A 143588-nucleotide genomic window follows, 5' to 3' on the forward strand; every position below is an offset into this window, starting at 1 on the left:
CAATGCTCAGTGAGTGGACGTGTAGGGTTCAAGGAACATTTATTGTGTGACTTAACTTGTGCCAGGCACTGAGGATAAATACACAGTCTTGGGTCCCAGGAAACTCTGAAAGTAGCAGGGAGACCTCTGCAAGACAAGTACTTTGCTCACGGGTGGAATCCCAAAGCCAGGCGGAGACCTGCCGGGAGCGTGGCGTTGGCTAAGCCTGCCCGCCTGCCCACCAGCGTATCTAAGCAGCGGCTGCTTCTTCGAACGCCACTCTCAACCCCTAAGGCTACCGAGCCGGCTCTCTGACTCCGCCCGATGTCAGACGCCTATCAGTGCCCCGGCCCACACTTCGACTCCTTTGCTACCCCAGGAAATAGGAAGCTATATAAAATCACGGACGAACTTCCAAGGTTGGCCAGGTACTGTGGCCGGCTCTTCGGTCAATTAGACACAATTCTAACATCTAAGAACCCATAGCAGGGGGACAAGCCTTGCTAACGCAGTATGAGACCCACAGGGACAAAGGAGTCGCACGGAGCCAGATTCAAAACGAACCAAAGGCTTGCTGCGCGGCAAAGCAGCTCCCCTGCTCTCTGGCTGGGTCCAGGCGCCGCCTGCAGCCCAGACACAGCACCGCGCGCAGCTGCCCGCGAGCACGTGGCAACCACCCCTGGGGGAAGCCGCTTGGAGACAGACTTCCCAGCTCCCGGCCTGGCAGAGAGGGCGTCAGACCAAGGCGCTCGCCCTCCCAAAGCCAAGACCCTTTCATCACAAAACACTAATCGCACAGTACAGATAACTTTCTGTAAAGCCAGACGTCATCACAAGAAACAGCCTAGGTCACAGCTAACTCGTGAAAGAGACAACTTCAAACAACGTCATTGGCAAGAATTACGCAAGAATTACGAAGGAATAAGTTGATCAGCAAAGTCTAAGTGGATCCTCATAGTTCATGTCAGACGGGTAATGTGCCGATGTCGTAACAAGGTTTGTGGGAGGCACATCTCACACACAAGAGCATGAACACCCAATCATCACGCTTATGAACTACAAAAGGATCGGTAGGAGCAACAAGTTAAGGATTCTCGAATATGACGCACTAACTTCAAAGAAAGGGTGACACAGTCCGTGTGTATCAGTATGGACATACAAAACCTGTATGCTTTTTAAACACCGCCGACAGTTTTAAATTTTTCTCTAGCTTCTACTTAGTAAGCGAAAACAGAATCAAAATTAGCAAGCGGATTATTCTCTATGCAAATTTTTGCCATAGTTCCACCCTCTAATAGGACCTGAATCTCGATTGCTTTACGACAGTAAGTCGTGAAATGGCGAAGAGTTGACGCTGTATTGGCGGAAGCTATTCTTTTGCTTTGCGGCAATGACGTTAGCTAGGTCCAAGTCCTGATAGGCTCAGAACGTGGAGGAAGGGCTGCGGGTACCTGGAGTCGCGTTCCTATCAAGTTTTAGGGTTTGTTCCTGAAATTTGTTTTGTTGTGAGTCTTCAGGTAGGCAGGAGTAATTCTATACCGCACTGTTGGGAGTCTGAGATTGTGTTACTACTCCCGGAGAAGTCCCTTTCCTTTTCCTGCATCTTTTCCTTTATGCACACTTTACTCTTATGCTGGTTAGACTCGCCCGCCTTTGGCTTGGATGTGTCGCCATTCGATTTGGCTTTAGTCCTGTTCTTTGGGAGAAGCCCAGCTTCCGGTGGTCTTTCGTGCCGTCTTTAGCGGATCCCCTCCCGCCGTGACCTGCAGCAGTCAGGAATGGAGCCTGACAGCTCTCGGGAATCCCTGCCGCAGGAGGGCTCTTCCTTGCCTGGAGAGTACCCTTCCTCCACTCTCGGACAGGCCTTCTCCCAGATTTTGCACCGTCTTACCGGCCAGGAGCCCCGACGGAGCAAGGCCAGAAACGCAGCTCTTCAAGACCTTGATGCTCTCCTAGAAGCCACAGAGTGTGATAAGTTATTTGAGGGGAGTGAGACATCGCCCGGTGGAATGCCCGAGATGCTGGGGAAGGTGGCCAAAGCCCTGGAGAAGTATGCCGCCCCAACCGAGGAGCAGGAAGGTAGAGAGGATGGTTTCTCAGCAGTGGCCGAGAGAGCGGCGGCCGTTGGGTTATTGTTTATCAAGCTCTTGAGGAAAGTTGAGTCCGCCAAGAATTCTTCGGTTTGCCTCGCATGGAAGACAGCCCTGCGTCACTTAGCAGGACCCGTCTATATTTTTGCCGTCACACACAGCTTGGAGCAACCGTGGACCAGGCCGACATCTCAGGACGTTGCTGGAGAGGTGCTCGCCTTGTTGCTTCAAGTTACTGAGTGTGGTTCTGTGGCAGGATTCCTCCACGGAGAAAATGAAGACGAGAGAGGGAGGTTTACTGTGGTACTGGGGCTTCTCAAGCCCGACTTGAATAAGTGAGTAACCCTGCAGAAAGGGCCGGCGAATTGAGCTTCAGCCTGTCTTAGAGTGCAGGACCTCAAAGGGACCTTGGGTTCTTCATCAGTAGGATGAAAGCGTTGTAGCAGATCGCCTAAGACCCAGAAAGGTTGGGATTTGCTATAAACGACTTAACTAGATAGTGGTAAAGTTGACAGTAGCACCCAAGTCTTCCGATTCCGTTTTCTAGTGCTTTTTCCAGTCCTGAGGACGACTGCCCTGGAAATTGGAAGTTCTGTCTCATTTAGACTTAACTTTCTTAAGTTAGGTGGGTGTGGGAGTTTGGAGAGGATATAAACTTATGGTTTGAACTTAAATTCAGGGATCTTGGAACCCATCACTAGTAGATACGGATAGTTATTAGATATGGAAGCAGCATTTGGGATGAAAATAAAAGCTTTAGACTGTTACTAGATAAAGTATTCTTTGAGTTTCCACCTCTTTGTATGTGTATGTTAGTATTTGGGATTGGGGACATTCGTTGTCCACTACCATGGGGTCATTTGATTCCTCCTCTATTTCATACAGTTATAATTCACATTGTATGTGTATGTTAGTATTTGGGATTGGGGACATTCGTTGTCCACTACCATGGGGTCATTTGATTCATCCAGCCAAAATGTCCTTGAAATCTGGTCCTGTTCGAAACCCACACAAAGACATTTGGTCTGTGCCAACCTATCCACCCAGCTCCACGCGCTGTGACCAGTGAGACCATCCCGTTTAGAGGGGTTATTATTGGCCGCACAGTCACAACACAATTATTATACCAATAAAATGCAATAATATTGTATGTGTTAATCCTGTAAACCAGCAGTATAAATAATGTTATGGGCTCTTTGAATCAGGAACATTTCCGAAGCATGGACATTGTCGGCAAGACCCCAAGTCAAGGACCATTTGTTGGGATCAAGTGTGCTTATTGATGTATTAGACGGGACCACATTTCAGGGACCTTCTGGTAGGGATGGATTGTCTCCATGGGTCTGTCTGGCAGGACCAAATGCCCTGCAAGGGTCTCTGTAACATTAGTGATACAAAAAAATGTGCACATAACTCATTTTATTAGGGACTTGGAACTAAAATGCTTAGTTGTGAGGCGGATGATGCCTCCTTTTATTGCTTCTGAGTAGGACCAGGTCAGATCGTCTCTCTGAACCTCAGTGTTATTATTTGTAATATAAAGATAGGACTACCTATCACAGTTTGAAGATTAGTTGAGTGATGTGTGTAAACTCATAAGCTACAAATACTGTTCAAATACTGATTCATTTGTTCCTTTGTAATAACAATAATCTGAAGACATTTCTGTTACTCATCTCTCCCTTCTCAACGTACCTTCACTGTAACCACCTCCACCATCACCCCAGATGCTTTGCATTGCTGCGGTTATGGACGACCACTTCTCATTGGATAAGCCTTAGAGCCAGAGCTCTGGGGGAATGTTAAATGTGTTTAGTGTCAGTTCTGTAAGTTATTTTGATCAAAGTCTTAAAATGTATGTTATAACATCAGGAGTTACGGGGGATTTTTGTTTTTTTTCAAAGAGAAGGAATATTGTATTTAGCTGAATTTTCCTTGCTAGCTACTACCATGTCACTTTACTTAATTTGGTTCCACATTCCGGTTTAGGGAATCCTGGAAGAAGAACCCGGCCACCAAACATGTGTTCTCGTGGACTCTGCAACAGGTCACTCGACCCTGGCTGAACCAGCACCTAGAAGGGATCCTCCCGCCATCATTGCTCATCTCAGATGACTACCAAACTGAGAACAAAGTCCTGGGTGTGCACTGCCTCCATCACCTTGTGCTTAACGTGGTGAGCAGCCCCTGCCCTGTCATTGGTGGTGATGGGAGAGACGGAGTCGTACGGCTGTACCCTATTGTACTGTCACTATTGTGTCACTTATTGTCTTGCTGTCACTATTGTACTGCTGCCTATGTTTCATGTTTTATTAGCTGGTTTCTGCTGATGCTGTTATGTGACTAAATTCACTTATTGTACTTTTTTCTTTATAGTTATTCCATCTGCCAACCTAGTAGAAGTTATGTCTGATAGGTTGTGTATATATATATATATATATATATATGTAACATGGACTATTATTATGCACATAAAATACAGGCCATTGTCAAACTGAATAGTAATCAGCAGTTGACTTCCAAGGAGCAGAAAAAGTCAAACTGAGAGTGATTATACCAAAATGTGCAAACTATTACTCGAGGAAGTTTGTTCGTTTCTTTCTTAGCTATGTATCATGGACTTTAAAAATATACAGAGAAGCAGAGAGGGGTATAATGGATCTCATACACCCATAATTCAGTTTTTAAAATTACCAACATTTTGCCAACATTGGCTAACTTTCCTTTAATTGGGTATTTGTCTGATTGCAGCCTGCTGCCGATTTGCTCCAGTATAACAGGGCCCAGGTCCTGTACCACGCCCTTTTCAACCACCTGTACACGCCGGAGCACCGCCTCGTTCAGGTAATTGTGAGGTTTGTGGGTAACTGTGAATCTTAGTTTGCACATCTGAGTGGAAGGTGGCATTATGTGAATAAGAATAGACATTGTCTTCTCTTAGAAAGTGAGGGTGGTAACTAAGAGCCATTGCCAAGCTGGAAAGGGAGGCAGTGGTGACCAGTGAAAACACTAAGCAGCATCTGCATTCTTGGGAGCCGCAGGAAGCCAGTGTTTTGTCTCCATCCAGGTCAGTTATGTATCTGTCTTGGGGACAGATTTATGTTGGAAAAAAGTTCTCTTTTTATGAATTTAAGTGCCCTTCCTTCTTTGCTGCTTTATTATCAACACCCATTAAGATCTTGTGTGTTGGGTATGTTGGTGTCATTTATTCTTTCATCCAATGGACATTGAGTACCTACTGTGTGCCAGTAACCGTTGTAGGTTCCAAGAGCAAATGAATCAGACAAGGTCTCTGGCTTTAAGAAACCCTTTCGAGATATTTATGTAAATATATGGATGCTTATACGCGTGTAGGTCCACAGACAGAGCGATGCACTGATTGAAAGATTTGTATACAGCGCAGTGGGTGTGCAGCAGTAGGCAGCTAACCAGGTGTGGTGGTCTTGGGGGGTTTTAGGGGAATCCAGAGGAGGTGATATTTGTTTATGAAGGAAAAATAGGAGTTTCTTAGGGGGAACAATATTCTCAAGACAGTAAAAACAAGTTATATAAAATTAGAGGTAGAAATAACCAGGTTTCTTATTTTATGCCTATCTGCCCTTAACCCTTTACCTTGCTACCTTTTTTAAAGTATTATTTTAGTCATTGAGAATCCAGGTACTAAGAGTCAGAAGGGTTAGAACTCTTGAGATGGTGTTTAAGAATTTTTAAAAAACCCTACCAAAAAAAACCCCAGAAAACCAAAGGGCCCAGGAGAGCTAGAAGGGGTTGCTTAGACTGAAAGTTCAGGGAGGGTGGCTCAGCTGGACACGAATTCTCCTTAGGTTCTCTTTAGGAGCACTTTTACTGGACGTATGTGTACATATTGCTTGGGTTTAGTAATCTAGTGACAATACACTCAGACTCCTAAAATCTGGGTTTAAGTCCCAGCTTGGCCTTGCTTCCCATTTTACAGCTTAGCAAAGCACAGCAAGGAGAAGGTGTTAACTTAGAGACTGTAAGAGGGAGATAATGTAAAAAGAAAACAAAAGCTAGAAAATACAAAGTAATGCTCGCGTACATACTAGTGTGTTTTAGAATTCTGTGACGTGGACCCCAAGAACAGATGCATGAAGTTGCTTAGAAACCTCAGTGAGCTTTGCGAGTGCGAACGGATGACTAGTTCTTTCCCTCCTTTCTCCAGGCTGTGCTGCTGTGTCTGTTGGACTTATTTCCGGTCCTGGAGAAAGCCCTGCACTGGAAGGGAGACGCCGCTCGCCCCACCACACACTGTGACGAGGTGCTGCAGCTGATCCTGACCCACATGGAGCCGGAGCACCGCATCCTCTTACGCAGGACCTACGCCAGGAACCTGCCAGCTTTTGTGAGGAGGCAAGTGCCTGGGCTGCTGGCCCGGCCGACTCCGGCTTCAGCTCTTTGGTATCATCACGTTTTCTCTTTCGTTTGTAGGTTGGGGATCCTAAGTGTTCGGCACATGAAGAGGCTGGAGCGAGTCATCCTCGGTTATCTGGAAGTTTATGATGGACCAGAGGAGGAGGCGAGATTGAAGATACTGGAAACCCTGAAACTTCTCATGCAGTACGCTTGGCCAAGGTACAACAGCCAGCAGACGAGTGTGGTAAGCGGGGTGGAGCCCAGACTTTTGCTTCAGAACCTGCTCAGGTGTACAAGCAGTACCAGGTAGTAAGGCCATGCCGAGTACTGGAATACTCCCACTTTTACACACCTGTTGAAGTTTGAACAGAGAAAATAGCATTCGAAAGATAAAATACACCCATTGTTGTTTTGGGCGTCTATTTCTTTAAATTAATAATGCACATTAAACTTTAAAAGGCCATTTAGAAGTGCTATATGTAATAAAGACATGCCTGACTTTGCTCCTCCTCGTTTTTTAAATCCGGTTGAGACCAGAACACGCCATACCACGTGCCTGAACAGTGATCAGGAGAGTACTGATTCAGGATGTGATGGCTTAGAAAGCATTCCAGCTCTGTAGATGAGTGGGCTAAGAGAGAATGAATGGATGGATCAATGAAGCTGAATGAAATTAACGTGCCAGGCCTTTAAAGAGACCAAGATTCCAGGGAGAGACTGGCAAGCAGATGTTGGGGTTAGAAGGGTAGAAAATGAGTGTGACTCGCTGTGGAGGGTGGAGCTTGGGGGCTGAATACTGAACGATGACACGTGGGAGGCTAAACAGGAGGTTATAGGAAAGCACTTAATATTTTCCAGGGGATGCAAACTTACCCCCGGTTATATTTCTGTCCAGAAATACGGTTTACTTTGCATATTTTCATACTACAAGTTAAAATTACTTTCCAGCTTCCATTACGGCTTGTTTTCATTGGGGTAAAAAAAATTTACTATTTTAAAATAAGAGTTCATTTGGCATTAAATACATTCCAGATTTTGTGCAGCCATCACCACTATCCATTTTCAGGACTTATTTTTTTATATCCAGACTGTTAGAAGGGCTAGTGATAGATTGGGCTGAACTGTTGGTAAGCTAGGATCTGGAATTAAGTGACGGAAAATACAAATTGACACTTAAGTCCCAGAAGCCAAGCTAATTTCTCTCATCTTATTTTGGACTTCCTGGCCTGAGACTGCTTAAAAGTTAAAGGACTATGGGCTGGCTCCTGTTCTCTGGCCAAAAGTACAGGGGAAACCCCAGGCCTCCCCGTTCAGGAAGGGCTCCTTCCTTCCAGAGTGGAAGCAGGCTTCTGGAGGGGACGTGTTTTTCTTCGGCTGGCCAGTGTGTGTACAGGGCAGGATGCTGGAGGAAAATAGTTGGGCTTGAAGTTAAGAAATCTGGAGTCTGGTCTCTAGTTCTGCTTCCGGCTCTGTGGTCTAACACATTTGACTTCAGTTTCTTCACTTACAAAATGAAATGAGGACTTTATATACTAGAGGGTCTTTGAAGTCTCCAGTTTAACACCCAGGTTTAGAGTATGAACATGGTTTTTCCTCTGGATTCCAGGGTTTCCTGTAGACTCGTGGTCTTACTGAAGGCTCTCCTGAAACTGGTGTGTGATGTGGCAAGGGATCGCAGCCTTACACCTGAGCCTGTGAAGAGGGCCTTGTTAGAGGCGGCCACGGACTGCCTGGTTCTCCTGGACCACTGCTCTCAGGGACAAGTGAAGGTAAGGGGCGGTCTGCAACTTGCATCCAGTGAGGCCTCGTTACCCTCGAGTAATTCTCACAGTTGATTATAACTCATTACTCAGGGGCCTGCCCACGCCTGTAAATGAATGTGGAGGCATCAGGGCTGCACCTCTGGAACCCTCTAGCCTTCAAGAGAGTTCGGACAAAGGTATTTAGAAGTGTTCAGTCCGAAAGGCAGGAGGATTAGAAAGTGTCTGTGGGGCTAGGACAAAGAATGGGCAAAAGTTTGTAAAATTTAAGTTCTGTTCCTGTCGGGGGGGAAAAAAAAAGGTGAACTAATGGGCTATTAGCCACCAAGAAATAATAATGTATGTTCAGTATTTCAGATCCCAGAAATGTTCCCCGCTGTTCAGGGGCAACTATGCTTTTCCATATTCTTGTTTATCCCTGTGGGAATTCTCTTTGGTTTCATATTGCACAAAAGTTAACTTCTCAAAGCCATAGCATGTAATAGCTATGTGCATATTTATATATTTAATAAACTGTTGCCTCATTTGTATCCCATTTAGAAATCAATTGATATGATGATGTAAGGCAACATGAAAAATTCATACCCTGAAAACATTTAGAAGTAGTCTAGTTTGTTGTTTTATTAGCCTATTCAGATTAAACTTCACCTTGGCTCTTTGATTGCAGGCAGTTGTCAAGCCCTAGATCCAGTCTAATTCGCCTTGGCTGGTACCTAAGCTGCTGCTTCATGAGCCAGCAGGTCATTTCCAAGTGTGCCGACAGTGTTTACAGCTACACTGTTCTGTGAACTGTCCCTAGTGTCACCCGTCTGAGCATGGTGCCAAGAAAGAAGAGCACAGGTGACAGAGAAAGAAGTAACCAACCAAAGCCTGTTCGGTTTCACGTTTCAGGGTCTCCTGGCCACGAGTCTCCGAAGCTGCGAGGACAGCCAGGTGGTGAGCTGTATCCGGAAGGTGCAGCAGGTTTCCGGGGGCGCCCCCCACGGCGGGACTTGAGATTTGTATGATTTTCCTAAAGAGGACAGGATTTTCTCTTTGTATAAATGCAATTATTTAAAGAAAAAGGTATTTTTATACTAGGCATTATAATTTAGACCATCCTTTTCTTTCCTTTTAGTCCAATAGACATATGGAAAGAACACAAAAAACTGAAGTCTGGACATTTCTTTCTTTTTTAAAGATTTTATTTATTTATTTTTAGAGAGAGGGGGAGGGAGAGAGAGAAGAGGGAACAAGGATGTATGAGAGATACATCAATCCATTGCCTCTTGCACGCCCTCAACTGGTGACCTTTGGGTTTACAGGGTGGCACTTAATCCACTGAGCCACACCAGTGAGAGCAGAAATCTGGACATTTCTGAATTAAAGTTGGGGATGGTAACCAAGGGTGTGCATTTAAAATTTAGAAATATTTACAGCCACGAACTCATCTGTTAAGCTTCTTGGGCTCAGTGTTACTTCAACACATGCCAAAGCTATAAAAATACTCTGTTTACAATTTTTCCACCAGCCCCCCCCCCCAGAAGTGGTATAAATATCAAAAACACAAATATTGTGTTGAATAACATAAGGGGTAAAAGCTGGAGGTGTGATGTGATGAGGATAAAGTTCAACATGTTCAGTCCTGTTATAAATGTCTGAATGGAAATCACGTGGCCTTGGCCTTGGCCATGGCCACGGGCTCTGTCTCCTGCTCGTACTCTATTTCCACATATGCTCGTTTCCTCCGCAAAGGGCCTTTCAAGGGTGTTTTGCCTTTGTGTTTGGCATTAAAGGCCTTTTCTTCTTCCTCACTGGAGGACTTCTCATCCTGCTCTTCATCACTGCTGGCATCCAGTTTATCCATTTCCTAACACCGGGAGGGAAAAAATTAAGAGAAGATGCTGGATTTAGGCCCCAAATTCCACTGTCATCTCAACTTAGAACAAACTAGAGCGTTGAGCCCTGTGTGTTCGGAAAGCCTTTCTCTTACCCATAAATCTCACCTCAAAATCACTTATGTCACTCTCATCCACCTCATCATCTTCCACAAATTCTCTCTTTCCCACATCCTAAAAACAAAACATAACCGTGAGGTTCAAAATACATCAGGAAAACTTAACTTAGACCCCTAGTTTATTTTGGGGGGAAACACATGCATAAAATAACAATCAGAATATATTTAACTAGGCACCTAAAATGTACCTATTTCCAAGTTCAGTGTTTCTGAAATCAGTATGTAAAATTTACAAATCTTTATATATATTTAACTAAAATGATTAATTTCAAATAATCAAAAATAGTTTTAGGAAAAGTATGCTTCTGTACCTATGGAGGTATACTGTGTGACTAAACAGCTAGTTGCTAAGTCTGCCCTTTTCCTAAAAATACTATCACTGAAGTACCTCTCCTATGTTAATAGTAAGATTAAATCCTTGTAAAACTTTCTGTAGGTTCCTTAGAGGGATATTCTATTCTGTCAGTTGACAAAGATTCTTCATTTGCCATCTGGCAGGAAAGTGTCAGTGTGCTCATCAATACAGAGAACCCAGAGACCCCCACAGCCACCCACGGACCCGGGTTAGTCTCATGACAGAAAATGGGACTGATGAGTACTCTCGGTTAGGGGATTAAAAAAAGCATCCTGTCTCTTAATTACATTAAAATAAATGTAGTCCTACAGATTACCGCTGAACAAAAGGAAAGTACAAACAAGGCTTATTTACTTCCTCATCCTCTTCATCGTCCTTTTCCTCCGCATCTGAAGAGTCGCTCTCCGCCTCCTGCTGTTCCAGGGCCTTGTCGAAAGCATGGATGGGGAAGTTGTAGATGTCGCCGTACTGCAGAACATGAACGGATCGGCTTTAACTGTATCTAAAGTCCACTGACCGACAAGCTGGTCACTTTGTTCCTCAGTGAAATGCGAACACTCAATTCGAGGAGTCATATTTCTATATTGTTTTTTAGGCTAGTAGACCTGGCAGTGTCTTTAAAAAGCCCGTTTTAACATCAAATCACCAAACTGGTAAATTCAATGAAGGATGGAAGCAGATCACTGAAAACTCAGTAGTCTACAAAGCCTATGGATTAGAACAAGTGTGATTCTCATGATAAAGGGGGAAATAGCAAGGGAAGAGTTTTTATTCATGTTGTTTCTATGACATTACTTTAAAAAGAGGACAGAAGTTAACTTAGAAGAACCCTGAAAGGGTAACGACAGGAGGCTTTTCTACAGAGACCCGGGACTGTGTGTCTGGGAGCAGGAGCTGGGAATCGCGGCGACAGGGAAGGGGCCCTCGTACTACACAAAGTACCAGGGACAACGGAAGCATTTATGTGCCTGCATCAGTGAACTTCGGTGAGGAAGCCAGGATCTGTGTTAGTCCAGGAGTAAAATCAAGGTGAACATCTTCTAGCATGTTCAGAAGTAAAACCCATTTCCCACGTTTCCTAATTCCACCTAAAAAACAAAATTTGTACCCTAAGTTCCAGCTTACTCACCGTATCTTGTTTAAGTCTCTCCAGCAGTTCCTTCTCAATGGCATTGTCCAGCTGAGCAGCTATTAATGCCTTTTCCTGTAAGAGAAGGAGCAAATCCCATTTACTTCTGTAATAGTCATTTTTCAGCCTGTAGAAGAAATTATGAAGCTTTCATCACAAAGAAGATGTAATCACTTCTCCCACTTGCTATTAATTGGATTCCTTAAAAAAAAGATTTTATTTTTAGAAAGAGGCGGGAGGGACAGAGAAGGAGAAACACTAACTGGCTGCCTCTAGCACGCCTCCAGCGGGGGACTGGCCCACAACCCAGGCGTGTGCACTGACCGGGAATCTGACCTGCGACCTGGTTCACAGGGCGCCCGACCCACTGAGTCACACCGGTCAGGGCATCATGGGGGCTTCTGTCTCTCCAACCAGACATATTTCTTCTCCTTTACCTCTCAAATCTTGGGAACCTTTCAATTATAAAAATTTCTAGAGTTTTTATAAGTAATACTCTCAAATTCTAACAAAGTTTTTGATAGATATGAAAAGCAGGTAGGTCTACATACATTTAAGTGTCTTAGAAAATTAGCAGCCGGAAGCAGACTTCAAGGAAGGGGAACAGAGAGCCTCACTCACGGTTTCTAAAACCATGTTAGATCCCACATGATAAAAAAAACATTTTAAGAACTCTCTTCTTCAATGATCCCTCATAGGAAATAATACGTGGCATCAACCTGTACCACCCAATGAAAACAAAAATCTAACTTCAATCTAACCTTTCTAGTCTAAGACTGTATTAATTTGACAGTAAGTCACAGAGGATTTCAAAGCGCTACATACGGAAGCTGTGTCAGACTGACCCATCACAATGCAGGAAGGCTGGGCGCACGGGTCAGCTCAGTCTACTGTGACGTCCTACATCACCCTCTACAGAGGTGCTTACACCTCAAGAGTGACTCACTGAGATGATGTAGGGAGAATACTTTCAGAACACGTTACTTTTTAGGTGTACTGACAGTGGTACGTTGAACTCTGTCCATAAAGCAAATAGTCATGTGTCAAGTACAGTGAACAAGACATTCCGAGGGGAAAATACTGCTCAAAGAGTTTGAAAGCGGTGGTCTCACTCCTTTATTCTGATTGGGTAAGTGCATTTGTAGATGAATTGTTTGCAGTAAGACAGGGAGCTGATTGTTTAATGGTTTGGTACCTAAAAACAGTTGTAGAGCCCTGGCCAGGTAGCACTGTCCTGATACACCAAGGTTACAGGTTCAATCCTTGGTCAGGGCACATACATGAATCAACCAACGAATGCATAAAGTGGAAGAACAAATTGATGTTTCTCTCATAAGTTGTAGAACTTAAAGATGGCTGTCAGTAATATGTAATGTAGCAGGAGTTTTAAAAAGTAAATACACTACTAAAATAAATTAAAAAAATAAATATACTCATCTGTTTTTACGAGAAAGGGAATATTTTTACCAGTTATTTGAAAAGAAAAAAAATAACTGTGAATGGAACATCTTAAAAAGAAAAGGACTGCATCTATATGTGACAGTGCTTAAAATGTCTTCTCTAAAAATTTCAATCACACATGAAAAAAATTTGAAGCTACAACCCTGGCTGGTGTGGCTCAGAGGACTGAATGCCCACCTGCAAACCAAAATTCCCAGTCGGGGCACGTGCCTGGGCTGCAGGCCAGGTCCCCAGTAAAGGACGCGTGAGAGGCAACCACACACTGATGTTTGTTTCTTCCTCCCTTCCCCTCTCCCTAAAAATAAATAAATCTTTACAAAAATTGAAGATATAATTTTCCGAAGTAAAATTACAAGTACCAAGTACCTGTAATTTGCCATGTATAATGTGCACCCATATTTTGGAAGATACACACCTAAATGTGTATCTTCCAAATACACATTTTTCCACAGGGCTTTAAAATTATTTGGCAGAAATAGAAAATTTTAACTTTTTAACCTGTTTAACAACTGGTGGTGGAGAATGAACAATAAAGAGCAAGCACTTAATGCAAACAATCCGCACTGCACTTCTCTAAGTACCACTGACATATCTGTGAAGGGCTTACGAGAGCCCTTAAAGACAAAGTTATACTCAGCCAGGAACTGGACTCATCTGTTCTTACAAGAGGAGTATTTTACCAGTAATTTGAAAAGAAAGAAATTGTAGATAGCACAAACAATTACTTGTACCTGTTGTACATAACATCTGTATGTGATATACTGGGGAGCATATGTTCCAAATCTTATTGATGGGTAAGTGATCAAAAACTTTGCAGACCAGTGATAAAATAGATTTGAGATACAGAACTCTTGTGATTTATGGAGGCAAATGCATCACGATTACCATATTTTGCTGTGTATAATGGACACTTTTTTGCCCAAATCTTTGAGTGAAAAATAAGTATGCACATTATATACAAGGGTACATACCATGTGTGTAGTAATCCCATGTATAGTGCGCACAAAAATATGGGTGCACATTATACATGGCAAATTACAGCATTCAAGTTTTTCTTGATGGTATCACAAATGATCAGGTAAGTATGTCTACTGCTAGAAGGGAGGTAAGCCGACCAAGTACCTAGAATGAATGAATATTTGCATTTGCTGGGAAAAGCTAATTCCCGAGTCTTGAAAAAAGCATGAGAAAATTCAGCCTGAGTGAAGTACCAGTAGGCGGAGAGGCAGGCTGCTCTCTGCAACTAAGGCTGGAGCTTCTGGACGAGATTTTCCACGGATAGCAGACCATTAACATCGCTATTGACTACTCTGGTCATAAAGTTGCTTAGTTTACTTCAAAGAAACAAATAATTCCAATCAATTCCTTACTAACAACTTCAAAAAAAAACAGACCCCCCCACCTCAATTTTGTGGCCTAAGATGACCTGAACTAATATGAGTCTACTTAAAAAGATTTAAAAAATTCAATCTAGTGTGAATGAACATTCTTATATTTCACTGCAAAACTAATAGCTTACTTGATTAGAATGCTCAAACCCTGCTGAGGGTAAGAGGTAAGATGAGCAACATACCAAAATTCTGATTTCTGAAACATCTGGCCTCAAGAATTCCAGACAAGGCATTGTGGATGTCTATCTGAGGTATTCTACTTGTTCTGTTACATACACCCTCGAAGCACTCCCATTTTACCTGCCCTGAAAGTCATGATCCTAAAATACGGAACATCAGCTGTCTCATCAACTACTATCGCACATTAGTGAGCCACTCTCCAGGGCCTGAACAGTTCGTGGGCAGTGGTGACTACACCTTTTTCGTGAGGCCCCCCTCCACAGCCCTACCCTCAGTGAAAATAAAGACGTACGAATACCAGAGCAGTAAGTTACCTCTCTTCTTTTTTCCCTCCGCTCCACTTTTTTACTCAAAGGAACAAGCTTCTTCCTAGGGGAAACAAAGCGTATCATCAGAAAACCCATCTACATGTTCTAAAAAAAAAAGAGAAGGAAAAAAGGACTGGAATTCATTTGTAGGGTTCAGCTCAGGTCAGCAAATTTTCTAGATAAATGTAATGCTATAAAAAAATCGGACATTTTTACGTATATTTGAATGTGGCTGATTTTGTTTGCTACAGGCATTCTGAGACTTCTGAGGACGTTCTCTATGCTAACAACGCTTCACTGAATTAAAAAAAGGGAATTTTCTGTAGAATCCTGTGCAAGTCACAGCTCAATTAAGTGGGGATTTCATATTCCTTTTAAAAACTAGTTTTCACTGAACTCAGAGTAAAGTCCTTCCTTACATTCTTGTTATTCACATTTTTTAGGTCATTTTTAAATCCCTAATTAATTTCAAGATTCCCTCAGGAGGTTATAAATAGTATTTTCTGAAGCTGACTTTCAGACAGGGAGGAAATACTTGAGTTGTTCTGGACTGTTTTTAAAACCTGCAAAGCCAAAGGGCCCACCTTTAATCTGAGGTACAGTCTCTTCTTAGCATATCACAAAAGGGTACCCGGAGTTGAATTTTATAGGAGGCATTTCTAGGGGTGTCATCACCTCTCAGTTTCATAACACAGTTCATGAGAAAACAGGTTTAGAAATAAGTAAAGGACCTGAACACTTACTGTCGCTTTAGTGTGAGTTTTCGAATTCTAATTAGGTACTGGGTGATCTTGGTGAACCTCTGCTTACACTTGTGTCGGATGAAACGGGGCCAGTAAATCAGGTTTTCATCTATCTGCTCCAGTGCCTTCTCATAGTTTTTATGAAGACGAACCTAAAACAGAACAAGGAAAGCGTAAAGAGCAAGAGTACAAGATTAGGTCTTTCCTGGTTACAACACTCACAGGAACTATGAGGACGGCTTCAAAGGTTTAATCTAGATACGGTCAAGGAAGAAAGGGAAACTTGGCATTTTTGCTCTAGACCAATGGGTATTGTAATTTTATGTTCCAAGTCTTACCCGTTCCCAGAGACGTCTAGGAAAGGCTGCTCTCTCTATAACCTTCATGTACAAGTAGCACTGTCCTGCAGGATAAAGGAAATGCCTTTATATTGTTTAGAGGGACCCAAGACAATGCATGCTTTGAGAGCTGCTGAGTAGCTCCCACGGCATCTGAAACTGGGGAGTTACCTTTCTCTTCTTTGATAGTGGCATACTGACTGTTTGCCAGGGGACAAGATGACCGGTTACACAGTCCAGTCAGGCTGTATTCATTTCTGCAAAAGCCCTGTGTCTTCGTTCTAGAATGGGAGGAATGGCAAGCATTTTCAGATGGGTTACCAAACGGGCAACTGAAGGAATCTTTGTCCAAGTTGCGAACCTAGACTCACCTTATTTTGAAGGAACAAAATTGCCTGTTTCCCAGTGTGTCCCAGATAACCTGCAGGACAAAGTATAAACCCATTTCAATTGCGCAGACCCAAGAGATGGCATATGAACCCCAGAAAATGTCCTGGGGCATTCCCCGCTTTACTGAGGAAAGGGGTCTTTAACAAGTGAGAGGAAAAAGTGCTTTGTAAAACGGTCTGACTTTTCATGATACAAATGACACTCTTATATAAAAAGTAAATACAAATTAGCAATAGCCCCAACCTCATTACCAAGAAATATAATTTCATTAATATTTGTAAATATTTTCAGGCTTTTCTATATGTATGTACACATTAAGAACTAGTATGCCTACATCTATGTTTTCAACAAAATTAGATCATATTATGTACTTTGTAACCTTCCCTTTCTACCTAAAATGTTCACTATCCGTGGTAAAAAGATGCACAGTACTGGGCTTTTGGATATATGCGCCATAATTCTATCTCATTGAGGGCAAGGGAAATCGTCTGCGGTATCCTGCACTAACGTGTTCTTTACTCATTCATCTTCATTGCGCACTTAATGAAGGGAAGGCACTGACACTCAGAAGGCACTCAAGTACTTGTCAGTGCAGAAGCCAGAGTCCTCAGAGTGTTACCCATCTAGATGGAGAGAAAGACACACAGAGCATCACAAAGCAGCTGTCTAAGTACAACGAGGTGTGTGCGAGCATGACAGGCTCTGAATGCGCTGCTTGGAGGAACTGGGAAAGGCTTGAAAAAGTTAAAGGGAAAGCATAAATGTAAAAGAATGGAACGACATTTTTGCAATTTTATAGGATGTGTCTGGCAGGGGATGTTAGGAAAGAGGTCAGAGGAAATGAAACTGGAAAAGGAACTCCATGTGGCTGCTGGATTTATATATCACCTCTGATTGATGACTCCTATATTGTTATTTTCTGGTCACACTTCTCACCTGAGCACCAGACTTGTACATACACCCAGCAGCCTACCGGGCACCTCCACTCGGCTGTCTAAAGGCATCACACACATCAACATGTCCAAACGGAGCTCTCAACTCCACACCTCTCAAAAGAGCACCGTGCTCCTTCTCCAGTCCCCCCACCTCCAGAATACAACCACCACTGAACTAGCTGTTCAACTCCCCAAACCCTCCTTCTGTCCCTTTTCTATATTTATCAAGTCAATTAAAACTGATAAATCATCTCATCTTTATCCATTTCCTTTCACATCCACCATGACCATCTTAGTTGAAGCTACTTTCATTGTATTCTAGTCTCCTTGCTCTTGCTCTCCTCCAAAAACCTTTCACACAACAGAACTTTTCACACACAGAAATCATGTCATTTCCCACTGAAAGCCCTAAACCCTTACCGGACTTCACATGACCTCGGTGTCCTAGAGTATATTCCTCCTCTCTAACCTCCAGATCTTTGTACCTTACTGTTCCCACTGCCTGGACTGACTGCTTTCCCCTTCTCTCCTCGGTGGCAGTTCATTCCGATCTTTTAGATCTCAGCTCAACTATCTTCCACTCAGAGAAACCTTTCCTGATCAGGCCTCTCTGACTCCATCACCTCTAGTCTGTTTTTCCAGTATTGTTACACAGTGCAACTGTTTCTATCTGTTCACTTGCTCACTATCTGTCTCTCCCACTAGTGTTCAGGAAAGCAGAGATCTTTTGTCTGGCTTATCAAATCTCTAGTATCTACAATTCCCAGTACGCAGTAAGCACTTAAATGCTTCTCCTACAGATTACTAATGAAGGGATGCTTAGTGGAAGCATTTGGAAGAATGCTTCCAAAATCATGACTTGGGCACTTAGTGGGACACATTTAAGAAAAACCGAAACACGGGAAGAGCTGATTAGAAGTCAAGTACACGTGAATGAAAAAGATCCTTAAACTTGTCTAAGCTCGGCCGTATCGCCCTCCCTCCCCCAGGCTCCCGCCCAGCTCTAACTCCTCCAAGACAATTCGCAGAATCCGTCAGGGCTTGTCACCAGGGACTAGATAAAATGACCCTCTAGACCGACGAGGTGGGTTTCAGGCTCCTTAATCCCGGTGGGGCAGCGGGCTGGAGGCCCAGGGAAGGCACGTGACAGCCCACGCTCGAAAGCCGGGGCTGTGGAAACCTCCCTCCCGGAGCCACGTGAGGCAAACGGGCCGGCTGAGTGTGCCGCTCTGAGTCGCCCGAGAAGGTAAGACAACCTGCGTAAGCCTGGGCGACACACCAACGGGGAAGACTCACATCATCGCACTGCATGCTGTCGGCAACTCAGCGTGGGAACGTAGCTCCCGGAAGCAGCCATGCAGCTTCCGGGGAATCACTTCCGGAACGCTTAGTCTCACCTACCGCGAGAGCTCCGAGCTCTCAGACTTGCACGCAGCGCCGCCTGGTGGTCTAATCCGCGCTAGTCCTGAACTCCGCACTGCAGCAGGACCCACCCCGCACGCACCCGGGCTCTCCCCCTCGCGTAGCGCGGGTCCCGCCCTTGGCTCACCTGGTAACCCCAGGTGCGAGTGAGGGGAACGAACTAGTGCAACGCCGCGCAGCCGTCGGCTGTCTCTTCGGCACGGCGCGAAGAGTCGGCTGACTCTCCTTTGCCCAGCGCGCAGTCTATGACCTCGGGTAGCAGCCCACCAGGCTTTCAGTCTGCTGAACACTGCGCTTGGCAGAGGAGCGGGCCGCCGTGGTGCCCGCGGTCAGAGCTGCGTTGTTTTACCCCTTCGTCCAATACGAGGATCTCAAACCCCATCTTGTTAAACTAGAGACTTTCGATCGCGCGCGCACCCCTCCCTCCCCCACCCACCCTGCAGACTCCTGTTTGGGGCGGCTTTGGGTCCTGACTTTAGCAATTCATGGGTCAGATAATATTTAAAATATATCTTTTGAAGGAATAACTTTTTCAGCTTTTTACTTTGGCAGGAGAAAAGAAAACCCTTTACGAACTCATACCGTTTTTCAAAAGAAAGGCCATTTAATTCCAAGAGTAAGAAAGGCGCAATCTTAGAATAAGAATGAGCCCTTTGCAAACTACATAAAATAAGTCATTGTATTGTATAAATAATGTAATTTTGATGCATGCAGGAGAAAACTGAATCAGAACCACCCTAATTAAAGCATTGTTTTAGCACTGGTTTTTGGAGCCAAACATATTTAAAAAAACAACAACCAACTGCTATTTACTAAATATCTTTGGGCGAGTCACTTAACCTTTATCAAACTTTTTCATTTGAACAATGGGAGTATGTGAGGACTAGCGGTATGCTAAATGCATAGTTTACATTGATTCATAAAAAATGGTGATTGTTCTCACTAGCCCAGGGCCCTAAACAAAGCTGGTTTCGAGACCTAAAGTCATGAACACACAAGCCTTTCTATGTTAGAAAAACCAAATTTGGGGAACAGTTTCAAGGAGGGGAAGTGGTGTATGGTTTCAGTCTGGTTTGGGATGATACCTCTTTCCCGGCTCACCACCAACAGGTGAGTCCTGTGAGTAATCTTTCTTTTTTTATTTTTAATTGAGGCATAACTGACATATAGCAGGGGTGTCCAACCCGCTGCGTGGCCCAGGATGGCCATGAATGTGGCCCAACACAGATTCATAAATTTACTTAAAACATTATGAGGTTTTTCTGTGATTATATGTCGCAATGTATTTGATGTGTGGCCCAGAGACAACTTTATATAAGATTCAGGTATACAGCATGAGTCGACGACATTTGCATTATTACAAAAGGTTTATCGCAATAAGTCTAGCCAACATCCATTGCCATAGATATTTATAATTTTCTTATGATGAGAACTTTTAAGATTTACTCCCTTAGCAGCTTTGAAATATGCAATACAATATTAACTGTAGTCCCCAGGCTGGATATTATATTTCCATGATTTATTTTTTCTATAATTAGAAATTTGTACCTTTCGACCCCTTCACCCATTTTGTGCTTGCCCCCTCCTCCGAAATCTCTTCTCTATATCTTGGGTCATTGTTTTTTGTTGTTGTTGTTTGTTTTTTAGGTTGCACACGTAACTGATATCATATTTGTCTCTCTCTGTCTTAGGCTGTGACTTACTTCACTTAGCATAATGCCCCAAGCTCCATCCACGTTGTTACAGATGGCAAGATGTCATTACTTTTTTTATGGCTGAGTGATATTCCATTTGCTTTATTCATTCATTCAAAGTAGCCTGGGGGCTAAGAAGCATTTTCGCAATTTAGAACAATTTTAGTCCTTTCTAGTTTAAGTGGGGAAGACTTTTACCACATACAATTTAAAAACCTTTGTGATCTCTCTATGTGGAATCTAAGTTCACTCCATTGGACAAAAACATATTTTTTTTTCCTGAAAAACATCTCTTCAGTCTAGATTATGGCTACTCTGGGTATATCATACTGCTTGCTATGGAAAAACATTTTTATGATCTCTCCTGGCTCCTTCCTCTGGCTGAAAGGATTTACTAGGTCACATCTTAACTCTCTTAAAGAGTGGTCTTACCTAAAGGTCATCCAGCCTCATCTTGAGGATCTTTTTCTGGTTGGGGAAACTGGAGGTGAGAACCAGTTTTATTTTCCAGTCTGGTAAATTTTGATTCCTTTATATTCCCCCTAATTCCTGCCTATAAAATGGTCTTGTTTCCTCCTTTTAACTGATTTCTTTCTCACAGTACCTTTTAATATGAGCTTAAAGATGCAAACTGACACCGTTGGCATTCTGCCTAGAAATTATTTTATGCAGATACACAAGTTCATGAGTTATGTTTTATATCCTCCAAATTACCATAGGTGACACTTTTATGAAATATTTTACTGCTACATAAAATGTGTCACCTTTTTTTCTAGTTTGCTGTGGTGACTCTCATTGCTTTTGCAGTCTTTGCTTACCACCTGGTCCCAAGCCAATGTCATGTGTTTTAGTTTTTTTTTATGGCAGCAGCCTAGTTCCAGATATTAATTTCTGCATCAGTTAGTTATTGCTGTATAACACACCTCTATGAAACATTGGTTAAAAAGCAAGCAATTATAATTGTTCACGTCTCTACAAGTCAGATGGGGAGTTCCGCTGACCCCGGCTGGACTAGGCTGATCTGACCTGGGCTTGCGCACCTGTCTACCGTCGGCTGGTGGATTGGCTTGTGGCTGACTTTTCTAGAGTTGCTTGACATATTTTACAGCTGAGTGGCTATTAGCTGGAGCAATAGGAGTGTCTGTTCAGATGTTTAGCTCGCTACCGTCTTGGGACTTCGCTGTCATTACCGGGCAGGATTCCAATAAAAGTTGTGGAAGCATACAAGGCCTCTGGAGACGCAGGCTCAGGACTTGCACCCTGTCCCTCTGGCCACAGTCTGTGGCCAGAGCAAGTCACAAAGCCAGCCTGGATTCAGGGGTAGGCAAATAAACTCTACTTCTTAATGGGAGCTTCAGAGACACATTGCCAAGGGAGTGGAGACAGAGGCGGATGGAAAATTAGCACCATTGCTGTAATCAATGGATATAATTCGAGCAACCGTGTGTTTTTAACTAAGTCCCTTTGTTGAATCATAGATGATCAGTTGGGGAGCACTTAGGAATTTGCAGCCCTATCTGACCTTGTGCATTAAGGATTTTTGCAACATTCACAGTAATGAGCCATCCAACTTCTGATAAAAAAAATCTAGTGTCAAAGAAACTATTATTCTTGCTTTCTGTTTTCCCACGTGTAATCAGCCAAATATACACCTACTGATGGAGTGATTCCCTGTGAGAGAAACTCAGAAGGTGTCAAATGCCTTCTAAAGTGTTGTACAATTTGCATCCCCACCAGCAGTGAATGAGAGCCTCTGTCATTCCACATCCGCATCAACACTTGGGGTTGTCTTGTTACGCATTTTGGCCCCTCTAGTAGGGGTCTGGTGGCGTCTCAGGGTTGTTTTATGTTTTTTTTTCAAGCTTATTTTAATTTGCATCTTTTCATGTATTTATTTGCCATCTTTGTATCTTGTTTGGTGAAGTGTCTGTTCAGGTCTCTTGCTCGTTTTTTTAAATTGGGTTGTTTGCTTTCTTATTGTTGAGTTTTAAGAGTTCTTTGTGTATTTTGGATCATAGGCCTTTATCAGATGTTTCTTTTGCAAGTATTTTGTCCCTGTCTGTGGCTTGTGCTCTCATTCTCTTGACTGTTATTATTCTTTTAATGTCTGGGGATCAGTAGTGATGCCCCCTCTTTTATTTCTGATGTTAGTAGTTTGTGTCTTCTGACCTTTTTTATTGGTTAGCCTAGGTAAGCATTTATCAATTAATTTTATTCAAAGAACCAGCTTTTGGTTTCATTAATTTTCTATAATTGCCTGCTTTCAATTTTATTGATTGCCCCTCTAAGTTTTATTATTTCTTCTCTTTTGTTTGCTTTCGATTTAATTTGGTCCTTTTTCTCTAGTTTCCTGCAGTGGAAGCGTAGATTAATGATTTTAGATCCGTCCTCCTTTCTAACATTCAATGCTATAATTTTTCCTCTAAGCATTGTTTTACTGCATCCCACAAATCTTGACAGGTTGTATTTTCATTTTTATTTCATTCAAAATATTTTTTATTTCTTTTGAGAATTCCTCTCTGACCTATGTGTTATTTAGACTGTGTTCTTTAATCTCCAAATATTTTGGAATAGTTCTGTTATTGATTTAATTAGTTTAATTTCATTGTGGCCTGAGCATATTTTGTATGATGTCTATTCTTTTAAATTTGTATTATGGTCTAGTATACCTGCCTTTGGATGTGCATATGCATGTATGTTTATTAGGCAAACACCCAGGAGTGGCACTTGTGGGTGATAAAGCATCTGTTCGGGACTAGGAGGTTCTGATCCACAGCTTCCCAAAGTGGCTGTAGCAATTACACTCCCACCAACAGCAGGAGTTTGCATTGTAAGTTTTAAAGTTTGTAGCCATTTCGATGGGTACTTAGTAGTATGTTGTTGTCTTCTTAATTTGCATTTCCCTGGTGACTAAAGAAATTAAACATCCTTTCACATACTCCTTGGCTCTTCAGATTTCTTCTCCGTGAAAGGCTGTGTAAGTCTTTGACCCCTTCCTTCCTGCTTTTTCTTGGATTCTTCTGTTATTGCATTGTAGGACTTCTTGAGATAATCTGGATACGAATTCTTTGTTAGATAAATCTATTGCAAGTATCTTCTGTTACTTGGTGGACTGCTTTTCATTCTCTTAATCACACTTTTGAGGAACAGAATGTACTTTTAATAATATCCAATTTATCCATGTTTTCCTTTGTATGTGGGATTTTCTAGAAGTTGTTACCATTATCATCAGCCCATTTTTACAGAGAGGATAGTTGAGGTCCTGGGCAGTGGACCTCTGCAGGCTCGGGCCAGAGCGAGGCAGGCCTAGGCAGCAGTCACTCTCAGTTCTGCAGGTGCGCCCAGCACGTGCGTGAGTCCAGGGCCTCCTCACATGTTGAGCGGGAGACACTCCACTCGCCCGGTCTCGCCCCAGCCCTCCTAGGGCCTTGAAGGCCTTGAAGGCCTTGAATTATTTCCCTAGCTTTATCACCTCCTGTCTCGACTAGTGCAAAATAATTTTAATTGGGTCTCCTGCAATGGAACTCAGTTTGAAGTCAGTTAGTTTAACTTCGCCAGTAAATAAAAACCAAAGATCATCAAGCTCAGTCTACCAAACACTGGTAGCAGGCTAAGGCACCCAGGCCTCTGCTTGGCTTAGGAGTTTCTCACTTCTCAGTAGGTGACTTGATGTGCCCAGTCTGACTTGAGTTTAAGAAACAGAAAGTGCCCTGGGACTGGCTTTAGAATAAGGTCTCAGGAGCCTCCCAGGATCGTTCAAGGAGGTTTATGCTGAGCGGCAGGCCAGGGAGTCCCTGGAACCAAGGTCCCACTTGCTTTTAAATAAGTGGCATCAGTGAAAACCCGGACCCAGGATCGCTGGGCCTGGATGTGCCGACAGTTATCCTGCCTTTCCCAAATCTCCTTTCCGAGTCTTCGTCTGAGCTCTGGGGGTTGCAAACTGAAAGTGGAAAACCGGGGCTGCAGTGGGCAGAGCGGGCCTCCTTCCCCGTGAAGAGGTGAGTGTGTGTGCCCACTGGGTCGTGCTGGAGTGCTGGCTTGGTGGGGACAGGGTCTTGGTGCCGAGAAGCAGAGACACTTTCCTGGTGCTCGTGGAAGATGGGACACTGCCCACAGGACTCACAGCAAAGGGAAACCTTGTGCCCAGACGGATTGTGTGTAAGAGAAAGGCGGAGTTGTGTGCTGAAAAACAAACCAAGTCTGTTCTTGGGAAGCCTGGGGCAGTGCTTTCCAGAGACCCTGCCCGAGGCTTAAATGTATCTGGCTGCTGAAAAAGCGCGGGTGAGAGGCAGGTAATGAGCAGGAGCCGCCGCTGGAGGCCAGGGAGGCCCAGTCCCGACTCCGGGTAACGAAGGTTTTCTGGTACCTCCGGTGTGCACGCTCGATCTCTCCAGCCCCACTGTTGTGCGCCGTGAATTGCGTCCCGCTTCCCCGCACATCTTCACTGAGAATCACTTGTTGCTAGAACTGTGTGAAGGAGTGATTCTGACCGTCCCGCCCTGCAGAGCACCGTGCATTTAATGGAGAAAATGCGCGGCGAGAGCCCGGGGAACAGCGGGCTTTGGTTATCTGTATGCGAGCCATGTCCCGGGTGTTTTGTTTGCAGTCAGTGCCTCAGGATAGACCTCGTTTTGTGCCAGTCACTTTGGTGCGATTTTAAGACGCTTTCTGGGGATCCTTTAACGATTCTTCAATATGTAGCAAATATCAAACTAAACGACTGTCTTAACAACGCAGCTCCAACAGCCTGCTCCCTACACACTGCCACAGCTCTGAAACAGTTAGGTAGAGTGTGATATAGGTTGAGACTTGGACTCTGAGTTTCATTTGTGGCGTGCATTAAATACACCCTGGCTGGGGACAGTTTTGAGTGTGACACGTTCGTCTTTAGGACCTCATTCCCCTTATACCTCCTTCCTTCTCTCAAGGTGAGACACCCCTGAAGCTCATGGCCCATCTCGGGCTTGCTGGTGATGTCACGTTACATACAACAAGCACATTGTTCTTCCATGGTGCGCTGTGGTCTCCAAGGAGGGCTCTCACCCGGGGCCGGCTTCTGCACTGAGTAAGCAGCCCAGGTATTTGCACACTAAAGTGGCAGAGCCACCCGCCTGTTCAGCACCCTAGTCTCAGCTCCAGAATCTTCCCCTTCTGTCTGCAAGCCACAGGCCATAGCATCAGAGCATCATTAAGGTCTGGTTCGTCTTGAAATCGCTGTAGTCACTCTTCATTCGCTGCTTCCTGCTAGATGGTGGTGTCTGATACAGAATTAAATCCACCGTCTCAGCTGTTACTCTTATTATGGCTGGTCTTTTATTCGTCAATTTAAAACAAGTACGTTTCCAAGTTTTGTCTTACAAACAACCTGGTCGAAAAAATCAAATTATGGTTAAATTTAGGAAATAATAAAAACAGTTTGGACAAACAGTAATGTTATTGTATAGGTATAAGTATTGGTCGTTATGCAGACATTTTCAACACATATTTCAATGCTTTCTAAATTTGAAATGTAAGGGGTTGATTTCACTGAGAAATGTAATACCTAATTCAGTTACCAACATTCTAAAGTAAAAGAGTATACTTTCAGGGATCATTTCTATAGTTTGTTACTAAAATAAACACTTGGTATGATTCCTGAACATGGGTTTTTAAAAATTAAAAAAACCTAGCTTTTTATTTGCAATGTTTTTCAGATATTTATTCTTTGAGAATAAAATTTGAGTTTTTGAGAGTCAATGTTGGATTATTAAAAAAGGGAGAATAAACATCAAGTAACCCTAAACTTGTTATATAGAACTATTTCTTGTTTTATATTTCCAGAAATCTTTGTGTTGACACAAGATGTGTGTGTGGTTTTTTTTTAAGATTTTATTTATTTATCTTTAGAGGGGAAGGGAAGGGAAGGGAAGGAAAGAGGGAGAGAAACATGTATGGTTGCCTCTTGTGCATCTCTTGCTGAGAGCTGGCCTGCAACCCAGGTATGTGCCCTGAATGGGAATCGAACCACGATCCTTTGGTTCGCAGGCCTGCACTCAATCCACTGAGCTACGCCAGGCGGTGCACAAGTTGTTCTGATTAGTGTCTCTACTTGATTAGTCCCTCTGTGGAGAGTTTTGCTCCTGGACACAGTTTATGGGGTCAGAGAGCTTAAATTCGGGATGAAGCCTAAGAGCATCGTCCAGCCCATTGTCTTCAGGCATGTGAGGTGTCAGCCACATTTGTCAGTGGTATTTAACCATTCTTCATTCATGACCATGTAAATAAAGCAGATGAGAGATTTTAATTTAGGTCGGTCAGGTAGGAAAATTGTTACAGGGTAACCAATAAGCCTATATCGGAGAAAGAAGAGTGATTAAGAAGTACCTGCAAGGAAAGAGATGAGAAAGCACTGTTCTTGAACAGCTGGCTCAGGTTTTCTTGTGATACAGAATCTTCTGCCTTGTGCCCCTACCTCATTTTAAAAAAACCTGCTTTTGAATATTTCTATTTGGGGCTTTATATTAGTCTCCTTTTTTTGTATGGGCATATATTTTTATTTAGTTTCTATATTAAATAGCCCACAAGCTATGTATATCAAATTTAGTCTGTGTCTAAAAATGGTGCCACCTTCCATTCTGCAATAGAAATATGAAGGTATTTTAGCTACAACTTATGTCCCCCCATCAATCACCTGTCTCCCGGTATTCTTTTCTCTCCCATTATTCTGTATTTATTTTGCCCGAAATGTGTACCTGGCTGAATAGGACCACCTTCCCAGACAGAAATCTGCAACCCAAAGCACTCTTTATATAAAAATAAATGCTCAGCAAAATGTGAAGGCCATTAAAAAAGAGTGAGGAACACATGAACACAAATAAGTGTTAATAAAGAAAATTGGGTGAACATGGAAACTTTGGAATCATCACACATGTTTGTCAGGTACCCAAGGGACAGTTAGTTGCAGCACCAAAGAAGTCTGCAAATGAACAGAATAGGTCACTTTCCTGATGTTCAACAATTATTTTCTATGCACCCAATTAAGCAGCTTTAGAAAGTGCCCTGAAATCCCGCAGCTGCTGTATCTGTCCGCTGCTGTAGTGGAAACAGGCACACGACAAACGATCCGGATCCCTTGGCGTGGCGTTGCGGAGGAGTAAGGCTGCCCGAAGACCGTGGCCTTGAAAGTCTCGGAGCTCAGCTAGGGTAGTGAAAGAAGTGTGGGCGTTGTAGGTTTCAGAGCCCAGAAACCAGTAGCTACATTCCGAGAACAGCAGGAGCAAAAGGCTCTGTGGTGGAGAAAGATAAGGAAGCTGGGGGAGTAGGGTCTGCCCAGGAAGTGTTCTTAAACTAGCGAGATTTGTCTGTATCTTGAAATCTTCAGGAAATCTTTGAGGGATTTTAATCAGAGGAGAGCTGGCCAGTCTACATTCCAGAAACAACTCCACAGCTAAGTGGTGAGTGCCAGGGCTCAGACTGGTGGGCACCTAAGTTACCAGGCTTTGGGAGCGACCAAGTGGGACTCAAGGAGCAGTGTAGACGAGGCAGGTAGAATGGAAGGGCGGTAGTCAACCAGCGTCCACAGAATTGTCCACGGACTCTTCCGTCAAGCGCCGCACATCATCTGTCTTCCCCAGACAGCCACCATTTGAATGGTGTCCTGAGGATTTGTACTTGATAATGTGAGAACCTATTTTGGGGATCAAACCTACTTAAGAAATTATACTTTAGTTTGAATAATTTAAGTTTCGTAGTCAGATGCATTTCTTTTGAAGACTCCCTGGGAGGACAACCTTAAGCTCAGTTAAGACAGTCGCTTGTTCACCCAATCGACTCAGCAGTTACTGGAGGAGGGAGCTTAGAGGAGACTATTCTGAGCTCTGCGCCTCCTGCCGGCTTCTGACACACAAACTGGCACAGCAGGAAACCCCTCGCATCAGCTAGGGCTGGTTTCTCATTTACACTCGGAGGTGCGGGGCAGAAATCATCTCTGATGATCATCTCTGATTCCGCACAGTCCTACTGGCCCCACGCGGCTGCCATTTGAAGCTGGCCAGCCACAGGCTGCTCATTCGCTTTCAAATATTCCGTCTCTCTTCTGTCCACTTGACTTCAAAATGAAGTGGAGAAATTTGAGATTAGTTGAGGGGGAAAGTGTTGCTGGTTTGGAAGGAATAGCACTTGTAGGACTGTGCGGTAGTCACGCTCAGCTCCAGATCCCTGTCTGGGCGGCAGATGGTTCGCCCCAGGCCGAGCACACCGGCTGCACAGTGCATTTCAGGAGGTCGGCTCCAGGGTCGAGAGGGTTGGTTAGTGAGAATCCATCTCACATGCCCTCTGCATGGTTGGACACACACACACACACACACACACACACACACACACACACACACACACACTGCTCCAGCCTGGAAAGGAGTGTTCTTGGGCAGACTCCTGGAGGACTCTGAGGTTCACCCTGCAGGCAGTGATCAAACAGAAGGAAGCTTTCCTCTCGGAGTCCCGCTGCATTGGAGCTCGTTTGGGCCTCCACGGAGTTCTCTGCAAGCCCATCTGTGCCACCAGTTGGGGGGCTGCTGACTTGATGACAAGCTCCTGGGTAACGAATACCATATATTAGATTGAGATGCCCCAAGGCCTGGTTCGTGGCTGCACGCTGTCAATCAAACACCATCTACAATAGCTGGCTCTGTGGTAGTGGGTATTGAACCACAGCTTGGTCCCTGAGACCCCAGGCTTTAGGAATATGACCCCAACTGAGATTCTTTGGATGGAAGGGAATTTCTAACTTTAAATTCTTCTGTCATAGTTTGTACAGCCATATAAAGACTTTAAAAGCCCCTAGGATAGGCCTGAGCAATGTGGTAGCTGTGAAAATATGCCAGCCTGTGTCCTGACATTTTCTCCCCATCTTTTGTTCTCCTGTATTCCTGACTCTTGTACACTCCGACCAAGCTGACAGTGTTTTTCCTTCTTTCTTTTCCACTGATCTTGCAGTCAGATGACCTGATTTCTAGCTCCACTTCAACCTTTAAAAACTCCGATCTTGGACAAATTACTTAAACTTGCTGAGGCTTGGTTTCCTTGTTTGTGGGCACTGAGGATAATACCTGCCTTGCCTACTTTGCAATATGACTATCAATAAACTCGAGGGGAGTGATAGACCTAAAAATCTGTTAAAATCATAGTTTTATACCCACCTAAGGTGGTCAAAGTATTTTATTACCTAAGCTGGGTTATATTAATGGTAGCTATAATAAATTGCTTTTGCATATAAAATGATAATTTGATCTTTCTGATTTTTAAAGAAGTTTTATTTATTTTTAGAGATGGGGAGAGAGATAGAATGAGAGGGAGAGAGACATCAATGTGTGGTTGCCTCTCACACACCCCCTGCTGGGGACCTGGCCCACAACCCAGGCATGTGCCCTGACTGGGAATTGAACTGGTGACTCTTTGGTTCACAGCCCACGCTCATTCCACTGAGTTGCACCAGCCAGGGCTGATCTTTCTGTTATGCAAGGAAAATAACGCTACGTAGGGGCCATGCTAATCTCCGTATTTGTTCACTTTTACAATATATGCTGCCAAAGCGAGCACAAAATAATGATAGTCAACATTTATTGTTTACTATGGAGAAATGGAGGCTTAGGAAGACATAATAACTTGTCCAAATTTATGCTCTGTAAAACAACAAAGCCAGGACTGAAACCCAAAGAACTAGCCTCACATTTATGCAGTTAATAGCTGCTGGGGCCTACTGAATAGGAGAGGTGCTTTTTAGTTTTTACAGATTTTTATTACTTTTTTCCCCTGGTATACCAGCTGACAGAACTATTCTATGCTATCTTTCATCAAAGTCTTTTATTTATTTATTTTTTCCTAATTTTTACAGGAGTAAGGGGATAGTCCTTAGTCCTGGTAGCTTGTACTCCATTCTCTGCTTCTTTGAGAGCTAGATAGAAGGGAAGGACTACACGTAGATGACTCCTGGAATTCAGTCTTCCAGTGGCAGAGAAAATTGAGGGGAAATAGCATTTTAGACTCCAGACCTGCTTGTGTGTCCGCCACTCTGCTCCAGTGGGCTGTATGACCTTGACCAAGTTGCTTCGCCTTTCTGGGCTTGGTTTCCCTACCCATGAGTGAGGACTCCATGATCTCGAAGGCTCCTTTTAGTTTTAAAGTTGTGAATTTCTACACGAAAACCCTGGAAGATGACATGTATTAAATCTGCACTATGGCTAAAAGATTTTTCATTTACTGCAGAGTTTTTCGATGCCTTCTGCTCTGAAGCATCTCCAGCTGCTCCGATGGTAGCCTAAGAAGACTGCATGCTGCTCCCTCTCAATGCCAGGCCAGGCCCACTCGGTCCCTCGGAGCTCAGTCCTTCATGGAGACCAGGTCTCAGCAGGAATGGCAGTGGAGGCAATTGGCATCCAGATGGCTCCTCCCCGTGACATTGTCTCAGGCTATGGGCCGCCTGGACAACACCTGGTAACTGGGCTCGCTCTCTCTCAGTCACCCAGGGGAGGGTAGCATGGTGCGGATTCAGAGGAGGAAGCTTTTGGCACCTTGCCTGTGCATCACGGCTACCATCTTCCTGCTCGTCACACTCCAGGTACCGAGCATTTGGGTAGTGCATGTTGATTCCCGGGCTTTTGCAGTATTCCTGCACCACCCTGTTCTCTTCAAGTACTTTCCTTTTTGCTTTATCTCTCAGGCTCGGGATTCCCTGTCTAAGGCACTGGAAATTTTTTTATAACACACTGAAAACGAGGTTTAGGGAGTGGATATGTCAAGTAGAAACAAAATCAGTGACTAGGGGGCCAGTTTGTGATTCTTCGTAGGGTCTTGGTTTTAGAGGAAAGTCGAGCTCAGTCTGTCCTGCAGGGGCAGCGTCAGGTGGCTTGCTCCAAGACCCTGTTGTGATCATTTCTGAAAGATGTCGTTCTGGAGGACGCAATGCCTGTTTTGAGAACAAGGTAGTCTGTCCTGCGGAACACAAACATCTGCATCAATAAACTTGTCATTGTCGACATGTGCTACTAGACCAGCGATTTTCAACCTTATTCATCTCATGGCACACATAAACTAATTACTAAAGTTACGTGGCACACCAAAAAAAAATGTATATATTTTGCTGATCAGACAAAAAGTAGGTATAATTTTGATTGATTTACAAAAATATAATAATAGTAGTTACCTACTCTTTTTGCTTCAAAGTGTCTTTTGAAAAAATCAGGTGCCTGTACTTGTATATAAGGATTTCTGGTACCAAGTATTAACCAATCAGATGCAGCCTTATTATATGGCCTGTATATTTATGGTTCAAGAGGGGGCATTCACATCTATGGCTATTGTTGTGTGGGTTGTTGTCTTTTTCTTTTAAGTTTTTATTTATTTACTTTTAGAGAGAGGGGAAAAATGGGAGAGAGAAGAAGAGAAACAATGAGAGGTACATTGATTGTTTGCCTCTCGAACCAACCAGGGACCCGGCTGTAACCCAGGCGTGTGTCCTGACAGCAGCTCTTTGGTTCACGGGCCAGCACTCAATCTGTGGAGCCGCACCAGCCAGGGCTGTCGGGTTTTTTTATTTGACCATCTAGGGGAAAAGATTTAGTGCCCCTGACAAAACAGCCAGGTATTGCACGTTTTAAAAATTCTTGCAGCACACCAGTTGAAAATTGCTGTATTAGACCAAGAACTGTATCAAGGAGGAAGACCTAAAACATTTCATTAGTCCTCCCATTTATTTCTTTTAGTCAGATACTTTCATCTTCATTTGCTGATTTCAATTCAAAGTAAAAATTGTACAGTGTTATTCAAAGTATAGTTATGGATTCATACATATTTAGCACCCATTCATGTCCATTTCATGATCTAATGGACTTTTAAAGATTATGTGTGGGTGTGAGTAGTTCAGGTGGGGCTGATGGAAACGAAGTTGCTCTCTGGGCTTTTTCACTGGGCTTTTTAGAGGGCCTGCCTCCCCTCCTGATTAGGACTGAGTGAGACAATGCTCAGAAGACAGTCTGACTCTTTTCTTCCGCCACCTGCTGCTGCTGGGTCAGGGTTCAGGTCAGAGGAAACACTGGACTCGCTTCTTGTCTGTCTTGGGGGACTAGGTAGGACCTGCTTGAGCAGGAGAGGCTGGAGTTTTTTGCTTTTTTCTATGGGAAGTTACGGGAGAGCTTCGATCTTACCAAATACTAACTTTAGTATTTTTCCCAGTTGTAAGGAATGCCTGGGTCTAAGCTGAGAGCTTTCCTTTTGATGTTAGAATAAATTGCCATGTATTTGGTATGCATATCATTTCTAAGCTTCTGGAATATGAGAACAGGTATGGTTACTAGATATAACCCTTTATCTGGATCTTGGTTTCAGTTTGGCACCAATAGGATGGTTTGGGCTATTTCCCGGTTTGCACTGATGCGTTGGCTGCTTCAGTGTTCAGAGATTCAGGAATGTTATTTTGTTAAACACTGAAAACGAAAATATATGATCGTGGGAGTTCTTTATGTGTTTTGGAGATTAAACTCTTGTCTGAGGCATCGTTGGCAAATATGTTTTCCCCTACAGTGCATTCTCTTTTCATTTTAATATTGTTTTCTTTAGCTGTGCAGAAGCTTTTTATTTTGATGAGATCCCATTTATTATTTATTTTTTTCTTTAGTTTATTCTTTCCTTTATGTCCCTTGCTCTAGGGGACACATCAGCAAAAATACTGCTGTGTGAAATATCTGAGATTTTCCTGTTTGTGTTTTCCTCTCAGACGTTTATGGTGTCACAATTTATATTTAAATCTTTTATCCACCTTGAATTAATTTTTGTGTATGGTGTAAGTTGGTGAATGAGATCCGAGGGGAAAGGGGAGGGAATTTCAGGAGGAAAGAGTGGAGGGTTTGCAGAAAAAATGATAGAGGACACTTAGACACTAACAGGGGGTGTTGGAAACAGGAGGGAGGTGGGGAAGGCTGAGGTGTTGGGCTGGAGTGAAAAGGCGGAAAACTGTACTTGAACAACAATTTAAAAAAAAGAAAATATGGCACAGTGAATGAATACCCGTGTATTTTATAGTTCCCTTGGCTTTGATTCTGTGCTAGAGAAACATCTGTCCTTTTCTGCTGAATTGAAAGGACTATTTATCCTTTTAAATGCATTCAGAAAGCCAGCACATTATTTAAAAAAAGAAAATATATAATTGAGGTCTGCCTGGAAGAAGTTCAGCCATTGTTAATGTAAGGAAAACTGTTTGTGTGACATCGATGTGACCTGGCAGCCAAGGAGAGTGGACTGGAATGCACATGTGTGAACAGTGATGACTTCACTATATAGTCAGTGGGGGCGGTAGACGCCATTGAGTGAGCATGTGCATTGTGTGGCTGTCACATTCAAAATGACTGAGAGAGTAGACTGACCTCCAGAACCATACGATAATTCATGTGTATTGTTTTAATTGCTAAGTCTGTGGTAATATGTTACAGCAGCAACAGAAACCTAGTAAGAGACCTGAAACTCATCAAGATATGCGAGGTATGTGAAAGGAAATTAAACGGTCTAACTCTGGCAATAATTGCCTTTTCTTTCAGGTAGTGGTTGAGCTGGGAAAATTTGAAAGGAAGAAGCTTAAAAATTCCAATTTGCGAGATGGGCACGCAAGAATGGGGGAGGAGCCTACACACCTCTACTCATTCCCTAAGAAAGAGGCTCTGACCCTGCACAGGAAGAAAACCTTGGAAACCGATAGCTACCCCATCATGCTCTGGTGGTCCCCGCTGACTGGGGAGGCTGGAAGGCTGGGCCAGTGTGGGGCAGATGTGTGTTTCTTCACCATCAACCGCACCTACCTGCACCATCCCATGACCAAAGCATTCCTCTTCTACGGTAGGTAGTGCTTTTGCCTTTCTCCCTTTGTTTGCTCTCCTTCTCTAGAGCCGAATTACTGCTCGCTTACCAAGGAAGAGATGGTGGACTCCCCTCGAAAACACTTCAGCATACCCGATTTCCTCGGCATTCACTCAGTGGAAGGCCTGAGCATTTAGGAAATATGAAAAATAAATAACCTTTACCAACGTAGAGGTGGTTGGCTGGGCCACTGGTATTTATCGAGGAGAAGAGATGTTTCTTCTCACCCTTTCACAGTTGGGTTCTGTGCTCACTAAATTTAATATTCAGGGGATTAGGTTGGTGACATTGCTGATACTAATTCAGAATGTCACGTGATGATTGCCAGAAGATTTTGATTACCATAACAGATGGTTAATTGGACATAAACTAAACACAATTTTTAAATGTCATTAGTCAGATTAATCAGAAATAAAAACAAAAAGATTGTCCAGCGTCAGCTTTCAGCAGTAACTTGGTATCCATCCCTTCTTGAGGCTGATTGTGTGTCGTGCTGGGGTCCGAGGGCACCCAAGCCCAGCGCGGTGGAGTTAGTAAAATTCCAGCAGCTGTTAAAAATACAGAGCTCTACCCTGGCTGGTGTGGCTCAGTGGATTGAGCGTCAGCCTGCGAACCAAAGGGTCTCTGGTTAGGTTCCCAGTCAGGGCACATGGCTGGGTTTCGAGCCAGGTCCCCAGTAGGGGGTGCTTGAGAGTCAACCACACATTGGTGCTTCTCTCCCTCTTTCTTCCTCTCTTCCCCTCTCTCTAAACAGAAATAAGTAAGATCTTTTAAAAATTAAAAACACAGGGCTCCTTGGTGATGCGTGGTAGGCAGAAGGGGGATGACTACACATTAGCAAACTTGAGCAGGTATAAGCAAGTTAGTCAGTTTTGTCGGGAAATCATTGAAAGGAAATATTCTCTATACTGATGTGTGTGTGTGTGTGTGTGTGTGTGTAGTGTTGGCCTTGGAGAGGCAGGACTGAGACTGGGATGTAGAGCTGAGTCATTCTTGGTGTTCTTCTTAACAACCACTTGAATAAAGTAGAAAATGGGTTCAATAGGAGCCAGAAATAAGGTGGGATATATGAGTATGCCCTGCAGTTGGTCAGGGTTACAGAGCAAGGGGCAGCGGTGCCCTGGGGTATAGGTGAGGAGCCAGGGAAATTCCAGGTGCAGGTCCTCCCTGAAGGTCAGCTAATGTCGCATCCACTTCCTTCCCACCTCTACCCTTAAAAGGGAATCAGCATAGTTTGGAGGAGTTGAGGGCTATTTACAAAGGGCCAGGCTGGTGGCTAATTTATCCCGAGGGTAGAACAGCTACCTGAGTCGTGTCAGATGCTTATTTTGAACATCATTTGATTACAGGTTCCATGGAAGGTGTGTAATGTCATATATGGAATTGTATCATGGTACCTTTCTGAAACCTAAAGAATTAGGAATTCTGGAACATAAAGCTCTGAGAATTTGCATAAGGGATTATGGTTCTCTGGCTGTGTTTTGAGATGAAGCCAGATTAAATGTTTCTCCAGAAGCCCCCAGAAATATTTCAGTTACACACAAAAAAGTGTAGATAATATGATGGGTACTTATGTAACCTATGACATAGCTTAAGAAATAAAGTAGTACAAGTAAAACTGAAACGCTCCGTGAGGCCCTCCCTGACTGCATCTCACTTCCTGCCCCACTATCCCAGAGGGAATCATGATCCTGATGTTGGTGTGTGTGTGCGTGTGCATGAAGACATACCCAATCAAATGAACTATATATAATTTTTCTAAAAATTTTGTAAGTATTGGGGTGGTCAAAATGTTTGTTTAGTTTTTTTCTGTAAAATAAAAGATACATTTTTCATTTTCACCAATAACTTTATTGACTTGGACATTTTGAGTATGCTGACTCTCTCCCTCATGGTATAACGTTGATTGTTCTCAGTTAATGTCTCAATTTGATCGCTATCAACTTCAACTGGTCTGCCGACCATACCAGCGAAAAATCTCCAGCATGGAACTTTGTAAACCATTTTTTGACACCTTCGATCAGAAATAGCACCTTCTCCATACACTGCAGAAATCTTTTTTCAATGTGTTCCAGTTGTGCCTTTACCTTTCTTGAAATAATAAAGTCTAATATGCTAAAAATATTGTATATTTTCTTCCATCTTTAATATTAAAATAGCTATACAAAAATTCACCAATTTTGATAAGTTTTAAAAAAATGCACACTGATATGACAGCTGTCACAATACAATCTAACAAAATTATTTTGCATGAAGTGCAAGACAACTAAGCCCTACTTGAGTCGTCTTAGGAAAAAAAACAGATGAACTTCTTGGCCAACCCAACAGTGTAATATGTTGACTTTCCGTCACTCGTTTTTTCTCTTACATGGTTTTTGAGATTTATTAGTGTTGTTTGCTTATGACTCTGGTGCATCCATTTCACTGTTGTATAGTATCCATTGTATTCATATATCACATCCTATTAAATCACTTTCTCGTTGGACACAGGTTGTTTTACAAGCCTTGAGTATGGCAAACCGTGGTGCAACAAACCACCCATGTACATGTGTGCATGTTGTGAGTTCTATACCCAGTAGTGGAATTTGTGTTTATTAGCTATTGCCAAACAAATATCCAAAGTGGTTATATCACTGTCACTATCTTTTAAACATTTAAAACTTTTAAACATGCACATAAAGTTTCTATATTAACAAATAATGTGCTTAGGTTGTTACTTCTTGATTTTTCAGTTTTAGACATTAAATATTGGTTCTTACTTTCTAGATGGGTATTTACGTTTCCTTCCTCACCCCAGTCCCCAAGTCATGCTCAGTTCTCATCTCCATGTCCTTTCCAAAACGTCACGCATTTTAGATGGATTAATATTCACGTTTTCATCGTGATGTAGTCACAGCAAACCAGAGGACCCGTAGTGTCCTCAGGTGAACTCTCCTGCGCAAGTCGTTCGCCCTGGAGTAGCACAAGATGTTCTTAGAGAAATGCCTCCTCAAGACCCCTGGTTGGTCTAGTCTAGAGCGTTTGCCCTTTTTGCCTGGTGCACAGCTGCTGCCGGCTTCCCATCACTCTGGGTTTCCCTGCGCCTCCCTCTTGTGTGCGATTGTCGGTTACTTTGATGCCTTGTCTTCCTTTTTCTCGGTTTATGTCTTTATTTCTGTGTATTGCGAGAAAGGTTCAGGGAAGGCAAGTTTCTGGAGACTTTGTGACAGTGTGTTCATTTTACTATTAGTATCATTGATGGTGTGGCTCAGTGTAGAATTCTAGGTTGGTAATTCTTTTCTAACTTTTAAAGATATTTTTCCCACTGTCTTCTAGCGTCCAGTGTGAGTGCTGAGGAACCCAAAGCTGTTTTTATTTCCCATCCCTTGTGCAGTGTGCCTTTTTGTTCTCCTCTCCTTCTCTGGAAAAATACAGAATTTGCTCTTTTTCACCAGTGTGGAGATTTAGTAATAATTGCTTTGGTGTGTGTCCATTTCCCTTTATTAAGGTAAGTACTTGAATATCTGGTTGCCAGGAAGTCTACAAAGCAGTATTTAGCTTAGTGGATTTTCCAGGACTCACAGATCTACAGGTTCACACACTTAATTTTATTAGCACAGTAAGATTCAGTTCTCCCAGGGAGGGACTAGCCTCCAACCAAATCCTCAGAAGACTAATGTGCTAACCAGATTGCTTCTGGTTCTACTTTCATAGCTCGGATTGCGTTACTCTCTGCTCCTTCCCCACCAATGACTCTCACCGGGGACTGAACATGTGCCATTTTTATTGCGCTGGCGGTCAAGGCCATGTGCAGTCTGACTCAGCCACCTCCTCAACGGAGTCCCGTTAATTCTGGCAACTAAAACCTATGTTCGAAAGTCTACGTGGAATAGTCACCAATTTCGGCATAAGCCACAAGTGCTGCTGCCTTAGCACCACCGCCTTTTCCATTTCTGTGCCCTCCAGTGTCCTTTTTAGATTCGTCCTGTCAAAGTAATCTATTAATACCTACTGTACATTCGCCAGTGTGGATGAATAATACAGTGTCTGATGCCACAGGTGAGTATCTTGAGACGAAGATATTATCCAACTGTAATGCAGGGCTAAGTGGCATGAATGCCATGAGAGAAGTGTGAGCAAATCTCGTGGGATTTCAAAGGAGGGAGAGAGCCCATATGATTGGAGGGATCTGGAAAGGCTTCCTAGACCTCCTTCTGGGAAAGGGAGAAATTTGCCGTGAACCTTGAGGGATAATGGAATTGGATCGTGCTGGGACTGGAGGAGATTTTCGTGTGAAGAACTGCATGAGTGGGCCTTGGAGGTAGAAATGTATGGGTGTTGCCTGAGGTGCAGTAAGGCTATAGCGCAGTTGGGTGTCAGAGACAAAGACTGAAGGATGTGTGGGGACCACAGCGTGGAGAATGTCAAACGTGGGCTTAAGATTTTGTATCAGATTAGGGGATGGTATCAGGGAGCTGCTGAAAGTTGAATGGACGTTGAAAAGCCTAGCCATAAACAAGAAGAAACTTTTACCCTTGGCGACAGCTTAGATGTGGACCTGGAGAGCATTATACTGAGTGAAATGAGCCAGTCGGAGAAAGACAAATACCGTATGATTTCACTCGTGTGTGGAATCTAATGAACGAAGTGAACTAACAAGCAAAACAGAGACGGACTCCTAGATGGAGAGCAGATGACCGCTCTGCAGTGCGGGGAGGAGTTGGGGGTGGAGGGTCGAACGGAAAGGACAAAGAACCCACCGTCACAGACAGCAGTGCAGTGGAGGTGGGCGGAGGTGGAAGAGGGTGCAGGGCAGGGGTGTCGAGCACGTCAGCCTCGCAGTAGCCTTCAAGGGGCCTGATGTAACTTTAGGCCTGTAGAAACGTAACTCCTCCTTAACTGTTAAGCGAGAGCTCGGCGCTGCCACCGGGCAGAAACAGGCGCCGAGCTGGGTAACACAGGGTGGAGGCCGGATTTGGCCCGCAGGCCTCGTGTTTGGCACCTGTGGTATAGGGGGAGAAATGATAATGGAAAAACGATGAAAAATGAACCATTAAAAGAAAATGAAACAAACTTCATGAAAAGAAATAAATACCCAACTCAAATATACTTACGAACCATCCCTGATCCACCTCCATTAGTGCAGCCTCTCTTCTCTAAATGGCCATAGAGCATTTTATCTCTTTTTATATCACTAAATTGAGCACCTACTTCCAGGCGCAACAGCAATCACAAATAAGGTACCTGTGGTATTTGGCTTCTCTTCCCCTGTGGTGTATCAGGTTCTTAAAGATGGGCAGCATCAGTTCACCTTAGTGCCTCCTCTGCTTCCTGTATCTAGCATAGTGCCGTGTGCACGCTAGGTACTTGGGAAGTAGTCATAGAGACATAGAGCCGTGCACCTGAGCGAGGGTCTAAACCCCTCTGTGTAAAGGTGAGAAGACCAAGGCTCAGGAAGGTTAGGGATGTGTCGGGACCACAGGGGAGTGGGCAGCAGCGCAGGACAGAGAACCAAGGCTCCCCGACACCTCATCCAATATTCTACCTACACCGTATTTAAATGTACACTCATGAGTCTAATTAAGCCTGGACATTTGGGTTTCAAAATTGCTTAAGGTGTATGGATTTTTTTCTAACAAACTGAATTAGGAATTTAGCTCATTAATGAGGTCTGTTGAGCAAAGGACAATGAAGACAATACATTTTTCTGTCCCAGGGCTGCAAATTCTAATTAAGTAGGTCACTTAAAGCTGCACTTGGGATTCTGGTGCCGCAGGATTGAAAAGGAAGAGGCAGGGGAAATGGTCCAGGTGTCAAAAGCTGACCTAATTAAGGAAAATGGAAACTCGAAGGGTTATGTGACCTCGAGGCTTTTGTAAACCAGAGTATTTTTAGTGTGTTTGTTTTCTTTGTGGGCTACTTTATTTTTCTTCTTCCTAGAGATGATTCATTTACTTAATAGGAGCACATCTGGAGGTGATAAAGACCCTCACCAGTGAAGTACGATGAATGCTGAGTTTTGTTTGAGCCATTTGTGAAATGCAAGGCTTTAACTACATTACCAATTCTCTCAAAAATTAAGCAGGCACAGATGAATTAAGTTATTTTTTTAACCCAAAAGTCCATAGAGCTACCGAAGTTAGTGTTGGACACCGTCACTGTTGTGATTTTAAAATACAACTCTGTGTTTTTAAGCAGTTCTCTTGAAACATGCCTATCACGAAGGAGAACCCCTCCTTCATGGAGTGCTGTTGATGAGAATGGCTGGTCAGGGAACTGCTTATGTTTTAGGTGAGCTTCTGAATAGAAATTTTATCACATACAGACTCGTGGAGAGAAAGAAAGTAGCTACTGAAATATTTTACTTCCTTAGGAACACGGATGTTGGCATAGCTTGACAAGGTCTGCAGGTTATGAAGAAGAACATCACGGGTCTTTTTCAAGAGACAACCACAAAACAGCTCTGGAGGACTGAGTCCCGTGTGACTGGTGGGAGTCCCAGGACCGCCAGCCCTAGGAACAGCCTCCTCGGTCCCCCTCCCCATGGTTTTCCAGGCACTTGCTTGAATGCGATCTCATTTACTTTTCAAATCAGCTATACAGGCACTAATTATGTCTATCTCGACGAAGAGAAAACGAAAGCACAGAGTTAAAGAGCTTGTCATAGGCCACACTTATTTGGGTGGTAGGAACCAGAACTTTCTCTTATGAAAATGTGTGAGATAATACAGCCCAAATTATATTTCCAGCCTTGGAGAAGACTTAGAGTAAAGGAATCAGCGATGGGCAGTATCATTCTGGAAGACTTCTTGGAGGCCGTGAGTTATGGGGGAGGTTTTTAGAAAAGAGGTTATGGATGTAAGAGGACAGTGTGGACACGTGAGCATCATGAGCAAAGCAACCGGAATCAGTGCTATAGTAAACTCTGGAGCCCGGCATGTTCGTGAACCAGGGGTTCTGGTTTTCAGAAGGTCTCCCGAGAGACAAGGAGACGCATTGGCTATGGATTGCCAGTTCTTAGAGATTTGTAATGCAATACACTTAGAACAAGTGATAGCAAATGCCATAGACACTTTCTTTGTTTCAGAGGACACTGGGATTTCTCAGTGTCTTAGGGTGATCACATGTAATTGAAAAGAGAGGGATGTTGGAGCGGGAGCCCAGCTGTCTGGTCAGGGCCTTTCATGCTTCAGTCCTCAGGTGGAATCCTCATCCTTCACTGTCTAGTCCATTTTTTCGGTTCACCAAGCATTGGTCAGACCAAGGAACTAAATGGCGTCTATCTAAATAGGAGATTTGTGATTATTCCAAAAAGTTAATTTATTTAGAGTACCTTCATAGTAACAGGAGCATTACTGTTCGTCACTCAGGGTGCCTCCGTCCAGACACCAAGTTGGCTAAAAGAATGGAGTGAGAATCATAAGTTTGCTCAGTGAGCTTAGAACTACAGTGAATACTTTGATGGTCTTGAGGGTTGGGAGAGGTACCCTGATGACCCTCCTCCGTCACTAAGAGACTGTAGTAATGATCACTGTCGTTATCAGTACCCACTCTGGTGTGCCAGGCACCAGAGGGACACTCTCCATGTATCCCCTTATTTAAAATCGTTACAATACCGTGTGTTACCTTAGGTGTTTTAGAAATGAGGAAACAGGCCAAGAGAACGGAAGTGATTCGCCCAAGGTCACATAGATGGTAAGGGCCTGAGCACGCACCCAAGCCTGAACATGTGTTGTTAACGTTTACCTGTCTGCGCCAGAAGCTCTAAGCACACATTGCTAGGAGGAAGCACATCTTCCTCCTTTGGAAATGCTAGACACACAGTGAATCCTGTTACCATTCATCTCTCCCTCTTCCAGGTTTCATTCCGGCATGTGCTCTTCTGTTTACTCATTCCAGGCTAGACATCTCATTTGTTTATTCAGTCACCCATTCATTTGTCTATTCACTTATTCATGGTCTGCATGATCAACAAACATGATGAAATGAACAAACAGAGGTTTGAAAACAAAACAAAAAACAACCAGAAAAAATGTACCTATAAGGCACTGGCTTGGTACAGCGGTAAATAGTAATTATCCTTGTAGTGATGAGAGCCCTGGTTATACACATGATCAAGTATGATGAGGGAGAAGACAGAGGTGTGGGGAAGGGCTGATAGAGGAGAGTTAAATCTGTGTCGTCCATAGCAGCAAGACAACAGCAATTATCTGATACTGGAAAATCAGAAAATAACATGTTTAGCTTGTTCAGGTCTATTTGAAGTGTATATGCAGAAGAAGCACCGCAAGGAAATGGAGCAGTGACTTGTGGCGGGTGACAGTAGGGAGAGGGGTGGGCAGGGCACTGCCATCCTGTGCTGTTGGTCCGATAAAACAGTTTCACTTTTCCAGCTATCTGCAGTATTATTAATCTGATGTAAATAAAGACTTAATTAGCAAAGGCATTTTGTTGGAAGAGAGAGTTAAGTACAAACACAGCACAGTTATTAATAATTTATCCCATTTCCAGACTTTTTTTTTCCTTTACCAAGATCCCTTTTGGGAAGAATGTTAATTATACAGAGACTTACTTTGTTCTGTATAAGACTTACTTACTCTGTATACAAAGTGTATACAGACACTTTGTTCAAGCTCCTGTTACCAACTTACCACAACTGTGATGCATTATATATATATGTTAATTATACATATTTCTTTTAGCTAAGGTGCTCATTTCCTTCTATGAGAAAATGGCATATTAATATTACTTGATTTTAAGTCTTGCCAGTTAAAAAAATAAGTGGACTAAATTGTTCTAGATGTAGTTAGGTTTAAGGACAAAGGCTTTAGTAATCCTCATAATGTTTGGTTTTAAGTACTGTCCGGTCAGGGCTTTCAACCCTCTGAGCCTTGGTTCTGCCTCAGCTGCTCCCATCCTTTTCAAGACTCTCTGCTCTTCAATAGCATCTGTTAATATAAAGATGAAAGGGAGAGCAAAAGTGGCTGGGAACCTGGAAGCATTTCTCAGGTTCACACCTAAAAGATGTGAAAGGCAGCCCAGAGGTGACTAGGGAACGTCAGGCCCTGCGTCAGGAGGCGGGGCAGGTTTCATTACTGTAGCTTCAGCTCTTTGGGCCCATGGATGTGCTGGCTCTGGTCCAGGTCTAGGCAGATTCTCCGACACCCAGGAATCCTTTGACACAAGCTGGCCGCTCCATTATTTAGTGACAGCAACCACATCTTCTAGGCACTCAGAATGAAACTATGTAGCTTTAATTGATTTGTTTCTCTTTGTTCTTAAAGATTGAAACAGCATAAAATAAAAACAACTTAAACTGGAGAGTAAGCATAGCAGACCCCTTATTTTCACAGACTTTGCATTGATCTCATCTAGGTAGTTCCGGGGCATCTCTCCGCAGGCTCCTGGCCTTTGAGAGATGGGGCTGCTAAGGAGGGTCATGTTCCTGCTGCGCAGGAACGAGCAGCGTCCCTCTCTCCACTGGCTTTGTGTTACAGACTTGTTGCATATGCTGGAAATCTCTTGGAATATTAAACATTTTGTTTCTTAGTGAAAAAGACCTCTCTGAAGGACGTCAACTACTAGTGATGACCAAGACATGAAGACAAAGGGAAGTGTTTTATGAAACAGTGGTTACCAGGCAGAAGGTGGCTATTTAAATAGAGTAGCACCTTGGGTGAGCTTATGGTTTGGACCGGTGTGCACTGGTCCTCCTGGCTCCACGTGTAAAAGGAAATCCTGTGCTGTGGCATTTGTGATTTGAGAGAATCTGAGCCCAGGCTGTGTCCCTGGCGGCTGTCCGCTCTTTTCCCATTGGTTCAGGCGTCTGTGTAGCCAGGGGCTAGTTGCCAGGGCTATAGTGGTAAACACGACAATGGCTCTGCCCTCATGAAGGCTATGAAATATGTCAATAGGGTGCTACCAGATAGGGAGACGCATTTCAGCTTTAGACAGCATAACCAGTGAGGCCTCTCTGAGGATAGAACATTTGAGGTTGAGACAGAGTGGTGGGAGGAGAGTCCTGGGAAGGTAGAGGGAATTAATTTCCGATATAAGGACCCGCGGATACAAATAAGAGTGGGATAGAGTTTGATGAGCAGGAGGGTCAGAAGGAAGGTCACTGTGGCAGAACACCCTGGGCGGGAAGGAGGGCAGCATGCGATGAGATTTGCGTGGGAGACGGGGCCCAGTGGTGAGGGGCACAGGACAGGGCAAGAGGTTTGGGTTTATTCTAAGTGCAGTGAGAAAACAGGAGTTTTTACGCAGCGTGCTGTGATCCGGTGTGTTTCCTTCTGTTCTAATTTATGTTTTAAAAAGATCCCTCTAGCTTCTCCTTCAAGAATGAATTGGAATGTGAAAGTGGAAGCAAGAACAGGTTCTATTAAATAAGCAGAAATGAACCTTGGATTAGGGAGCGAAACAGCAGAGGAACAAAGGAACAGGTAGATTTGAGATGCGATTTAAAGGTGGACTTGATGTCTTGATGTCTTCGCGGTATCTATGTTCACAGATGCAGCTGCCCAAAGAGAAAAATTAACTGTGCACATTCGTTTAATTCCTTGGCCTCTCAGACACTTTGTTCAACCTCCTGTTATCAACTTACCACAACTGTGATGCATAAAGAACATAAATGCAGCTATTCATTTCCTTCCTGATGGGTGAAGAAAATATGTCAGTAGATTATTGATTACTAAATATTTCGCTTCCACGGGAATATAAATATTTAATCCTTCAGGTTATTGACATCCGCATATTTTACTTTGCTGAGTGCAGACATCTACATTTGATACCCAAATCACTGGTAACTCTGTATAGTTCATTTGCATGTGAGGAGCAGTGATGAAAATCTTAGTGTGTAGATGGTAGTCACATTAATTCACTGCCAAAGATGTTAATGGCTTAAAAGGGAAACACAGATTTCCCAAGACTCATTCGTTTACTGATGAAGCCATGGACATTTAATCAGAAAATCTAAGAGAGAAAATATCCAGTGTCATTTATATTGGTCACTCCCCATCACCCCGGCCTCAATAGTCTTTTGAAAGCAAGAGATTCTCTCTCTCTCTCTTTTTTTAAATGGAAGCTCCTTACTTTATGGTGTGACGGTCACTGATAATTCAGTTCACTCTGTGTCTGAGCTGGGGTTCCCTAGAACTAGAGCTTTTTTAGGGGTCCAGTCCCAGGTCAACGTGGGTGAGGGGGAAAGGGTAGCGATGCCCGGGTAGTGCGGTTTCACCAGGAAACACCACCATGAGTCGTCCCTGGAGGGGCCGGGGAAACACGTCTGAGAAGCGGCAGGAAGGAGGGAGAAAAGGTTGTTTACCGGTTCCTACCTGTCCCTCCATGTCTTTCACTGGTAGTGGTACTCCAACCTAAATGGACATCTGAATCACCTGGAAAAGTTAGAAGAAAAATACGGCATTTTGTTTCCCGCCCCATGAGAAATGAACATTTCTGGAAATGAGGTTCGGGGTTCTTTATCAAGCTTCCCAAGAAATAAGGATGTGGCCAGTGTCTGCGTGTGGGTGTCGGGCGGGGGAGGTGCTTATGGGGATAGCACCTACAACCTAGACAGTCTCTTAGGTGGCTTCCACCACCAGTGTTTCATGACTTAATACGAAGTCTCTAAGTTCCATCATGGAAATTCGTAGGTGTGTCTCTGTTTTTTTTTGTCCTGTCGTTTCTCATGGATGCCAGGAGTTATAAGGTGCTTAGTCTCTGATCACAGAATATCCCATTATAACGTTATGCCTTTGGGGAAATAGAATCCTCTTTGCGACATCTGCCTCGTGATGGTTTCCAAGAATGTTTTATGTTAAAATCAGAAAACTGTTTGTAATTGAAAAATGTGAATTTTGATCATTTGTTCACAGGAATTATGCAATTAGAGTGTTCTTTTAGCCCCCCGGGCGCAAGCTAGTGTTCCAGGAGCACCTGGTTGTTGGATGAATTCAGCATCTGGTGACGTCTGAGAGAGTCAGAGCCAGGGACCTCTGCTTAGAAGAGTCGTATGACTTAGCTGAGGCTGAGAAAAGCCTGGATCCCGGAGGACAGAGAGTCTTCTCTGCTGCCTCCACTAAGCAGCACACAGGCCCAGAACGCACGTTTTCTGGGGAAGTCCCATGTGTTGCCATAAAAGTGTAAACTATGGCGGCTGAAGGGGGATTCGGGGGTCCGTGCAGTGCACACCTTCCCAGGTCCCTTTAAAACAGTCCCTTTCAATCCCCCTTTGATCAATGACTCTAAAGCTCCTAGTTTCAGAGACTCATTGGCTTGAGCGGCCCATATTCTCTTTATTGTTAAGGCAACTAAATTCTAGTTTTAATGATCATTAAACTGACAGTAAGCAGTTTGCAAGTTCCCTAGTTAAATTGTCCCATAGTTTTAAATGAACACAGATACTCACACTCTGATTAACCATGTTTCCTACTTTAGCCCTAAATCCAATTTTCCAAACACTCATAGGTTGGGTCACCAATGTATGGAGAAGAGTTGAAGGCATAAAGATGGAAAGAGCACTTTGGTTTTCATGGCAACCAAGCTGCTTCTACCAACAGTTGGCTCTTTCAGTCATATTCAGTATATGCAGTGGTGGCTGGTAATGGTGTTGGTGGTGTAGGGGGTGGTGAGTTTTGGCACATGGGAAAAATTTGCTAGGCTTAAATAGGAACTGTATTACTTCTTTTCTTTTTCATTAAGATCAAGAGTTTCTTCTTCTTGTTGCCTATACTCATGCCTCCTCTGACTGACTTACTGGTCAGCATCTCCTCCTTCTCCTCAATTGCTTTGTGCGTGTCTGTCATCAGTTATAGAAAGAACGTATCTTCCTTGTAACACCCCATCACACTCTGTTTTATACCTTGCAGAGATAAGGGTGGTATTTTTTTGGTGGGGAGAGGGAGGAGTACTCTATGCTGTAACCAAACTGTGTACCCTGGATTACTTAAGAAACTCTGCGGCGTGATGGAAAGACTTGGGGTTTGAGAGTCGGTAGGAGAAAGGCTGAATTCATCCCCACCACCTACTACGTCTGTGTACCCAGCACTGAACCTCTGTAAGCTTCTTTCTCATCTGTCATGTGAAGATAATAATTCCATTTTATGTCAGGCTTTTGTGATGTTTAAAGGGAACTGGTGTGACGTGCACAGCATAATGTCTGCAGCATGGTAGATTGCCAATAAATAATGAGAGAATTAGCAAACCATTTTTTATGTTGATAGTATTCCTTTATTATCATTTTGATGTCCATGAGATCTATAGTGAGGTCCCCACTTTCATTTCTGATATCAATAATTTGTGTCCTGTCTCTCTTTTTTTTAGCCTCGCTAGAGGCTTAATGATTTTGTTGATATTTTCTGAGAACCAACCTTTGGGTTCATTGATTTTTCTCATTGATTTTCTATTTTCAATGTCACTGACTTCTGCTCTAATTCTTATTATTTTGTTTCTTTTGCTTACTTTGGACTTAACTTGCTCTTCTTTTTCTAGTTTCCTAAGGTGGAGACTTGGGTTATTGATTTTAGATCTTCCTTCTTTTCTAACATAGGCATTCAATGCTATAAGTACACCCCTAAGAATGGCTTTCTCTCTATATCACAACTCTTGACAAGTTGGGTTTTCATTTAGTTCAAAATATTTTACAACTGACCTTGAGGTTTCTTCTTTGACTTATGTTATTTAGAAGTGTGATGTTTAATCTCCACATATTTTGCGATGTTGCAGTTACTCCTCTGTTCTTGATTTGTAGTTTAAGTCCATTGTGGTCTAAGAGCAAATATTGTATGCTTTCTATTTTTAAAAATTTGTTAAGGTGTGTTTTATTACCAGAATGTGGTCTGTCTTGATGAATGTTTCATGTGAGCTTGAAAAGAACGTGCATCCTATCGTAGTTGGATGAAGTAGGGTGTAGATGTCAATTATGCCCAGTTGATTGATGGTGCTGTTGAGTTCAACTGTGTTTTCACTGATTTTCTGCCTGATGGGTCCGTCCATTTCCGATAGAGGGGGACTGAAGTCTCCGGCTGTAATAGCAGATTCATTTGTTCCTCTTGGCAATCTCTCAGTTTTGCCTTAAGTAGTTTGACAGTCTTTAGATGTTAGGGCTGTTATTATTGTTATATTCAGATAAGCTAATATAAAGTTAAAGCACAACAATAATAGGGTTATAACAGGTTTAAAAACTGAACTAACAGATTTTTGGAGGGGTGAAAAGGATTTTTTCCTTGCTGGTTGAGGGCACCCATCTATTTTGGAGGACTATTACAGAAGAAAAGTTTGACATTCATATTCAACATTGACATTCATGATAAGGTATTTTCTGTAAGAACAGCCTTCTAGAGTCAGACTGTTCTGGCCAGGGTATTTTCTGAATTTCTCTAGCTCCCACTTTAATGTAACAAAGACTAAGGTGAATGCTCAGCTCTCGGATTGCTCCGGCTGAGGAGATCCTGCTTCCGGCTGTGACAGCTTGGTCACCAGCCTGCTGCTCCGTGGCAGAAGGAAGGGGAGAAGGTCTTACACTCTCCTGTCCTAGGTGTTGGTGGGAAAATAATTAAGAGAGAGAAGAGGAGGCAGGTAGAGACCAGTGTTTTATATTTTCCCTTGTAAACCCCAAATTTTGGTGGTGGCATTCCTGCCAACAAATCCTCCAAATTGCTCGGTAAGATTGAAAGCATTTTCTTGTCCTCATTCCGTGTGACTTCTCGGTAACAGTTGACCTGGTGAACTATTATTCTTTCCCTAAATAGTCTCCTTCCTTTGCTTTTCCCACCCAGCATTTCTGGTTTTTCTCCTTCTTTGTCTCTCTGGGCTAGTGGTTCATAGTTCTGTCAGCCAAGACAGAACTTCTTGTTCCAAGAAGTGCCCCCTTCTTGGAACATTAGGTAATTAAAAAACATATAATGCCCTATCATGTAAGTGAAACTAATTTATAGGTAATAGGTATTTTCACGTGCGTGTTCTTGGCCACGCAGAGAGCAGGACGAGGCGGTGGAACGCCGCGTCTCCGTGCTGGACCTCCGTGCACGACTGTGGGTGGGGAGTGTGGGTGGAGAGTGTGGTGAGCTCTGTGCAGAGCCTGTGCTGCGTAGACCGGTCTGCAGGCACTCACTTCCCTGGGTTTCTCTTCCCTCTTTATTCACCATCCTTCAATCTTAGCCTGTGTCACCACCTCCAGGAAGCCTTTCTCGACCTCTCTGACAAGCTCAAATCCCTTCTTATAGGCTGCCATTGCATTTCACAACACGTTTGAGTTCTGGCATTACATGTACTTATATGATTAATTGCTTAATGCCTGCCTTTCCCCCTGTGCTATAAACTGCATCAGAGCTGGAGAATTTTCTGCTTTTACTCACGATTGTATCTCCTATACCCAGCACAGTGCCTGGTACACAGTAGGGCCTCAATAACTGCTGAGAATTCCTGAAACCTGAGATGAGATTTTTGTGGACACAGCAAGAATCTGTTCCATTTTATGACAAGAGGGGGCAGCAGAGAGCTGCCGGAGTAGCGGCCTGGGCCCTTGTTTTTTAAGTTAGAAAAATCCAGTTTGTCAGGCTCTTTAATCAAGAATGGAGAAAGGGCGAGAGAAACATCCAAGTGGAAACTGAGAAGCAAAAGAACAGATAATCCGGAAGGAAAATGGAGCCAGAATGAGTCACTGGAGTTAGGTAGCGGAGACTGGAAAGGGATCTCCATGTGACTTGGGTCTGGTATTGCTTCTCACGAGGCCTCTTCAGTGCTGGCAGGAGCTGGAGGGGAAGGCCGTAAGTATGCAGGTGGGGTAGTAAAGGAAGGAGAGAAGCCAGCTCCTGCTTGTTGGCCACAACTGTTGTGGATGCTTATGGCATGGCTAGCGGTGGTAGTTCAAGCCCTTGAAGGGGTCGGGACTCACAGGTGGGGCCCCAGACATTGGGAAGAAGAGGAGACTTGCATAACCTAAGCACCTGCTGTGTTATAGGCACGGCCAGTCCTGTAAGGTCCATATTTTCCTCATTCAGAAGGTGAGGGCGCTGTGGCTCAGGGTTACAACAATATGCTGTAAGTCACGTGGATAAGCTGAATTTTTTAGCCCTGACTCTGTTGGCTCAAAAACCCATTACTCTTTCTCAGATACTCCGGTGACTTCTTAAAGATTTCGGTAACGGCTCTTGTTACTTGCTGTGACTAAAGAGCATATACCCATTTCAGTTATGTGCCTTATTCGTAGATTCAGAATTTATACTAGCAATAGTCGTCCCTGGTTAGGGACTTGTTGGCTCCTGGGAAATTGTGTCATAAACATAAAAGATTGCATTTTAGTTGACAGTTCATAGTCTCTGATTGCCAGCAGTCTCAGAATTTGAAGTGTCCCAGTTCTACGTGGCATGTTTGTGAGGGCAAAAATTGCAAGAATTGCTATCCTGATTCTATACGGAAGGATGCAAGCTAATCATGAGGTTTCCTTGGTGCTAATCAAGGGAATGCTAACATAGGAACTAGGGTCTCTGCTAATGGATCCTGAACCAAAGTCAGAATGAACTTACACTTAGTTAAGGAATTCTGACCCAAGAAGGAAAATTCTTGTGAAACCCTTTGAGAGAGGAGAAACCCTCAGTAGAACACAATCCACGCTGTTTTAGGTATCGACTCTAGCTTGACTTGAATGCCCCAGTCCATGGGCCATCTCTTTGTCATTAGCAAAGCCAAGGTGGGGCAGGGGCACTGGGCCTCCTGGTCCAGGAGAAATGACAACTGTGAAGTCAGGGGGAGCACAGGGCACTCTCCCTGTTACCTAACAGCAGAGGAAAAAATATCTTGGAGCTGAACATTACAAAAGTTTTGGCAGGGAGAAATGTGTGATTTTATCAAATAGTAAATAATGCTTAGAAAAAAGTACATTCTTCTCATTGCAAAGAAAGGACTGAGTTGAAAAGAGATGTTGTTAGGTTTCTTTTCCTGTCAGAAGGGGAGAAAGCAGCAGGGTGGACTTTTAATTATTTAATCTCTTTAACCATTGGCCATTTAATCGCTCCCATTTCTCCTGCAACAATGATTTAAGTCACCTCACCTGTGTGGCCCTTGTCCATATTTGATGCATATCTGGTTTCAGCAGTTAGTAATGACAACAGCTGTCACCTTCCTGTGCGACACTTCATCACTTAAGAGAGTGCTTTCGATTGCCCACAGATGCCAAAATGAGTTCTGGAATCGGGCACTTGCAGACTCATAGTGTTTGTGAGCATCTGTCTACCTGTCCATCTTCTATTTAGCACCATATTGGATTCTGCAGGCATATATGCCCTCAATGCATGGAGGACACAGCAACCAGATGGGCTCTTCGCCCCAAGGATAAGCAATTGTTTAGGACTCAGAGCCCTTGAATCATGACCAAGTTCCAAGGCCCTCCCATCAAAACCTTTTGAGTGCATAATGAAACCATAGTAAAAACAAATAGATCAGTCCTGAATTCTGGGTCATAGAAATAAGGGACGGAACCTGGAGAGGATAGAAGACCCAAGATAAAGAAAGAAATGTGGGTGTTTGAAGATTTAAGTAAATTTCTAGTTTATAAAATTTAGGATGCTTTTCCATAAAGTGACACTAGAGGGCAGTATGTGCAGCCAAACCTCATCATGGAACTGGCTATGGAATTCTTACACCGTTTCCAGTTACACTTTTTATTCAGGTTCAAATATCACTTAATTCTTTTTATTACATTAAACAAATAAAGGGGAAAATATGTTTAAATTATACACCATTGTAACAAAAATACCTTAAAGAATTGAAGATTGTTAATTTAATTTTTAGCAAAGTAATAAATTTAACTTAAAAATAATAGAGTATTGAAAGATTTTTTTGATTAAAAAAGAAGTTCTCCTTTCCTCTGTTCTATCTTTCCTGTAGCTTCTTGTGAAGTTTTTGTTCATTTCTAAATAATATGTGCATAATTATGTTTCTTGAGACAAGTGGTTATTTGGTATTTATCTATTTGTTTATTTTTTGTCCTCACCCAAGGACATGCTTCTTGACTTTAGAGAGAGGGGAAGGGAGGGAGGAAGAGGGGGAGAGAAACATGGATGTGTGAGAGAAATATCAGTGTCTTGCCTCCCGTGTGTGCCCTGACTGGGGACCAAACGTGTAACCCAGGCTTGTGCCCTGACTGGGAATTGAATGGGTCATCTTTCAGTTTACGGGACAGCGTTCCAACCAACTAAGCCACACCTACCAGGGCTATGTGGTTTAATTTTAATGAATTTCCCCCAAAATCTACCTAATATAGTCAAATTTTATTACATCAGAAACCACTATTGGCTATATGACTTATAATTTTAAATTTTCTTTACAATACTTTTCATCCAGCTTCAACAACTAGCAGGCTTTTCTCATTTGTGTTTATCTCCACATTCCTCTTCCCCCTCCTAATTATTCAAAGCAATTTCATGACTATGACATTTTGCCCAACATAGAGCAAGAGTTACATTTCCTTTTTTGAGATTTTATTTACCTAGAGCTCATACTTGTGTTTTAAAGTCTGCTTCGTTTTAATTACTTATCATTAGTTTATTTTAACAGTGTTTCATCAGATATATCAAATACCTATGTATGCGTGGAGCATTTTTATGTGTGTAAGTAACTTTTAAATGAGTGGTCAGATAATCTATCAATATTATTTCTTCTCAGGGAACATTTTTTCTGCAGCCCCATCTCCTGCTTTAAATTGGACTCATTTTCTAATCTTGCTGAATAGTCCTACCCTGCAATTTCACGCATCCTAAGCGGTTTCTTTTTTCTGCTCTATGATGGATTTCCTATCTCTTAGGTCTGTTTTCCACTTTCTTGATTTACTCCCTCGAGTGGCTGCAGCCCAGTTTCTAACTGTTTCCTAAGAAGAGCATAAGGAAGTTTGGAATTCGAGGCTGGGCATTGCCTTCCCACGGAATTTAGAACGTTTGCTCCATAGTCTTCTGAATTCTGATGTCAGTCTGATTCCTTTTCCTTTGTAAGTGAACTTGATGAGCAGTCAGTTCCACAGGCCAACTTAATTATGGGGCATCAGCTTGCACATTTTGCTTAGTGACTCTAAAGCTTTATGTCGTTGAAGGAAAGATACCGTAAATACTAGCTCAAGAATACTGGTATCTGGAATTCAGTTCATCTTTATATCAGTTGATTACTCTTTGTATCTGGTGGCATTTTGCTTTCTGTTTCTTTACAAATAACCACTTTTCTAAAATTTCATTGTCTGGTGGTAGAACGAAGATACAGTGGCCACGGGAAGGGAGATATCTTGAGACAGAAAAACGAAGCAGGCAACTCCATAGAATAAAACAGAATTTATTGTAGGGCCTGTTACCTACACAGATAGGGTCAGAGCTGAAGGCGATTCAGAAGTCTAGGCTGTAGAGATAAACTTTGCTACCAAACAGTTGTTACAATAGATTTTTTTTTAAAGATTTTTATTTATTTTCTTAGAGAGATGGGGAAGGGAGGGAGAAAGAAAGGGAGTGAAAGACATCAATGTGTGGTTGCCTCGAGCACACCCCATACTGGGGGTATGGCCTGCAACCCAGGCATGTGCCCTGACTGGGAATCAAACCGGCAATGCTTTGGTTTGCAGGCCTGCGTTCATTCCACTGATCTACACCAGCCAGGGCACAATAGATGTTATATAGTATAGCTAAGGTACTAATGACTGACCAGACCAAGGGACAGAGCATGTGGTATGGAACCACATACATCCTGGTGTTCTTATGAGAGAGATTGCTTAGAATTGATGTTTATCTTAGTTGTCGTGCTATTCCAGCTGTTACTGGCAAGAATCTTTATGGTTACACTGTGTAAGCTTATGGAACACAGATGATCATTAACTATAAGGCTTGTGGGTACTGGTTAAGAATAGTTAGAGTTAGTCAGAGTTCACAGCATGAAAAACTTTATCAAAAAGGAGTCAGGGGCAAAAGATGGAGTCAGTCTTGATCACATCTACACCCGCACACTCGTGATTCATGATGCGCGCATTTCTCTTCAGCGGGACGAACTGTTCAGTTTGGAGACGGATCGCTGAGCTCTGAAAACGTAATCTCGTACTATTTATTAATCACGTCATCTTTTCCGATCTCTCTTTTAAAACTGTTCAGTGGATATTGGATCTCTTAGATTAATTTTCTACATTTTAAATATTTTCTCTTTTACTGTTTTTGTTTTGTGGATGGAAGGATGTAACATCTCTTTGATTAAATAAATAATAATGCTTTAAGATTATTTCCTGTATTTCCCATTTTTTTCAGGTTTCACTTTTATTTAAGACATTTCTCATTAAGAGAATGTTAGAGGTTTCTTATACATTGTCTGAAGATCTTTGATTGCTTTTATTTTGGAATCAAGCATGAAAGAGCTGATTGGAAAGTTTGGGAGATGCTTATAAGACATGACAGTTTTGAAGGAGGCTGATCGAACCCGCTTCTCCCCTTTGGGGGATCACTAAATGTGAGGACAGTAAGTGGGGGTCAGTTTTCAGGAGCTGCTCGGTTTCTGCAGAGAAGCGTTTGAGGAGTCAGTATTCTGGGAGCTGGTGGGGGGTAGGCCTGGGGCTCTATTCTTCCTCTTTTCTTCTAATTCTCCTGTTTATAGCTCTGAAAGGCACCCTGCCCTCTACTTATTCAGTGCAACCAGGTGTGGACACTCATTTAAAAATATCGAGAGGACACACCGCCCGTGTGCTGGCCAGGAGTGCTTCTGTCACAGGCTACATGTAAGAGGATGGGGACCTGGGATTTCACTGCTTCGTAATTAGGTCTTTCATGGACCCTATTTTTTTCACCCCTCAGGCCTGCCTTCCACAGTCCCTGTCACTTCCCAGTCCTGTGTTTCGAGCCTCCCGGGCTCAGTCAGCTGCATCCCCGTCGTCCAGAACACTTTTCTGCATGAGTTCACCAGCTGCACATCTTTCAAAAAGGCCTCTGAATCCCGCATGTCACTCAGCCTTTTCGCAGTTCTTTGTCCTTGTCGGTTTCATCATTTTTTAACAATGATCTTGTAGGCTTCATTTTTTTAATGTGTGTTTTTTTTAGTGGGGTTTGAAGAGGGGGCGGAGATGAGCTTGTGTTGAACCAGCAGGTCGGAGTGCTCACTCCCCGTAGTGAGCCAGGTGCAGAGCTCCAGGCTTTACTTCGCCGGTCTGTGAGGCTAAGCCTTCCTGAAAAATCCAATATTATTCGTGACTCTTGCTCCAGACAGTAAGGAAGACTTCCCTCAAGGGAAGACTGCCGAGATAGATGCAGGGGTGGTGGCAGTGGGGCCTTGCCGTGAGGGGGAGAGATGGAGAGCAGCCGGGGCAAGTGGGATGTCAGAGCTGAGCAACAGAGTTGGGGTGGCGGATGGAGAATCACCAACAGGGAACATCAGAGGCTGTGGCGGGAGGCGCGGTTCTGGCTAAACCTACCTTAAAAGGATTCTTGCTGAAGGCAGGCCAAGCTGTTGCGACCTCACCCAGGGGGTGGAGGGCACAGTGAGAAGCCCAATCAGATATTAAGGGTCATAGACATGGGAGATGACGGCTTCTGGCTAAACCGACTCTGGGTTTTTGCTAACACTGGACAATGTGAGACAAACACGGAAAATCAAGGGCCAGGGCCTAGTTTCAAAAAGAGCTCAGAGAAAAGCCTGGTGAGAGTTTGGTCAGGGAAAGAATCTTTGTCATCATCCAAGTCAACTTTTAGGGAGTAAAAAATAAAAAGAGAAGGAAATAAGGCATGCATTGTTTGGGAATAAAAGAAGGCACTGTCCAGCTGAGTTAAGGAAGATTCGTTTTAGTGTAATAACTATAGAGCTTTTGCCCTTTGAAGGAATGATACCTACAAATATGTCAGGTTATTCTGTTTAGCTCATTTTAGAGGGTGCACCTAGATTACTGCATTATAACCTGCTTTATTTTGATGGGCTATTGTGGCAGAGTGTACCAGTACCTTTGTACAGTATCGCAGTGACACGGTTCGCTTAAATTCTCTCTGAGTTACTTGACACATTTAGTACATTTGCCAGAGTTGACTGGAGAAGAACAGAGATGGAGGAGAAGAGAGACAATTTGAATGTTTTCCAAGATATGAGGACCAACACTTAAAAATATATAAATAAGTCCTGGCTGGGTAGCTCATAGGTTAGAACATCGTCCCTGTATGCCAAGGTTGCAGGTTCGATCCCCCGTCAGGGCATATACAAGAATCAACCAGTGAATGTACCAATAAATGGAACAAAAAAATCAGCGTTTTTCTCTTCTTTCCTCTCTCTCTAAAATAAGCAAATAAAAGTTTATTGGGTGAGCCCTAAAACGGCCTCCAAAACTGACCTTGGGCAGTAACTGTACAACTGGAGCTGCGGTGGGGTCCAGTCAGATGAACGCCAGTCCCCGTGTTCTCCGAGCCTTTCTGCGCATGGCTCTGTCGCTCGGGAGCGAACTGACTGCATCCCACCGCAGTTCCAGTTGTACAGTTACTGCCCAAGGTCAGTTTTGGAGGCCGTTTTAGGGTTCCACACAGGCTTACAATTTATTCCCAGGGCTTAACTCTTGTCCTTGGCCCTCTATGCGATGCCTTTGAACACATTTTGAGGCTTTATTTGAAAAAAGTATTTTGGTAATGATTTCAAAGGTTGTGAGCTTCCCTACTGCTGAGGATTTTGCTCTCCCAGGGTTTTGGACCAAAGATGGTAGTGAGTTCTAAATGCAATGCACTGCTGATGCGTGGACTCTGTTAAAATGGTGTGTGTTGGCTGTGTGATGCGCAGGCGGAGACGGGACTCTTCAAGTGCGTGTAGTGAACGCAGTCCACTCCCGCGCCTGCTCCGAGCTGCAGTTGCCGAGCGCCGTGCGGGGTGTTGGAGTTCCAGAGCTCTGGCGGGACCCAGGGGTGCTCTCCTGTGCTTCGTTTAGAGCGTGTCCTGCAGTGGTGTTCTGGGTTACTCCCTCTCAGTTTGGCCTCTTGTTTTAAATCCCAAGCGGAGATTTTTCTAATTAACTCATGGTGCTGTGCAGTTTCTGATTTGGAGGTAGAGCCATGGAGCAAAGTCGAAGCCAGCACATCCTCTTTGGTGTATCTGCTAGTGAACAGATTAACAGAAAATGAAAACTGCTCTCCGGCTCACCGTGGCCAGGTGCCAGCTGTGCTGGAGCTTAAAGCCCCTTCAGCGTTTCCCTGTCCTGCTCCCTCCATCCTGATTGGTCGGTGTTGTGTCTTAATTTTCTTATGTACCTTGGATCAGGGGACGTGCTGCTTTTCTCATAACGTCATTCACCAGTTCTAATCCTCTAATTCCTTTCATGCAAGCCCTAAGATCTCTGAGGTGCCATTATTTTTCCTGAGCAGTGGCTCCAAGTTACTGGGGGAGGATTTATTTTCAGGGCTTGGCATCTGAATGGCCTGGACCATAACACCCAACAGCTATCCCCTGCTCAGTATTAGACACAGGGGACTTGACGACATGGTAGGAAACGGAAGGGAAATGGCTGTTAGGTGGCCGTCAGTGACAGGAGGCTTGCCCGACGGATGCAGGGTGGGCAGACGGGGCTGCGTGGGGGACCCCGCGTGCCATCTCAGCTCTTCGGTTGCAGAGGATGGAGCAGGCTCGGCTGTTTCACTGGGCCTGGATCTCAGCGATGTGCCAGACTTCATTACATACCATCGGCTGGGAGAGTCAACCCAATAACTTTCTATTTCCCAACTGGGAAGTAATTCTACGGCAATGTTTGGCTCTCCTGTGCAGTGCAAAGAGCCACTTCACTGGCTGACAGGAATCAGCACACACTTGGCACATGGAAGTGTGCAGGCGTACACACACCCAAAGGCTCAGGAGTCTTAGACCTTGCCAGGTCTGTATCAAGTGGGAGGCTGGCTTTTCACCTGAGAAATTTCTAGTGCAAGTTCATGGATGCTTCCCTCCAGGCCTTTCAAAGGTTGCACTGCATTCTCCTCCCCCAGTCACCACTAGCAGGTGGCACCTCCCTCCTGTGGGTACTGGGTACTTTTCCTCGATCTCAGAGCTGTTTAGCAACAAAACAGATTCCTTCCATTCCAGCCTCAGATGTTGACTCTTTGCAGTGCACACCAATCCTCTGGGCAGTGTTAGAATCACAAAAGAAGCAGGAAACTGAAAAGGGATGGTTTCCTTGGATCAGGGCAAGAAAACACCTCAGAATCAAATATGCAAGGACTGTTTCTCGGTGGAAGGATCACTTACTGGTGCATTGAAGGACATCTGTTTGGGTCCTCCAGTCCCCTTCCAGGCGCTTCCATCTTGGAAGCCTGTGCCTCTGTTCCCTAGTGTCTGGCCAACTCTCAGACATGACTTACTTTGAAGTGAGTAAATACAGCATCAAGGTCAGAACGGAGACCACCTCCTGAACCAAGGCCACTTCACACGTTTTTATTAGATTAGGTTCCGCAGCTCAGATTATCTCTGCACTAGAAGCCGTTTATGTTGGGCTGCTCTATTGCATTATTTAGAGGCGCTGAAATCCACACTGCCTTCCTTTCTATTGTACCTCTGGTCTTCTAGTCTTTTGAGGAATTCATAGTTATAACAGCAAAATAATGTGCAATGGGAGAACATTAGCTAGGCTTTTCTTTCTTCATTTCCAGAGAAGGAATCTGTACGATTTCCTGTGAGGAAGGACTATGCAAGTTGTGAGTGAATCTCGAGTTGATGGTATTTAGGGAGCTGAGGCCGTAGAGTTGAAAGTGACCAAAGCGTCTTTCAGGGAGGCTTCAATAGCATCTCTAAAAGATGGTGTTCCAACCTGCCCTGAATCTGTAGGGGGATGCAAGACCTCACTTTTAAAAATTTTTCTTAAAAAAAAACCTCTCGAAAGGTGAGGTTTATGTATAACAGATGCACACATTTGCAGTCAGCAGTTGGTGACAACTTACCAATGAAGATATGGAGCATTTTGAGAGAGCAGAAGGACCCTTGTGGCCCCCTGGAGGTCAGTCAGTCTCCCCCACCTCCCACCCTGCACCACTTCACCCCCACCCCCAGCCACGCCCCAGGAAACCACGGATCTGATTTCTTTCACAACAGGCTAGTCTTGCCAGTTTAGAGATTTCATATAAATTGAATTGTGTACTGTGTATTCTTTTTTTGGTCTGGCTTTTGTTACACAGTATGTTTTTGAGTTTCCTTTGTTTTCTGATCAGAAGATGAAACTCTGACTTTTTTAGCTCACACAGTAAACTGACACGACCAGGAATAAGACTTGATGGAACGTAATTCACGCCTCCTTTGCCCAGGCTGAGGCTGCTGAGGGTCAGGTCATTTTTTGCATTTGATGGGAGTGTGGTCTGGGAAGGGACCAACTGTCCTAAGGTGCCCAGAACTCAGGGAGTTCCTGGGATACAGGGTTTTGTCACTGGTCGGTGGTAAAACTGGACAAGTCTCAAGCAAATTGGGATGCGTTAGCCACCCCAGCCCCTCTACAGGTGCCATAAAGAACATTAGGGCACGAAAGGTGGGAGCTTCTCAACTATAGAGGATGGGCAAGAAAGGGGCATTGATGGGTCTTCAGCTTGAGGCCTTAAGCAGCAGAGACCTTCACCTTGAGGCCTTAAGCAGCAGAGACCCGCTTCCAGGAGGGTCCTCTGGATGTGTTCTCCAGCTGGGCTTGCAGACATCACTTCCCTGATTTCAGCTGAGGTTTCAAAAATGTTTCGTATTCTTTGGTTTCCTATTTCATTAAGGACATATTCTGTTTTATTACTTTTCTGCTTTCCAGAATACCATTTTAAGAGCTCTGACATTGCCAACATTTAATACTTTGAAATGTAATCAGGATTGTGAAGGATATATTTGAAAGCGCTATGATTAACACATTAAACTAGTCATTATTATTCTTTCAGGTGTTTGGTTTGATGGGCTCCAGCTTGATTATTGTGACGTGTTTAATTTTTTAAAATCCAACCAATTTTTTCAACTGAATTAGAAGTCGTTGTTCTAACATGGCTTCTCTGAGGATGCGTGCTAATCTCTCATATTTATCTACAATTATTCATTAACTGGATGTTAGCAGAACACATTCACCTATTGATGTTCATGCAATCTATAACCTGTCAGGTTTCTTTTGGGGCATATGCAATCTCTGGAAGTTAACTATGCCATGTAATTTTCCACATAGTTTCTGAAATGCCGTATTTATAAGCATGCAGTATTGCAAAGTCAGTGTTTCCTAAGTGGCACTGGGGATGATACGGTAATTTTGGAGCATATCCGTGAGCCTCCACGTATTATACAAAGTGAGACTTTTTTACGCTTCTCTTCAGAGAAGTGTTTATTTTTTCCTCTAATTTTTTCAATTTTCAAAAATTAGGTAACTGATGTATGAGTATATTATTAAGGCAAAATTTAAACAACGAAGAAGCCTTCGAGCAACAACAGTGAGATTTCATCTTTTCTTTCTCAATCCTTGTTCCAGTCAGATTAATGCCTATTTTTTCAGAAGTTTTATGTACAATCGAATTCAGCCTACAGTTTTGCCTTTTTTTCTTAAACCGAATCATATTAAAGAAATATAATTTTTTCATTTAAACATGTAATTTGAAGATTTTTCAGATTAGACTATCAATTTACTTCATTATTTTTAAAGCTGTGAAGATTCAGTGGTAGAAAGGTACCTACATTTATCTAACCATTCCTGCCAATGATTATTTAGGCTGTTGTTTTGTTATGAATATGCTTGTATGTTTCTGCTTCCACGTGCTGTTATTTCCTTGGATATCCGCGAATGGTATCCCTGTGTCAGTGGATAAATTCAATAAAACTTTGGGTACATGCTGCCAATTTGGCCTTGAAGAGAATGTACTGACTTCCCTTCAAGTTCTGAATTCTTATGAACATGCGAAAAATTTAAAACAGAATAAAAATGGATAATTAAATTTTGCAGGCTCAGGCAGCAAGTTCATAATTTTCTCTGCTTTCTGTAAGTCTTTTCTATTGCTTACTTATACATTTGATTTGTATCAAACTTCTCAGAAAAGTTTAAGATGCTTGGCTTATTGATTTATTTCCTAGCTATAGTTTCTTGGACTTCACATGAGCTCAGGATTAGCATAATTTTAATTTTCTTTTTCCTGACTGACTGCTAAGAAACACTAGTGAAAATGAGGTCTGCATGGAATATTCAAGAAATCACCTACACCTAAAAATCTTCCATAACAAAGCTCAGGTTAAGGGTCCGATTCTTTAGCATTTTCTTAATAATCTGTTTTTTAATCTTCATGAGTCGCTAATTTCTTCTCAAATCATTGGTTCTGTTAAAGAAAAATTTTTTGCAAATAATTAACTGTCATAATAAGTGTCACAGTGTTGCTAAGATTTCATTATTTGTTATGAGGTCGTAGTATTACTTAGTAGTCTACCAAGAAATGTTATCATAAGTACTTAAAATACAATTACTTGCCAGAGTAAATGAGGTCGGAGAAAGTGCGTAAGATGAGGTAGTGATGTTCTCATCAACGTACTTCACCTGTTTCTCCCTGACTTCACATATCCTGTTATGTCCACAGAACCCTATTAGCTTCAGTGGGTGGAGATGTGCGTCCTGAAATGAACAGCTAGCAATGCGAACTGAAGTCCCTGTTTGCTTTTGATGGGACTGTTGTAATTTGCAGATGACAATTGTATAAAGGGCTTTCAATACTTTGTCTCAATCTTAAGATGTTTTTAGAATGCCCAGCTATTCCACCTTTGAGCTCTGTCCCCTTGACAGATACTTGTGTTGGCACCCAATTTCTGCTTTTAGTTCTTGTCATCTACCTCATATTGCCAAAATAAACTAAGGTCTGACTTCTGCACAATAAAATCTATAAATGAATTTATTTCTTCTCCAAATATCTTTGAGTACCTAATCCAGGCTCTAGGTCAGATTCTATAGGCAAAGATTAACAAGCCATGGGTCCTGGAAGGGGGACCAGGTGGGCCCACACATAATTGCACCTGAGTGTGATCAATGCTGTAGTTAGGTCTCTACCAAGAGTCACAAGATCACTGAATAGGGAACAACCAAAATGAGGAGTTGGGCAACCTGGAAAGCTCTTCCTGCAAAAGCATTCACCTTCTAAAGATTCAGAGTCAATGGCAATGTAGCCTGTTTTAGAAAGAGAGCAGGAAAGGCCTCACCTACAGGCCGGCTTTGCAATGCAGCCCCTGCAGACTTCCCAGACATAAGGCCCCAGACCAGTGCTGTCATACTTGAGATGTGTTAGGCTGCAGGCGTGAAAACCAGACCCAAAGTGGCTGAGCAATCCAGGTACTTATTTACTGACTCAGCCAGAAGTCTGGGTGGGCAGACCTTTTTTGCTCAGCAGTTCAACAGGTCACTGCAGACATCCTCTGACTCTGCCATTTCCCCACGTGGTCCTCCAGGGGCTGTGATGTCTGAAAGCTCTGTGACTCACCCACCTGACCACACCCGGCAGCTCCCAGACTTTGTGCGATGATATCTCTCTCTGAGCACCCTCATTTTCTCACTCTCGCCTTCTGCTTTTGTCCCTGGGCGCCTGCTCCCTTGCGGGCTGTCTGCTTGCATGGGTTGCAGCGCTGGAGGGCAGGAATACAGTGAACCTCAATGTGTCTGCCTTGCCCCATAGGCCTCCCTTGTCACAGTGTAGGAGGCAGTTTTCATTTCCAGTCTTGGGGCTCATTCTGTTCTTTCTTTGACCCATTGTCTCTACTTGATGAGGTGTTTTGGGACAAATATCATCTGTCTTTGAGTATGAACAATATAGCATAAACTAATATCACTATAAATTCTTTTTGTAAAGACAGCAGCAGTGACTGTGCTGAAGAGTTGTCCCATGTTCCTGTTTGATCCTTACACACATACACTCTCCCACACAGATGCACTGACACACACCCGATGTTAACACCGCTTCTTTGGGACCATAGATGATGTTTCGCCTCTTCTTCCTTCTGTCCTCTGGCTTCTTCTCCCTCTTTTATGTTTTTTAGTGCAATAGTAGTTTTTGTATTGAGCATGCATCATACTAGACATCTGATAAACATTAAATGAAGTAAAAATGGATAGGAAATTGTTTATGTCCTTTGCTTCATGCGTTTGCTGTCTCACTCTTCTTGACTGCCAAGGGAGAGGTGGATGCACCTTATTTTTTAATAATGTCACACCTGGGCCTGTAACATACAATTTATACATGGCATTACTAAGGGTTGTTCATGTGGACCCACACCCTTGACCAAATGTGTTGTTTTGTTATTACTGTGATGAGACACATATGCATTAGGAAATCAAGCTGGGAGTATCCTAGACATGGTTAGCTTTGGGGGACAGTGCTCTGTTCTTCATTGTTTCTCTCTTGGGGAGAGAGATGCTAAGATGATTCCATGGACCAGAACACTGGAGATTTTTGGGAACAAGTTTTTATTTTTCCAGGTCATAGCTCCCAACTAAAGCCAAATGTGGCCCAGAGGCTAAGTGGAATATAATGAATGATTTGGCAGTTCTGTATCCACCTGGTGGGTAGACTCGCTTTGCAAATAGCACTCATTTGGTATTGATCATTCAGAGGATATAATTAACTTGGAGCCTGACTGCTGTATTCAGGATTAACGTCTATAAAACATGCCTCCAGCCGAGAGTCTAAGACAGGCACCTGAGTAGTGTGCACTGAAGTTTCACTTGGTACTGAAGGTGCCAGCTGTATCGAGTGCCTTCGGACACAACGCTCTTTCTTGAGCCCCTTGTCAGAGTCTAGATTTGTCCCACAAAGTGGAAAAACTGGGAGGATGTTGAAGTGACTGCGTGCACTTGATGGAGTTACATGATCAGTAGAGAGAAGAGGGTTGGTCTGTGTGTGCTGATGTGGGCATCTCTTTCCGTGGACCTGCCCCTTCACAGAGCATGCCAGGCTCACAACAGCATGTGTCCTGTATTTTCACTGATGTGAAAAAATTTCCTTAATTCTGAAAAGCATTTTTCTTTTTCAAATGTTAACAGCTCTGAAGTCGGCATGTGGGGTGCAGTTGAGAGCTTCCCTCAGTCACTGCCAGCCGGAGGCAGCAGTGAGGTCGCTGCAGGGGCCGGGCTGGGCAGTCCTTCCATCTGGCACAATGGGGCAGTGGCAGCCCTTTGATGTTGCCATCAGCAAACCATTTAAGGACCATCTGAGGAAAGAATATGAGTCAAGTTGGTGTCTGAAAGCTCTCTTTGACACCTGGTAATGCCAGGAGAGTATGAGCATCAAAGCTTGAAGATGGGTGTGAGAGGTTTGGAGGGAAGTCTCAGAGGCAGAGCGGAGCAGTCTTCTAAGCAATGCCGTGTTGCTACACAGTCTTAAGGGCACAGAACAAAATATTGTATTAAAACCACTGACATTGAAGATTTAAAAGTGATTCAGAACACTGGACTCTGACTGTGAAGACATTTTAGAAACTTTAGCAATGTAACATATTTCTCTAAGCATTCATGGGAGTGATAAATAATAAAAATCTATAAGCAAGTCTCAAAAACTTCTTTCAATCAGTATAAGTAAAAATTCTAAGTATACGAAAGCATCATATCATATTTCAGTTGGAAATACTTTTCTTAGTGACATGAAAAATAATGGGCATCTTATAGTTTATTTTTTCTAGATTTAATTAAATATGATTTCTTTCTTCCTTTCTTCCCTTCTTCCTTCCATTTTTTAAAAACATGCAGAACATACAAAAGACTGTTGTCAGAAGGGAGGGACCTGGGTTTCTGGTGCATGGGGACACTTTTCCCATATGACCTTTTGCTCACTTTATTTTTATCAGAACTATACACATTCTAAGTTTAAATAGCAGAGTTACCCCCCGAGGTTAGCACTTGCAGGCCTTTTATTGATCTCTTTGGTTGGTATCAACAGATCTCTAAGTAACATGGTAATATTTCATGATTTTTCACTATTAGGTGTTATCTGTCGACTCAATCTTGGAAGATGAGTGTTTACTTTCTTACCCTATCCTTGTGAACACACACTCACCCTCCTGTACTTCCACCTTGCACTTGTATCACCATATTTGATAGATCAATATTTACTGTACATTATTATAATTATGCAAATGACATTCACAGATGAAACAGATAGTACACTGATTACTTTTTTTGTTTGCCTAGAGTTAATAATTGGGTCATATTTATTTTCTTTAATTGCTTGGTTTTTCTATGTACTCATCAGAAATTCAGCCCCATACTCTTTGACCAGTCAGAAATAATGATTCCTTCTTTTCTCCTGCCATGGCTAATTGTATTTGTGTTATTCCACTTTGAACTTCAGCTGATGGTTTAACATTGACATTCGCAATCATTAGATCCCTGGGGCTATTTTGTTCATGTTTAAAGTCCCAGAGTTCCCAGCTTAATGCTTCCCAGTAGCAGGTCTATTAAAGACTTGCTTTGTAGCAGTAGCTGTGCTTCTCAGTGTTCGTGGCCGTGTCTCCTGTGTCCTGGTGTGTTAGCTGCAATGGAGAGAATCAGAACTCGAGATGGGAAACATCCTAAGGCAGCCTTTGAAAACGAAGAATAAATTCTTCACGTGCCTTGAGAGAGATCACAAACCCTAACCCAGGGTTATAGAGCTTGGCCATGAAAGTTTTATGCCAGAGTTCAGTGTTCTAGGGCTCTGAAGTGTGGCTTGGCGAAGGCCCAAGGCCCTTGGTGGCATCAGCTCCTGGGCCTTTGGGGGAGGGGAGTGCTTTAGGCTGCATTGCAAACTGTTGCTGCTGCTCCTTTCTTCTTGGTCTTCACAACACCTAATCCTCGCTTTTTCTAATTAATACCAGCGAAGCAATTGAATTTCCTTTGGGTTTGGATTTAGACGCTGTCAGGGAACTTGAATGTGCTGTTATGCTTATAGCAGGGAGGTAGCAGTTTTAATAGTTATCTCGAACACTGAAAGTTCTTTGAGCTTTATGAAACAAATGATTTAATCCAAGACAGGAAATTAAAACAAACGCAGTGAGGTCACTATGAGTTTAGCTCCAGCTAAGGTGATTAACAAGAGATGTGATTTACGAACTATTGCTGTCCCCTACAATGGTGTTTTGCCCATTGCTTCATAAGATTTAACATCTTTTTGTATTAGAGGTTTTCATTTCCAATGGGTAAAAGGCTCTGTAGTGAATCTTTTAGCAACGAGAAAGTCTTTATCTTTCTACATTAAATGTCAAGAAACACAGTGGAGAGGATTTGTAATTTGTGGTAAAACTTCAAATGAGGTCAGATACAGTTTTTCTGAAGACCTTCCCCTCTACCTCATCATTCTTTGAAGCAGCCTGGGTCATCACTATTCCGTATATTTTAATTAGCAGCTCAAAGAAGGAGTTTATAACATAGTACCTGAATGAGGAATGTGCTATTGGTTTCAAATAATTTGATGGTTCCTTTCTTAAAGGGAGTCTCACTTTCCAGTCTTATATTTTCCCTTCTTAAAGGAGACACTTGCATTATTTCTGCTTCCACATTTTCACCAGATGGACTAGGAGAGATAAACAGAAAGGTGATTCTCTGAGGGGAAGATAGGAACCTGGGATGGTGGTAACAAGGGGGATGAAACAGCACTTCATTGTGATGAAACAGTATTTTTAGAAAAATCGAGGAGCAAAAGAGCAAGAGAAAAGTTGCAACACAACTTGGAATAATAAGTTGCAAACAGATGGCAGTCCCAAAGTTTTGAAATGGGCTTCTGTATTCATCAGTCTCATAGGAAAACAAATTATTTTAGGTATTTCAAATAGTGGAAATTTATCATGGGAATTGATGACAAAGGGGTTGAAGGGCTAGTTGGAGCAGAAGGGGGAGGTGGAAGGTTATGCAAAATGAATAACAGGAAACATCTCAGGGAAATCACTTTACTCGAAGTGCAGGATGTCTCCAAGTGCAGGATGTCTCTAAGGTACCCCTGTTGGAGGTGAGCAGGAACCCATGAGCCAGCATTCCTGATCACTGCCACTGCCGCAGTGGCTGTCAGCACTGTCCAAATGACCTGTGTCTCCACTACATGATCACAGCCTCCAGAGCTGCGACTCTCTCTGCTACATGAGAAGGCTTTAGGAAGATATTCCTTCTCCCCTCCAACCTTCCAGTTTCCCTGTAGTGCTCCCATCGGTGGGGCCTAATGGTAGGCCAGTTGGCAAGGGATCCTGAGAAATGCTGTTTACAGGGTCTTAGCCTTATCTAATACAGAACATAACACACAAAAAAACAGCTGAATTTGTGTGCTTTGTTTAAGGCATCACAAAAGGTACATCAGGCCCTTGTTTAGTGGAGAGCATGACTTCTGGTTACCAACCATGCTTGGGGAGGATGAGTGGCGACTTGAATTAGAACAATGGAGCCCTTAGACTTGGCCAAGAGGGTCTGTCTCTTTTGGCCTTCCTTCAGCTGGAAGGAGTTTATGGGCCATGGTCACATGGCCACTCGTGGCCACAGGGCCTATGCCCTCTACCTCCAAGTACCAGAACCCCAGAATTCCCTGCCCCAAGGCCAGTTTGGAGGCCACTCCAGAGAACCAGTGAATCCCTGGTTTATCTTTCTAAGGGCAGCTGGGTTTAAAGGTTGTCCAGGGGTGACCGCAAAGGTGCAGACAGTAAATGAAAAGTATTGCACTGGAAACTTGTTAAAAACAGCTGGATTTTGTTTGAGCTACTGCAACAGAGGACAGAAGCTTCAGTATAGAACTGAGCTCAACATCCACCCTCATCCCCAGAGGAGAAGAAAATGGGTGTTTCACCTGCAGCCGTCCTGAGTGAGTGGAAAGGGAGGTTTGAGAGATTAAGTGAGGGTCAGTGGGCAAGTGAAGGAGAATCCTCTTCCTTCTCCCCCTTTCTCCCCATACTAGGTCCCCCCCCAAAATTATGAATTATGGCACAAAACAGTGTTAGTCTTGAATCTATGTTATCCCTATTTGGTGTGAGCCATGTGCACTTTTAAATAAAATCATGATGTATATATGTTAAGGTGGAAAGATAAAACATTTAACAGCTTGTTAAATTGATTTATAGCTTGTTAAATTGATTTATAGCTTTTAAATGTTTAGGCTCAGGGTACGTGGGGCTCTATTTGTCCTCTTTCTTCCGGCCTTGTGTGGCAGCAGGCTGCAGAGTTATTGACTGCCCTATAGCACAGGCTCAGTCAGGGGGCTTGAGAAATTTCCAGGCCCAGGGCTAGGACAGACAGATGCCTAATTGAACATGCATAATGGATAGAGGGCTATACCATGTATAATTGAGAGAGGCCTATGGGACATAGAATTGATTAGGGGGGAGATAAAAGGACTCATGAAGAGGGCGGAGAGGGAGGAGCGTGGGTCTGGAGGTTGGTAGGAGTGCTCTGAGTGAGGTGACCTGCCGGAGTAGTCCCTTTGCGCTGGTCAGAGACAGCCCCTCCTGGGCCTGTGTGTGGCAGGGACCTCTAGTGCCCTTGGCTAGAGTTTAGCCTGAGGGGACAGGAGCCTTTCCGAGTTACCGACATCATTCTTTCACATGTTTAGTTAACCCTCAGAACTTTAGAGAAAATAAATGATCTGATGTGGCTATGAGGAAAAGCTGAGAAAATTCATGTGAAATGGCTTTAAAAATAGTAATGAACTATGGCAATGCTAGTTGATAACCAAGGAGGCAGCCGCTCTCCTTAAACTGTTTTTTTTTCTTCTCTCAAAAATGTTAGTTCCCTCTCATTGGGATTGCTTGGTGGTACCACATTTTATGGGACACGGTTTTATTGTAGAGATTCTTTTTAAAAACAGAAATTACCTTTGAAGGCCATTTGGTGGGAGCACTTTTCCCCCGGTTAAGGCATGCTGACTTCCCCAGGGACCGGGTTTAAGCTGGGTGTTGTTTTTGTGGGTGTTCTTGGGAGTGCCAAGGGGTAAGTTATTCAACAGACTCAGCATGGTAGCAGGTCCTTTACCACTAGTCCGTCTGAAAGTCCTGGTCCCCACCAGGGGTTCTGAGCTCCAGGTAAATGACTCCAACTTCATTGGCCCAGTGGGGTTGATAGCATGTGTTGCCCTCTGTTTTTACGGGCCTGTCTTGAAATCACAGAAGAAGAGTATATAATCCCGTGGAAGAGAAGGAGCGCAGGAACACACATCATTGGGCATCGGTGCCCTTCCGCTCACCTGCTGTGTCAAGTTCAGTCTCCGCACTCAGCAGTCCAGCATCATTTGCCAGCGTGAATTTTATTCCAGTTGTATGCCGTGGCACTTTCCTTTACAATGCACTTTAGTGCTTACGGTCTATTTGTCAGCTGTTATTTAAAGGAAGAAATAAATTTGTCAGTAGTCGATAAACACAAATAACCCAGAGAAAAGAAAGTCTGAATCTGAATTTGTTAAAGGTAAGAGCCAGTGAAGGTGACTGGTAAACCAGTTGGATGCAAATTAGTCACATTTTTTTGGACTTATCATAAGTTAGTTGATTTTCATTTCTTTAAAGACTTGAGTTCCGATTCTTATTGTAGTGGGCATTTTCCTGGAGTCAGAGAGAGCTAAGTATTGTTTCCTGAGCTACTTGCCACCTGAAACTCTAGGTTTAAGGGGAGGAATTCACCAGTCAAAATGACTTAAAAAATCCTTCCCCAGAGGATTTCAGTTTGTAAGACTATAGAAAGCCTATTTTAATGAGTGTATATGTGTGTATGTGTTGTGTAACTGGGAAGTTTTTTTAAAGACTGCAAATAATGGGACATGTTTCTGGAAAGTCAGTTCCTGTTAACTTTCCTCTCTATTAAAGAGGCATTCCCCTGCTATCAAAGACATAAAGCCCCGCTCCTACAAATTAAACAAAATTCTGATGGATGTACGAGAACCGCATGCTCATAGAAAAGCTGTGTTGCTTTTTAGTACGTGAATATAAATCAGTGTTTCTTGTTTAGATTCAGCAGGCTTTTTTGCTATCACAGATTACAAATGGGAGGGACTCAACGTTCTTCTTCCATCCTTCCAACGTCAAGGTTTCATTAGCAGCGTGGTTAAAGGTATAATGAGCTTGTAAGCCTTCATCTCCTAGTTATAATGAATGAGGCTCATTATAACTGGCGGCTGTTTCAGGTTAGATTCCTACTACCAGCACAAACCGAGTGGGTCTAGACAGAGCCGCTTGTAGTTTCTCCTGTACTTTACCGACCTAGGCAAGCAGAGACGAAATTCAGGCCCCCTCCCTTACCTGAAGCATCGGAGGCAGGCTTTTTGTCTGTTTCCCAGCTCTGCACTTTGGATCTTTCCCGTGGCACACCTGGGTGCCACGTAACTGTTAGTAACAGACGGCCATTGGGGTTTGAGTCAGTCACTCAGGACGTCTGTATCAGATTGCCCAGGTGTTTCCAGACCCAGCCTCATTTCAATCCCCTCTGGTCTCTAACCTTACAGTTAGAGCCTTACCTCTGAGTTGGGGGATTGGGTTGTAGTTTTGCTCCCCTAGGCAGACGGCCTTGACTCTGACTTGTGCCATCGGTGGAAATGTTATGTTCTAACTCAGGTTTTATGGGTCCAAGTTCTCATCACTGGCTATTTGAGCAACCTAGAAACTTAAAAAAATTTTTTTGTCCTCACCTGAGGACCTGCTCATTGATTTCAGAGAGAGGGGATGGAGGGAGACAGAGAGGGAAACATCAGTGTGAGAGAGAAACATCGGTTGCATCTTGCATGCGCTGTGACTGGGGACCAAACACGCAACCCAGGCCTGTTCCTGGGCCAGGAATTGAACCCATGACTTGTTGGTTTAAGAGATGTTGCTCCAACCAACTAAGCCATACTGGCCAGGACCAGGCCAGAACCTTTTTGAGCAGTAACCACTTCAATGTAACAAATTGCGTACAATTCTCTTCTCTTTCATGTCCTCATGTTTCTCTCTTAACCTTTGCTGACCATCCAACCTCACATGTCATTAAATCCCAGTGGTGAGGATGAGGACTCTTTTGGATGCTAAAGGTCAAATATAGCAAATGCCAAGTAAACAAAAACCATTTTTAGATATTCATCTTTTATTCTTAATGATTGAGAGAAAAAAAGCCTGTTATCAAGACAGCAGTACTTTCTTCAGCAATTTCTTTGCGCTCAGTATACACTCATATGTCTTCTAACACAATATTATTTGACCTTTAATTGTTTCAGTCCTGTCCTGATTAATTGATTTCTCACTGATGTACTGTTGGCACCAAAGAGTATACGTTTATTTGAGAGTGTGCACTGGTATCAAATAATTTTTATGAATTCTAGGATAATATGTTGTATTTCACTGGAAGCATTTATTTGGTGCTTTTCTTCCTAGTGGGCCCTGGAAGATGGATTTTTTTTACCCTTTCCTTACATTTCAAAAACATAAAGCAGGGGCCACACAATCATCCATGTCAGGGACACTTTAGAAATTCTGTCTTATATATTATGATATTATCTTAATCCTTCTTTCTCAGTTATGGAAATAAATTCTTGCTGATTGGGTCTCCACCCATGCAGTGAGGACACAATTGCTTACCACATCCGTCACTTCTGTCTGCACGTTATCACGTTTCAGGGGCTTCCCAATTAATCCCTTGGAAGCTAGAGTCACTCATAATTATAATCCTTTTATGCCTTCTTTATTTCTTGATATGCTTGTTAATTCATGTCCATCCTGCAGTGGTCTGTAACGTAGTGCTATTATCAGCTCTTTGTCTTTAAAAGCTTCTTGTCTACCACTTCGACTAAGATTGATGAACTGCACTTTGTTGAAATCGATCATCTGGATTAAAAAATCTATCCTGTATATTTGTTCTGGCTACTTTTGCATGATTTCACCTTTTCTCAGTTAATCAATCTGCCAAGATGACTGCTTTTCCCTTTTTGGCTTTCTTTCTCTTTTCTTTTTAAAGAACGGTCTATTTCTTGTGTCCTCTCTCAGACAACACCCGCAGGAGGAAAAGCCAATTGTAGGAGGCTGTGGGGTAAATTCTCCCTTTAGATCCTGGCTAGACACCACTCCCATTTCCCTCTTCGTTACATGAGAACGCAGAACCTGTCCTTAGCGAATCTCCCCGGAGCAGTTTCTGGGGTGAAATCTTCATGACCACCTGTGGGGCCCTTTGCAGACACTGAACCATGCTTTTTATTTATAGTCTCAAGCTGCTCTGAGTTCTGATCTGACCAGATGGACTCAAACTTAAACACCACAATTCTTTTGGATGCACTAATAGTTTCTTTTCTTCTTCTAGGTACTGACTTTAACATAGACAGCTTACCCCTGCCTCGGAAAGCCCATCATGACTGGGCCCTTTTTCATGAAGAATCTCCGAAAAACAATTATAAGCTCTTTCATCAGCCCGTCATCACTTTGTTCAACTACACTGCCACATTCAGCCGGCATTCCCACTTGCCCCTAACTACCCAATACTTGGAGGGCATAGAAGTCCTGAAGTCACACCGATACCTGGTCCCTTTGCAGTCCAAAAACAACCTTCGAAAGAGACTCGCTCCGCTGGTGTATGTACAGTCAGACTGTGACCCTCCATCAGACAGGGACAGCTATGTTCGGGAGCTGATGACTTACATTGAGGTCGACTCCTATGGGGAGTGTTTACATAACAAAGATCTCCCTCAGCAGCTGAAAAACCCAGCCTCCATGGAGGCCGATGGCTTTTATAGGATCATTGCACAGTACAAGTTCATCCTTGCTTTTGAGAATGCAGTGTGTGATGACTACATCACGGAGAAGTTCTGGAGACCCCTGAAACTGGGGGTAGTCCCTGTGTACTATGGATCCCCCAGCATCACGGACTGGCTTCCTAGTAACAGAAGTGCTATTCTCGTATCGGAATTCTCCCACCCCAGAGAACTGGCGGGTTACATCAGACGACTGGACCGTGATGACCGACTGTACGAGGTCTACACGGAATGGAAGCTGAAGGGTGAGATCTCTAACCAGCGACTTGTCACAGCTCTCAGGGAACGGACATGGGGAGTGCAAGACGTCAATCAAGACAACTACATCGATGCATTTGAGTGTATGGTGTGCAACAAGGTGTGGGACAATATTAGGCGTCAGGAAAAGGTAAGTGAATCAAGGTGCTAGGGCGGCCATCTTGATGGGGTCTGCCTTTCCACATCCTTTGAGGTTGCCATGAAGTTCACTGTCCTTCCTGAAGGCCTTAAACTCTTTTATTTTCTCTTTCGGAGGACAGTGCAGGTGCTGGGTGGTGAGTGAGTCAGGAAGCTGCAGGAAAGGGAAGAAGGCCAAAATTTTTTTTAAAAAATGCAGTTTTGAATCTCATCCTTTAACCATTAACTTTTGTATCAACGCTGTGGTTTCCACCAAAGCCCTCACACTAGTGCCTCATCTCACGTACACAATCAGTTAACTGCTCTCTTTCTTTGATTCTTGCTCTTTCTCAGCATGCTCTTTAATGTATAGAGAATATTCAAGTAATGAGGGGGAAAATCCTTGAAAAACTTCTTTTTTCTTAAATTATTATACAATTCTTAGTAATGTCTTCAAAGTTCTAGATGCTTTTAACATTTGTTTATTTACTTACTTCATTCACTTGTACCAGAAATGGTTCTACTTTATATATAACTAAATTTTTATGAAGTCATTTATTGAAAGAAAAAGAACGATTAGTTTTGATTTTCATTGAAATTTATTATTATTTTTTATTGATTATGCTATTACAGTTGTCCCAATTTTCCCTCCTTTGCTCCCCTCCACCCAGCACTCTCCTCTTTCTCAGGCAGTCCCCACACCTTTGTTCATGTCCATGAGTCATGTATGTAAGTTCTTTGGCTACTCCATGTCCTATACTGTACTTTTCATCCCTATGGCTTTTCTGTAACTAACCATTTGTACTTCTTAATCCTCTCACCTCTTTGCCCATTCCCCCAAACCCCACTCCCATCTGGTAACCATCAAAACACTCTCTGTATCCATGATTCTGTCTCTGTTTTCTTGTTTGCTTAGTTTGTTTTTTAGATTCAGTTGTTGATAGGTCTGTATTTTTTGCCATTTTATTTTTCATCGTTTTGATCTTTTTTTGCTTAAATAAGTCCCTTTAACATTTCACATAATAATGGTTTGCTGATGATGAACTCCTTTATTTTTCTCTTGTCTGGGAAGCTCTTTATCTGCTCTTCAGTTCTAAATGATACCTTTGCTGGATAGAGCAATCTTGCCTGTAGGTCCCTGCTTTTCATCTTTTGAATAGTTCTTGTCAATACCTTCTAGCCTGCAAAGTTTCTTTTGAGAAATCAGCTGACAGTCTCATGGAAACTCCCGTATAGGTAACTAACTGCTTTTCTCTTGCTGCTTTTAAGATTCTCTCCTTATCTTTAACCTTTGGCATTTTAATTATTATGTGTCTTGGTGTGGGTCTCTTTGCATCCATCTTGCTTGGGATTCTCTATGCTTCCTGGACGTGCATGTCTATTTCTTTCACCAAATTAGGGAGGTTTTCTCTCATTATTTTTTCAAATAGATTCCCAATTTCTTGCTCTTTCTCTTTTTCTTCTGGCACCTCTATGATGCTAATGTTGAAATGCTTGAAGTTGTCTAAGAGATTGCTTACAATGTCTTCATTTTCTTTTGGATTCTTTTTTCTTGTTGTTCTGATTGGTTGTTTTTTTCTTCTTTGTGTTACAGATCATTGATTTGATTTGTGGCTTCATCCACTCTCCTGTCGATTCTCTGTAAATTATTATTTCAACTAGCGTATCTTTCATTTCTGACTGGGTATATTTTATGCTGTTGAGGTCCTCACTAAGTTCCTTGAGCATCCTTATAATTAGCGTTTTGAACTCTGCATCTGATAGATTGCGTATCTCTATTTTGTTTAGTTTTCTGGATTTTTTGACCTGTTCTTTCATTTGGACCATGTTTCTTTGTCTCCTCATTTTGGCAGCCCCCCTGGTGTTTGTTCTTGTGTATTAGGTAGAGCTGCTATGACTCCCTATATTGGTATCATGGCCTAATGTACTAGGTGTCCTGTAGGGTCCAGTGGCACAGCCTCCCCTATCAGTCAAGCTGGGTACTCAAGATGCATCCTCTGTGTGGGCTGAGTATACCTTTCTCTTGTAGGTGAGCCTTGATTGCTGTTGGTAGGTCAATGAGAGAGATTTACTCAGGCAAGTCACTACAAGGACTGGCTCTGACCACCAACCTCCGCCCTCCATGGAGGGTAAACTCTGTAGGGGCCCACTTCACAGAACAGAACTTACTTCAGCAGGGTTCTAGAGCCTTCTGGTGTTTCCCATGTGGTACAGGCCAATGTCATCTACTGCCCGTGTTCTGTCTGGGGCCACTTGGCATAAGCTATAAATTGATCTGCAGATGGCTGCTACTTGTGCTGAGTTTGGAGGCACCCAAGTAAGGCTAGGCTGTGAACCAACGCCAGCTGCTGCTAGTGCTGGTCCTACAGCCACTTAGTAAGAGGTACAGGGGGATGGGGACTTGCTGAGGCTAGTTGCTCCTTGTTTGAGAGGATTTAGGAAGGTCTGAAGCATGAGCTAAAGTAAATCATTCATATGGAAAAGCCACTGTCTTGGGTAGGCTTGTATTAGGTGGGGCAGAGCCTCAGGGAATCACCAGGACCAGGCAAAGAGTGTGAGACAAGTTGATGGAGTCTCAGATATAGCACCCACCTGCCAGCTCTGTGGGTCTGGGTGGGGGGAGGGTTCAGAAAAGGGACAGTGGCCTCTGCCTATAGTTCTGCCTGGGAGAATGCTGTCCCCCAGTTCTTGCCCTGATATAGACACTTTAGTTCCTCCCCATATGCCACTAGTGCCTTTCAAGTTGCAACCCTGAGCTGATACTCCAAGGGAGTGAGTCTGAATAAATCTGTGTGTGGGCCCTTTAAGAGGAATTGCTTGGAAATCAAGTAATTCTTCCACCAACTCAATCCCTGCTGGTTTTTACAGCTAGAAGTTATGGGGACTTGCCTTCCTGGAACTGTAATCCTGGCCTGGGGGCCTGGTTTGGGGCTGAGATCCCTTGCTCCGGATATCCCTCTTGATTTTCATTCATCATATGTGGATGTGGGACCAGCCCATTCTGCATCTCCCCATCTCCTTATCTCCACATCTCCATGTCTCTAGGTCTGCACTTCTCCGCCCCTCCTACCAGTGTGCCTGGATGTGGTTTCTTTAATTCCATAGTTGTCAGACTTCCATTCAACTCGATTTCTGACGGTTCTGAGTGATGGTGGTTCTGTAGTTTAGTTGTAATTTTGATGTGGTTGTGTGAGGAGGTGAGCCATGTTTACCTGTGCCTCCATCTTGACTGGAAGTCAAAACTCTTTCTGAAAATGGGCAGCTCCCGCAAAGCACTTGGCTCTCACCCACTAGTTAGTCCCTTGTCTGACTACTGTATACGCATAATGTTTTATATAAATTTTCCAAAGGCAAACCATTTTGTTAAAGATTTAAATGTTTATTTTGACTGGCATATTAATTTCAGATCAAACATAAATCAAAACAGTGTGTGGAATTATTTTTACGTATTGTAGTATATACTATATAAGACTTTTATATACTAAATATGTATATGCTTAGGAAAATGTAAAATTAGGAAACATTATTTTCCTAATATTAATTATTATAAAATTTAAATTATTTTATCTGATTTTCTAAAACAAATTTATACTTGTAAAATCATTTATTTTAAGCCGAGTGGCTTGTTCAGCAACTGGAACGCTTCATATTACATCATTCTTTTCAGCAAATGCATCCTGATTTCCAATGATTTCCTTTATGGCCTTATTTATGGGGCCACATAACAGCAAAAACCAAAATACACGTACTACTGCAAAAACACATGAGGAAGTAGACCATATAATTGCCCGTGCTGTACGAATTATTTATTTTCAAAATATGTCAAGGCAGCAACAACTTCTGAGGGTGATGACTTGCCTGCTGTATAGTTCCAGTCCTGCCCAGGTTTGGAAATTATATTCACAGGAAACCGAAAGAACCACACAAATCCTGGCCGCTGGGTAAATAGCTTTTTTAACAACAGTGGTAAATAGCCTTTTAAGAGATACAGAGTATATACATTCTTGTGTTTCGAACAGAAACAGCTGAGTTCCAGAGCGCCTGAGGCGGGTGTGATTGAACGTCCTTCTCTCCCGAGTCTTTGAAGAAACACTCAGCATAGACCCTCCTCCACACTCTTCCCTGCGTGATGGTCAGGGAAGTCGATTACAAGGCTTTGCTCGCATCCCAATGAACTCGTGCACAGCTCTCTAATGCTAATGTGCTCATCATTGACAAAGAAGACGGAACTCAACCATGAAAGTAAATGAAAGGGTATTAGGCCAGTTGCTTTCATTCGCATTTGTTTTACAAGACTTGTTACAACTTTTATAAGACATGCCTTAAAGGAAGCTATTTAAGTATATATTTCTTTACTTTTTTCTCTCTCAGCCAAAGAAAAGCTGAAAGAAATCATTTGATTTCCTTTGTGATTCTTTTTTCTCTTCCAGTTGATAATAGTTTAAATCTTTCTACTTGGATGTAGAGAACCTTAGAAGAATATTAGATGCATTTCGCCTTTGTCTATTTTCCACTCCCCTACCCTACCCCTTACACACATACAAACCCAGGATGTCACCCGTGCTGTGTAAACAATAGTTGCACAGACGTGGTGGCTTGAAATGACAAGTACTGCTTGTATCAGAGTTTCTGTGGGTCAGGGTGCTGGTCGTGGCTTCGCTGGGTGCCCTGGAAGGCTGCAAAAGGCCAGACAGGCTTGGTTTCCACCTGGGGGCTCAGCTGGAGACAGATCTGCTTCTGAACACACACGCCTGTTGGCAGATTCAGTTTCTGGACGTTGTATGATTGGAGGAGGCTTCAGTTTCCAGCAAGTTGTAGGCCCGAGGCTGTCCTCAGCTTAGAGGGGCCACCCACAGTTTGTTGTCTTGTGGGCTGGCCCAGCATGGCTGCTTATAACAAAGCCAGCCAGGGACCGAGATTCCAGCGAGACCAGTGCTACAATCTTAAATATGTGATGACATACCTGTAATTACAGACACCCTCTCACCTGTGCCATATTCTGTTGGTTAGAAGCAAGTAACAAGTGACACCTACGTTCAAGGGGAGGGGAACACAGGGTGTGGTGACCAGAAGGCAGTGACAGGCTTATTCTTGGTGTTGTTTGCTTTATTTATGCAGGAGAAAGTCTTCCATGAGTCAATTTTAGTTAGATAAGGAACTTTCATTGATCCTGTCTTCTCAGAAGGTAAGATAGGAGACAGCGTGCAATCAAGAGAAATGTAAGTATATGGAATTAGGGTAAACTTTAAAAAATAGCTTTATTGCGGTGCTATTGATGTGCAACCAACTGCATTTATTTAAATGCAGTTTTTATCAGCTATGACATATGCATATACCTGTGACATCACCACAGTTGCAACGATGAAGACACATTTCTGTCATCTTTCAAAAGTTTCCCCACGGCTCTCTCCACCCCTTTCCTCAGGCACCCACCTGCTTTTGGTCACTTTTGACAAAAGCTTAGGCAGTTTTCTAGAAGTTTACATGAACGGAATCATGTAACGTGTGCTCTTTCGTATCTGGCTTCTCTCACTCTGCATGGCGATGTTGACATTCATTCCCAATGCTGACACACACTTTTGTAATCCATTTCTCTTTATTCCGAAGTTTGGAAACCCCCAAATTTGCTTAGCCATTCACCTGTTGATGGATGTCTGGGTTATGTCCAGTTTTTGGCTACTACAAATAAAGCTGCTATGAACATTTATGTGTAAGTCTCTGTAAGGATATAGTCTTTCATTTTTTCCCTGTAAGTACCTGGAAGTGGAATGGATAGATCCTGTGATAGATGTATGTTTAACATTTTGAGAAACTACTGAACCGTTTTCCAAAGTAGTTCCATCTTACTTTCCCACCAGCATTGTCTGATAGTTGCATTCAATAACAATGGGTGTGGCCAGTTTTTAAGTTTTTGCTGTTCTGATGGGTGTATAGTGGTATCTCATGGTGGTTTAATGAACATTTCTGTGGTAATTAATGATGTTGAGTATCTTTTAATGGTTTATTTGCTATCAATATCTTCTTTGGTGAAGTGTCTCTTTAAATCTTTTGCTCATTTTTTGAGAACTGAGTTGTTCTCATAATCTTGAGTTGTAAGAATTCTTTATGTATTTTGAATACAAGTTATTTGTCAATTTTGTAATTAACAGAAGTTTTCTTTCAGCCTATGGATTTTCTTTTTTTAATTTTATTTTAACATTACAGTTTACATTCAATATTATCTTTTTTATTAACACTGTCTTTTGAAGTGTCAGGTTTTTATTTTGATGAGTCCAGTTTGTCATTGTTTTCTTTTATAGTGTATGCTTTTTTATGATCTGTTTCAAATCTTTGTTTAACTCCAGGTCACTAAGATTTGCTTCTGTTTTCTTCCTGAGATTTTATAGTTTTAACTTTTCATTTAATTCTATAGTCTACTTGGAGTTAATTTTTATTATAATGTTTTATGATGTAAGAGTTGAGCTTTATTTACTTGAATACCCAATTATATCCACACCATTTGTTGGAAAGATCCTTCTTTTCTGATTGAATTACCTTGGCTTCTTCCTCAAATATCAATTGTCCAGTATATATATGGATCATTTCCGAATTGGTCAATACATCTGCATTTGAGTACTGTAGCTTCATAGTAAGTCTTGAAATGAGGTAGTGTCAATCTTCCAATTCTGCTCTTTTTCAAAGGACAGGATGATTGCTAGACTAGTGTGATTACATTGTAAGGCATAATGAATGTTGAATTGCTATACTGTACACCTGGAACTAATATAACATTATATATAGCTATAGTTAAATAATAAAAAAAAACATAAGTGTAGTCTTTCACTTTCTGCTTTTTCCCCTCCCTGGAAGCACTCACATCCATAGTTAGCTAATTATTTTGGTACTTACTCAATGTTTCTAAATAACATGTTCATGCACTATTTTTTAATATTCAATGTATATGTAATTATGAGTGTTATTCAGAGATGCACCTTATTTTATATTATCATTTGTTTCCTTTGCCTGTATAGCATTTTGTTTCCCTCTAGTTAATAATTGTCTTCTTGTTTGATTACTTCTCTGTGGACTTATTACTAATTTAATTCATGGTGATTGTTTACATCTGCTTTGAAGATGTTGAAATGTACCAGTCATCCACTCCAGTTGCTGAAGCAGTCTCGTGCGGTGTTCTGACCTGCTCGCAGGTGTACTGGCCGCCTTCTGCATGCAGTGTAGGGCATCGGCCTGAGGTCTCCCTCCCCCGACCCTTTGGGAATTGCCTTTCTTGTCTTTTCCTCCTGTTTTGACACCTTTGTTTCTTGCATGCTTTTATCTCTTTTTCTTGGTTTTCTCTCTTGTTTTGGTTGACCATACCTCCATACAGCTTCCTGAGGAGGGGTACAACGGGGGTATCTGAAATGCCTTCATTCTACTCTCACATTTAAGCAATAGGTTAGCTGAGTGTAAACTACTAAAATGGGCATCAGTTTTTCTAAGGAATTTTGAAGGCGTTTTTTATTATCTTTTAAAAAACTTTAAATTTTGAAATGATTTTAGATTGGCAAAGTGTTACACGTATTGCACGGAGTTTCTGTATTTCCTTCACCCAGCTTCCCCTAATTACACATTTTCATAATCACAGCACATTTGTCAACACTAAGAAACTAACATTGGTGCACTACTATTGACCGAACTAAGACTTCAGTGGTATTTCACCAGCTTTCCCACGGATATCCTCCAGCATCAATTCCAGGATACCAGGTTGTACTTAGTCATCACGTCTCCTTGGTCTCTTCCAATCTGCTCATTCTTTACTTATTGTTCATAATGTTGACACTTTTGAAGAGTACTGGCCTCTACCTAGGGTTTGTCTGATGTTCTCTCATGTTAAGGCTTGGGTTTTGGATTCGGGGAAATAATACCACAGAGGAGAAAGGGTTCTTCTCTTCCCATCGTATCAGGAGATGCATGATGCAGTTACCGATGATGCTAACTAACTTCGATCTCTTGGTTAAGGTGGTATCTGATAGGTTTTGCCACTGTCAGGTTCCTAATTTCCCTTCCACTAAGTGAGTCACTGAGTCCAGCTCACGCTCAAAGAGGGGAGGAGGGAACTAAGCTTCACCTCCTTGAAGGAGGAATATTAAATAATTTGGGAACATGTATTAAAACTACCACAACAATTAATAAATATTTGTGGGGAGATACTTTGAGGTTGAGAAAATATTCTTTTTCTCCTTAAAGTTTACTAATGTTAACCTTCTTCACTGAATCTCACCCTTGATTTTTCTCTTCCAGTCTTACTGTCAAGAAATCCAGAACTATCCTAAGAATTGGACTTTTCCTCTCAGGGAGTCTGTGGAATCTCTTCCTTCTTGCTTCTGTTCTGAACTTTCATAAAAATGCACCATACTTTGGCCAGAGACTACTTGGATCATCCTGAGTTCTCAGTGGGCCTTAAGTTTCTCCGTGAAGCTTAGGTGCTTCAATTTGAGGAAAATTCATAACTTTAAAAGTTATTTTCTTTCCCTTCTCTTTTTTGGAACTCTTAATATTTGTCTACTGGTCCTCTGAGACTGGTCCTCTAATGTTAAATAACCAACCAGGTCGTCCAATATGCAAATGCCTTTTCTATTTCTTTATCTTTTTCTTCTAATTGATGGAATGTATCTCAACTTTGTCTTCCAACCCTTCTATGAATTCTTTCACTCTGCTATCATATATCTAATTTCTAAGGCTTAATTTTTGTGGTTTTCTTAATATTTCCTTTGCTGGTACTGATTCATTTTTTCACTGATCTTCTTTTATGTCTCTCTCTCTCTTTTGAAGTTTTCTAAAATTTTCTTGGTGCCTTATCTCTGTTTTTCATTTTGGTAACTTTCCTTGGATGATTTGTCATCTTGGCAACCTACCCATATTAGTGTCCTCTGATTGGCAGTTCTGAGTGCTAGGGAGGGCACAGTGGCTGTGAGCTTTGTTGTAGGGTGAGTTGGCTAGGTGGCTTCCCTATAGAATATCTGGGTTATGTCCTTCTGGACCTGCCTCGTTCCCCAGGGAAGGACTGCTCACTTTTCCTGCCTGGGTTGTGTGAGGCCTGGCTACCAGCATTGCTCAGACCCTCTGAGCAATGATACTCAGATGCTCACTGAATCCTTCTGTTTATAGCATCACACCGCTGCCCTCAACTCTGCCTGCTGTTCTCCAGGTCAGAGATCTTATGTTTTATTTCTCTGGGGAATAAGGCTGTAGTCTTGTCAGATAAAGAAAAGGGAGACACCTGGTCAGGGGAAGTGAAGGAATCTGAGTACCCGACTGCTTTGTAAGCAGATTTCCTACGAACTCTTCTTACATTACTGCCCCCCGCCCCACTGGCAGGAGTGCCCAGTGCCTCTGGAGCCTTTAGAGCTCTGCAGTATAAAACAGACCAGTTCCAGCTCATCCTACTGCTGCCTTATGTTTCATTTTTAAAATATGTTAAGTGATTTACGATTTTTCCGCCTGCCTTCTATTCTCTGATATTTTGTTACTCTTCTGCCTTCTTCCATTCTCCTAGTTCCTACAGGTTAGTATTTTCTTAGAATAATTCTTTTACTCTCCTTTTAATGGTGTCTCAGGAGGGAATGAAATTTGATGTGTGTGTTCAGTCTGCTGGAGTGTGGCTGTCTTCCTCTCTTGCTTCCTCTCATTTCTTTCCTTTCTCCCTTCCTTCTCCCCTTTCTTAGAAAGTTATCAGAGGACCAAATCCTGAAAGGGTCTTGTAGGCCATTGTAAGGACTTTATCTTGTAATGCAAATAGCTGCTGAGTTTAGCCTGCATTGGATCAAAGGTGGAGTCAGGAAGACCAGCTAGGAGACCATGGAAATAACCAAGAGCTTGGACCAAGCTCTCTGTGCTACAGGTCTTTGTAAAAGCATTTCGAAGGCTGGGCGGTGTTGTGCAAATGTCAAGTGTTGTTGTTTAGTGCCAACATCTTGGTGTAGGAGACAGTTGAGCGCAGTGGAAATACATTAAAAACAAGGGATCAGATGTACATGTGGCAACATGAATACGTGTAAAAACAGTACTTGGTGAGAAAGTAGCAAACAATGAGACATATGATAACATACAAGTAAATTAAAAATAAATGCCCAGAAAATGAAACCACATTAAAAGAAACATTTAAATACAAAGAACTGTATTAAACACATTAAAATGTTTGGGGAGGATGGTAGTGGGAGTGAGATGTGAGGGAAAAGGAAATAAATCACTAAACAAATAACGGGGGGTGGGCAGCTTTAGAATCTGGAGAGAACTGGCTAACTGGCTTCAATCGTAGGCATAAAGTTATGTAAGTTTTTGGAGCCTTAGTCTCACCTCTGTAAAATGGGGTAGTAGCGACTAGTTCATTTGTTTGCCATGAGAATTATGTGAGACAGTCTGTGTCACTGCTTCGGAGAGTGTCTAGTGCACAGAATATTCTCAATAATGTTAGATATTTTCTAACTCCTTCAACTATTTGATTATATAACTACGGAGACTCCATGGAGTGAAATAAGTGCTTTAGGGAATGTACATGCTGGGTTCTGTTATTGCAAGGCAGGATCGTAGGGTCTGGCTTCCTCAGCACGTGCTTTCAATTCTTCCTTCCCTCTTCTCTCAATACAGGGCTTACCACCCAAAAGATGGAAGGCGGAAGTCACCCACCTGAGCTGCCCGGAGCCTGCGGTGTTTGCATTCTCACCCATGGCTCCACGTTGGAGCTCCTTGCGAGAGATGTGGATCCCCAGCTTCGAACAGTCCAAGAAAGAAGCCCAGGCACTGAGGTGGCTGGTGGACAGGAATCAGAACTTTTCAGCTCAAGACTTCTGGGGCCTAGTGTTCAAGGACTGATTTCGAAAAGTTCCAGAATGATATAGACTGCAGAGTTCTTGAAGTTTGTTTGCTAGGTTGCCTTAATATTTTAGTGTAATAGCTACTCTGTTGACTGTCCTTTAGGATGAGAGTCGCTGCAGTACTCAGTATGAGCCCTGTGAAATAATAGATGTGAAGGACCTGCAGGGGTCACCTCTATATTTTTTTGTATGGGAAAGGTAAATACAGAAGTCCTCCCTTATCTGTAGTTTTGCTTTTCATGGTTTAAGTTACCCACGGTCAGCACAGTCCAAAAGATTAACTGGAAAACCCAGAAATAAACAGTTTGTAAGTTTTAAGTTGCGCACTGTGTTGAGTAGCAGGATGAAATCTCGCGAGTCCCGCGTCCTGCCGAGAATGTGAATCGCCCCTTTTCTCGGCATCTGCGCAGTAGGTGCTCTCTGCTTGGTTGCTCAGTACTCAGTAACTGAAGCTGCTCAGTTATCAAATGGACGGTTGGGGTGCACTGTGCTTGCATTCGAGTCACCCTTATTTTAGTTACTAATGTCTGCAGAGGCCCAAAGAGAAGCCGTAAAGTGCTACCTTGCAGTGAAAAGCTGGAAGTGGTCAATTTACGCTTTTTTGTTATCTCATCCAAAGAAGGGCAAGTAAGTACAGCACAATAAGATATTTCGAGAGAGAGAGAGACCACATTCACATAGCTTTTATTACAGTATATTGTTCCAATCATCCTGTTTTATTATTAGCTACTATTAATCTCTTACAGTGCCTAACTTATAAATTAAACTTTATCATATGTATGTATAGGAAAAACAGTATATGTAAGGGTTGGTACTATCTGGGGTTTCAGGAATCCCTTGGGGGCTTTGGAACCTATCCCCTGTGGACAAGGGTGACGACTGTCTTTCTCATGGTCACCAGTTACCTTCCGTTTACGTGGCCGGACCCACGTCCCTGCTGCCTCTTGCGGAAGTTTACCTAATGCGGAAGGAGTGCCTTCCTCGCTGAAGGGAGGCAGAAGGTGTAGCGTCGGATTCTAAATACTCACCTCACTGTGTGCACTTTATTGGTATTTGGCAAATCCAGTGTCCTGATTAGCATCACTGTTAAATGCATGAGAACTTGGCAATTCGAGGTTCCATCTGTTGGTTTATGGGGATGTGAGTGGTACAAGCTGTGTGAAGTTTATCCACCTACTCTTCAAGTCGAGGGGGCATAGGTACGTCTCTACCTTTTCCATACTCTCAGTCACCTCCGCAACCTCGCTTATTTTCGTTTTGCCCTGCGCCTTCTCTGCAAGCCACCCAGCTCCTCCAGAGTAGAATGCCTTGAGAAGACATTTCTCCCTCTTCTGTGTTTTGGTCAGTGAGATGTTCCCCACTGTCCCTTCTACTGCTGAGCAGAATAATAATAATATGATTTTGGCCGATCAGCTTGTGCATTTCGATCACCGTGAGAGTGGAAGTGAACGCCCCCAGGAGCTCCAGTTGTGCTGAAGCTGATTTGTCTTTTCTTAGGATGATATGCAGCCCCTAGTGGTGGGCAGCCTCATGGTTTGTGAACATTCCCTGTTGTTCCTGACCGGTCACAGACAAAGTTCAGCTGCTTTGTCTAGTAGAGCTTCTGCTGGAGCTCACAGTTTCCTAGGCGATGCTGAAGCCTGTTCCGCCCCATGAGCCATGGCTTCAGTATTTGTTGTGGAAAGATGTAAGTGCAGAGGACAGGAAGAGCCACTGATATGGTGTCCATGACGTGGCATAAGGGGGAAATTTAGGGGAGCTCTTGCACACCCTTTTATTACAGGCTAGTGGCTTTCTGTGCCTGCCACGGGCAACCTTTTTCTTAGGGAGTCCTCGCTCTGGCTGAGCCAGGGAAATACGCACTGAAACCAGTACACACGTTTAGAAGCGAGAAGGGTCACGTTGTTGCTGCCCTGTGTCTGGGCTCTTTCTCAGTGTCAGCCCTGCTATTAAGTAAGAAAGACTGTCCAAGCCTCTCAACCTTTAGTACCTAACAAGAAGCGACTGGACCAGTCTTTGAAGTTCTCTGTGTAGCATTCTTTGTTTATCAAAATTTAGAAATTTAATTTTGTAGGTGTTTTTATGGAGGAAGTAACGATTCCTTTCAGAGCCACTGAGTTTTCCAAGGGAAGCACATTCTTCTCTGGAAGAAGAAGCACACTTACCAAGGAGTATTGGGGATGGGAAGGAAATGTATCTCTCTGCCATTTTAAATGATAATTTAAAGGAGCAAGGATTGGCAAGGGGGTTTGTTTATTAAAGACCAGATTATTAGATATATTCAGTGAGGTGTTTTTGTTGTTGTACTCTTAAAAGAGAGCCAAAGATATGACTCATGCCTCTGGTGAGCCCGGTACTGGAGGCTGCCTTGTATGATGGCGCTGAGCTGTTGCAATAACTGTTTGAGGTAGATAGGTTTTTTCCCTTGCTTTATGGCACAAAACAGAACTCCATTTCACCACAGTGCAGTGGAATGGTAAACTTTATTTATTATTTTTTTAATTGAGAGAAGGTTTGCTAGTAGCTGCTGCTTCTGGTGGCTGAGATCGCCAAGTCTCCTGGGTGGAGATGACCTGCTCTGGAAGCATGGTCTCCATCAGTCCCCTTATAGGTGGCACAGCAAGGCAGGCGGATTTTTCTTGTTCCATGGGGGGAGGAATTTTTTTGTGTTTGGAAAGGGTAGCATCTTCATCAAACACCTTCTTTGTAGAAAAGTCCAAACCTACTATGGGAAGAAGTATTAATTTGATAGAATAGGAGTGCTTGTCTCTCTCGGTAGCAAAATTATTGAGATTTAGAGACCTTTCCTCCTCGCTGTATAGAATCTGTTTTCCTATACATCTTTTTCTATTTAATTTTTATTGTATTTTTTCATTACCATTTGGTCCCCTTTTACTCCCCTCCTCCTCAGCAATCGCCACAATGTTGAGGAGTCCTCTTTTATTTTTGCTCAATCTCTCCATTAACCACCCCACCACCACAGCTGTCATCCGCTCTTCATCTGTGAGTCTGTCCCCATTTGCCTTGTTCAGTTTGTTCATTAGATTCCACATGTGAGTAAAATTGTGTGGTGTTTATCTTTCTCTGACTGGTTTATGTCATTTAGCTTAATGTTCTCCAGGTCCATCCACATTGTCACAAAGGGTAAATTTCTCTTCTTTTTTATGGCTGAGTAGTATTCTATTGCATAAATATCCCATAGTTGTTTTATCCACTCATCTACTGATGGACACTTGGGCTGCTTCCAAATCTTGGTGATTATAAATAATGCTGTAATGAATATAGGAGCGCTTATATTCATTCCAATTAGTGTCTTGGGTTGCTTCAGATGTATTCCCAGAAGTGGGATGCTTGGGTCAAAAGGCAGATCCATTTTTAATTTTTCGAGGCATCTCTATACTGCTTTCCACCCTGGCTGCCCCAGTCTGCATTCCTGCCAATAGGGCAAAAGGGTTCCCCTTTCTCCACATCCTCGCCAGCACTTGTTGTTTGTTAATTTATTGATGACAGCCACTCTGACAGATGACAGATAATATGATGACAGTGAGATGATACCTCATTGTGTTTTAAATTTGCATTTCTCTGATGATCAGTAACATTGAGCATCTTTTTTATATGTTTATTGGCCATCCGTGTGTCCTTTTTGGAGAAGTGTCTATTCAGGTAATTTGCCCATTTGTTAATTGGGTTGTTTGGTTTTTTTGGTGTTGAGTTTTTAAGGTCTTTATAAATTTTGAAAACTAGCCCCTTATCAGATGTATCAGCAAATATGTTCTCCTATTCTATAGGTTTTCTGTTTATTTTTTAAAAGCTTTAGAATTGCAAAAAAAGTTGTAAGACTAATATAATTAACATGTAACTGTTCTTCAATTAGAGTCAACAATATGTGACATTTTGCCACATTTGCTTTTTCTCTTTTTCTTTTAATTGTTTTTTCTCCCCTTTATCTTCCATGAAGGGTTGTCTTCTCAATACCCACAATCCCATGGTCACACCCATGAAGTCAAATGATGATGTAATAACAGATAGTCCATGTTCATGGTTTCCCGGTTTCACCAGTGATGAGTTATTATAGCTTTCTCTTTTCCAATCCAAGATCCAACTGAGGATCACATTGCATTTATTTCTTATATATCTTTAATCTCTTCTAATTTTAGAAGAGTTCTCTTGTTTCACCTTGTTTTGTTTTTGGTCTTTCGTGGCACTGATGTGTTTGAAGAGTCAAGGCCTTTTGTCTTATGCCATATTGCATAATCTGGCTTTATCTGATTGCTTTCTCATATTAAATTCATGGATCCCTTTTGAGGTTTAATGTTATTAGAACATCTCTGGTGGGTTACAGAGACCCTAACTGAGGCACTTAGCAGAGAAGACACCAGAAGTCATTAATAGCAGGACTCACTATTCAAGGAAGGAAAATCTGAGTGGTGATTCAGGCTTCATACCAGATTCAGAGGGTGGTTCATTTTAGGTAGTGGGGAGTGTGTGTGTGTGTGTGTGTGTGTGTGTGTGTGTGTGATATGAATGTCTGAGACTGCGAGAATGAGGAAGAGGAAGCAGAGGAAGGGGAAGAAAACTAAAGAGGAGTAATAAAGGGAAATATCCATGGTTTGAGAGCAGTAATGGTAGTAGAGAATAGGGCCTTCCAGTGCCCCAATTAATTTTTTCATTTTTCTCTCTAAGGCATTTATCGCAAGGAACAACTTGAATGAATAGGCCCCTAAAGTTCTTAGATTTATCTGAATAACTAGAAAGGGAGATTAAAATCTTTTTGAGATAGGAAACATGGAAGCTCACATTTAAAAACTGTAATATTATTGCATAAGATAGTGAAGCAGCACATATCAGTTGCTTGCATAGCTTGTCCAGTGCTATGTAAGTAATAAAGGACAGATCCAAATTTCAAACGCAGCATTGTTTTGTTTGTTCATGTCCTTTCTCCCATGACAAGAGATGGAGGTTGCTGTGATTCTTCACAGTACCCCTAAAGAAAAACATCCCTTTTCTACACTGATATGGAAGTCCCCCTCAGTTCTATACTTACAGCTTTTAAATGAAACATTAATTTTTTTATCAGTGAAAGGGAGCTGGGAAGTTAATTTCTTTATCAGAGACTTTCTGTGATATTGGAATTATAAATAATTTGGTTTGACTGTACTAAACACAAGAAAGCCCATATGCTGGCCTGAAAAGATCCTCTCATCCTTGGAAAAGCCAAGATTTGGTGCTGTCTGCTTGATTTGTCTGTAAGGTGCTCACGTAATTCTGTATAAACAAGTGCTTCACTTCCCCAGTGTGTGAGCCGGCACAGCCAAGCTCACGAAGCACTATGAAGTAATGATGATCTGTTAGTGTGAACAACAAAAACTCAGAAAAAATAATGTTGGGATCTTGGAAATGACACTATAGTAAACCACAATTACAGCTGTGGAAAACCAGCTTTCAAGTTCAAAGAAAATAGCATGTGATGTCATTTCCTACGCCATAGTCATTAGGCTCATCCCCCTTGTACAAGTCCCAGGCCTCAGAAACCCAGATGCAATTAATCAAGTCTGTGATTCTTTCTACTTTGATGCTTATCTGAACTTTCCCTCGGTTTTGCAATTGTAGGGGACAACGTGGCTCCCTAAAATTCATGTCGTACCCCATCTTTTGAAACAGCAACACCTCCAGATAAACTTATCATAAGAGGCTTTCACATTTTCAGGAGGTTAGGGGTATTGACAATGACAAGGAACAGAGGGGTGTGGACATTAAAATAAAAGAATGAAACATGCACTGTGAGGAAATACAACAATAGCGTTCAGTTGGGCGAGTCGTAGGGTGAAGCTGATGCTCGTAGTTCCAAAGAAGCCTTTCTTCGGGCTTCTTCCCAGAGGCCAGCATCTCACTTTCACTTTCAGGAAATCCCCAAACAGGAAATAAGATGTTGCAAGCTTTGGGCTCTGGGACAGACTTGAGATAAATTTCAAAGACCTAAAAATTACTTGGTGACTTCTTGGCTTCTGAGGGCACGTAGCTGAGCCAAGGTGAGGCCGCCTGCCCTTCCTCCGTCTGTCCGCAGCCAGCTCAAGTGCTGGGTCTTCCTGTCCATCAGCCCAGGGGCAGTGTTTCGGCAACACAGCCACATTCCTCACCCCTGAGCAGGACCTGTGCCCCTGTTGCTCGGCTCGTCAGCAATCTGGTGGGTCACTCACAAAGGGCAGGGAAAACAAGGAGAAATAGCCCCTAATCTTGTGTGGAAGAGAAAGAATCTGTTTTGGCCGGAGGTGGTAGAACTCAGGGTTTCAACAGTCTGATCTCAGCGCTGGCAGCCTCTGCGATGACCTTGGAAAAGACCTTGTGTCTACTTGATTGGAACCTCCAGACAAAACATGTGAGTTGAGCCAGACACTTGAACGTTTCCCACATTTGCCTGTTTAACATCATATGGGGATGGTCTTCACTGTGCTGGGCTTTGGTGTGACTCTCAAGAAAGCTGTTGTGAAGGGCCCCCTGCATTCCCGCCTTTCACAACACACCCACTAACAAACAAATTATGGGGCAAGACTGGACAAAGCAAATACAGCAAGCTCTCAGCTGATTCACTTATTCCTTAGAATACAGTGGAGTTGGATTTAGATTAATTTGGAGATGACTGGAGAGTGACTCTAGAGACTGGAAACCTCAAGGTGTCCACCAGGATTTACAAATCTTTTCAAATGTTTTCCTCAGCTGTGTTTGCTGCTTCCCAATGAAATGGAGAATGTGGTCGCAGGCTCTGCTCAGCGGCTCTTATGTTTCCACATGTCACGTATTTCTGCAGGGCACTGCCCACTGGGATAATTGATTAGTCTGAGGTTGTCATTAATTGTTTGATGTCTGTTCTATCGGAGGGTAGGATGATCCCGGGGTAAATGTAATTTGAGAATAGCCCCGGGGTGAGCAACAGCATCACTGTTCTCTCATCTCCCACTGACTCCAGACATTCAGAGTGAGCTTGGCAATTATCTGACTAAGGAAGAAAGGAGCAACATGTGGTTTTTCCCAATGGGGGATTTTATTGCCCATTTGGGTCCCTTTGTTTATTGCATCTCAAGGAAACCATGACAACCATATTCATCTCTATTTCCTCTCCCCTAGATGCTCTGGTTCCATCTGTTCGATATTTACTAGTGAAGTCAAGTCAACTTTTTCTTTTCTCATTGTAAGTGGAAGTATACTTATGTGAGTTCTTTTTTTAAAATAAAAAAAGTGAAGAAAAAGTCAGAGGTAGCGCTTGGCTTGATAAACTGTTAAGTACCTTCTATACACTTTTTCTTAATTTCCACGGGCACGTGACATGCCCATTGCTTTGATTTGTCAGAAAGTGCCTGTGCATCATGCAGAGATGTGCCATGCCAGGGGCACGAACGAAGCGACTGTGCTTTGTAAGTGTGTGTTTGTGCAATGAAAACCTGCCCTTCTCTTTACCATCAGTGGCCATCTAGATGTGACCTTATCCCTTTCTATTAACAGAATCTCAGGTAGTGGCAGCTGGGGCACCTCTCCCCTTCCTGCCCAGGTGGTTTTGTCTATTTCTAAGGCTTTTTACAAGCTCGTTAGGCCACGTGGCTCTTTGATGAGCCCTGCACACAGAAAGCAGCAATTCAGGGGAAGAAATGTGTGGAATGACTCCAGTGGGAGGCTGTCGATGTTTCTTTTTGTGCTCTAGGATGCCTTTTTATCAATAAACCATCCTGGCTTGTATCTGGTTTTGCCTGTGCTGTGAACTACTTTTCTGACCTTGATCAAAGCATTTTAGGTCAAGATGAACCCTGGCTCCTTCGTATATAAAATGAAGTAGAACAGAATGACATAAAGCCCCAAAGACCTTTTACAACCGTGCTCTTCTGTTTTATGCCAGGGCATTAAACACTGGCAAATGATTTGCCTGTTTTCCTCTCCTATTTCTTATATGTAGTTGTAGCCTTGTTCATCATCTTAGCTCACTCTGTCACCTTTGTCCTCTATCTCGTCCACTTTGCATTGTCAGCCGTCATGCATATACTTGTGAAATTTACCGCATTGTAATTACATAAAATACCGAACAGCTACGTCACGTTCAGTGAGTTTTTTCCAGTGTAGATAGCTAGAACATTTATATCACCCCAATAAGTTCCCTAGTTCCCCTTTGTATTCACTCATCATCCCTGGCCCTGGACAGTCATTACTAATCTGCTTTTTGACACCAAACATTTTTTCTCCAAATAAGCCATGCTTCCGGTCATGATAAACTACCCACTGGCAAATGGTACCGATGCATCACAGGCCCCTTGACCTCAATGAAACTGAAATCAAGATCTTTCCCCATAAATCTGTCAAATCACCAAAATTGTACACCTGAGATTCGTCTATATTCCTTCCTTGCCTCCTCTGTTCATATTAATCTGTCCTGCTTAGTAATCTCCCTTAATGTATTCACATCTGTCCCTTTCTTCTGCCACCATTTGAGTTGAGGGCTTCACAGTCTAGTCCCACCAGGTGCAGGAGCTCCATGGTCTCTTCCAAGGTCATAGCCCACATCCTTTCACCTCCCAGCTCAGGTGACCTCTGCATAGCCTTTTCCCAATATGTTTGTATGGTGTGAACTATATATCCTGCACACCTCTTCATAAAACATTTCTCTGGCAAGTTAAACACTTCCTAGTTTAATAGCATTTAATATCCACTAATGCCCTTTGGGGGTAGTATGTCCTGATAGAACCCTTACCTGGTTTTCCAGGCTCGCTTCTCCCTTCTCCATCGTTAGTATGTCCCTGTGCTATGCTATACTAAAATCCTTCTATGTTGCCTGAACACTCCATGCTTTCTACATACCTCTGTGTCTTTGCATATGCTTTTGTTTCCTCTGCCTGGAATATCAACTTGATAAATCCCTGTTATTCTTCAAGACTCAGCTGAAGTTATTTCCTCAATGAAGCCTTCTCTGACACTCAAAGGCTATTACCGTCTTCTTTTGTTTCAGTGCACATTGTGTATTTCTCCTTTGCACTCACACAGATTGCACTCCAGCGTGGAAAGGGAGAGAACAACCCGTTCCCCCTGTGGTCTTGACAGTTGATAGATTGAGTCTGTAAGTGCATTCTTGCACGTGTGTACATGGAGGAAAGACGCGTTTAACAGTCTTTGACTTTTGGATCAAGTTCTACATTCGGGCTCACGTAAGAGTTTTAATGAGTTGGAGCTCCGACAGTGAGACTTCTGCCACAATTCACAAGGTTCTCCTTCTCCAGCTTCTTCCACTGGCCTGGGACTTAGTGTGTTGATTGCCTTTCGTTCCCCACTCAGGGTCCTGCTTTTTCTCTGCAGGGGTGTGTCCTGAGCTCTGTCAAGGCCTCTGTGGGATGCCACCCGAGGCGGAAGCCGAGAGGCCTCCCGAGTGTTCTGGACTGCGTAGCACCTGCAGTCTTACATGCATGTTCTGTGGATTATCTTGGTAAGACATCATCTGTTTCCTGCCTCCTTCTCTTATCTGTGTCTAGAATGCTCTTGACAGCAGGAGGAGAAAAGCAAGATGAGAAAAATCTATCTGGCAATATTTATAAAAGGACTTGTTATACTGTAATTTTTACACATTTGACTTCCACAGACTGAGTTTCTTGAAGGCTAGGTTGTGTTTTTTTTATCCCTAGTGCCCGGCACTGTCCCTGGAAAAATCAGTCAATGAATGCATCTCATTTATGAATTTGAATCCTGGCCATATTTCTGTTACCAAAGTTAATGATTTAAGTAGCATGTTCTGCCTTAATTAAAAACCTGCTCCTACGTAAACAAAAATGTGTTTGAATATCTACAAATGTCTGAATTTAAAACATTTTCCATTTAAAATTAGCTCTAAGCACAGGCAATATTTTCCTGATGCCTGTAATTCAATGCATTATCCTTTAAAATAGAAATTTGTATAATTAATTTGTTAAGTTTTATTGCTAGTGGTAGATACAATGTACAGGAACAATCCTACATTTGGAGAATGTAGGAAACATTAAAAGAGAAGAAAATAAACAAAAGAGAAGAAAATAAACAATCAGAAAATGCAATCAAACGATGTACACATTTCTCTTTGGAACGTTTGAAGAGGAAGCCAAGTGTCCGTTCAGAGTGCTGATTGCGCAAAGCAGGGTAGGGATACTTGTTTCTGCAGGGAGCAGTGAAGCCTGGATGGGTTCTTTCGTTTCTGTGCAGACGGTGCCAGGCCCAAGGGAAGGACCACTTGGAAATCAGCTGGCTTTTGATAACTCTTTGTTGAAGAATAGATTGTATTGTTAAGTGTCCTAAAGTTAGGTAATGCATTCAAGAAATTCTTTGGAAATACCATGCCTTAGGAAGGCCAACAGTGTATTATAATTTCAGGTATTATGGAGAGATTATATTCCCTAGTCGGGGGCTAAAATCTCTTAGAAGTTAGCCCTCACCCTCTGCTGGCTTTGCGTAACCATTGACATTCACGTGGGCTGTCGAAATCCCCTCTGTTTCTATAGTGCACGTCTGGGTGGTGCCTTAGGACGATCCCAAGCTGTATCGCACACACTAGATTATCTTGTCCTGGGATTCATGCCTGTGCGTTCTCTGTAGCTCAGTATATATCTACCACGTTTTTACATATGGTTGTGATGTGATTTGAGTCTCAAAGTAACTTTGTAAAAGGAAGGTACTATCATTCTGATTTTTGCAAATGGGAAAACAAGTACCGAGTACTAAGTAAATGAACTGAATTTATAGGGCAAGTCCAGATTTAGATGAAGGTTCATGATATTTTGTTCTACAATATACTTCTTAAAGAAACAGATTATTCCAAAGGTCGTGCTTATGTTCCGTTAGCTGGAAAAAGAACATGGGCAGCAGCACTTTGTTGCCATGGAAGTGGTGTCTTTCTCTCTCTCTATATATATCTATATATCTCTCTCTATATAGAGAGATATCTCTATTATATATATGTATATATATATTTAGTGCTATATTTTCTATGTCATCTGAATATCATGTCTATTCCATGTTGGTCATCCATGAAGTGTATAATCCAAGGTTCAGCTTTAAAAAATTCTTTTATACTTTGTTTCTCAATTACAGTTTACATCCAGTATTATTTTGTGTTTCAGGGGTATAGCATCATGGTTAGACAATCACATACTTTACAAAGTGCTCCCCCGATATTTCCACTACCCACCTGGCACCAGACACAGTTACTGCAGTATTATTGACTGTATCCCTGTGCTGTACTTTATACCCTGTGACTATTTTGTGACTGATTTATAGTTCTTAATTCCTTCATCTTTTCCATCTAGTCCCCATCCCGCACCCCTCTGGCAATCATTAGCTCCCAGGTTCTGCTTTTAATTGGTACTTAGTAGAGATGGGTTTGCTTCCTACCAGTGTGAACCAGGCCCTCGGATTATAGACGGTGGGCATCCATTTATCTCATTACCCCAGACAGTGAAGGTGTGTACTCCAGAAAGGAAATTTAGCTCACAGTTAGGATATCTGTGTGTCTCTCACAGAGTTTTCTTTTTTTTTTTCTTTCCTTCGCTCCAAGTGGCGGGCTGTTGTTTTAAAATGTAGTAAACACCGAGTTGTGTAATTGCCTCATTATTATCATCTTTCTTGTTTCTATGCCCCGCTGGTCCCCCTGCCATCATGCACTCACAAATTTCATCCCTCGAAAACTGAATATAAAAACATTAACGTGTACCGCGCATGGCGGTTAATTGTCGGAGGACCACCCAGCATCTCAGTCTCTTTTAAATGAGGTGAATCCAATGTATCTCACTCTGAAGCTTCTTTGAATTTTGGCGTCTCAGTCACCCTGTGGTGACATTGCTCTTTTCTTCGGGGTACTTTAATAAAACGATGAAATTACTTCATGTACATTTTTAATTGCATCTCTTTAACTTAAATAGGTTGATGTCAAAGAGCTTTCTTTCCTGAGTCAACTGCAAATGTGTTTTTAATACAAGTATATCAGTCCCTAAGAAATCTACTGGATCAACAGAATACTCATGAAAAATATGCCCTGTTGACTAAATCATGAGTCCTAATTGCTTTAGACAATTTCACATTAAGTCTCTATTTTGATGCCTCTTATTATTCAGCTCTATTTATTCCTGGGGTCCATGTAGGGTGTCACAGTTATAAAAATGGTATAAAACCGGCCCATAAATGATGTTACCTTTAGGTACAAAGTAACTTATTCATGTACGAAGTTAAGTTGTACTGCTAACCTTTACTGAATTGAACTCTGAGAAAATTTGGTAACTGCTATCTTGGGTAGTTTTCTGTCCTTCTGATGTGTGTCTATACTCTCTGAAGGCACCTTAGGTTTTATCCAGAACATACACTCTTGTGGCTCCAAAGCAAAAGCTAATTTGCGTTTTTGTGTCACCACCACTACCGTTCCTCTGTGTTTTTGTTTTGCTCCAGTGAGTGAAGGAAACAGATCAGGGCATTCATCTTTCACTCCATTAGAAGGATGCATTTCCGTTTTCATCCAATTAGCTGCCGTAATTTGAAGCTTTTGGTGCCTGCTGCTAAGGTAGGGGCTGGCAGCAGTAAGGGGGGCGGGGGAAGCTTTCAGAAGGCGCACTGTGGGCTGTTATTATGAGTTCCACTCAAAAGATCGAGTATCAGGCTTGCTCACCCCAACCTTATCCTCAGAGCCTTAGGTGTTAATTAACCAATGATATGCGGTTACTCCGGGAGGGCACAGCCAGGCTTCAGACAGGGTCTGCAAGGTCTCCAGGCGCCGGGAACCAAAGCAGCCAGCAAAGATCTAGCACCGCTTCTCCTGGGCAAAGGGTTTAAACAGCTGCCTTCTTTCCCTCTTAAAAGAGGATCACAAACCTAGAAACTTTAATTTGACTCCATTTATTCGTGTTTAGTGCTCTTTTTTGATAGTAACAGGACAGAATGAACAGGGAAAGTTTGAAATTCTGTGTTGAGAAAGAGTCTAAGCCCTTGGAATTCCAAGGTCAGCAGAAAGTTTCCCAATTGATTAGAGGTGTGTGCCATGAGGTAACCAGCAAGAATCTGATTTGTTGGTTTACAACTCCCACAGTACTCTCTTATACCTTTACTTCTGGAGGCATGAAAAGACTCCTGAAAATTCCTAGCATAATGGAACTTTCTACCTCTTCCCACAGTATGAGTGAAGAACACATATGTCTTAAAATAAGGCTGGATATTCTCTGAAAACCGGCCTGAATATGAAAGTGAATCTGCTTCAGATTTTGGAGTTGGAAACTTACTTTTCTAGAATGATCTCCCATTTTCCCTAGGACACCAGCATCAAGAAGCTGTGAAAAATAGCTGCACAAATAAACTACTTTCTACACAAAGAAAAAACTCAAGGATTTGAACTATCTGGTCAATTACTTACGATGAGAGCAAGGACTGACCTGGTGAAATGGGCAAGTCAGTAATAATCTCGGGGTCTGGCTCTCTCGTATTTCACCTCTTTGTTTTCCTCATCAGGAAAGTAAAAGGCTTGTATACTTGCTAACTGCTAATACCTCTTTTGGTTTGAATATTCCATGATTGGTGAGGCAGCATGTTTCAATTTAGAATTGGAAAGCATTAAGCTTGTGTATTACCACTTTTGCTGGTTTATTCACAGCAGACACTGCTAATTAATTGGGAAACTTTCTGCCGACCTTGGAATTCTGAAGCCTCAGAATCTTTCTCAACACAGAATTTCAAGCAAGTCACTTAGCCATCAGATGAAGACAAAGCTTAAATGCCATGTCAGATAGGATGGGCAGAGGTGATAAGACGCAGGCTCCTGTGGCTGCTTCTACACTTCTGTGTAACCTTGGAGAAGTCAGTGAATATTTTAAAATTAAATTTGTTACGGGTTTGTGTGTGGCAATGAATTTTCATTTATCTGGGATCAATGCCCAGAAGTACAATTGCTGGGTTACATGGTGCTTGCCTGTTTAGTTTTTAAAGAAATTGGCAAACGTTTTCGGAGTGGTTCGAACATTCCCACCAAATATGTATGAGTGAACTGGTTTTTCTACATCTTCACCAGCATTTAGTGTTCTCACTATTTTTCATTTTAACCATCCTGATAGGTGTGCAGTGAAATTGCATGGCAATTTTAATTTGCATTTCCCTAGTGGCATCAACGTTGAACATCTTTTCGTGGGATTTTTTTTGCTGGCTGTGTATCATCTTCTAGGAAATGTCTCTTCATGTCTTTAGCCCAGATTCTGATTGGATTTGTTCCTTTTTTACTGTTGTGTTTATAGAGTTCTTTATATAGTCTAGATACTAGTCCTTTGTTGGGTAAGTAGTTTACAAATATTTCCTCTCATCCTGTAGCTTGCCTTTTCAGCATTTTAATAGGGTCTTTTACAAAGTAAAGTCTTTGATTTTTAATTTATTGTTTTATGACCTTATTTCAATCACATATTATTTAACGTCTTTCTATTTACTTGTGTCTTTACTTTCTTTCAGTAGTGTTTTGTAGTTTTCAGTGTATAAATCTTTTACATCATTGGTTAGGTTTTTTACTACTAAGTATTTCATTAGTTTTGATATTATAATTGGAATAATTTCTTTTTTAGATTGTTCATTTTGTTGTATGTAAGTGCCACTAACTTTTGGGTAATGGATTTGTATGTTGTGGCTTTACCGAATTTGCTTATTACTAAATTCTAACAGTTTCTCTCTTGGTGATATATTTAGGGTTTTCTACATATAAAATCATGTCATCTTTGAACACAGATAATTTTATTTCTTCTGCTTTCATTTTTGCACCATTTATTTCCTCTTGTTGCCAAATTGCTCTAAAAAACAGACTAGAATTTTCAGTATTATGTTGAATGGAGGTGTTGAAAGTGGGCAGTTTTGTCCTGTTCCTGATCTTGCAGGAAAAGCTTTTAGTCTTTCACCATTGAGTGTGATGTTAGCTCTGTTTGTTTGTTTTAAATAAATGTGTTTTATTATGTTAAGGTGATTGTTCTTCTGTTCCTAGTTTGTTGGGTAACTTTTATTGTGAAAGGGTATTGAGTTTTGTCAAATGCCTTTTCTCTATCAACTGAGATTCCCTCCCCCATAATCCTGTTAATGTATTCTGTTACTTTAATTGGTATTCATATGTTGAACCATCTTTGCCTTCCAGGAATAAATTACTCTTGGTCATGGAATATAATCCTTTTAGTGTGTTCTTGAATTCTGTTCACTAGTGTGCTGTTGGGGATTTTTTTTTTTCAGTATTTACCAGGGATATTGGCCTTTAGTTTTATTTCCTTGTTATATTTTTCCCTGGCTTGGTATCAGGCTGAAAGAATTTTATAGAGTGAATTTGGAGTGTTTCCCTCTCTTCAGTTTTTGAAAGAGTTTAAAAAATATTTGCATTAACTTAAAAATATTTAGTAGAATTCACCAGTGAAGCCATCTCTATGGTCTAAAGCTTTATTTTTCTCCTTGGGTGGTTTTAATCAACCCATTTATTTATTAATGGCCTAAGTCTTATGTTGAGACCCTCTCCCCCAATACCTGAGAATGTGACTATATTTGGGGGTAGGGCCTTTGAAGTAGTAATTAAGCTAAAAGGGGGGTACTGGGGGGTCCTAGTCCAGTATGACCGTTCTCTCTATAGGAAACAATGAGGGTACACACAGATGCCACATGTGTGCACACACCAAGAAAAGACCACGTGAGGACAGAGCAAGTAGGTGGCTGTCTGCAAGCCAAGGAAAGAAACTTCAGGACTAAATAAAACCTTCTGACATCTTGATCTTGGACTAGTAGCCTCTGGAACTGTGAGAAAGTAAGTGTCTGGTGGTTAAGCCACCAGTCTGTGGTATTTGTTATGGCAGCCCTAGTAAAGTAACACATAGGTCTATCCAGATTTTGTGTTTCGTTATGATTCAATGTTGGTAGGTTGTATATTTCTGAGACTTCATTTATTTCATCTCGTTATTTGACTTGTTGGTATACAACTTCCTAGTGCTCCCTTATCCGCTTTATGTTTTCATAAAATCAGTAGTAGTTTCTCCTCTTGCATTTCTGATTTCAGTTTCTGTGGTAGTTGACCAGAGTGGAAGGGTGATTGACTAACAACCTGCTGCCTCGCAAGGCTGTACTTTTCCTGGAACTTTGGTATTTTCCGGTTGCTGCTTCTTCTCCTCCGAGTCCGGTAGGCATTAGAAAAATAGGACCCCCAGGGAGGTCTCCATTGTATCATTTCTTGGGTGTCGAGGTTTCTAGCAGGTCTTCCTTCTTTCAGGGTCTTTTACGTATGTTTTAAATATAGTGTGAAGGGTTTTTAGTTGTACCTTTCAGAAGGAATATGGAAAAAGAACTTCTATTCCATCTTCTTGGGCATAGAAGTCTCAAGTAATTTTTATAGTTGTGTGAAATGTGGGGGAACTGGACTCGTTTATCTCTAAAATCCTTCCCTGGAGAGTTCTTGAGACAGATTTTCTGAGTTTAAAGTGACAGAATCCTAATTAAGCAAATTTAGCCACTCTTTCTTTTGGGCAGGGAGTAAACAGATGACTCGCTACTCACATCAGACGGAAGACAGAGGCTCCACCTGCAGTTAGAGGACGCAGGCCTTTCCGAAGCTTTCCATGGCTGGGGTGGACTTCAGGGCTTGTTCACTTCCTTCTTGTTTCTTTCTATTTCTCGCTGCTGGTGAACATCCTCTGCAGGCTGGATGTCTTTGCTGACCCTTTCCACATTCTGATTAGAGTGGCCTACCTGCTGGCATGAGGGGTCTGGAGAGAGCCCCTGCACCAGGAGTCTCCTTCCAACTCCTTCCACCTTCGGCAGCCTTGTCCGGCTCCCTGACTCCTTTTCTATGTGTGTTAATTCTCAAACCTCCCAGGCCCCCAGACCCAGTGCGGGCTGCAGCTGTCTCTCACCGGCTCATTTCAGCCAAACAATACATTGTTTTAGGAATATTGTGAGCTGGTTGTTAAAAAACAGCCACTATTACAAATTGAACTATATAAATTTACAAGTAAATATATTATTTAAAAGCAAAGATAAAAGCATAGGCAGTGTATCACTTTGCTCTAGCTCTCTGTTACCTGTGCTCTGGGGTGACCTCCGTTCTGTGTCTGTGTGGTGGAACTACAGGGCCGGGTGCTGCCGCATGTGTCCGTGACCTTACCGCCAGTGACGGCCCGTGGGTGGCTCAACACAGGTCATTGTAACACGGACGCTGGAAAAATGCCACCAACCAGGGCTGGATTTATTGTTTTGTTGACCACCCAGACTTAAGAAAATGATGGGAAAATATGCAAGCAGATTAAACTTAAAATTGTGTCTGTAGCTGTTACATTATGCATAGCCCCCAAGTTGAAGAGTCTCCCAGTGTGATTCAAAATGACGGTCCAGTTCCACAGAGAAGTCATGCCCAGGTGACTCAGCGAACACGTGTGTGTCCTTTCGCCGTGGTCTCATTCGTTCATTAATATAAGCAAATTACAGCAGCCGACAACTATGGCAGGACTGCGTCAGCGCCGTTGACAACGGGAATGGCTTTTTGCTAAATCACCTTCTGATCAAGCATTTATTCATAGGCTGTTTTGTCAGAATATGGTTGAATTGCAATTACAGGTTAGCGGCGGACACAAGAGTTTGGCAAAAATAAGCAAGAGGATTCTATGAGAATCAATTTTTGTGCAAAAGCATGTTGCACACTTTATTATTTATGAAGCATCTGCTGCACATCCTTTATATCAGCAAAACTTATTATACGTATATATTTACTAATGTACTTTTTTTCCTAGCAAGCTGGTTGTTAAACATTTATCAGCATACCTCTGCTTGGACCCTAATCCTTATCAAGGTATTTCAGACACCTGACTTTAGAAGCTTCCTTTGCCAACCAGGAGATGCACTTAAGGCTGAGTTATAACTGAAAAAGTTTGTTCACTTTATTTTTCTCAGAACTTCCTTATAGACATGTGCCTAAAATGTAATCCATCAACTTACCAGCAGGTGTCACTGTGGTGTAGGGTCATGGGCAGAAGGACTCCACATTTGAGCTTCCTCTAAAAATTGTTGGAATTGAATTGCTTTCGGTAAAGTTACACACTAAACGTCTCCTGAAGTGTCTTTATGGAAAGACATGTCACAACCAGGTTCTCTGAAAACAGGCAGCACAATAACAGGCATGATCTGCTGGTTCTGTTTGTTTGCTGCTTTCGTATTTTTTAACTCGTACATGTGTTCAGAAAGCCTGAAATACCTTTTCTTTAGCTCGAGAAGTGGATATAGCTTTGCTCTTCAGAGGGAGGTTCGTGGACCAGCATCACAGGCATGAGCAGGGAGCACGTTGGAAATGCAGGACCTCAGGCCCTGCCCCAGGCCTGATGAATAGGAATTTGCATTTTCATTAGGTCAGCAGGAGAACTTTATGCACACTCAAATGTGAGAAGCACTACTATAAGTGGCCTATTTGTTGCCAGTGACCATGGAGCTAAGAGGAGATGGAAAAATAACTTTCAGCTTCATTGGTCAAGAGAATGAATTTAGTGGAAAGGGCAGGGACACTTCTTGAGAAGTCTGATATTTTCCCCAGTGCATGTTACATTGCCTATCCATTCCTTTCCCTTTCCTTTTTTTCCTCCTTGAAAGAAGAAGCTTTCTAGATCTTTTCTTGCATAACCAATCCCAGCTAACTTCTCCAGTTATCTCTTGCCACTTCCCTTCCACACTGCATTCAGCCAAACTAAATCACTGACTAAGGTGACCTTCTTAAAATTCCAATCCGATGACATCACCCCACTGCTTGAAGTGGCTTTTCTTGTTCTTAGGACATGGACCCAAATCTCTACCATGTTTAGCAGGGGTCGTGAAGATCCAGCCCTCTCTCACTTGGTGGTCTCCCTTCTCTGCACCTCTCTCCTCCTTAGACTCAATGCTCAACTCCACTGGGCTTTTTGTGTCAAACACACTCTACCCTCTCTTGATTGTGGGCCTCTTCCCAGAATGTTCTACCCCTGCCCAAACTCTTCTGTTGCCAGACAGACACTTTCTTTCATAGAAGAACTTGGCAAACCTTTTCTAAATCCCTTAGATACTCTTAAGCCCTTCATCATATGACTCTTAATATTTGCATTTTATTTCATCGTGCTTATCATGTTTGTGATAATTCTGTTTTAGATACCATATTTCCCTGGTAGACTGTTTCTCTGTGAAAGAAGGGAGTATGTCTGTCTTGTTCATTCAGAGACTCTACTATGGTCTTCAACATCCTAGATTGTCTGGATCCAGTCTCTTATTGACTTGCTGTCTCTGCTTTCGTCATCTTTTTGTCACTCTTGCTTCCTCCCCTTGCCTTGTTCCTCTCGCTGTCCCCCAACATACCAGGTTCCTCTTGCCACAGGTCTTTGCAGTACTTGATCTTTCTGCATGGGCCCCGTCTTTACTTTTTTCAGAACTTAAACTCTTCTGGCCCAGCACTAGCCATAGCTTTAGAGCCAGACATAATGGGAGGTGTGGTGATTTGTCTTGGTTTAGGTCTTTTACTGTATCTGCCTTTCAGTGGATAACTCTACTGCTCACCGATAAGTAGAAAATAGCTGATCCTCTCATACACAGTTTATAAAGATGCAACTTTGGGCAAATGTTCCTTCCTTGTTTTTTCTGTTCTGCTTCTTCATTTATTTTGTTTTTTACATTTGTTTGTTGATAGACATGTATTATTACCATTTTATTGTTTATACTTCTAATTTTTCTTTTTCTTAAATAAGACCTTTTAACATTTCATGCAATACTCTGGTGGTGAAGAAGTCCTTTAGTTTTATCTTGCCTGGGAAGCTCTTTATTAGTCTTTTGATTCTAAATGATAGCTTTGCTGGGTAGAGTAATCTTGGTTATAGGTCTTTGCTTTTTCTCACTTTGAATATTTCTTACCATTCTCTCTGGTTTGCAGAATTTCTGTTGAGAAATCAGCCGACAGTCTTATGGGAGCTCCATTGTAGGTAACTAATTGCTTTTTTCTTGCTGCTTTTAAGATTCCCTTTGTCTTCAACATTTGGTATATTAATTATGTTTCTTCATGTGGGCCTCTTTGGGTTCATCTGGTTTGGGACTCTCTGTACTTACTGGACTTGTATGTCTATATTCTTTACCAGGTTAGGGAAGGTTTCTCTCTTTTTTTTTTCCAAATAAGTTTTCAATTTCTTGCTCTCTTCTCCTTCTGGCACCCCCATGGTACAAATGTTGTTATACTTAAAGTCGTCCTATAGTCTCCGTATGCTATTTTTTTATTCTTTTATCTTTTTTGCAGTTTTGGTGGTTTTTGCTTCCTTATATTCCAAATTACTGATTTAATTCTCAGCTTCATCTACTCTATTGTTGATTCCTTATAAATTATTCTTCATTTCAGTTAATATATTCTTTATTTCTGACTGTTTCTTTTTAATGGTTTACATGTCATTTTTTATGCTGTTGAAGTTCTCACTAAGTTCATTTAGCTTCTTTTCCTTATAACCAGTGTTTTGAACTCTGCATCTAGGAGATTGCTTGTCTCCATTTTATTTAGTTTTTTCCCTGGAGTTCTGTTCTTTTTATCTGGGACATGTTTCTTTGTCTCCTATTTTGGCAGCCTCCCTGTGTTTGTTTCTATGTATTAGATAGAGCTGCTACATTTCCCTGTCTTGGTGGAGTGGCCTTACACAGTAGGTGTTCTGTAGGGTCCAGTGGCACAGCCACCCTGGGCATCTAATCTGGGCACTCCAGGTGTGCTTCCCCTACCCCCTGTAAGCTGTATACACCTTTCTGTTGTAGTTGAAAATTGATTCCTGTTGGCACATCACTGGGAGGGATTTACCTCCCAGGCCTATTGACTGTAAGGGCTGGCTGTGACTGCAAACCAGCTGTGGAGGATCAGCTGTGCAGGAGCGTACCCCACAGAGCAGGACTCACTTTGTTGAGGCTCTGGTGCTTGCTAAGTCTGCCGCTTGAGTGTGTCACTTGTAGAGGTGGTTGGATGGTGCTTCAGTGTGCTTTGAAGCTGTTCACCAGGTGTACTGGTTCTGGGGCCTCCTAAGAGGTACACACCAAGGTCAGCCACTGTCTATGTTCTGCTTGGGGCCACCTGGCATGAGCTGCAAAGCGCTCTACAGATGGCTGCTACCTGTGCTGGGCTTGAAGGTGCCCAGGTGAAGCCAAGCTGCAAACCAAGGCTGACTGCTGCCAGTGCCACGCCTGGGGCCACTTAGCAAGAGGTACGGGGTATGCAGAGGCTAGATGCTGCTTGTTTGAGAGATTTTAGGGAAGTCTGAAGCATGAGCCAAGACAGGCCATTAATATGAAAAAGTCACTGGAAATGGCTTGGGAGGGTTAGCATGAGGGATGGGGTGGAATCTCAGGGAATCACTAGAGTGGGGGGGAACACTGTGAGCCAGGTTACTGGAGACTCAGATATGGCAGCCACCAGCCAACTCTGTGGGGTTGCCGGCAGTAGGGGGAATCTCAGAAAAGGAACAGTAGCCTCTGACAACACTTCTATCTAGGAGAGCTGCCCCTCCAGCTTTTGCTCTGGTGTCAGACAATTCAGTTCCTTTCTGTATGACCTATTTCCTTTTAAACTTCTGCCCATTGTGGGAGCTCAGAGAAAGTGAGTCAGAGTAAGTCTGTGTGCGAGCCCTTTAAGGGGAGTGCCTGGGGCTCCAGAAGCCCTCTGTCTAACTCAGCCACAACACCCACTGGTTTTTATAGCCAGAAGTTATGGGGACTTCTCTTCTTGGCACTAGAGCCCCAGGCTGGGAGACCTGGTGTGAACCTGGGACCCCTTGCTCCTCAGGGGAAACTTTTGCAGCTGAGACATTGCTCCTGATTTTTATCTGTCACATGTGAGTAGGGGACCAGCCTGTTACATGTCTCCATCCCTTTTTCCAGTCTTGATTGGCTTTTTCTTTACTTCCGTGGCTGTGGGACTTATGTTTATCTAGATTTCAGGTGGTTCTGAATGATGGCTGTTCTGCATTTTAATTGTCAAAAGAGTTTTTTTTTTCTGAACAGCAGGTTGCTAAGGTTTGATTCTGTACAAGCTCAGACTTGAAGATGAAGTAGAACAAATTGGAGAAGAAATCTCTGTTGTCTATGGGAAATAATGAGCTGGGGCCAAAGAGACTAAGAAAATAGAGGAATTTAATGGTAGTGAGAGTTATTTGTTATTTTTTAGTTTATCTATTAAAGTCTGAGAAATGGCTAAGGCCCTTTCCTTCCTTATGGCCCATGAGTTTACAAAAATAATATTATTGAGGCAAGGGAGAAGCTAACATGTAGCCAAATGATTGAAGTTGTGTTTTTTTCTTAATAACATGAAAAAAAGTTGTTGCTTAGGAGCAAAGGTTTGTCTTCATTCTTTTGTCATTCAGTTCCCCGCTTGTAGAACACCTACACTATGCAATGTCTTGTGTTTTCGTAAGCTAACTACAACACTTAAACACACCAAAACCTTGGTCCCCTGATGAATTTATTCTCCAAAGTTTGCAATTTAAATGGTCTGCTCCTATGGGAAATCTCCCATGATTTATTTCCTATGAAGAATTCCTCACTCTTTTCCTACTTTGATGTGTAGAGTTTATTCACACTATTTAGTTTAACACATAGTTAATTTAACTGAACACATAAGTGTTAAGTGCCTCCCCTGTTCCAGGCAATGTGCTATGCGATTGAATTATAAATGTGAAAAACCACACTGCTTTCCCCAAAGGGCTCATAACTGGTTTTGGAAGACCACTCTAGATGGACAAGCTAGAACAAAAATCACAGACTTGAAGTATCTTAATGTGTCTGGGAAGCAGCCCCTCATTTGGTCTGACTGGAGCGTAGGGTTTAAAGAAGGGAGGGGACAGCACTGGTGGTATAGTGGTTAGCATAGCTGCCTTCCAAAGAAGGGAGGAAGAAGGAGCATGAAGGGGGATGAAGGGAGAGGAAGGCAGCAACAACAATGTTAATATTAACTACTATTGCATTTATTTGCCAGGCATGGAGCAGATACTATAAAGTAGTTCGCAATCACACAGAGAGGGTAAGTAACCTGTGCAACACCACACACGGTTTGTTAATGGTAAAGCTAGAGTTCGACTCAGGTATGGTGCGGTGTGAGAATTTGAATTTTATTATCAGTAAATCATCAGGCCAACAAGCATTTAATAGATACCTTCTACGCATGAGACATTCCTAGTTAATGTGCATAATGTTCTTTTGATGGATGGAAGTATTTTTATGCTTATTTGTGTCAATTCCATACCTAGGAAAGTGCTTGGGAAGAAGTAACTGCTTAAGGAATTGTAATTCCTTTTCACCTTTTTCCACCCTTGTCTCCCTTAAAGCAGTGCCCCTCTATTTAAGGATAAGAGCTCCCTCTAATCACTGACCCCCAACATCTTCCTCTCATCTCTTCCTGTTAAGTATTTGCTGGTGAGGTGATTTAGAAGGTAAAAGGGATTGATATTCTTTCAGTCTCCCTTCATGCTTTGCTTAAGTGAATCTTTGGACAGAAAACAACTAAAATGTTCTTTGAAGAGGAAAGACCCATTTGTAAGAAATACCAAAAGGCTAATGTTGTATTGATGGCAGATAGAAACATATTAAATCTTAGAAGAACACCTCATTATGATCACTCATAATTCTTGGCTGGCCTCATTTACTTAGGAGTGAAATGGAAATGGGGAGGGGTCAGCTCCTGCTCTTCTGTTACATTGCTGGCAGCATCAGGGACTCCAAGTCACAGCATTGAGGGAGGGGAGAGTCAGTCTGCTGCTCCCTTTGCAGGAGCAAGAATTCCTGTCAAAGAAGTAATGGTTATTGGTCCAGCAGCAGAATGAGAATAAGAAGTGTTGAGGAGAAGGAAACTCCCAGCTTTCTGGCTCCCACACAAAGGTAACAGCCTCTCTTTTGATAGACATTCTGAGACTAGATTCTGTCTAATTCTGCTCTTGCTTCGCTTTCTGAAAACATACTTAAACATAATAATCTACTTTTAGACGCTCTAAATGTCCCATATTTCAAATTTCCCATAGGTAAGCATGAGTGGTTGATAATATTACTTATTCCCCATCTTTTTCATTCTGAAATTTTTATTTCTAAACATTTTTCACATGACTCCTAGAGATGGGAAAGAAAAGGAATTGGGAAATACAAGGCACTGGCCACAACAATTTGACACGTGGTACCATGTTGGAAAAGCAGAGAAGGCAGCCCATGTGTGTAATTCCTGGGTGTGATATACACAGCCTGTCTTTGGGAAAAGTATAAAATCTCTAATATTATATCCAGTAGATTCTCTAAGCCAGGTGTCCCCAACCCCTGGGCCATGGACTGGTACCCGGCTGTGAGTGATGCTTACCACCCCACCCCATATTCCATGAAACCGGTCACTGGTGCCAAAAAGGTTGGGGATCGAAGTTCTAGCCATTACATAAAATACTTAAATGTTAGGTGAAATGTCAAAATTATCTTAGGTAATACATTAATGAGTGAGTTTAGAACTACAAATAAACAAGAATGTAGGGGTCTCTACTGATATATAGATGTCTGCCCAGCACCTCTTCCCCAGGGAAATGCCCTCCCCCTTGCTCCCCAAGTCTCAAGTGTCCCTCTGCCACTCACTGAGTTCTCCTTCATTTCACAGACTTGGCTGTGGGTACCCGACATGGAGCAGCCAGCTGGCGCTCCAGGTCTCCCTGGCCACGGTACTGGGTTGATAGGCAGAGCACTCACAGGGGACATATAATCTGTGGCTTCTGTTTCTCTGCTGGGGAAGGTTTTGGACGGGGGACGGGGGTAGATTTTTAGGTCACACCTCACCCAAAGCATGAAGGTGAACAAGACAGACAGGTACCTGTGCCAGGGGGCTGTTCACTCACCAACTGCCCTTTAAGAAAACTCTGTGCGCAGAACCCGCTCTCCATCATAGCTCGTGCAAGTTCCCCTACAGGACCACCCGAGTGGGGAAGAGTGGCCACAGCTGCAGGCTTCTGCTTTCTGCCTCTCGCCCCTATCCTGAGATTTCTGAGTAAGTGAGCAGCGTTTTCTGTGCTTACAGATGACGCAGAAGTACAACTGAGCTACATAGTATCTCAGGGTCCAAGCACTCCGTGCATTCACAGACAGACCTAAATGTGGACACGGCAGGGTCAGAGGAAATCTTGTCTGGACTCTGACTCTCGGTGCGTTCATCAGAGGGCGGCAGTTGGGGTGGGGGTGCCGCTCCTCCTCTGGCAGCTGGCCCCCGGAAATCTTGTTTCACCAAAGAAACAGTTCAGCTGTCCTGAATGAGTTTATCGGCTTTGGATCCATGAGAGAGATAAGAGAAGAAACCACTACTTTTCCAGGAAGAGAATAAAAGGCTAAATGAGAAGAGTTATTTATACTTCTGGCTGTCACCTTGAGCGGGCAGTTAAGATCGCCCTATTGAGTGGCCTCTGCTTATTAATAGAAGAAGTGAAGAAAGAAAAATGGAGTTAATGTTGCAATGAAGACATGACAGAGCCTCTGGTTTCCAGGATCAGCCTGAAATGAATTAAGGCCAAATTATACCAACAAATCTGTCATGCTGCCCTGAAAACAGGAAGTCTAGGCTGGGCCAACAGGAATTAGTCACGGCACATACTGGCAAACCCTACCAGACCCGGGAAAGAAAAATGTGCTTCATCTGCAAAAATTAACTTTTGGAATTTGTACAGTGTTTTCCATTACCCACTCTCTTTTCTCCAAAGGCCAGTCATCAAATATACTTGGCTTCCTTCTGCTTCTGCTGCACCATTAAGTGTATGAATTTGTATGGGAAATGGAATCTGAACTCGCTGTGTGCCCTTGGATAAGTGACCTCATCTTGCTGGACCACTTTCTGAAAAATGAGGTTGGCATGGCATGGTTCTGGGACTTTAGTGTATGTGGGGATTATGAAATAATACATCAGACATTTATCGTATACCCACAGAGTACTCAGTACTGTGCTGAGAAATGGCGAAACAAAATGAAGACGATAAAATCTTTTTAAAGAGTTATCAGTGTCTGCAGGGAGGTGTACATTTAGAAAAATACATTACAGAAAGAGGAATAAGACCAGCAGAGGTGTGCATATAGATTCGGCATTTAATAATGAGTTTTTACTTGCCCCAGAATTGTAGCCAAGGCCCAAAGCAGAGGCCATTCCAAAGAAACTCTTGAGCAAAGGAGGCCAGCACCACATTCACAGGGCTTATTGGGAGGGGCCAGAGCCATGCTGGCTCTATGTTCACCTACCCCGTCAGGAGAGGGGGACAGGAAAGTCGAGGAGTCTTGGCTGAGTGAGCAGTGCAGCTTCCAGGTTGCCTCACCTCCCTAGAGCCAGCTGAGGAGAGGTCTACGAGAACTTCTTGTAAGACTGGAAGTAACTCCCAGACATGGAGATGGCACGTCACTCGCTGCCTGGACGTGTGCCGAGTGGTCAGCCTTCCAGAAGCAACGCTCTGATGCTCCTGTGCACGCAAATGCTTTGCGGCTCATTGGAGGGGTGTTGAAATCCCAGGGCAGAGCTTACCGTTTCCCTTTCAGTCCCGGAATCTCACAAGGTTTGGGGGATATTCTTGGACAAGAGAGTTTAAATCTAGAGATTTCTGAGGACGAAAGGCCACATTAACAAGCTTGAAAGGATTGTAGTGTCAAGTGTTTGAGGACAAGGTGGGACAAGCTGCACCTTATCCCAGTTCTCCCCAGGCCTCAGAGCGTGCAGGAGAGGGCCCTGGCAGGCCAGGCGGCTCTGCACGAAGAGGACCAGGTCTAACTGAGAAGCAGCAGCGATGGGCTTGACTGGTGAGTGTCTGCAGTGAACAGTACACACTGCTGTTCCTGGAGATGCGGCTGCGGTGAGGGCCCCAGTGACCGAGGGTGCGGGGTTAGAGCCGGACTCTTTCCAATACCATTCACACCACTTTCCTGGAGGCCACCAGAATGGGCTGGAACTAAGCTGAATCTGGGTGAATCCAGGGAGAGAGCCTTAGCAAGCAAGGGGACTTCCCCTCCCCTGTCCCTCCCGCATACTCAACATTAGAAGAACGTAAAGCCAGGAAAAGAAGAAGGAGCCAGTGTCTTAGATTCAGATCCCACCTCTTTTTGGTGTCTGACAGGTCCTGGAAATGTACTGAATCTGCTCCATGTTGTTAGGAGGCTACGGCCCCAGGGGAGAGGGGGAATTGGCATGGCTCAAGTGAAGGTAAATACTGGAGTAAAAGTCAAAAGTTTCATATTTATACCCCAGGACGCTGAGAAACTTTAAATACTACGCCCAAGTTTCATGATGGTGAGACTGTCTCTGCCTGGGAACGTTCAAGGACTCAGAATCCCACTGAGGGGACAGGCCCCATTTACTTTAGGACAAATTGTAATCGGTATGTGATGTAGATATGAGTAAAATGCCAGGGGAAAGTGGCAGAAGGCCCGATGAGTTAGAGGCGGACCGCCGTTCTGAGGAAGTGATGTTTGAACTGGGGGCAAGAAACACGGGAGGAAGGAAAAGGGTGGTCTTTCTAGACACAAGGACCAGATCAGTGAGACAGAGAGGGTAAAGGGCTGTGGTTGGAACAGAGTGGGGACTAGCGTGGATTTCGAGACCTTCGCAGTTTGGCTTGATCCACCTTTTCAGCTTTAAGGATTGTGGACTTTAACCTAGCTGACAATAAACAGCCCTGGAAGTGTTTGCAAACACGTTTTAGAATATTTTAAGGGTATTATTCTCATGATATCATGGAGGGAGAGTTAGAGGAAGAAGAGACAACAGAAAGGGTAAGAATTTGGCAGCAGCTCAGCTGAGAAATCGTGAGTGTCCGAGACAGGACATGAGGAGGAGAATGGAGAGCAGGCCCGCTCTGAAGGTGCCTGGCTGGTGGTAAGGGCTGAGAAAGAAGGACTCAACTGCGACTTCCCGTTTGATGTATTGAGTAGGTGGCTGTGTTATGAAACCTGAGAAGGAACACAGATTTGTGAGAGAAGAAGGGAAGAGGGAAAATAATAGTAACCAATATTTTTTAGGCATCTACTTGTACCAGCATTTTTCTGAGTAGCTTACACATATTAAGTTATTCACTCCTTACCACAGCCTCATGAATAGACACCATAAGTATTTCCAGTTTACAGATGAGCATGGGCAACAATATTTTCTTCACATGTGTCAAATCTAAGGGGCTCATTTGATGATCAGATAGATGCTCAATAGGGTTTTGGAAATCTCCATCTTGAATTAGGAGGTGAGTTTTGGCCAGGCACTTGAGGGCATTCCATGGATAGCAGTTCTTGCACCCTGCAAGTGTCTTGTAACACCGGGATAGACTCCGTGAAGCTGGGAACTCCACTGCTAAGAGAGCAGGGAGGAGAGGAGCGTGGCAGGATGGCTAGTCACCCACCACAATCTGTGTTGTCTTCCTTCTGGGTGCCTGGGGAGGTGACATCTCCCAGGCTTCCTGGCAGCTGGCGTAGCTGGCTGATTTCCAGCTCCGCTTGTGTGAGCAGAAGTGATGTGGCCATAGTCCCTACAACGTTTCACATGGATTTTCCAGGCTCCTTGTTCCTCCAGCTGGCTGCAATGGAGACCTCCAAGGAGACTATCATATGTTGTTGACAGAGCTTCTATCAGCCTGGGTATCTGAGTAGCTGTGCAGGGCCCAGCACGCTTCCCATCACCACCAATGCTAGTGACTTCAAATTTCCCTGGGCTGTTGGGTGAGCAAGAAACACATGTCAGTTGTACTTGAATCATTACATATTCCTGAGTCTACTTGTTACCTACCTTTACCAAAGCAGAGAGACCTACAGATGACGATAAGAGGGATTAAAGGATGAAAATTTATCTATGTGGTTGCATCCTGTGCAGAATTCATATTTCCTTCATGAGGGAACATAGGCTTAGGTTAAACTTGTGGAATACGTCAATAAAGTGACTTCATTTGTAACATTTCTTATGAAACAGGTGAAGATCTAAATTTTGGGGTGACCTTTGAAGAACTGTTTCTCCAGCATCCCTTCTCAAACTTCCAATTTGGTCTGCTGTAACTTGAATTAGGAGCAAGCCTAGAGTGAAATTCCTATCGCATGCTGAAGTAAGCTCATTGCTCACTTCAAGGTATCTTACTTGCACATGTTCTGCCCTGTGCAATACATCAGGGTCCCTTTCTTTGCAGGCACAGCACAAAGTGAAGGTCAATCAGCACATAATTGTGGGAACATTGCTGTGTTGAGAGCTGGCTTCATTACCCTTTGTGAGTGCTACTTGATATTGACTGAGGCATCATAAGGAGGAAAAAGCGTAATGCATCCTGCATATTTTGCAATGCAATGTACTGTGATTACTGTAGAGGATGTATTAGAACTTTGGTTGAAAATAAGGTACCTTTTCAATAGCATTTTGCACAGGAAGATTGTAATGGGATTCGCAGACACAAAGCACACTGTCCAAAACATTAGGGCACGCGTTTCAGACATTTTCTAGGGCCAGCTGCTAAGTCATGATGCAGACACATACCTTGCTGCGAATTCCAGCTCAGATCACTGGCAACTTCTAACTCTGTGCATGTGTGTGCGTGCATGTGGCACGCGCATGCACACTCCCCCGTGAGCAGGAGACTCACAGAGTTTGCACAGGGAAGCAAAATGTCCAAAGAGACCTCTAAATGGGCCTCACCCACTTGTAAAATTTCCATCCTCAGTATTAAGACAAGCTTGGGTGGCAAAATAATTAATTGTCATTTAAACAAAACACAGCCCCACGTGTCTGAAAGTCCCACCTTGGAAACAAGATCTAATTCGCTGAGGTCTAAAGGAGAAATGAAGGAATTCAATGCACCCCTCATCAAACATATCTGAGAGACAGCCAGCCTCATAAATTTCACATCAACTTGGTTTGGCCTCTAAACCAAATCTGACTTAATGCTATTTGTAGATATAGATTGCTGTCTTTTTCATTACCGTTATCAAATGATGCATTTGCGGCTCAGCTCTGAGCTCCTTGACCCATTAAGTGGATTAGATCGCCTGTTGCCTTTGTCCTTTTTGGCTTTTGCTTTATCCTCACATATTCTACCCTTCTGTATTGCGTATATAATATACATGCATTATTATGTATGGCACGCACATACACGACTGCACTCCTAATTAGCCCAGTGACCCCATCCCTTCTGGTTTTTAAGAGGACTGTTTTCAAATCTCTTATCGGAGTCATCAATCCTTCCCATAGCAGCAGCAGCGGCTGAAATCCTCTGAGATATGGCATGTCGCAAGCCCAGCTCAGGGCTCCTTGTAGAGCTGTACTCAGCAAATTGAAGATCATGCTCCCTATTAAACTCCTGCCTGATGCATCATGGTAGATTCATTTTCAGGAGCAGCTTATGTCCCCACCCCATCTCTGTCTTGTGCTTGATAATCACTACTCCAGCCCACAGGAGCTGCTGCTAAAAAAAATGGCTCAGGACAGGTCTTGATGGTGTTATTAACCTGAAAATATGCTTACGTATGTTTGGGGAAAAGTTGAAGGGGGAAAGGTAAAAGAGGGAAAAAAAGACCAAAGGTTCAGCCTAACTCTTGAAGCCAAAAAGATAGTTGCATCAAGGTTTACCGAAGACACAATCAGCCTCCATGGTTGGCTAACGTTTACTGAGGTTCCTTCGTATGTGCTGTACTACACTGGGTATTTGGGGTGCAGTTGTGAGCAGGACAAGTGCTCTCACCAGCAGCTACTGAAGAAAACACGTAGTTCAACAAGTATTCTTAGTGAAGTATAGTAGCACTTGCTACTGTATGTGCAGTTTTTATATGAACTTTCAGAAGGAGCTTCTAATGTATTCCAGGGTAAAGGGAGCTCGGAACCCAGTTCCCACGTGTGCGTATGTGGCGGTGGCGGTAGCAGGTTCTCACACATCATTGGGCAGTTCTCAGACCCCAGCTGGGTGTCCAACAGTTCAGCTCAATTCTGACCCTATCTATTCAGAGGCAGCATCAGTTCTATAAGACTGTGCCCTTCTCCCTTCGGTTGCCAGTTACCAGTCAGGTTGTCCCCTCTGCTTCTCACTGATCAGCTATTCAGGGATTCTAATATCCCCTCCTTAGGATCAATTAATTTGGTTGAGCTGCTCATGGAACTCAGAGAACATTTTACTTACTAGATCATCAGTTTATTATAAAAGGATATATATAGCTCAGGAGTGGCTAGATGAAAGAGATACTTAGGACAAGGTTTGAGGACGGAGCACAGGGCTTCCATGCTCTCTTTGGGCACCATTACCATCCCCAAGTGTCCACATGTTCACCAACCTGGAAGCTCTCTGAACCCTGTCCTTTTGGGTTTTTATGGAGGCTTCACCACAAAGTCACGACTGATAAAGTTCATTGGCTATTAGTGATTCATTCATTCAACCTCAGCTACTCTCCTCTCCCTGGAAGTCAGGGGGATGGGAGGGAAAATTCCAACCCCCTAATCTGCCTACCTGGTGACCAGTCCTCATTCTTCTGTGTGTTCCAAAAATGACCTCATTGACATAACAAAAGGCACCTTGATCTCTCCCATATGCAAATTCCAAGGGCTTTAGGAGCTCTGTGCCAGAAACAGTATAAAAAACAAGTATGTATTTCTTATTGTAAATAACAACATCACATAGGGGAATCAAGGAAAGCCACTTTGGGGAAGTGACATTTAGGCTGAGACACAGCAGAGCAGTGGAGGAGGTCCAGGAGAGCTCTTTGTTTTTGGAAGGTGGCAGGGGCACTTGCAGCTTGTCTCCAGATGGCACCAACAATTCCTTTCCTCACTCACAGGCATGGCTTGATAATGGAATATGGCAGAAGTGATGTTCTGGAACTTTTAAGGACATCTTTGGGGGAATCCAGTGACCAAGAAAGAAGTCCCACTGTCCTGAGACCACCCTGCTGTGAGAAGCCAAAGTCAGCTGAAGATATGCCATGGAAAGAGAGAGAGAGAGAGAGAGAGAGAGAGAGACAGACACCAGGTAGTACTATGGCCATACATGTGTGGTCTTGGACCTGATCCACCAGCCCCAGCTGCTTCAGCTGATGCCAAACATACAAAAGCATCTTGTTCCTGTCTTTGTATAGCCCCCCTCCCCTTGAATCTAAACTGGTGCTGCGACTTATTCTTGGCCAATAAAAAGTAGCAAAAGTAATACTGTACAATTCTGAGCCTAGAAGCCTTGAACTTTTGCCCGGGCCCCTTAAAATGCTTACTTGTTTGACTCTGCCTCCTGAAATCCAGCTGCCATGCTATAGGAAGCCTAAACCCAGTGGAAGCCACTGGTTTGAGGTCCTAGGCTCAGCCTGTAGCCAACATCAACTGCCAGCCACATGCGTGAGCATTTTGTTCTTCAGCCTGGTCAAGGTTCAGATGGCTACTCATCTGACACACATAAGAGCTCCCAACTGAGAATCACCCGGCTTGGCTTAATTAACCCCAGAACCATGAAGGATAATAGTTGTTTTAAGTCATTAAGTTTTGCAGTGGTGTTTTGTGTAGCAGTGGATACCTGGAAGAGAAACCATCCCAGCTACTGTTTAATTTGGAAAAATTCATTATAAAACCTAGTGTTTTAGAAGAATTTAGACTAGGTCAACCCAAAAACATTGGAAAAATTTAAATGTAGTATGCCAAGTACTAAAAGGCAAATAAACTACTTTAGACTAGTAGGAAATCATTTGCATATCATCTCATTATCATTGATCATGGTCTTATTTTGATATGTTTCTCTTTGGGTTATACTTTCCCCTTAAGCCATTCTGAGGACTGAAGCTGTTGAATTTAGTAGAAGGAGGGGTATCATTCTACCTCTAGAATTAGATACAAAAATGACTATCACATGCCTCTTTTCCATATGAGTTAGCAATCAAAGCATTGGTCAGTCACCATGGAAAGTTTAATAATCCTTTATATGTGGCAAATATAGTCCATTTCCTTAGGCGCCCTAAGCATTTCCTAATACAGTATTTCTAGTCAGTGGGTGGGAAAACACAAAGCTCTGTGCAGTTCAGCACAGTGTCTAGAACACAACAGATCCTTAGTAATTGTTGAATGAATCATGTGGGGATTCAGAACCAAGCGTTGTATACTAACTCAAGTCCAGGTGCAGCTGTACTTCCTGCAGCTGTTAAAAATGCTATATGCCGTGAGGGCCTGCCTGCTGGTCTGAAGGCTCTTCAATCAATGTCAAAATCAGGGAGGCCAGAATTGAGAATATTGGAGATATATATATATATATATATATATATATATATATATATATATATATATATTTGTCTGTATACATGTGTGTATGTATGTATAAAATCTTCCATCTCGTTCTCCTTCCAGTTTTTGCAAGGTACTATGTTAGACATTATAGGGATTATATATAAATGTCTGTTCCTAGCCGGAGTGCCCAAGATTCTGAGTTACTCAATCCTCACACTTTAAAAGATTGACGGAAATAGTATGTTGTGCAGTAGTTAAAACTTCAGAAGGAAAGATCCTCAATAAAAACAAAACAGCATGAAAATAAAGTAAAACTGAGCACACTTTACTGTACCACAGAATTCTTTTTCCCCCAAAGATTTTACTTATTTATCTTTAGAGGGGAAGGGAAGGGAAGGGAAGGGAAGGAGAGAGGGAGAGAAACATCAATGTATGGTTGCCTCTTGCATGTCCCTTGCTGGGAACTGGCCTGCAACTCAGGCATGTGTCCTGACTGGGAATCGAACCGTAGTTGTTTGGTTCGCAGGCCTGCACTCAATCCACTGAGCTACACAAGCCAGGGCAGAATTCTTATACAGAAACTCAGACATAGTGACATAGGAGCTGCTCCAAACATCGTGAACAGGTTATTTATACCTACAGCCTCAAAGACCTACCTCCTCAGCTCATCTCATACTCTGCCTGGAAGTCCACCATTAAAGGCATTTCTTTGGGACTGGCATTCTGTTCAGACGACATTTGTTTGCAAACATACTGCACAAAAGGAGTAACTTAGCCACTGGCTAATCAACAGACAACGAGATGGTGAGTGCATAGGAGGCCGTTGAAGTGGGGCTCACGAATGGAGAGCAGAGGCTGGAAGCATCCGGGGCCCCGCTGGGGGAACTGAAGGCTGGCTGGGAACTCACATCCGGGGCTCTGGGTGCTGAAGGCAGTGTGATAGGGAAGAAGAGGAAGGCATCGAATAACTAAACACACATCGGCTCAGAAGCTGCCTTCACCTGGAGAGTCAGACAGAATAATTATAGTGAATCTCTTGAGTGAGGCACATGGGACAGTGGGCAGAGAATGTTGCAAAAACAGGGAGAAAGGGAGGGACCCATTGCTATTCTCTAATGTGTGTCAGTTTTTCTCGTATTCACAAAATGCCTCGTTTTTGCTTTAATAAAACAGTTTTCAAGACCTACCAGGCCTTTTAAGATCATTTTCACTTACTGACCCTTGCTGTCAGCCTAGAGAGGAGATGCTTCCCTTGCATAACCATGATTGCTCTGTGCTTAACAAGGCAAAGTAGAGAAGGTGGAAACTGGTCACGCAAAGAGAATCTTAGAAAATTCTCCTGACCTCAAGATTGCCACCAGCTGCACAGGAGTAGGCAGAGCAACTTTTCAAGCTCAGGGCAAAGGGTCATCCACTCACACAGAACTTTCTGATTCCCATAATGACTCAGGTCACACACAAAATATTGTAGGTAGGTGACCGGGGACAGGATGAAGAAACCTGCACTCCTTACACCACCTGCCCATTAGCACTGGCTGTAGTTCTGCATAGATCTGGGTGTTCTTGACATTGGGCAGCAAAGATGATCCATTTCTGCACAACTAGACAGTATCAGGAAAAACCAAGATTGCAGGAAAATGAATAATCTTATGTCTGTCTAACTATAACACATATATTACTGTAAAGATGTCTCTGGACTTAAATGATCCACCCTAAATGCAGTATCAAAGGGAAGAAAGAAATACATTTGTTAGAATGTTTTGTTTGCAGTGACAGGTTCCTAATTAGCTTAACAAAAAAAAAGGAAACTTACTCTTCAGGTGCTAGGGGTTCTCAGGAATCCAAGATCAGGGAGGAAGACTCCAGGAACTACTGGGACAAGCAATAAAGCTCATCACAACCATCTCCCTCTCCCGTTTTCATTTGTTTTTCTCAGTTTATCTCTCATTTTGTCTTCAAATTGACTGCCTCCTTTTCTCCTGAAATCAAGGCAGGAAACATAGTCACATAGTGCTCTGACCTTCAGCACATATGTTTTAGGCAATGGAAAGATATTGGCTTTAAGCTCTGGCCTCAAGTCCAGAAATTGTATGAAGGGGCTCTGATTGGCTTACATCAGATCAGAGTTCATGGATGGACCAATCAGCCTGGGGCTAGAGTCACAGGATGTGGACTGGCTGCTCTGGAGGGAACTACATGAATGATGATGGTGGGAGTAGAAGTGAGGGAATGGCAGGGGGGTATAGAGCTTCCACAAAAGCCAAACAGCTAGGCAGGCAAACAGTGTAGCCAGCTGAGAAGGCCAGACCTAAATGCTGATGCTGGTACAACGTGATGGCTAAGAGACCATCTCTCTAAGACCTGTGCCCACAAATTCTGTTTAAATATCCCTTTATTTAAAGCTTCCCAACGCAGACCCTTATTTAATTAAGACTGGCACTTCACCGAAATGTTTCCCTGCCAGACCTTCCTCTCCTACATGCATGTACCTCATGGTTTCATCTGCTGTCTCAGAATGACATCTGAGGAGGGGACGAGAAGGCTGTCCCCGCATCCTCAGGCCTCCTCTTTGCAAACATCATTGTCCTCTTGACTCGTCCATCAGCCTTCCCTGGGATTTCAGGGAGAAGTGTGGGAATAGTGCACAAAGAACTACTTTTGCTATTTAGCAAATGCTGCGGATTTGCTCGGATGTTTAATCACCCGTGGAAACCATTTGTTTCAGCAATTAAGAATTTGGATGTAGGGCATTTCTAGGGATTAATGACCAGGTGGTTGAAACTGGCTGCTTACTGCCTTGTCAAGGGCTGTTTATCACCAGGAAATAACCTGCTCCAAGGTGACTGATGGTATTTACTTGGAAAATTAGATGAACAAGGGCATGCCTTCATTGTGAGTGATTCAGGGAAGACTATAGAAAAAGCATTTCTTGGGCAAGACAGGTTTCTGGATTAACTGCTAGAAGCATTTTGCCCAAAGTAATTCTTTTCCTTCCATGTACCATAAAGGGCTGGAATGAAGAAACCAGTGAATGCCCGCATCGCTGTCGTACAGACACCAACCCCCAGGGATCAGCAGGGATATGAAGTTGTGTGATGCAGTGGAAGGATGAACAGCCCCTTACCTTTGTGACGTGGATGTGTCCCTGCACTTCTGAGTTTATTCACGTACAAAGTGAGGCGTGTGGAAGAAGCGATGCTAACTCTGCCATCCTACAATGCCATCAGTCTACAGACTACTGTCATCAGGTGTCAAGAGAAAAATTTGGTGAAGTCTGAAATATGATGGTGTACTTGAGGGATGCTACTTTTTCTAAGGCAGTAAAGAATTCTACACACACCAGTTATGTGGGCTACTTGGCAACGTGCGTTCATGACTGAGTGAGTCGCCTGCGGAACATCGCCCTTTTCACCCTTGTTAATCTTGTCTTAGTGCCGCATGTACCCAGTCTCCTGATGCCCTTCCCCTGGTCCTGTCCACACAAAACCCTTTCTATGAACAAATCAGAAGGAGTAACCTGTAAGCCTGTAGTCATTGGGAACGTTTTACTTCATGGATGCCAGATTTGGAAGAGGGTTCTGAGTAGCAGATGGACTGTTGGTGAAAAGAGTCAATGTGGGTGAGGATATCACAGGATGGAGCTCCAGGGCTGGAAGGGAATGATAACCTGTGCCGGTGAAGCCTGGACAGCCAGGACTTCCAGGAGAAATGGCCCCTTGTTAGAAAGGGCAAGTCAGAAGCCAAGGTCTCTTTGTAGCATTAGGATGATGAAATTCTCTTCTTCAAGAAATAATCTTCTCCAAGAAATCATCCTTCTCCAAGGATGCACATGGCATTTTGTGCATCCAAAGCTACGCATTTAGTCCCTGGCTGGTGCAGCTCAGCGGACTGAGCACAGGCCTGCAAACCTAACAGTCGCAGTTCGATTCCCAGTCAGGTCACATGCCTGGGTTGCAGGCCAGTTCCCAGCGAGGGACACCCAAGAGGCAACCATACATTGATGTTTCTCTCCCTCTCTCCTTCCCTCCCCTCTAAAGATAAATAAATAGAATCTTTTTTAAAAGCTATGCATTTAGTAGGTATTCCATGGTGCATGATGAACACAAGTCACTTGGATGCCACAACAGCCCCATGAAGAAGGTGTTATTATCTTCATTAGGCAGATGAGAAAGTGGAGACTTACCTAGAACAAATAACATGGCCAAGGTCACACAACTGAGCTCAGATACTATTCCTTGTTTATCTGACTTCAAAATCTGTCATGTCACACTGTTTCTCCTGGGGAAACACGGGGAAGATAATCTGCCTCCAAATAACTGGTAATGAACTACGAATTTATGTATTTAATTTTAACCCTCAATGGACGGTAACACACTGTGTTCACTCTGTGCCAGTGATGGTCCCAAGTGCTTCCCATGAGGAACTCATTTAATGATTACTATGTGCCTCAGACATGGCTACTATGATGAACTCTGTTCTATGGAAGGGAAGGGGAGTCACAGAGCAGCAGAGTAACTTGTCCAGATCCCACAGCCAATGACCAGTGGATTTAAACCCTCATGGCAGCAATAATAAGCTGTGTCTTAGTGCCTTTTTTGATGATATGTCCCTGTTTATTTTAGAAGGTAGAGAATCAAAAAGAATGCCTTGGGATTGGGTGTAAGAGCATATTAACCTCCATACCACGTACTTTAATTTTCACAAGGGGGAGAGGTGCTGTGAGAAGAGAGTGTGAATTTTCTTGGTGACTTCCCCCACCTCCCCCACAGCTGGACAGGCCGCAGGGCAGAAACACAACTCGCGCGCACTCGGAAGTAGTGGGATTCACCTCTGGCAAGGAAAGCAAAGGACAGAAACATAAGCTGCCATCCATTGATTTCTTTTTAAACATTAGAGAGGAAAAAATAGGCAGATGATAAGTCAGCACTTTAAAGCTTTGCAGATTGGGATGGTGTTAATCAAATCTCTAGGATAAAGTAGGCCGAGTTAGAAGGGGCAGAAGAGGATACCTAGAGGTCGTTACGTGCTGTGTGTCCTGGCTGCCTCAGCTGCTGTACTCACTAGTTTGATTTTCCCCAAAGCTGAGAATCAAGAGGGAGGAGACTATACAACCTGGTGGAAAGAGCCTGGGGCTGAGGAGTTGGGAGACATAATTTCTTAGCAATCTTACTGACTCTAGGTTCTGTATGAGTCAACAGTGCAATATGGTTACAAGAAAAAGTGGGCACAATTGTGTTTGCACCATCAGATATAAAATATGCAGAATAAAGAATATCAGAGGTGATGGTCCTGTTTTATTCTGTGCTGGTCAGAGTCCTCCTGGAATAGTGTCTGTTCTGGGAACCATATTTGGGAAGGGGACACCAGGATGCTTGCAACCATTAGCCCCAAAGAGAAGGACGCATTATGAATGAAGAGGGGCTAAGATTGGAAAAGAAGCTATTTCAAGGAGGGGAAAGAAAAAGCGTGGATCTTGGGCATGGGGGAATGGGACTTCCTAGAAAATGTAAAGGAAAGACCTATTGCCATTCAGAACAGCGAATAGAGTTTGTACTATCAAGTACTCTTGGTAGTTGCATTTTGCTAGAATAACCAGAAGTTGGTGCTTCCTGACTACCCTTTTAGAATTTCACTCCCACCTGACCCTTTGCTTTGTCTCCTCCCTACTGCATTTTCCTCCATAGTCTTTATCAATACCTGTTGATATTCATTGCTGTATTCATTCACTTATTTATGATCTTCACCTACCAGAAATTATACTCTCAGGGGTATTCATTGTACATTTTCCTCCTGCTGTATTTCCAGTGCCTAAAATTGTACCTGACACAGAATAAGCAGTTAACCGAAAGGATGGATGAATGAATGAATGAGACAGCATTAGAAGAAGTGAGATACTGAGAAGACAAGGAAATATGTATGTTTCGTTGTCAAGAAAGCACAGATGACTCTGACCATAGGAGACTGTGAATGTTCTTATCAGGTGGGGGTTGAGTTGGATGATCATTACTAACCTAGTAATTTTATGAACCGTCAGGGGGATGGGGGAAAAGGATGGAAATAGCTTTCTGAGAATTTGATATAAGGTCTGGTTCTGGACAGAATGAATTCTAAATGATGCTTGAAGGTTTTCAATTATATAGGAACTAACAATCTGAATGGAAAAGCAGCTCTCTAGACAATTGTAAACTTTCTTAGTTTTGGCAGTCTTTGGTGCCAGGAGAGATTTTGAGAAACTTTACTTGGAATATAAAGACTCACGTAGCCGTCAGTAGGACTAACCCATCAAGGCTGAAGACTAAGACAGAGAAAGGCAGGCGGGATGGACTAGGATGCGGCTCATGTTCTCTCCGAAGGCTCTTGGGGAGAACCCTTCTTTGCATCTTCCTGGCTTCTGGTGGTTGCCGGCAAACCTTGGCATTTTTTGGCCGGTAGACGCATGACTCCAGTCTCTGCTACTCTAAGTCACATGGCGTTCTCCTGGGTGACATGCTTTCTGTCTCTGGGCCCACATCTCTCACTCGCTAGAAGGATGCCTGATAAAGATAGATTTACACCCCCCCCCAAAAAAAAAAACACTAAACTTAAAAAAAAAAGGACAACTATCATTACATCAGGGCCCAGCCTAACCCTGTATGATCTCATCCTAACTTGATTATATCTGCAAAGACCCTATTTTGAAATAAGTTCATATTCACAGATTCTGGGAGTTAGGGCATATACATGTCTTTTCTTCATTGGGGGGGGGCACAATTCTAGTCACTGTAAAAATATACCAAAAACACAAGATTGGTTTATGAGGCTGAATGAACCATTTTTTTTCCTGGGAAATCAAATCTGCCTCCCGTCCTGACTCTTCCCCCAAGGGTCCCCCCACCTCAGGGGACAGAGTGTGTATCAGGAATATGGGTTTTCCTACTTGCTTCCTTGAGTGTTTAGAAATCGCAGGAGAGTTCACTCTCCCAGACCTTTTTTATACTTTATTTTTCATTTACAGTTTACATTCAATATGATTTTGTATCAGTGTCAGGTGTACAGCATCATGGTTAGACAGTCAGATACTTTACAAAGTGTTCCTCCTGATATTTCCAGTATCCAACTGGCACCATACATTGTTATTACAATAGTACTGCCCTTGTTTCCTATGCTGTTTTTTACCTCCCCACGACTATTTTGTAACTACCAACACATTCTCCCAAACTTTGACCTTGTAAGAAAAGGAAACGTAAATGAAAATAAAGACAATTTAATTTTGAAGTTGTTGCTTGAGTCTTTGCATAGCTAAAGTAAAGGCTCTCGTGGGGCATGTTTATCTATAGTAGAACTGCTGTTAATGTCATTGCAGCTTTAATGATGATACTTCCCTCCTTTGCAAGTGATTGGTTCAGGTTCAAGCCATTTTTTTTCTTTTTAAAAAAAATTTTATTTGATTTTATTGATTATGCCATTACAGTTGTTCTATTCCCCCCTTCATTCCCCTCCACCCTGCACCCACCCGCCCCCACCATTCCCCCCTTTAGTTTATGACCACATGTCTCAAGTTCTTTAGATTCTATATTTCCCATACTATTCTTGCCCTCCCCCATCTATTTTCTACCTACCACCTATGTTACTTATTTTCTCTACCTTCTCCCCCCCTTCTCTTCCCACTCCCCTGTTGCTAACCCTCCATGAGATCTTCATTTCTATGTTTCCGCTCCTGGTCTAGCTGTCCTTTTAGTTTGCTTTTGTTTTAGGTGTGGTTGTTAATAACTGTGAGTTTGCTGTCCTTTCACCATTCATATTTTTTATCTTCTTTTTCTTAGGTTAAGTCCCTTTAACATTTCATATAATAGTGCTTCTCAGATAAGATCAGATTCAAGGAGTTCGTCATCACCAAGCCCTTATTATATGAAAGGTTCAAGCCAATTTGAACCTATATTATTTATTTATTCATCATTCCTTCCTTCAACAAATACTGAATCTCTCTTACATGTTAGGTACCTCTAAACTGTGGCTTAAAATGCTCTATGCAAAAGATTGTGATCTCTGTTATTGACTTTTAAAGGTTAACAGTGATTAAAAAAAGATATCTGAAAGAACATCCAGAAAAATGAAAGTTTGTCCAGAAGATGAGAATGTGCAGGTAAATTTCAGCTGTCACACAGGTCTTCGTGGCTACTGAAAAGGTGCTGAGGATAAGGTAGCAAAGGCAGGCAGTCAAGGTGTTTGAAATTTCTGCAGAAGAAAGAGGGCAAGCACTCGAGTCTCTGATGACATTGTTGAGTAACTGAACTCACCAAACTGTATATTAGGACATTCTGCTCAATGAGAATGTAAATTTTGAAAATGAATACTAACCTGAGTTTGGACTGAGTTTCAGTTTCTGGCTTGCTAAAGCATATATTCTTGATGCAGATACTGTTTCTTTGCCTTCCTTGGGTTCTGCACTGTCTGAAAGCTTCAGAGAAGAAAAGGGTGTGGCACCACAGGGCTTAACAATGCTCAGCCTTTGCTGTGGGTTGTTGCAGGAGATTTAAGCGGTGTGTTTTGGAAAAAGGAGACATTTGGTTAGAAAAGAGCACATTCAGTCACAGGGAAGCAACTGTAGGGACTGAGTTGTGTCTTCCAGGGGAGCACATTTCAAACTCTTACCTTTTTAGGGCTTTTTCTGTAATGCACACCATTTAAAAACATCTCCCTTCTTTTTTTATTTTAAAGATTTTATTTATTTATCTTTAGAGGGGAAGGGAAGGAGCGAGGGAGAGAAACATCAATGTGTGGTTGTCTCTCATGTGTCCCCTGCTGGGAACTTGCCTGCAACCCAGGCATGTGCCCTGACTGGGAATCTAACTGCGATCCTTTGGTTCACAGGCTCGCATCTCCCTTCTTTTATAGTCACCCTTTTCAGTTACCTTCCAGGTAGTAATATCTTAGCAGCCTTGAGCTGTGTGGTGGAATGCCAGGAGTAGAAAGAGGAGGGTGCAGAAAGTATGACCCGATCCCAGTCACCACTGGCTGCTGCCCACCAGGAGACACCAGGTCAGCAAGGCCAGAGGTCCAGGAATTCATACCAGGGACCAGGGGCTGATGGTCAATAGAAGTAAACGGCCATTCAGTCATGGAGACCCATGAGGGGGCAGAGAATCGCAGAGAAACAGCTGCAGCATAGAACTAGCTTGGAAGTGGAAAGGGAATAAGCCCATCTGTCCCCAAATACCTTAGAGAATATTCATTTTGGGGAAGGTTAGAGAAACACTGGCATATGCATTATACTAACCAAAAATTTAAGTAAGGAGTTAATTATATTCCACACACCTTAAATTATTAAAATAAGGACATCCCTACTAATGTGCACCTATCATCCTTTGTCCTCTGGACGCTTTTCAGGATCTTTCTTTCCAGCAGTTTGCTTAGAGTGCAAATATGCATGGCTCTGTGGCCTGTGTGAGAGGCAGCTCTGCGGTTGTTTGAGTGGGAGTGTGTGGCCCTCCTTTAGCCACTTGTATCTTCAGAAATCGACTTCTGCCTCCCTTCCTGCCTTTCATCTGCCCCCTTTAAAATGCTCTCAGCCCCTCACCCCTGAGAGTTATTATCAGCCTGTGCTTCCAGGTTTGGGATGTGCTTTCTCTTTCCTTCCTTGTTTTGTCAACTTTTAGTTGTAAATATTTTCCCTTCTCTGCCACCCTCTCTGGCTCCTCTCTTTTTCATTAGCATCTCCTCATTCCCCGGCTTTTCTCTTTATCCTAATAAGATTGACATATAATTTTCAGTAACGAACTTAAACTGGCAGTGGCATTTTTGCCATTGCCAAAAGGTACACAGAAGCGAATCCCCACACATTTCCCATCCGGAGAATCTGTTGTTGGAAAGGGGTTGTTGTAGCATCAACAAAAAGTAATGGTGGGCCTGCTTTTTAAAATTGGTTCATTTATTCTTTTTCAGATCTTTCCTTTTTTTTGTCTTTTCTGTCATGATTTCTTGCTTCTTGTTTGTTTTTTGTTACTGTTGTTCAGATTTTGCTGTTGTTCTTCCACCTTCTATCCATCTTGGCTGAATGCAGAGGGCTAGGAGAGTAGAAATGCCACTTGGTGAATTTGGAGGGTTTTCTACTGCTGTAGGATTTTGTCGAGGGTCAGGTGCCTCATGTAGCATTGACCTGTGGACTGGGAGGACCCCGTCAGGTCCTTAAATAGGGTCTGTGCAGGTGATTGCCGGGACATTCTTCATCCCCATGACTCTTCAGCCAGGGTGGCTCTCTTGCTGCTCCTGGGCTATGCCGGACATAAGGAATCTCAGTGAGTCTGTTTAGCCCCATGATCCCTAGACTCAGCCCCAAGTAACTATTCTCTGTCTTTCTGTGATCTGTCATCGCCCCAGCCCTTTGGTGGGTTTCCTTTCCCAGGAACACACTGACTTCTTGAATACATCTCCCTCCCTCCCTCCTTTTCATCCTGAGTAGCCTTGGAGAAACTATTTCCTTATCTCAGATGGGAATGGATGTTGGGGCTTTGTCTACAGGTGAATCCTTTGAATTCCCCCAAGGGCTCTTGGGAAAACAGAACACAGAGTCTCTCAGATCATTTGTGCTTTCTGCCTACCACATCCTCCCCCTCAGGCAACGTGGGGAAAGCTGATTATTTGCCTGAAAAGCGTGGGTAGAGCAGGGAGAAATGCCCTGATAAAAAACACATTTTCCAAAGCAGCTATGCCACAGTAATAAGCAGTAGTCTTCATTCTGTTGAAAAATTTACCTTTTAAATGCATTCCATTTATAGTTATTTAAACATTTTATATTTTAGGGAGGGTGTGTGAAACATAGGCTTAGCTTTCTAAAATTTTATTTTAGTAATCTGTATTTGTATGTTGAGTGTGAGCTAGAGTTGGGATGTATAATTTCTTGGCTATATTCAACAATCGCGTTCAAGATAGCACACAAAGCTGTTATTTTTAGCATCCGGCACGAAGATGTTTTCCCTTCTTAGACTCTAGTCTCTCCTGCTGCATCCGCTCAAACTAACCTTAATACATTATTGATGTGTATCCTCGATACTGTTCCCACACAGAATTTTTAAGCAATGAAATTTAAAAAAAGACTTTAAGATGCATAGCGGCATAATTGTGGAACTTGGATGTATTCAGTGTGGCCTGGCTTTCGGACCCTGAAATCCTCTTCAATAGCTATGGCCCGTTTTGGCCTCTTCAACCGACTGTAACCTCTGAAGAGAAAGAACTTGTGTTTCTTATGCCGGCACTATGAGATGAATGTCCAAGTGGCCCCTAGGTCACCCCTAACCCTGTGCTTCCGGTCCACAAACCGAGCTTTTGCTTTCCTTCTGAGACACTGACCTACTGTGTGTCCCAGTTGTGGCAGGCAGGCCCCTCTATCAACAACGGATCTGGTATCACTGTTCTCCCAGGACCCGGCCACCACCTTCCGGCAGAGGGAATGGGCCCTCCACCTTCAGACAGTCTCCTTTAGGATCAGACACATGCTCATACTCCTAGATTTCTCTGTGTCTCCTATTCTCAGGCCCCCTCAGTTAAAGCCCTGCCTACGAGTTGGACATCGTGGTAGTCAGAGGCCCCTTCTAGCACCGGTTCCCCTATTATGTGAATTATTTAAAATGATTTTTTTCTCCCTAGGAGCTTCTATTGTGGCTTGTACACCATACCCTTTGTGTTAGTAAGCGGACCTGTGTAAGTAGCACGCAATACCAAATATTCCAGCTGTCCGAGATATGTGCCCTCCCAGCATCCCCCGAGGGCAGCATGGCCCTGTGTCTGGGTCACAGTCTAACTAAGAGTTAGATGTTAAGTGTATACATGTGTGTATCACATGTACGCACGTGCATATGATTCCTCACTGTGATCTATACGTAACATCTTAGTTCTGTGAGTTCCAGGGGTTACTCTAGTAAAAGTCAACCCCTAACTTTAAACCTCACGATTTCACCCTTCTGCTCTTGACCCTGTTCCAGATGTATTCACTGACCAGTTTTACCACCACCTCCCTGCTAACAGCTGGCATAGTGACCACCATTTATGTCCGAGAAGATAATAAAGGGCTGGTGAAGGGAAGTCTGCATCACTTCTGCTCATTCATTCATTCAATCTTTCCACGAGTATCTGCTGAGCACACGCTATGTACTTGGTACCCTCTAGGTGTTCTCCACATAGAAATGAACAACGTAAGCAAAGTTCCTTTCTTCATGGACTTTATGTTCTAGTGGAGGGAGCAGACAAAAACCAAACAGATGACAGTTTGGGATGTCAGATTCAGGAAGATATACGATAAAAGAAGGGTGAAGCAGGATAAAATGTTAGAAGAGAAAGGTGTGTGCGTATATTTGATACAATATTAGGCACAGAGGTCAAGGAGAGCCTGTCTATTAAGATTCATTTAAAGAGTGATCTGCCCTGTGAATGCCTGGTGGAAAAACACTCCTGTTGAATTTTGTCAGGTGCTTTATTTTTGCACCTGTTAAGATGGTCACATGATTTTCTTGGTGTCAGTTTGCTGTCAGAGAGCATCGGTCTTCCTCCACGAGAAGGCGGCACTCTCCTCCAAGGGGCTCTCCGTCACAGGTACGAAGAGAGCCCGAGGTCAGCCGTGGTGAGAAGTGTTGCACTCGTTTAGCACCCGTGCTTGTCTCTGAGGAGTCTCTACTTTGGGAGGATGTGCTTGCTTCTCTCACTTGCTAAGGGACATGAGGAAGATCTGGAATGACCAAAGCAAATCCCTTGTTGGGACATCTTAGCATTGCGTTGTTGGAAAGAGCGTAAGCTTTAGAGCTATCACATTCTGGATTTAATTCTGTGTCTTCTTCATAGAGCACCATTCTCAGCTTCTCAGCCTCAGATTTCCAATCTCCGGGAGGATGTCTGTTGATTGAGATAATGTTTATGTTTTTAAGAAGCCCTGTTACACTTCCAGGTTTGTGTGAGATTCCTCAGCAATGTCCCCACCATACATGATCCTTCAGACAAATTGGTTTGGAGTACTTATCACTTTCTTACTTTTCAGAAAACAAGTTACTTTATACTTATGAAATTGTTTAGAGGCCAGCATCACAATGACAAGAGAACAAAAGGAAATAGAGGCAATTTGAAAATTTGTTTGCTTCAGGTGGCATCTTTCTGCCCTTTCAACAGTCAGCGATGACTTCTGTAAATAGTGTTTTACTTCAAAATAGACATGAACCAGAAAACTAAGAATATATATTCATGTTTATTTGTAATAACAGACAAATACTATTAAACTATGTTAAAAACTAATAAAAGTCCTTTCTTTTCTCTAGCGGGAATAGGTAGGTGAGGACAGGAGTCGAAATGAGACTTCTCAATATTTACCTTTTCTGCAGTTTTGAAGTTAGCGATGTGAAGACGTGGAAATGAAACTTGATCTGTGCTGTAGCTCTGTTGGGCCTGTGCTATTGGGGGCAAACCCGGGTGTGTGGACGTGGAGAATCCCCTCCTCTCGGCGGTACGGAGACCCTCCCTAGAGGACCGTGCCTTTTCCTGAGGACTCTGTTCCTCAGTTGAGAAAAGGAGAATTCTAGCTGTCCTGTCGGGGGTGTAATGGGCAGAAATGAGAGTTATAAAGAGAATATTCTTCTATCTGTTAACATGGTTGCTTCTGAAAAGTGGGATTGTATGTGTGCGTGGGGAGATCACATTCACTGTTATCTTCTGTTTTATTTAATCATGTACAATGAGAAAATATTACTTTTATCATCATCATTATCATCATCCTCATTTTAAAAAGTAGAGAAAAAGAAGGTTAAAGAATAATTTAGGCCAGAGCCAGAATCTCTTGCTTCTTTGTTGTTTTTTTTTTAAGATTTTGTTTATTTATTTTTAAGGAGAGAGGAAGGGAGGGAGAAAAAAAGGGAGAGAAATATGAATGTGTGTGAGAAACATCAACTGGTTGCCTCACTCATGCCCCCACCTGGGGAGTTGGCTGCAACCTAGGCATGTGCCATGCCCAGGAATTGAACTGGCAACATTTCAGTTTATGGAAGATGCCCAACCCACTGAGCCACACCAGCAAGGCTTGCTTCTATGTTTTGGCAATTTTAGGGCTGTCCGATGCTCTATTGTAGAACTGATCTCTGATATGTTAGTAACATCTCAGCTTTCCGGTACGCCTTCTATAGAGGTGTCACTTGGCTGGGAAAAGAGGGACAGCTGAACAGAACAAGGGCATTCTGAAAAGGGCTGCAGAGCCTGAGCAGGGTTACGTGGGTCAGAATTGCTAGACTGAGATCTGCCGTAAACAACAGCATAGACATTTTGCTCAGGGGTCTCTCTTCGGCTGTGCTTCTATAGCCTCTCCCACTCCCATGGCTTTCAATCCTGCTGCTCTCTGATAGAAAATATATCTCATTCTAGGGAGGGACAACAACATGCTTCCAGCATCCATTGTATACCACCCAAGTAGTTACATCACCCCTCTCAAGATCAGCATGAGTCTTGTGGCTGAAGGAGACTTTCTGTCCATCTGTATTCAAGCTGCCATCTTCCAACTGTCATTACAGATCCCAGGATGCTGGACTACAGGCATAGAGCCAGCACCACTGGAATCACCAGGCTCATTTTCAGATATTAGCCCAAAAGGCTAAATATTCATGGGCAAATTATCAAACTAATCTATGCATCATTTTTCCTTGTCTGTGAAATGAATATAATTATAATTCCAGCTTTATAGGGTTGCTGTGAGCATTACATGAAATTATTTATATAAAGAAAGGATTTAGCTGAGTGACTGGCATATTGTAATTGCTCTTGAAAAATGAGTTATTATTGCTCTTGTTATGTCCCTAAGAAACAAAACATTTAATGATTAAAGAAAAGGGTGGGAAAAGCCCTCATCTTCATGATTTCTCTGTTAGAATAACCATGTGGTGCCTTAATCTAGAACTCAGTGTCTTTTTACTTAAGCAGATTTCTTGTTATCCTTAAAGATATGATTGTCTCCGTGGTCTTCAAGGTGCCCTGTTTGGAGGACTGAATCATGTTGCTGGACATTTTCTCTGTAGCTAGTGAGACATCACATCAGAGTTAGATGATACCTTGCTGAACCATGACTCTTGCCAGAGGTATTCTGACAGCGGTGCCCCTACTGAACAAATAGAATATCCAGGTGTCATCTCTTTAAACATGTCCCCTATTTTCAAAGTAGTTCAGACTGAAAGTTAGAGGAAATGATAAAGAAAGTTAGTGCAGAGAAATGATTTGTATGTCGTGGAGCTGTATCATATATTCAGCTCTTATGGATTGAGAATTTAATACATACCAGCCCTATACTAGGTGTTGTGCATACAAAAGTGAATGAAATAGACCACAGGTGGCAAAAACAAGGCCTATGAGCTGAGTCCTGCCCTCCACCCTGTTTTATCCGGCCCGCCACCTTGTTTCTACCTGGGTGGCAGCACCAAGCTCCTTGCCCCTAGTTAAGGAGCAGTTACATTGATACAGTTCTAAAATTACATTTGGCCCTTTGAAGGCAACCGTGAGGCTGATGTGGTCCCCAGTGAAAATGAGTTTGACAGCCCTGAAATAGACATTGTGCCTGCCCTTCATGGAGCTCACTGTTGGGTGGGAGTGGGGAATAGAGATATGGAGGCTAATAAGTAGGTAGTCCACAAGCACAAAATCCTAAAATGAGGGCATCCAACAGAAGGAAACAAGCAACTGTCATAAGGAACAATGAAGTCCTATTTTAATCGGTAATACAAGGTCTGTCTGGAAAAAGTCCAGCCATTGTTAGTATAACAAGACTGATTTGCACAACATCGATGTAACCTCGCAGCCAAGGACAGTGGACTGCAAAGCTCACGTGTGAACAATGAAGACTTCAGTGTACCAGTCAGTGGGGGCAATAGATGCAGTTGAGTGAGCATGTGTACTCTGTGGTCCTCACATTGAAAATGACTGAGTGAGTAGAGACATGAATCTGCATCAAATTTTGCATTAAGCTTGAGCATTCCTCCACTGAAACTATTCAGATCATTCAGAAGGCCACAGCTATGGGCAACTGGTGATTGGCAGCTTCATAACCACAATATGCCTGCTTATGCATCACATCTTGTGTAGAGTTTTTCTGTGAAACATCAAATCACCCAGGTGACTCAGTTCCCTTATGGCCCAGATTTGGTGCCCTGCAGCCTCTGGTTTTTCCCAAAACTAAAATGACCTTAGAAAGGGAACAGATTTCACACCATGGATGAGATTCAGGAAAATACAGTGGAGCAGCTGATGATGATTAGGAGAACTGTGTGAGTTCTCAAGGTGCTTACCTTGAAGGGGACTGAGGTGTCATTGTCCTATGTACAATATTTCTTTAATGTGTATCTTCTTCAATAAACGTCTCTGTTTTTCATATTCCATGGATGGATACCTTCTGGACAGATCTCACATTTAAGATGCAACTTCAAAGATAAGGATGCTTTCATTAAAGAGCATCCAGACACAGAAAATGGCAAAACAGTGACTTGAAGGCAGTGATCATCTCAGCAAGTCCAAGAAATTGAAAAGAGGCAGTTTGGTTGGAGTATAGTTGTGGGGGAGGGAGAGCATAAGTCCAATGAGGTTGAAGATATAGGCAGGGGGCAAGATCGAGCACAGTCCTTCTGGCTGTAGTTTGACTTTGAGCATTAACCAAGAGGAAATGGAGAACAAATTAAAGGAAAACCAAGAGGAAACTATCTTTCCTCCCACCCAACCTCCCTCCCTTTTTAAATCATTTAACCACTATTTACTATGTGCCAGTATTATTTTAGTCTTTGAAGATGCTGAGCTACACAAACAAACAAACAAAAAAAAAACCATACAAATTCAGCCCTGGTGTTTTTGACATCATTGTCAAGAAGCTACTGCTGTAATGTAGTGTACAGTGTTGGTGACCTGATGGGGTAGCAGTGACAATGGAGAAAACTGGAAGGATTTTACATCCTCTTCTCACCCTCTACCACCCCACACATCAACTCTTAATCTTCCCACCATCAAAATGGGATTCCTTTAGCTGCCCTTCCTGACCTGCCCCTCACCCAGCTGTCATCTGATTCCATGTCTCATTTCCAGAAAATGATGATCATGTAGAAAGCAAGAGAGAGAGCTGAACATACAAATCAATATATAAATTAGAACATGAATCAAATGAAAGGAAAGAAACATTTGGGAAGAATGAATGATGGCAGAATGCCAGCATCAGTGTGCCACTGAAAGAAGAAATGGGTGATGTTTTAGGAAAGGGAGAAATTAATCTGGTCTACTTGGGGCGGTTAGGTGGGTGAATTTCCTGTTAATTTCCTCTTTCTGACACTGATGGTGGGTGAATCCTGGGACCTCTACCTTCATTTTGAAGAAATGGCATGTATTGTAAGCAGCTGTTATCACCTAAAATGTAGATTCTAGAAAGACAAAAAGCTGTACTTCCCTGTGAGGTTTCCTCTGTTGTAGCCACTAGTCGCATGTGGCTTTGGAGCACCTAATAATAGAGATAGTCTGGACAGAGATGTGCTATAAGTGTAAAACACTGGAGAATTCATATAGAAACAGAAGTATAAACTGATGATTTTTATATTGATTGTATGAGATGATATTTTAGATATTGGAGTAAATAAAATATATTATTATAGTATTAAAATTAACTTTACTCATTCCCATCTACCACTTATAACCAAGACTATTAAAAAATTTAAATTATATATGTAGCTCATTATTTTTCATTGATAGCTCTTCTCTAGATAATAATAGTAACTAAAACTTATTGAGCATCCAATGTGTTCCAGACACTGTTCTAAGCATGTTCATCTTCTAGTTTTAATCTTCACATCAAATTTCAAGGTACATACTAATATGGTTTCATTTTTACAAATAAAGAAAACAAGGCATAGAGGGACTAAGTAACTTGTCTAAGCTCATACCATTGGATAGTGGCCAAGCTGGAATTCAAACCCAGGCTGGCTGGCTCCAGAGTTCACATTCATCCATCCCATTCCCCTATCTCTTGGTGTTGAGCTGAAAGTTGCTTCTGCATCTTATTCAGAGCAAAGCAGGTATAAGGAGGTCAGTACAACTGTGCTTTAATGAACAGTTTTAGATCCTAAGAAACAATGACACAGTCAGGTAGCCCAAGTTAATGGGGATTTATTATAAGGATAGAGAAAGAAGAAAAAAGTCCTGGCAATGTCCACATCAGGTTTTGTGGAAAACTGGAAACTTACTTAGGATACTGCTGTGATGCCAGTGTAAGACCAAACTTCCAGACTAACGTTCTTGGGTCTTGGCTTCCACTTGCTTCTGTCCAAATCTGTTATTGACTAATTGCTTCATGGCTTCTGTTTACATAAGACTTCTACTAACTGCTTTCTCTCAGTATTTGGCTTCTACACTTCTTCGATGTCTGTAAGATTTGCATTCTGAGTTACACTCCATAGGCAACTGGATTGGCTAGATTGGACACTCTCCAATACAGGCTGGGTCCAGTAGCAGAATTTTCTGCCAGGCTCCCTCATAAGTCATTGCCTTCCTTATGTTTAGCTTTATTTGGAACAGAATTCATCATTGGTTGGCTGTTTCAGACAGTGTTACAAGGTCATGTGATTGGTGTAATGATAGGATAGCAAGATCTGTGTATGTCACTAAGTGCCTTTACATTCCTTCATTCACCAGCTATTCACTGGGAATTTGCTATGTGCCAGACACTGTTCTTGGCATTTAGAATTCATTTGTGGAAAAAAAAGACAAAGATCCCTGCTTTCATGGAATTTACATTCTAGCTAAGGGAGGTGGACAATAACTAAGAAGCATAATAAGTAAAGTATAAAGTTTGTTAGAAGGAGACAAGGGCTACAGAGAAGAAAGCAAAGTAAAGTGATTGAGGATGTTTCTGGGTGGGAAAACAATTTACAGTCTTTCATGGTGTGATTAGGAAGAAGAGTCTTGTCAAGAAGGTGAGATTTGCTTAAAGCCATAAAGGAGGAGAGGGAGTAGGCTAAGAAGGAGCTGGAGGAAAAGCATTCAGGCACATGGAACAGCTAGAGCAAAGGCTCTAAGCCTGGCATGTTTGAGAAACAAGGAGGGTAGAATGGCTAGAGCAGAATGAAGGGAAGGAGAGAAGCAGGGGATGCAATTGAAGGGTTAGATCAGGTTGTAGTTTGTAGGACTTTGCAAGGACTATGGCTTTTATTCAAAAGAAACAGGAGTCACCACAGGGTTTTAGCAGAGAAGTGACATGATCTGACTGGCCATCTAAGAATACTCTGGGTGTTGGATTGCAAGTAGACTGTTAGGGGGCAAGCATGGAAGCAGAGGGTCCTGCCAGCAGGCCACTGCAGTATTCGGACAAAACATGGTGGTTATTTGTGACTGGGTGATAGGAGGAGAGGTGATGAGAAGTGGCTAATTCTGGATACATTTTAAAGCTAGAACCAAAAAGGATTTGTTCATAGAGTGGATGTATGAAATGAAAGAAAAGGTAAAGTCAAAGATAACTCCAAGGTTTTGGGCATGAGAAATTGGTAGGATGGAGTTATACCTTTGATAATCATGAGAAAGACTACAGGTGCAACATGGATTGGGGTGTGGGGAATATCAAGCTTAGTTTTCATTAAATTGTGTTTGATATGAATACAAATATTCAAGGGGACATGCTGAGTAGGCAGTTGGATGTATGAATTTGGTGTTTGCAAGGAAGTTCTGGATTTAAAATAAACATTTGAGAACTCTGAAAATGTAGATGGTGTTTAAAGACATAAGGCTCAATGAGCTCATCAGGATAGTCAAGGGAGACAGAAGAAAAATGAGGGCCTAAGACTGAACCTCGTGGTGGCCCAACATAAGGGCTTGCACAGAAGAGCAAAATCCAGCAAAGGACACAGAGGGGTCACTGGTTATCTAGAAGAAAAATATGAAGAGTGTCATGTCCTGATAGCCAAGTGATGAGAGTGGTTTAAGATGGAAATAGCAAGGAACTGGATACAATTTTGCTAATAGGTCACGTAGGGACTAAGGACTGACCATTAGATTAGCAATGTGGAGGCTGTCAGTGACTGAGATAAGAGCAGTTTTGGTGGGGTGGGTCATGTGGGGGATGCTGATTGCTGTGTTTTTAAGAGATAGCGAGGAGAAAGGAATGAGAGATGGAGAATACAGGTAACTCTCTCAAGGGGAGCAAAGGAATCAGTATAAGTTGGCAGGGGAAGTCAAGTCAAGAGAAGGTTTTACTTTTAATTTTTCTAAGGTGAGAGGAGGGAGGAGGCATGTTAGCATGCTGATGGGAGTAATCTAGTAGAGAGTGGAAATGGATGGTATAGAAGAGAAAAGAGAATTCAGGAATGAACTACTGGGGTAGATAGAGAGGTTGGGATTTGGTACCCATGCGGAGGGTGTGTGTTCAGACTGGAACAGGAGACACTGATCCATTAATAGGAGGGAAGTTAGGAAAAGATGCTCTGGAAGTGTGGAAGGTCACTTCTGAGTGAAGTAGGAGAGAATGTCACAGACTGGTAGGGAGGGTAGTGAGGACAGAGGTGGAGTTATAGATTTCAGTAGATAAGACAAAGTTGGCAATAATCTTCTAAGAGAATGAGAAGGTGAATGGATTCTAGACAGTGATGGGATTCCACATACAGCAAAGCTAGAACCTCTAACGCGGGGTTGTCAAACTCATTTTCACTGGGGGCCACATCAGCATCACGGTTGCCTTCGAAGGGCTGAATGTAACTTCAGCTCCTTAACAGTTGAGGAGTAGTTACATTTATACAGTCCTAAAATTATTTCAGACCTTTGAACGCAACTGCAAGGTTGATGTGGCCCCTGGTGAAAATGAGTTTGACACCCCTGCTCTAAGGGTAATAAGTGGCTGTTGGATTTTTTAAAAAATAGGATGAAATGTGCCCTCTATTTGTTTAAAATGAGTTAGTTGAATGCTGTCCAGGTCAGGTGATTGAGAAAGGAAAAGGAAGGCTATAGTTTTTCAAAAGCTGAGCCAGAGCTGGGCATCAGTGATTAGAATAGGTGGGTAATTTATCTCCTTTATCACCCTTCTAATAAATGCTTAACTGCAGGGGGCTGGGGGAGAGAGAGAATGATACACAGCCAACAGCCATATTAGAATTTGGAGACTTGAAAATATCTCATTCTACAGAACTTAGCATCCTGGCTGTGGCCTGGTGGATCATCAAAATAGATGAACAGCTTCCTAACTGATCACAGTGTGAAATGAAAATACTCTCCAAATGTTCTGCCTTCAGGTCTGTCATATCAACATTTATTCCAAGTTTGAAATTTCTAAAGCCTCTAAATAAAAGAGAAAAAAATAAAAAGGAAGGAGAGCCAGGGTGAAAAATGAGGATGACAGAATGATGGGGACAGGACATTTGCTCACTGTCTACCTCTCGTGGCAGTAAACATGGTAGACCAGAAACTCTTCCTTATGATTGCTGGAGGGCTTGATTATGAATACAAGATATAAAGTAATATCAGAGGAGTGGATGTTATCAGAAAAGCCCACTCTAATTCTCTCCTGAGTGATTCTCAAATTCTATTTACATTTGGGACTTACTGAAATTATATTAGCAGTCTTCTGTAATGTATAGGCTTTTAGCACATTAACAGAGCTGAAAGCATCATTATATATCCCGCGCATTGGTCTTCTAGATTAAAAAAAAACCCTTTCTGTTAAAATGGGTGAAAATGGGTATTTTGGGTAAGAATTTCTTTAGATTCTTTGCACCTGCTCCTATAATCTGTGTTCAACCAAGATCTGGGTAGAAAAACCTTCTGGATGCTAAGACCCATCTCCCAGGTCTGACAGACTGGCTCACAACCTGCGGAAGGGCTGGTTGTACTTATGCTTAGGCGAGCATCTGATTTTTTAAATTCTAGAACAAAATACAAGCCAACCTCTGTAGGAGTGACACTTCATCTTTGTTACCTGTTTTAAATCAAAAGCAGGGAGATTGCCAGCCAATCAACTGTGTTACAGTATCACAGTGACCTCAGATTTGAGTATCATAGTAATAGTGACTTCAGATTTGACCTGCCTGTTACACTGTGCCCATCAAAGGGAGAATGAAACAAAGGATAAACCAGAAGAAGAACATTCAATTTTTAGGCATTCATTACACTGCTGGAATTTATCAAGAACTCAAATTAGAAAGAGGGGGATACAAGGAAGTCATAGTTTCTGGACCATCTCCTCCCACCACCCCTCCCCAAGAATCCACCTTTTAATTCAACTGATATTAATTGAGTACCCACTAGATACCAAGTACTTACTATTTTTCCAGTTTGACCTGGCTCTTAGATAAGGGCTAGTGGGAAGACCACCCATTTGATGGACTTAGGTGTAACTTGATTTTAAAGGATTGCCTTCTAGGCCTGGAAAGAGATTGACATTTATACATTGGTTAGCATCTCTTACCTGTAAATGGAATAATTGGTCATCATTTGGTGACAGGAAAACCCAAATCTTCCAAAATTATTTATCCAGTAGCTAAAGTTCCCACCATTAAGAAAAAAATCAGTGTACTTGAGCTAGTGTGTTGCTCATTCATAAACTCTTCTTAAGCAGGGGTGTCAAACTCATTTTCACTGGGGGCCATATGAGCCTCAAGGTTACCTTCAAAAGGCCAAATGTGTAAATGTAACTACTCCTTAACTAGGGGCAAGGAGTTTGGTGCTGCCACTGGGTAAAAATAAGGTGCCAGGCCAGATAAAACAAGGTGGAGGGCTGGATTTGGCCCGAGGGCCTTGTGTTTGCCACCTGTGTTCTAAAGCATAAATGTCTTTGGGAGGATAGGTAACTCTATTTTCACCATTTCAACTTTGTTGATAGGTGAGTTTCTCAGATAATTAGTTATTATTCTGGAAGGCAAAGGCAAAGATCATGAAGACCTAAAACACTACACCCAGTGGTCTTTTTCAAGGGCACTGTGGGTTGATCGAGGGCTGGCATCACAACACAGGCTTGGGAAGGCCACTTGGCTGCTCTAAGGTTGTTTAGTTCTGAGAAAGAGCAAGGTGTAAGTAGTCTGATTTTATATCCTGGATATCAACTTTTGATTACTCTACAATTTGACTTAAGCTATTCCTTACCCTGAATCAGTCTGGTTCTTCCTAACAGATTTGTTGCACTATCAAAGTGATGTTCACCTTGGTGTTGTAAAGTTCAGTGGCTTAGGGACTCAGGGATAGGTGTCAAGTTCAAGCCCTGACTTTGCTCTTTAGTGTCCATCTTTAGGCAAATCACTAACCTCTTGCAGCCTCAGCTCCTAATCAGTGAAAGTGGATGGTACAACATGTCCTTGACATTGGAGTAGGAGGCTTTGTGAAGCCTTTATAAATCCTCATGTTTTGAAATACTATTCTCTTGTGTTATTTATTTCTCAAATTTTAATACATTGGAACTGTATACTTTTTAATGGGCACATTTTAATATTTAATTGACACAGACTATAACTTGGTAAGTTTTGATGTACATATATATACCTGTGAAATCGTCCCCACTATAATCAAGATAGTGAACACATCCATTATCCCTCAAAGGTTCCTTGTATCTCTTTTTAATCCCTTCCTCCAAACCTTGCCTTCTTTCTGCACCCCATCCACATGGCATTAACATTTGAGTTACTCTTCAGACCAGAATTAGCTCATTTTTGGCATCAAGTAGCCAACAAGTTGCATCCGTTGCAGGATGTGGCAGGTGAGCAATTGGCTAAATTCACTCCAGTTTTAAAAGCTTCTTTGCCACATTATATGGTCATAGCACAAACAGTGTAAATCTGTAACACAGCAGAATTCAAAATTATCTGTGCCATGTATCTTCAGTGCTGCGTATTACTGTCTAGTTGCAACTGTCTAAATCTAGAAATGCTGATGGTCTGTCTGTTGCTCATTTCATGGGTTACTTTCAGGACAAATGCAATAATGTATGGAAAGCTTTTTATAAACTGTAATGTGCTGTACCAACAAAGGGTATAATTTTTATTGGGTAAATCACTACTTTTCCCAAGTAGCCTTAGAGCTGCATGCACATCAATCTTTGAAGGACACACAGCTTCTCTGACTCCAGTGTAAGCCATTCATTAGTCATCTTTGTAAGGGCCCCACGTGGTGTATTGACATGCTGGACCACTTTGCGTTGGCTTTGGGAAGACAGAACTAAGATGACCATGAGGGCATCTTTTAGGGTTTTTTGGGACACAGAGTATAGTATGTGCAAGTCATAAGTTAAACAATACTTGGCCTAATAAAACCAGAGTAGGATATATGGTAAACAAAGTCACCCATGAACATTATTTCCTTTAATCTTCAGGTAACACATTCAGAATTGTATAAACCCCTTTCTGAATGATACTTGCATGAAGAGAGTAGTGGGCCAAGGACAATTACGTGAACTGAGTACCATGAAGATACCACTAGTGTTTATGAGTTTCAGTTAAATGTAATGTGGAGGGTGGTCCATGTCTTTTGCTGTCAGAATGAAGTATTTTCCAGCTTGAAGGTAAGACAAAGCCCACTTACCACATTAATTGTATTTCAAAGCGTTCTGCTTGACCAACGAAACTACTACATATAAAGGAAAGAAATTCCTTCTCCATCATCAGAGTTTGTCTTCTGAGAATTCTGGTAGTAGGGCAATGCATGGTTGAATCTATGGAAAAAAGATTAGGGACTGAAAATTCACTTGAGGGCAATTGTATTTTCTAAAGTCGTTATTAATGTATACTAAAGTATTTAGATAAATTAAAAAGAAAGGCTAGATAGGATAATGTCAAAGACTTTAAAACAGTAATAAAATTGTTCTTAAAACAGTAATAATAAATACTGTGCAATACATTTCAATTTAGCTTTCATGCATGACCTATGAAAAGAGGCACAGGGGAGGGAAGGGAAGGGGGTTGTAAGTTATAATCTTCTCATATTATAACTGAGAAGAGGAATTGTCAGCCTGCTTCTCCTCCATCTCCTGGGAGTTCACCCCCTGAGGTCTGTTCTGGAAGGAGAGTTTTGTGCTTGAGACTCTAGCAGGCATTCAAGCTCTCTCACAACAGGAATAACATCCTGTGAAGGGCTTCGGGCCCTGTCTTGAGTGTGCTTTCTCCTCCTTTGCAAAGAAAATAGATCGAGCAGACCAAGTAGTTTATCTAAAAGCACTCTTTGCTATCTTTATCTATTGTAGTCAATGCTTTAGACTCAGTCCTTTTTGGGTTTCGCTCTTACATGGGTTCGAAGTCAAAGTGGAGTCCTTAAGTGCTAAGGTTTAATCAATTGATTTCTTTGGAAGGTTTTTTTCCCCCTTCCATATACTCTGAGAAATGCTGCTGCCTGCTTTTCTAGTCACTGGGAAGGGCTGGGGAAAGGTGGATGCTTCTCTAACATGGGGACCTCCAACTGTCCGAGTTGTGACTATAAGATAGCAGGTTGAGGTGAGGAGGAAAGGAATTTAAAATCTTTTTTTCAGGGATCAAATATGTGGTGACACAAAGGGGACGGACTTTGGGTGATGAGCACACAATTGAGTACATAGATATTGTATTATAAAGTTGTACACCTGAAATTTATGCGATGTTACGAACCAGTGTTACCCCAATAAATTTAATTAAAAAGGAACTCCTTAATTATAATCATCATAATAAAAGTTCCCCTATTTAGCATGAGCCACTTCTAGCACTTACAAAACAATAGAGCACTTTTCCAGCATTTACTTTGTACTCAACCCTCTTCTACATGCTTTCATGCAGTATCTCCTTTAGTCCTCAGATGGGCTGACAGAGGTAGCTGTTGCAATGATCTCAGTTTTACATTCGAAGAGGAGGAATGGCTGAGAGGAAAAAGTATGTTGCCCAGGTTCGGTTGCTAAATCAAAGATTAGGGCTATGGATACAGCATCTGGCCTCCAGGCTCCTCACTCTTCACCCCTCAGGCTGCCTCCTTCTGTCTCATTATTCAGCACCCCTTCTTCTTGTGGTCACAGACCCTGACCTCCTCTTACTCCCCAAACTGCTCAGTAGCAACATCTCCCAAAGCTACCAAAGCTCCCTGGAGTGAGTACCACACCGTTATCCGTATTCATGAGAGGGAACAAGACTAATCTCCGATCTAGGTGGAAGCACACGGAAGGAGAGAGTAGAGCCGCG

The 143588-nt window shown here is 42.7% G+C and overlaps 3 protein-coding genes, 2 non-coding genes and 1 pseudogene across 9 annotated transcripts; 4 read left to right on the forward strand and 2 right to left on the reverse strand.

Annotated features, from left to right (window-relative positions):
* Positions 1 to 941: 941 nt before the first annotated feature.
* On the reverse strand, positions 942 to 1047 carry LOC119036942 (small nucleolar RNA U13). Its single transcript, XR_005080115.1, has one exon. It is a non-coding gene; the product is annotated as a small nucleolar RNA U13 (small nucleolar RNA).
* A 27-nt stretch (positions 1048 to 1074) lies between these two features.
* On the forward strand, positions 1075 to 9403 carry TTI2 (TELO2 interacting protein 2). Of its 2 annotated transcripts, XM_037128882.2 has the most exons (7): positions 1095 to 2404; positions 4059 to 4245; positions 4821 to 4913; positions 6253 to 6440; positions 6519 to 6662; positions 8050 to 8212; positions 9095 to 9403. In XM_037128882.2, the coding sequence occupies exons 1-7, from the start codon at positions 1758 to 1760 to the stop codon at positions 9197 to 9199; spliced, it is 1527 nt and encodes a 508-aa protein (XP_036984777.2). In that variant the 5' UTR covers positions 1095 to 1757; the 3' UTR covers positions 9200 to 9403. The 2 variants fall into 2 exon arrangements, with proteins under 2 accessions (XP_036984778.2, XP_036984777.2); XM_037128883.2 differs by lacking the exon at positions 9095 to 9403 and having other exon boundaries at positions 1075 to 2404; positions 6519 to 6687; positions 8050 to 8152.
* Positions 9404 to 9723: 320 nt separating this feature from the next.
* On the reverse strand, positions 9724 to 18787 carry MAK16 (MAK16 homolog). Its single transcript, XM_037128880.2, has 10 exons — positions 18726 to 18787; positions 16476 to 16525; positions 16276 to 16385; positions 16105 to 16169; positions 15767 to 15918; positions 15030 to 15084; positions 11684 to 11758; positions 10909 to 11022; positions 10189 to 10254; positions 9724 to 10052 (listed from the first exon to the last, which is right to left on the reverse strand). Exons 1-10 carry the CDS (start codon positions 18738 to 18740, stop codon positions 9852 to 9854), a joined length of 903 nt encoding a protein of 300 aa, XP_036984775.2. The 5' UTR covers positions 18741 to 18787; the 3' UTR covers positions 9724 to 9851.
* Positions 18788 to 24390: 5603 nt separating this feature from the next.
* FUT10 (fucosyltransferase 10) lies at positions 24391 to 84584 on the forward strand. 4 transcript variants are annotated; one of them, XM_037128879.2, is made up of 6 exons: positions 24391 to 24543; positions 25474 to 25623; positions 30788 to 31139; positions 34111 to 34405; positions 72594 to 73429; positions 84040 to 84584. In XM_037128879.2, the coding sequence occupies exons 3-6, from the start codon at positions 31059 to 31061 to the stop codon at positions 84262 to 84264; spliced, it is 1437 nt and encodes a 478-aa protein (XP_036984774.2). In that variant the 5' UTR covers positions 24391 to 24543; positions 25474 to 25623; positions 30788 to 31058; the 3' UTR covers positions 84265 to 84584. The 4 variants fall into 4 exon arrangements, with proteins under 4 accessions (XP_036984774.2, XP_053515988.1, XP_036984773.2 ...); XM_053660013.1 differs by having other exon boundaries at positions 25474 to 25610; XM_037128878.2 differs by lacking the exon at positions 25474 to 25623.
* On the forward strand, positions 26117 to 26191 carry LOC119036932 (uncharacterized; annotated as a pseudogene).
* On the forward strand, positions 33565 to 33700 carry LOC119036939 (small nucleolar RNA SNORA22). Its single transcript, XR_005080112.2, has one exon. It is a non-coding gene; the product is annotated as a small nucleolar RNA SNORA22 (small nucleolar RNA).
* Positions 84585 to 143588: the final 59004 nt, after the last annotated feature.

Source organism: Artibeus jamaicensis, unplaced genomic scaffold (assembly GCF_021234435.1).
Source record: "Artibeus jamaicensis isolate MK-2021 breed Jamaican fruit bat unplaced genomic scaffold, CSHL_Jam_final scaffold_833, whole genome shotgun sequence".
Classification (NCBI taxonomy): Eukaryota; Metazoa; Chordata; class Mammalia; order Chiroptera; family Phyllostomidae; genus Artibeus; species Artibeus jamaicensis.

Bases quoted from the DNA above. Each gene is read 5' to 3' on its own strand.
- TTI2 (XM_037128882.2), top strand. From the start codon at position 1,758: ATGGAGCCTGACAGCTCTCGGGAATCCCTGCCGCAGGAGGGCTCTTCC. The intron at 6,441-6,518 runs GCAAGTGCCTGG...TTTCGTTTGTAG, and splicing joins CTGCCAGCTTTTGTGAGGAG to GTTGGGGATCCTAAGTGTTC. The intron at 6,663-8,049 runs GTACAACAGCCA...TCTGGATTCCAG, and splicing joins ATGCAGTACGCTTGGCCAAG to GGTTTCCTGTAGACTCGTGG.
- MAK16 (XM_037128880.2), bottom strand. The intron at 15,085-15,766 runs GTAAGTGTTCAG...TGTTTCCCCTAG, and splicing joins AAACTCACACTAAAGCGACA to GAAGAAGCTTGTTCCTTTGA. The intron at 11,759-15,029 runs GTAACTTACTGC...CTTCTCTTACAG, and splicing joins GGAGGGAAAAAAGAAGAGAG to GAAAAGGCATTAATAGCTGC.
- FUT10 (XM_037128879.2), top strand. From the start codon at position 31,059: ATGGTGCGGATTCAGAGGAGGAAGCTTTTGGCACCTTGCCTGTGCATC. The intron at 31,140-34,110 runs GTACCGAGCATT...CTTTTCTTTCAG, and splicing joins TCCTGCTCGTCACACTCCAG to GTAGTGGTTGAGCTGGGAAA. The intron at 73,430-84,039 runs GTAAGTGAATCA...CTCTCAATACAG, and splicing joins ATATTAGGCGTCAGGAAAAG to GGCTTACCACCCAAAAGATG.